Below are 144,179 nucleotides of genomic sequence, written 5' to 3'. Positions count from 1 at the left end.
GTTTTTATCCTAGGGTTTGTTGAACTGAAAGCACAAGCTCTCAAAGAAAATCTCTAAGGAATAATAAGTAAAGAATGAATTTATTTTTGGATTGCAACTCTTTTGCATCCCATCTTTGAGAGAATTATTTCATTTTCTCTCATAAAGTGACTTCCTTTATAAATTTTTCATTGACATAAAATAAAGCCACTTTATTAAAATAACCAAGGTTCATATTTTGATTAATTAGATATATAAAATCCAGAGAAGCTTATGAACATTTAAAATTTAATTAATTATTCCCTAAAAATTCCCAAAATTAGCCTATGAGAATTAAATAGGCTAAAAGGGACACTTTTAGCTACTCAGTGGAAGGGGACATTACAATACTCCATTCCCAAAGATTTCTTGGGCCGAAGTAATCTAAACTTGTATGTCAAGACCAAGATCCCAAATGAACCTATAGAATGCTCCACCAGTCTATAGTACCAATCTGATACAATTGAGCATCATGATTTTGTAAATCTCTATTGCATTGTGGAGAAATCAACCAATCATATAAATCCATGTATCCCAAAGCTAAAATGTTAGTTTTCCATTCCCAAGACTTGATGGCTTCTATTGTGCTACTTTGATTATAGTTGAAGATCTAATGTGCTAGGTTTCTATTCAATTTTGTTGTAGCCCAATATAATATCCATTCTATAGAAACAAACTAAGGGACCCACAATATTTGGATTCTTCTTCTATAGAAGGGAACACCTCATAGCAAAGCGATTTATGTAATCCCTTAACCATACTACTATTAGGTTCTATAAAAAACATGGTAAAACCATTTGTATGTGAGCTAAACGAAAAATATATATGAGCATATCTCATAATACATTCAATATAAAATCCACTTGGTTGCTCCATTGGGTATCCCAAATAATTACCTAAATTCCATATCTTACCATTTTTGTCACATGATACAAGAATTGTATCACAAATCAGATTATTTAGAGTTAATTTTGCACCAAAAGTAGATGTATTAACATGTAAAATTTGTGTATCAATCCCAATATAATTTCACTCATGATTCTTTTCACAAGCGTTATCATCAAGTTGAATTTCCATGATGGTAGAGTTGTTGTACTCATTGAGAAATTATTCATCACTCCCAAGTCCTTCTTCATGTCCCAAATGGTATATTAGCTCCTGTAGACACATAAATTTGTCTATTAATAAATAAATATTAAATATTTATTTAATGACTAAATATTCCTCTATTAATTAAATTAACATTTATTTAATTCACCTTATCCTATTCTTCTATTTTAGTTAAATAAATTTAATCAATTTATTTAATTACTAAACTATAGTCCAGGTTATTAAATAAATCTAATTTATTTAATTCATCCCCCTTCTTCCTATTTAAATAAATTTAACATTTATTTAAAAATCAAATCACCAAATCAAATTCTTTTAAAAGATAATTAATATTTATTTAAAAATAACCCATCCACTTGTATTCTCCTACAAATGCAAGTTGCACATTTAAATGGATTTTTATTTTCATAAAAACCTATTTACCCACACCCACCTCTTTCTAAACTCTTCTAGATTTCTCTAAACCCCTTCTAGACTCTTATAATCCCTTCCAATTTAGCCTAGTCCCTCTTCTAAACATTTGCACAATCATAATCCAACCCCTCCCCCCTCCCCCCCCCCCCCAAAGTCTTCAAAAGTCATTTAAGGCTCTTATAGAGTCTTAAATACATTTCCTCTTTCAACACTCCAACCCACATGGGTCTTGATCCTTTGGTCTTGAGGCTTAACCATGGGTAAAATTTGCACAATATTTTACCCATTGGATAATAACCTTAACCTTGGATAAAATCTTTATCCAATAACCCCGACCACATGAGGTTACCCTCATGTCTCCTCAGGCATTTAATATTCCCTTCCTCTCCTCTCAAGCCATTACATGTTGACACTTGTCATCATGGGATTTGATTGAAAACCATCACATGGATCACAAACCCATCAATCCTAGCCCTTCACAAGCTCACTCAATCTTAGCCATTCAATCAACATTTTTTCCTATAAAAGGAATCCCCACCTTCAAGCAAAAAAAAAGCATTAGAGCATTATTACTATACTGATATTAGGATAGACATTTAGAGATTTCTCATAGTATCATCATCTTGTTTTGCATAGCATCTTGTTTAAGCATTTTCAAACAACCTTGAATCTCCATATGGCATCCATGGCTTGTGCTAAAAGATGAGAGCTTCATTACTTTGGGACTTGGAGAGGAGAGAAACAAGGGAGGAACAACCATTAAAGCATCATGGAGGCATCTTAGGAAGAAATAATCTTCCTTTGTTTGTTTGTTTGTTTGTGCTTTCTTCATTTTTTGCTTTTAAATCTCCTTTGAATATATTTTGAAATGGTTTTTAGTTCTTTGTTCTTGGTTTCATGTTTGAACTAACATGGTAACACTAAGCTTTGTTTTTTACTCTTGTATCCATTTCTCAAAGCATCATTTGGCGAACTCGACGTGAATCAACACTTAATTTTTTGCCTAACTTCTGAAAAATTTGTAGGTTTTTGCGTACAGGCAGTGTTGTAGCGCTTTCGTCACTCGAAATAGTGCCTTTGACGCTCATTCTAGCACTTTTGTTTCATGGTTTAGCACCTTGTTGTTAAGTTGGCCTATTTTTAGTTTAGCACTTTCGTTTCATTTAATAACGCTTCTCAATTGTTTTAGCGCCTTCGTAGCATTTTCTAGCACTTTTCACTCACTTTAGCGCTTTTGATCTCTGTTAGTGCTTTTGTCACCGATAGAGGTGTCATTTTGTAATCTCAAGGTACATTTTTACGCTTTTGAGCCCCACCATATATACTAACTATTTGCATGTTTTAGTTGCAGGTTTCTAACAGTGGTTTGTAGGTTGTAGAGTAGTTTTTTTTTTAACTTGCTTCTTTCGAAAGTTGGTTTAAAAAGAATTCACTTCCCTTTTCACAAAGTTTAAAAAGAACCTCATTGCTATTCAATGCTCCTAAAAATAATCTCACCATCATTTGGGCTTTATTTAGAATCAAACTTTTCTTTCTTGCAAGTTTAAAACAAACCACAAATTTCACATTTTACTTTTTTTAGTTAGGATATCGTTTGTCATTTGGGTCTTTAGAAGGAACCAACAAACTTTCATTTCTTGCAAAAAGCTAAAAAGAAAAATTGACATTTTGTTACAAGTTAAAAAGAACCAACCACTTTTTCTTTTGGCAAGCGATTTACTTTTGTTGACCAAGATTTTGATTTTCAAGTTCAAACAAATTGCTTTGTGGATAAAAAAGAACACTATTCTTGTTGGAACAACATCTCCAAACATGACTTAGAAAATCATTGCTATGAAGGGCTAAAAAAACATTGTTTGCTTTGTCTTAAGTGATAGGTATATGCTCTCCCTTTAATTGGGTGATCAAAAAGCCAAACTCTCACTTTCACTTGCTTTCTTTCAATTTAGCATTAAGTTAAAACCTTTAGCAGGCTTGCCCTCCTAAGGTGCCTATAAGGCCACTATGAGGGGAACAACCTAGGTGGGGAACAACTTTATCATCAAGTATTCCAACCCACTATAATCAAATGTGAAGGCTGATGAAAATCCCCTCCAATGGTTTTTCTCAATGATTAGTCTTCCCCTAGTATCCTTGAGATACATAAAGCCTTTGTTCTAAAGGTTGGGAAGCCTCCCGAGGGAGTTTATCACTGAAGACTGAACATAAGCCTGATTACAAACTTTAGAAGTAGAAACCTCGCCGAGTCAGTTAGCTAGACAATTGTAATATCAGAGTGTAAGGGTGGGGAAGAATCCACCCCCGAGACACTCACCATATATCTCCCAAGAAAATAATCCAATTGAGGAGAAATTATCTTTGGTTCACATTCTGGACAAAGGCAAAAAAATGGGGGCACCTTAGGGTGTGATAGGGCTGTTTGAGCTGACGGAGTATCAAGTGTGGGCTATTGATATTAGGAATGACCTTTTTGACAATAGTAGAGTTTATATGATTTGTCTTTTGTTTGTTCAAAAACCCGTGAAAACAAAAGAGGATTTGGAAATATACTTAAACAGATTTGAAAAGATCCTAAACATACATCAACAATTAGCAAGAGAAAAGAAGTGTTTTTATGTGCTTGTGTGCTTTCCATGTCTTCTTGTCAAAGAAATTATCCACCATTTGAAACAAGTTACATCCCAAAAGCAAAATTCTTGAAAAATCCATCAATGCTTCGTGTTTGGAAATCTCTCAAATATGCCAAGAAGTCAATTTATCAAAAAACCAAAAAGAAGCAAAGTGAAAAGAAAATCCAAAAGAGAATAAGTTTCTTGTACAAAATCCATAAGTTGTTGTTAAAAGACCACACCTTCATCCATCGATATCATGATTTTAGTCACGGTTTTACTGACGACTTTGAATTAGAACCACTTGCATCCCAAGATTTCTTTCAAAGAAGAGATTTGTCATATCATCACAATCACGGTCAACACATTCATCCATCATACATTCCACAACCTGCAATCACCTATTAGAGATTCAAGGTTCACATCTTCCATATTCCATTTTCCAAACATTCTTCATAAATCATTTATTTTCCATAAATCATTTCAAATTCACATTTCTCAATTCACACATCTTCCATACTTAATCATTTCAAATTCACATTTCTCAATTCACAAAACCTTCCTTATTTCATCTTCTACATCTTTATCATTTTTACACATATCATCCACATCTCATCATTTCCACAAATCATTTTTCAAATCATCAAATTCCTCCAAATTAAATTCATCCCCAATCACTCATCATTTTCTTAAATCATTTTCAAAATATATTTCATATTTCCAAATCATTTCCCAATTCACCCATCTTTCATAAGTTTTTTTCTAAAAAATTCCATAAGACATTTTCTAAGATTTCATCTTCCATAAATCACATTCCAATTCATATTCCAAATTCACATATCTTCCATAATCTCATTCCAAAATCACATTCCAAAATCACATTCCAATTCACATTCCAAATTCACACATCTTTCATAAATCATTTATTTTACATAAATACCTTCCATAATCACATTTCAACATTCACCACCTTTCATAAATACCTTCAATAATTACACTTCAACATTCACCATATTTCATAAATCATTCATCTTCCATAAATACTTTTCATATTTCATCTTTTTCAAATTCACACACTCATTCCAAACTCATAACAAATCCATTCCACTCTCAACACACCAAGGTTTTTTGTCCTAAGTTCTTTTAGGATATTGCTAATCACAACAAAACATACTTTGTAGTGTGTCTCTACATCTAGGATCAATCATCCTAAGAGGCATTACTAAGCCTCTAGATAGGTTAAAACTAGCTTTTGAGTGCATCCTCTCATAGCTAGGTAGCATGTGCTTTCTAAAACACAAAACCTTGCTACACCTCATCTCACAATTATTTGAAACCAAGAAAGAAATCTCAAAAACAAACTTTGTTGATCCAACCTTCGATAAAAGGAGTTCACTCATCCATACATGTTTCAACACATTTTCATCACATCTTACTCATAAAATCTTGAAACTATCAAAAGAGACCAAACCCACACTTTTCACCCACAAATGCGTGCTTCAAACATGGCTAGGACTAGGTCTCAGAGTCAGAGACAAACTCAAAATGAAATATGGGAAGAAGAAGAAGAGAATGTTAACCCCTTTTCTAGAAGAGGAGATCCAGATACCCCTACACAAGCACAAATAGAAGACACACTTAGCAACCCCAGATTTAATAGACTTATTGAAGAAATTCTCAAGGGAAATGTTGATGCCCATTTTCTAAAACTTGCTCAAGAAGGAGAAAAGCTCCCCATATCCTTTGACGTATCACAAATTAGGGATGTACCAAAATAAGCCCAAAATAGCCATCGACAAGAACAAAATCAAGATGACAGGAGGGCAAGGAATACACATAACTATAATGATAACTATCAACGCGACAACATCCTACCTCATTCTACAGAAATGGATATGTTGAGACAACAGATGCAAGACCTCTCCCAACAAGTACACTCAGGATGTTCACAAAAGAAATATGCTCTCAAAGATATTTGTCCATATCCATTTGATAGAAACATATACATGCCTCCTTTCCCACGCACCTTCGAAACCCCAACGTTTGATAAATACAAAGGAAAGGGCAACCCTAGAGATCATGTGAGAGAATTTTTCTTTGCCTACTTAGAGGTTTCATATGAGTACACATATTTAATGCGCCTTTTTCCTCAGAGTTTGGGAGGCTAAGCCATGCAATGGTTCTCACGCCTACCCAGTGGGATTAGGACCTTTGAGGACCTAGTATAAAAATTTATCACTCATCATGCGCATAACATAGAACGAGATGTCTCCATGACTGATCTATGTGTAGACACTTAAATTAATTATTTCAATTAATTTAACTCTCCCACATAATTAATTTATTTAATTATGATAATCCTTATCCTTCTCAATATTAATTAAATTTAATCTAATTAATATTGTCACTATAGTTCAATGATTGGTTTATTTAATAAATCAATTTTCCTTTTTTATTCTAAGGCAATCAAAATTAATTCTTCCTAATTCCCCCCTTTTTTATTAATTAATCTCAATTAATTAATTAATCCTTGTGATTCCTACAAATCACCTTTTTCTAATCCATCATTAGTCTAATTAATTCTTTTAGAAACTCTCTTAATCCTACTTAGCATCATTCCTTAATTTTTAATTGCCTCCACTCATTCTCTCTCCTAGTCAAATCCTCCTAAAAATCCCACTTGCTCTAATCCCACCTAATCCCTCTTCTAATTTCTTCTAATCCCTCTCCTAATGGGTCGCTAGTGGCTAATCCCCATGATTAGCCGCATAGTCAACCCCTAGCCCTTCTAGGCTAGATCTCCTTGTCCTCTCATCCAACTACCTTCCTTAAATGCTCTTTTTATAGGTGAATGTGATATTTTCAAAAATCTCACATTCCTCTATGCATCCCTTCACCGAAGGAATTTTTAATTCCTTTTTATTCCTCACATCCCCATGCTCCCTTTTTGGAGAATTTTTAAATCCTCCTTCCCATCATCCAAAGAATATTTTATTCCTTTTTTCTTTCCTTGGTGCATTAGGAATCCTTCCCAATGAACCTTGAGAAGTGTGGAGACAATAAATGCCTTTATGGCATATCTCTTGGATTCCACACTTGTCATATCAGCCTCTCTTGATCCATGTGTGGGATCACATGCAATACTAGCCCTCCATCTTGGATCAATCCTAGCCCTCCATTTCTCCTCCCCTTCTTCTATAAATTGGGGACTCCACCCCTTCATTGATCATCTCCAAGTTTAGTAAGTTTATGCTGCCATTTTGAGTCCAAAAATCAATCAAAGCAACTAGACTATAGCAAAATTTCTACCCATCCATCACTTAGGCATTCTAGTCATCCACCTAGCATATCCAATCCAACTTCAACCCATTCATGATAGACTTATAAAGCACTGAGAGGGGGGGTGAATCAATGACAACAAAAACAATACCACTTCAAACACAAACCGGTAAAGATAGTTAACCGGTTTACTTAAAACTATGCATGCAATCCAAAGTGATATTAAAGCATCCACAACAAGTAAAACATCCACCATAACACAAGCGTTTCTACATGGAAAACCCAACTGGGAAAAACCACGATGAGATGGGACTCACAAGTTAACTATCTGCAGTAATAGGTAACTGACCGGTTAAGGTCTACAAAGTTCTCTGATAGGAGTGAATCCTGTTAAAGATCCCAAAGCCATGTTAGGAGCTATACCTGGTTAAAGGTAGTACCATGTTAAGAGTAACCTTGATAGATAATTTCAAACCCAAACTAATGGATCGCCTAGTTAGAGGATTTGTACAATGAAGCTTGTTAGAGCTTACCCAGTTAGGGGATTTAACTGTTGTAGTGATTAGAAAACAATAGGTGGTGTGATCTAGAAATAACATATCTTGCTTGTATAGATCCTCTTCTGCTCACTCCATACTGCATCACTGACATACTCTGCAACTCCTTCAGTAAATTGCATCAACTTATCACTTGTATCTCGTATCATAAAAATAGTTCATCACAATGTCATTTTATAGACATTAGATTTCATGTCGGCTCATGAACCTCATCACAATTTCCTAGGTGCAGTGTATCTGGACAATATTACATAACACATCACATATTACTGCCAAATATGTCAGTTAGGAATAACTCATCACGATCGGTGATAACAAATCACATAATCAGTGAAACCGGTTGGAACACCGATACCAGTTAAGAGTTAACCTCTTCCAACTCAAAGACTGATTGTCCTCCATTTTCCTCTTTGTGGATCTCTGTAGTATCTCCAAGCTGGTGTCATGTCATTCCTGCATATATCGGTTGTCTATATATACCGGTTAGACACCTTCAAAACTAAGACTTAAGAGTAGTACTGGTTTGTCTTGACTATGATGACTATGGCAATATGAACATATGTGTGTGTATATATGTGCCATCAATGACAACACATAAAGTCATCCATTACAAAAATCATCATCAAGCCAACAATCTCCCCCTTTGGCATTGATGGCAGCACTTAGAAAATTTTACAACTTTACAACTAAGTGTACTTACAAAAATATTTCTACTCCCCCTTAACAATACATACAAAATTTTCACAACACATACATATTTCTACTCCCCCTTTGACAACAATGCCAAATTGAAAAGTAAAATACATATATATTATATCAAAATTTGTATCAAAAACTACATATACATAAATATAAGAGTTTTTCACTTTTTAAGAAAATGTCACTGAAAGTAATCTTCATCAAAGTAAAATCAATATCCCACGTTTCCAATAATGTTTCAGTGATCTCAATAGTTGTCATAACTTGTGCAATGATTTCTTCCATTACATCCATTGTGCTCATCTCTGGAGTCGCCAAAACTACTTCTGCATCCTTGTATGCCCGTTGTAAGATGTCCAATTTTGGTCTCAACTGGTTCTTTAGTTCTTTCAAGGATCTGAGTCTCTTAGCCTGTTCAAAATCATAAACATCTAACCGATGTTGCAAAGCATCAACTGATTTGCCAAAAGCTAAGGCTGAATCGTGTAAAGGTATGTAATCATTACATATCTTTTCCGGTTCCTTTTCTGTCTCTTCTTGCCTCTTCTTCAAATCATAATAAAAAAATAAAACATTAGATGTATAGGCCAAAATCGTTCCTCCAATTTCAACAACAGTTCTCAAAAGATCTTTATTCATAGATAAGGCAATCTTTCCTTTATCAATATCTATCAATAATTGCTCTCCCCTCTTCTTTTTGTAGTTCTTTTTTAGCTAAGGTATGTGCATCTTCTTCAAGGGATTTCAGTTGGTCAGTAGCATCAGGAACCAACTGGCCAAGCTTTCCGATAGAGGTAGACAAATTGCCAGTGTCAGTCTCTGGTAGGAGACTTGACAGAATATCAACAATAGTTTGAATTGTTTCTGCTTTTTTTCTTTGCTCTTTCAATCTTTTCTTTTGAGCTCTAGATTTCATCACTTTAGCAATCTCCATTAGTTCAAGTGCACTCATATTATCTACATCTATAGGTATTTTAATGCTTATTGATTCATCCTCATCATCAGTTTGCTGCTTCGCCTTTGCTTTTTCCTTTTCATCCGTTTTCTCTTTCTCTTAATCCATTTTCTTTTCAGTTTCCTTCACTTCAACCTCTTTCTTCAGTTTCTCTTTCTCTACCTCTGTTTGTTTCTCCTGTGTAGCTATAGTAACCGATGGTAGTTGATTTTCAACTTGGTGTCCTTTTTCTGGCGGTGGTTGAACATCCACACTAGGTTCATTGATTGGTGTTTCAGCTGCTTCCTGTGTATCAGTAATGTCCAGTTGCTGTACAGGTTCCTTAACTAGTTCAATGATATTACCAATTGTATCAATAGTGTCCTGGACTTCTTCAGTATCATCTACAAAGAAAATAACCGATGGAGAAGATGTGTCATCCTTATTCTTAATAAGATAGACAACATCCAGTGTAATAATCTCTTCCTCATGTAGCACCGGTGAAGCTCCAGTCTCTATTTCGTCAGTTTTATTTTTATAAGACTTCAATTGCTCATGCATCCTTTTAATGTCTTTAGCTATTTGGTGAGTATAATCTTCAACAGATTTAACCTTTCCAGCCAATAACTTCAATCTTCTTGACTTAGAATGAAATTGTCCTTTGAAATTATCAAGCAATGCTAATAATTCATCTCTAGGTAACTCAGGAATATATTGAATGAAAACTCTATCAATAATTTCTTGATCCTATTCTATAGCTATTTTCCACTTATTTGCAAGAATAGAATACAAAGAATCAGAAAGATCCTTTTTAATATCCCGAGGCAATCGATTGTATTGACATAAGTGGTTGATTACCTCTTGAACAATTTGTTGTTTCTGTTCTTCATCAAATGAATCAAAATACTCTTTCACATTATCAAACTGTTTCCTCCCTAATGTTTTCAATGTCCTCTCAAAATCAGTCATAGGTTTGTATGATGTAACATTAATAGGAATACTTTGCTTTGGAATATCTCCTACTGGTTTGGCTTTCTTACCAGTCACTTTCATCTTCTTTGGTTCCTCTTCAGTGTTAGTATCATCAGATTCTGCTTGAAGGATGAGTTGTCTACCTATCTTCTTTGTTGTAGTTTGCTTCTTTGCATATACCTTGGGTGCTGATTCCTTTTTGACTTGAATACTTCTTGTCACCCTTGTATCGGTGGTCACTGAAGGTGCTTGCTCAACTTTCTTCTTCTTCTCTTTAGCACTACTGGGTTGAGCAAGTGCAATCCGTTCCTGTAAGTTCCCAGTCTTTTCTTCTACTTATCCTTGGGAGATGCCAAAATGTTGTTGGCATAACTGATTAATAAGTCATAGTTGACTTCAGAACTCATTTCTTCCATCTCTTCTTCCCTGGGTTCAACGACCTTCGTAAGGCAAAAGTCCGTGATAATTGTGAAACAAATGTCTTTTTCAAGGTGTTTCACCACATCATCAGGTAGCCTTAATCTCATGCTCATCTTCTTTTGGAACTCATTAAAATATCCATTCATGGCAACAAGAAATGTGTTCTTCACAACCTTAATGCTGTTCTTGATTTGCGTTGTAATCAGTATGTCCTTCAACCATGGAATGTCACCAATTCCTGGTTGGAAATTCTGAAAATAGAAGAATAGACCAATCAACAGTTGACCATATTTGAACTTTTAACTTTTGTCTTTCTTAATTGATTTTAGGTTCAACTTCAATTGGCTCCTTAGCCTCACATAAGTCATAATTTGCATTCTCTACAATCATCCTATAAGCTGCATGCACAACAACATATGGCACACTGTTCATCCTGCTGGAATGGAATATCCTATAACCAATGACCATAGTTGCAAATTTGGCTGCTTGATCTGCAATGTTGTTTACTAAAAACGCATGACCATCAGTGGTGGTTTGAGTCAGTGCAATCACATTATCTTTTGAAATTATCCTCAGCTTTGGTACTTCACCTATTTGCCTAAAACCAGTCATTGCATGAATTGCTTTCTTTGTGATTGTGTGCGACTTGTCAAGATACATATTCTCTCCATGCACATGACTAATGATAATCCTAACATTCTCTTCCTCAAAATATTCAAGAAAATATTCCGCATTATGAAAACCCTTTTCATAAACCCTAATGTATTCAGGTTTGATTTTCACGCTTTTATCACACAAAGATTTGAGTTGTGAATATATTGAGAGTGATCCTAGATCCTCAATTTTACAGTCTATATATCTGGATAAATCACCTTTGATCATAACACCATCAGGAACTTGAGACAATGCATTATATGATTCTATTTTATCTAATTCTATAGACTCCATAGCTTCAACAGTAATCATAAGTCTCTCTGCTTGTGTAGATGATGATGCCATTCTGGATAATCTTGATTTGAGAGAGATTAACAAAAGAATACCTTATTCCCTTCATGCTGGTAGGGTTTCCAGCCGATCTCTCGAATGCACACTCATTTTGCCTTTTCTTATCTTCGAATTCAATTCAACTTTCGATATGCAATAGAATTCCGTTCATAATCAGCTAACAATTCTTGTTTTCGCTCTAAAGGTGCTCAAAAAATCTTCTTCGAATGCAATTAGGGTAAAAATAACTTAGTAAAACTCTCTTTTATAAACTTACCCACTGCATTAATTACTCAACCGATAGGGTAACAAACCCTAATATACTGCTTAGCAAATTCACCTATACCGATAGGTATATAACCAGTTGGTAATCTTTTGAAAACCGATAGACAATGATATCAAGAATTCTCATAAAATAACTCATAATACAAAACTCTCTTATCATACACTCTTCAAGGGGTCTGAAAGTAGATTTACCACTATGCTCCCCTTAGGCTTGTTAAAAATCTCAGTTCACCGGTGCAGGATTCTCCACACCAGGTGAAGGGTTAGATTCTTCTGCAAGCTTGTCCTCACTCTTCTTCTTCCAGATTATGTTCATCTCCACTCTAGTTTCCTCAAAATTGACCTTCTGCTTACCTTTCTGATCTTCAGAGTGGTTAACTAGTTTGTTCTTCCTTGTTCTACAAAATGTTTCCATGTGTCCTGGTTTGTGACAATGATAGCAGGCCATCCTAAATGATCTCCAAGGTCCTGTATTACCTCTTGCAGTTCTCCTTTTGCAGTTCATAGCCACATGTCCATAATTATTGCAAATGGTCCAAATCACATTTGTTACCTTTTCTATTTCATATGGACTGAACCAATTTGCATAGGATTTCTACCAGTTCATGTTTCCCCGGTTGTCATAGGTCTTTCTCTAGTCACCGATAGGTCTTGGATTCAAGTGAGGTGCCAGATTGTTTGCTCCATATCTACATTCAACTAATCTATGTCTATACATGTTGCATGTGTAGCAATGACCTTCAAATATTCTAGACACATATCTAGCATTTGCATTATATCCTTTGTTCTCATTAGGTTTGCTTCTACACACATTAGTAGTATGTCCAGGTTTGTAACAGATAAAGCAAATAGGTTTGAAACCTTTCTTACCGGTAGGCTTGTTAGCATTAGGAGTAGTTTTACCTTTATGCATGTTGCTCTTGGTACAAGAAGATCCTCCTTTCTCAGATGTATTAAAACCTAGTCCAGATGTATCACCTTTCATCCTCTGAGATTAGATCTAATCATCCAGCATATAAGAACTCTTATTGAACTTTTCAAGTTTCCCACTAGCCTCAGTAAGCTCTAGCTGCAAAGCTTCCTTCTCTTCCTTCTCCTCATGCCAATGTTCATGCAAGGTTGCATTCTCCTGGTTGATCCTAGAAATCTCATGATCTCTCTCTTTGATTAGGTCTTCAGGTGCCCTTCTTGCTTCAAGTTCTTGGCTCATACGGATTGTTAGGGCTTCAAGTTCTCTCCTTAGATTTAGCTTTTCACCATTCAGTTTTTTCACTTCTTCAGCCAGTGCATCAATGTTGGCCTCATCTGAAGAACTATTGTCAGAAATATCCAATAGTTGCTCAGTTAGCTCTCTTCTTTTAACTTGTGAAGCTTTAAATCTGACCCTCAGGGTTTCAAGATCTTCTTTGGTTGCATCAAGCACTCTATCCATCTCTAAATAACTCATATCCCCCATGGTGGCTTTAGGGTTTCCTTCCAAGTGATTAAGCCTTAAGGAAGTTAGGCTCTGATACCAATTGATAGACTTATAAAGCACTAAGGAGGGGGGGGTGAATCAGTAACAACAAAAACAATACCACTTCTAACATAGTCCGATAAAGATAGTTAACCTGTTTACTTAAAACTATGCATGCAATCCAAAGTGATATTAAACCATCCACAACAAGTAAAACATCCACCATAACACAAGTGTTTCTATGTGGAAACCCAACTGGGAAAAACCATGGTGAGATGGGACTCACAAGTTAACTATCTGCAGTAATAGGTAACTGACCGGTTAAGGTCTACAAAGTGCTCTGATAGGAGCGAATCCTGTTAAAGATCCCAAAGCCATATTAGGAGCTATACCTAGTTAAAGGTAGTACCATGTTAGGAGTAACCTTGATAGAGGATTTCAAACCCAAACTAATGGATTACTTGGTTAGAGGATTTGCACAATAAAGCTTGTTAGAGCTTACTCAGTTAGGGGATTTAACTGTTGTAGTGATTAGAAAACAATAGGTGGTGTGATCTAAAAATAGCACATTTTGCTTGTATAGATCCTCTTCTGCTCACTCAATACTGCATCACCGACATACTTTGCAACTCATTCCGTAAATTGCATCAACTTATCACTTGTATCTCACATCATAAAAATAGTTCATCACAATGTCATTTTATAGACATTAGATTTCATGTCAGGTCAGGAACCTCATCACAATTTGCTAGGTGTAGTGTATCTGGACAATCTTACATAGCACATCATGAATCACTGCCAAATTTGTTGGTTAGGAATAACTCATCACGACCGGTGATAACACATCACACAATCAGTGAAATCGGTTGGAACACCGATACCGGTTAAGAGTTAACCTCTTCCAACTCGAAGACCGATTGTCCTCCATTTGCCTCTTTGTGGATCTTCGTAGTATCTCCAAGTTGGTGTCATGTCATTCCTGCATATACCAGTTGTCTACATATACCGGTTAGACACCTTCAAAACTAAGACTTAGGAGTAGTATCAGATTGTCTTGACTAAGATGACTATGACAATGTGAACATATATGTGTGTATATATGTGCCATCAATGAAAACACATAAGTCATCCATTACAAAAATCATCATCAAGACAACAATTCACCTCATCATCCTTTTGACAATTTTGTGCACATTTGGAGATCCACCACATTCAATCAAGGAGCACATCCAATCAGGTTGGAGAAGGGGTGCTACTTCAACCTCATCCCCCTCAATCTGACGAAGAAGTTAAAAAAAATGAAGGTATAACTTAGTCATTTGATTAATTGTATGTTTTGTTGTTCTTTGACTATGTTATTTCCTTCCACCATTTTAAGCCGCTTCACTATTGAATACAAAACAAAAGAATGACGAGTTATTATCAACATTGTTACAACGATGGAGACACCTTTCTAGTAGACGTTCCTTTCCCATTCCTGAAGAACAATTAGTTAAATTTTTTATTTCAAACTTAAATTAGGAAACAAAATTCTACTTAGACATAAAAAATTCAGTCACTTTCAAAGACGTGATAGCTCAAGCACTTAAAATTGAGAAATCCCTTATCAAAATATACGATGACAATAAGGAGGGTCCAAGACCAACCTACATCAGTGACAAACCAAAGTTTTGGGCCAAGAACAAAAACATTGTTAACGATAGTGTTGTGGACACACAAATTGTCAAAATCACCCAACCCATAGTCAAGTTGCAGGGCAAGCAGATAATAGAAACAACCTCACTACCAATCAAGGTAATCCCCAAAACAGTCAAGGAAATCAAACTTCAAATACATAGCAAGAGGAAACTAAAAACAACTACCCTACCTATAAACCCAATCACACCTACACACCCTTGGGAGAATCTCTTGAAAAGATCTTATGATAGCTCATCTTTTCTGATCTTATCACATTACCTAAAATGTCAAACTATGAGCCGTAGGTTAAACCTTCATGGTGGAGAGATAATGAGTATTGTGAATTTGATAAGGGAAAGGGACACAAAACAAACAACTGCCATCGGTTAAAGGATATTGTTCAAGACCTCGTTGATCAAGGTGACATAGAAGTAGATGGTCACAATGCAAAAAACTTCCAATATTGATCATACCATGTTCAAGAATCCACTCCCATCGTATGAGAAAGGAGGTCCCTCCCATCAAGGTAAGAACCAAGATAACATGACAAATTATACCCGTGTACCATATACCTATACTATCAACCACCTTTATGATGCCAATGAACAAGTTGCAATCATTACAATCAAAGGTAAATATCCTGCATGCAACTTTGTTACTCACTATAGTAAGATTACTGTACAAGGAGCCCCATCAAGAGCAGCATACGTTCCCAAACATTATAACCTTGTGGAGGAATTAGATAAAACTCCAGCACTTATCTCCATACTAGAGATTTTGCGCTTATCACCCTCATATAAACCATCTTAGACCAAGCTCTCCGAGCAGCGTCAGTTCCACCCAACCTCAATATAGATCAATTTCAAGCCATGGTTGGTAGTCTCAAGTCATCCCCATGTCCCACTTTTGTAGAGAATGACGACACATCCTTTCAACAACCGCATAACGCCCCTCTCCATATTGAGGGATTCATACATAAACATAGAATCAAGTGAGTCTTGATTGACAATGTAGCTGGCCTTAACATCTATACCTTATAATTAATCAAAACATTGGGATATGAAGAGGATGTAGTAGATGCCAAAAAGCAAATCAACATCAAGGCCTATGATGATGTAAAATGATCCTCTAAAGGGTGTGTTACTCTACCAGTTAGGGTAAGACCTATGGTGAAGAATGTGGTTTGCCAGGTCCTAGACCTCCCTCTTCCATACAATCTTCTATTAGGTAGACCATGGATTCATGCCATGCAAGAAGTACCATCCACTTACCATCAATGCATTAAATTTCCACATAATGGAGTAGAGATTACTATCCTTGGTGATGCCAACCCATTCACCTTTTGCAATAATATAAGGCATCAACCTAATATCACAGTCCCTAGCAACAGAGAAGCCACCACCTCATCATCTTACATCCACCCAACAAATCTCACCAGTCCACCAATCCCTACACCCAAATAGGAAAAGATGAAAATGAAAGTAAAGGATGAAGGCCTAGGAGAGTATAATATTAGTCATGTTTTCTATGTTGGGCAAATACCCCTCTCACCTAGGACTCATGGAAAACCACAATAGTCACTCAAGCCACTTATTGCAGTCAACACCACTACACTTGATGGATTTTCCCCCGACAGATCACAAGAACATGAAACTATTGATGAATATTTGGTAGGATGGATCTATAGAGACCCTTCTGATACAACTAGACAACATATCATGATCCCTACAAAGCGGTATGGTAAAGTTTTACCCTAATGCAAAATATGGGCTATGATGGCCATAGTGCATTGGGATCCCACAAGTAAGGTGTACAAGAGCCATTGCAACCATTATTAAAACCATGAGATACAAATGGACTCGGATTCAACCCTGGTTTAGGTGGCTCTCCTAAGCTCAGGATTCATGGCAAACAAAAGAAGACCACTTCTAAGATCCCCCCTTCTAGAAGCAGGACAATGTCTATTGCAAATCAACCTACAAGATTAGCGAATTCCAGTCACAAAAGCAGTTCTCAAAGTAAGAAAAGGAGTTATGTTTCCCACCAAACTATCACTCCCAGGATAAAACTCTTGTCCACTTCAGAAACCCAAGCAACATCAACAACCCCGTCATATAAAACCCCCGTGGTAGCTGTTGAAAAATATTTCACATCGACCGACATCCCTATAACATACATCAATAGAGTTCTACCAAGTGATTCCGAGATGGATTCACATAAGTACAAATGGGGTTCTTTAGCTTCATAGGAATTTGAAGAGGATTCCCTTGATCCTCTTGTAGACAAAAGCATTGAAGGAGAAGCATGGATTAAACACTTTTGGGATTCTGATCCTGAAGATACTTCACAAATGGATAGTTCACCTCCTGTTCCCAATTATGAAGAGGATAGTATCGACGATGACCTTGATTCCTCCGTACTTACCCTAATCGACCCATACTATGAGCTTAACCTGATCGATGCAACAATGCCAATTATTCACCCCAAACTCATTGATTGGGACCAACAAGATCCCATACACCTTAACACCTTCCAAAATGATGATGCAATCATAGAATTTCTTTAATTATGGGATGACATACCAAGCGGGGATCACAAGGTAGGATTATCTATTGAACTTAACAACATGTCTTACTTTGGAGAGAATGCCAAACCTTTCAGTCGCAAAAATCTTACAATCAAAACATGATCCTCTAGTGAAAACCACACTGTGGCACTTGTGGAAACAAAAAGAGTAAAACAAAGGATGTATCCAATGGTGAAAACCTCTCCAAGTTGCCTGAGGATGGAAGGTTTTACATTCTCCCCTTCAACATTAATCAGAAGAGATCGTCTATTCTTATTGAAGAAACAAAGGAGGTCAATCTGAGGGCACTGAAAAATCCACACACACTACATCTAGCAGAATCATTGACTCCAACAGAAGATCTTGATTTTATAGAGTTCTTTCAAAAGTGACAAATCAATTTTGTATGGTCCTATGCAGATATGTTGGGATTAGATCTAGAACTGGTAATGCATCATTTGATAGTAGTAAAAGGAGCAAAACCAGTAAAATAAAAACTTAGGAAGATGCACCCTTAGATCGCACTATCGATAAAAGAAGAACTCAAAAATCTCTTAGATGTACATTTCATAAGACCCATTGACTATGTAGAATGGATCTCCAACCTTGTACCAATGGCAAAAACAACTGGGGGCATCCTTATTTGTACAGATTTTAGAGATCTCAACAAAGTATGTCCTAAGGATGACTTTCCTCTTCCAAACATTGATATGATCATAGACCTCACAACAAAACATGCAACGCTATCACTCATGGATGGCTCTTCAGGATACAACCAGATAAATATTGCTCCTGAGGATCAACACAAAACAACTTTTACATGCCCATGGGGTACATATTGTTGGAATGTAATGCCATTCAGTCTCAAGAATGCAAGTGCCACATATCAAAGGGAAATGACTACCATCTTCTACGACATGATGCATACACTAATGGAGGACTATGTGGATGATATACTAGCTAAATAATTAATAAGAAAGAGACACCTCGCCATATGGGACAAAGTTTTGAATAGACTAGAGCAATATAATGTACGCCTAAATCCAAAGAAGTGTCTTTGGAGTGACCTCTGGGAAGCTCCTAGGATACATTGTCTAAATATAAGGAATTGAGGTTGATCCCGCAAAGGTCAAAGCAATTATGGAAATGCCACCTCCTAGGAACATCAGTTAGTTAAGGACATTACAAGGAAAGCTACAGTCAATCCGTCACTTCATCGCACAATTCATTGATAAATGTCATCCTTTGACACATCTTTTTCATAAGAATGTCTGTTTCAAATGGTAAGAGAATTGCCAGCAATCATTCCAGCAGGTAAAGGACTACCTAATGGTGCAACCATTTCTAAAACCACCATCTCTAGATAGGCCATTATTGTTATATGTTAATATTTTTTCGGAGTGGTTCGTGTGTGACATTTTGGTAAATTTTTGGTCCCTTCGTTTAATTTTTGGCCTTCTCTCCCGATCGCTCACACGTGTGCCAAGTGGTGTCTTAGCGTTGCTCTAAGCGGCTCACTCTTCCCGCCCGATGCTAAGAGGATGCAGAGTTGCCGTGTGGCACAGGTTTTTTCTTCGACGTATGTTTCCCAACCCCACCATCTTCCATGTGTTGGTAGTGACACTTGGTGCCTTCACGTTGCATGTTTCGATTCTCTTTTTTGTGTTTGACTTCGGGTCTCCCCTGAGTTGCCACCTGATTTCTTTGATGGTTCGTGAACTAGAATGTTGTTTGCACTACGATTTATTGTTTGGCAGGTGTAGGGGTCGCCATGATGCGGTGGGAGAAACAACATTAAAGGCCATTTTCACTGGGTTGCATCTTAGGGAGTTCCACGCCGGGAGATTCCTAATCGGAAGCGGTTGCTAGGATTTTTCTGATGCTTTTGTGCTATTTGTTGAAGGCCGGGGGCTATATATAGGCCTTCTTTTTGCTTTTTTAAGGGTTCAGACTTTCATGAGAATTGATTAGACTTTGGCTCATTGAAAAGACTTTATGTTAATTAAATTGGGTGAATGATAGATATATCAGACTGTTCCTATGGCCTCTGTGGTTGTTTTATTTGAAGCTTAGTAAATTAACTTGTGTTGTATTCAAATTCAGTAACTTTTATGATATATGTTGCGAGACTTACAAATTAAACTATGTTTTAGGACTTGTTATCTATTGGATGAATGGTGAATGTCATATTATGTTGAATGAGTTTAGTTTAATTGTCTTCTCTAACAATGCTGAGCATGTAGATTGTTGAATGGGCTTTAAAACTGCATGCATCTAGGTTTTATATGCTGCTAATGTCCTAAAAATATTCTGGTGTATCGCCTAAGTAGTGTAGCTTTTTAAGTTTTCCTCTTCCCCTTTTCTCCCCCAATTGTATGAAGAGACGACTTCTCAAACCCAAAGGTTATTCAATGAATCTCACGCAAAAAGTCCCCCATCATTGAATTTCCCATAAGGCTATTAGCGTTTAATGTAAAATTAGGAGTCAACAATTCTTTTTTTGGCATGCCCGGTGGGACCTAATTTTGAACAAGCCTAAGAAAGTTTATGAGCCATAGATATGTTACTAGGAGTCAAACAAATTTAAATCCTAGTTTGCTTCTACCACCCTTGGTAAGCGTCCATTCAACCACAGCTACTTCTTCTTAGAATCCACTTGTTATCCCCGCAGTACCTATTCCTGTAGTAATGGCCCAAGTTCCTTCTAGAAATTTCGTGACTTGGAATAGTGGTAGCCCTCTGATTCCTCCCATTCCACTTGCAGTATGGTGGCCAATTCCTACCTCCACACTAAAAGTTGTCCCTAAATTCATTGAAGAATGTTCCAAGACGTCGGGGGAATACCTACAAGATGTGGCCGATGTCTGCACCATCCATAACATTACAGAGAAAAATGTAGCTCTGAGATTGCTTGCAAATTCATTCAAAGGAAGAGCTTTAAATTGGTATAGATCTCTTTGGTCCAAACTCTATAATTGATTGGGACCAGCTAGGTGACCGCTTCTTTGAGAGATTCTCGGACAAGGCTGATAGATCATCTCTAATGCAGCAACTGGTTACCATCAAAAGAGCTCCTCAAGAAGTGATGACCGAATTCAATATGAGGTTTCAGAGGACCTGGCAGAGGATACCATTGTCCGCTCATCCTCCTGCAGATATGGCATTTTTATTTATCTGAAAGCCTTCAATTCAGATATATCTGTGATGATTCAATCTCTCAGAGGAAATACTCTCCCGTATACGTATGATTTGGCAATCCGAGCATAAAACAATTTAATTGATGCTAGAAAGCTTGCACCATGACCGCTCATGTCGGTCTTCCTTGAGTTATCAAATCAAGTTCCCGAGCCAGCTGTGCCTAGCACATGTAGACCCCAATCCATGTATGTGTATCCCGGATCCCTACAAGCAAACACATCTTCCCCTTCATCTCTAGCTGCGAATGTCAATGATATGAAAAATTTATTGAGATATTTCTCAAATGAAATCATTAATTTGAAAAGATCCCAAATCCCCCTGTTAGACCTCCCTTCCAACAAAATTTCCAAAGGAATAGACCCACATATCAACAAAACCAATATGCGAATAACTGAGATTCCTCAAGTCAGTCAAATGGCCAGATAGTTCTAGTGCCCAATCCTTTACAAATTGTCTATCCCAACACCAATAAAGAGTTGACCGTAGGACATAATAATCTAGTGAATGACACCAATTATTGGTGTTTCCCATGTAACAATGCCCACACCCCAAGAAACTATGTGAAAGGCAATTTGCAACAAAAAATTGCAGATTAGCAAAGTCAAGGTGTTGCCTTAGATGATTCAGTTTATGCTTCCCCTGGCATGGACAATGCAACTCTCATTGCATAGATAAAAGGTATGTCAATAGAGCAGGAAATAGAGATATCTCCAGACCATGCTTTATTCTCTTGGATGGAGGATGAGGATGCCATACTCAGAAATGATACAATTGCATCAAGCTCAGGAGATCCTCAAGTGCAGTTAGACTACAACCTCCGATCAAAAAGATGCTTTATGGGAGAGTATGTAGGCACATAGGGGAGGTTCATCTCAGATAAAGTTCCTGAACAACCCACAGTTGCTACCGCATATTCGAGAAAGGAGTTTACTCCCTATAAGCCAAGAGAAGCAAAAATATTAGTGCCACCAGTATTGGACGTGGTGGAGAAGCTAAAGAAAGCCCTGACCAACATCTCCTTATGGGATCTCCTTAGCATCCCAGAGCAAAAGAATTGGTTAAAAGAAGCTCTGGTAGAGGTGGAGAGACCTTCTGATAGGAATGTTGCTAGTTCTTCACAGGATAATGAGGAAATATTTGTGACCCCCACAACACAATCACGCTTGCCGACAATATTGACAAATGAGGCCGCACCGCCTAGATCCCAAGTGGAAGGTAAGCCTAAACCAAACCCTTTCTATTTGATCCTCATAATAAGAGACAAGCTATTACATAATTCTATGATAGATTCTGGTGCTAGCACTACCGTCATGCTTAAGAGAATTGCTGAGGTTTTGAACATCAAATACGAGCCTCTAAGTAGGGGTGTTATGCAACTAGATGGAAATAAAGTCTAGACTGTGGGTCTTATTAAAAATATTCTGCTGACATTGTTCACGTGTCCTAGTATCACCATGTCCAAAGAAGTAGTAGTTATTGACATCCCACCTATTTTTGTCTTCTTCCTCTCTCGAGACTTTACCACCAAGATAGGAGGTTACTTATCTTTAGATTGTTCCCACTTCATCCTCCGGACCTAGCATAGTGCTAAGCTCAAAATTCTTTTAGAACCCCTACACATCGATCATGTAGTTGATCAGAGTATGCTCAACTTTGAGCCTACTCATACCTCCATCTGTAATGAGAAGAGAAGAACGATAGAACTTCTAGAGGATGAAGAGGTGACCAAAGATATTACACCAGAGCAAGAAGTTTTCCTCAACGAATTCATAAACTCTGATCCATATTCCAATTACCATACCATGGGTCTTGGTACCTACTGTATTTTTTATGAGGATCATATTATCCCCAAATTAACCAAGGTGCCACTAACATAGGAGGAGATGTCTTCTATGCTCTGGACCTTGCAATTTGATGGTGCAAGATGCAAGGTAGGTTCAGGTGCTGGAATTTGCCTTACTTCGCCTTCCGATGAACAAATCCTGAGATCTTTATGCCTGCAGTATGCTTGTTCCAACAATGAAGAAAAATATGAAGGGCTAATCTAAGGCCTAAGTTTAGAAGAAAGGATGGGAATATAACAACTGAAATCTTTGGTTGATTATGAGTTGATAATGCACCAGGTTTGAGGAATCTCAAGTACCAAGCACATCCGCATGAGGTCCTACCACCATAGGACATGAGATTTGATCGAAAGCTTTGATGCTTTCAACATCCAGAGGATTCCTTGAAAGACAAATGCATCCGTTGATCAGATGGCCACTGCTGGGTCGCAATTCAGCCCTGCTGTGGATTTGCTTGCCAACCCTCAGGCGGTCCGCATGATCGTTCAATCAACTATTCGAGACAATGACACCCACTGGCAAGTTTTTGAGAGTGATGAGTAAATTGCTCTATTCATTCAAAACTTCAGAGAGTTTGCTGATCAAATGCAGTTTAAAGTAAAGGAGGCTTATGGGTATTAAATCATTCAATTGAAATCCAACAAGCTCCCAAATAGATTGATCACCCTGGAGAATTTATTTGACCATGATGATGCTAAAAATGACAAGAAAAAAATCATGACCGATAAAGGTGACTACATCAAAATGTCAGTAGGGAATGGGAGAACACTTAAGGTTGGAAAGGGAGTTCCCCTAGAAGATCAAGAAAGGTTAGCTCGATATTGTGATGAATACATGGGCGTGATAGCATGGTCGTATGAGGATTTGAAATGTTACAATTCTAGCATCATTCAGCACACCATTGAGCTTGCCGACGGGGCCAAGACGCTTCGATAGAAGCAAAGACTTGTCAATCCTAAGATTGAGGTTCTCATGGCACAAGAGCTGAAGAAATGAATAGAGTCCAAGATTGTCTACCCCATGAAGCATAGTACATGGGTATCAAATTTGGTACCAGTCAGAAAGAAGAATGGGGATATCTGGCTCTGTGTGGACTTCTGTGACTTGAACCAAGCTTCTCTAAAAGACCATTACCCTTTGCCACCAATGGAACAGTTGTTAAGAATTATGGTAGGGTCAGAGATGTTTTTGATGCTGGATGGATTCTCAATTGTAACCAAGTGTTGGTAAAGCCAGAAGACCAACATAAGACCACCTTCAAAACCAAATGGGGAACATTTTCCTACTAGAAAGTATTGTTTGCATTGTCAAACACAAGTGCCACTTTCACAGGACTATGGATCTGGCTTTTAAGGAGATGATTAATAAAATCATCCTCATCTACTTGGATGAATTGACGGTGTTTTCAAAGCATAAAGAAGATAATTTCGATCGTCTCAAGCTAGTTTTCTAGAAGTATTTGGAATTCAGCATTTCATTGAACCGAAAGAAATGCATCTTTGGGGTCTCGCAAGGGAAATTATCAGCACACATAGTGTCAAAAGAAGGAGTCTCCATCAATCTAGATCGAGTGAAGGCAATAAAAGAGCTTCGTCTTCCTATCAACAAGAAGGGCGTTCAGTCCTTCCTAGGCAAGGTCAACTTTGTTAGTCGTTTCATCTCAGACTTTGTTGGAATGGTGAGTCCTATCGCGCTAATGCTTAAAAGGGAAACACATTTTAAATGGACTCTTGAAGCAAAAGAGGCATTTGAGAAAATCAAAGACGCCATCTCTTCCACTCCAGTACTCTCAAACCCTAATATGTCTAGGGATTTCATAATGTATGTTTTCTCTAGCAATTATAGCATTGCCATGGTACTAACCCAGAAAGATGCAGAGAAAAAGGGTGAGCATCCCATAGCCTTTCATTCCAAAACTCTAAAGGAGTATAAAGCTAAATACAACTTTTTTGAAAAACAAGCACTGACCATTGTCAAAGGCCTCAAAAAGTTTAGGCATTTCATTGCTAGTAATAAGACTACTGTGTATGTCACTCATCCTTCAACCAGGGAATATATAATGGATGGCGACATTATAGAGAAAAGGGCAAACTGGATTACCAAGATCTTAGAATATGACATTGATGTCAGGCCCACCAAGGTAATCCGCAAAAAGGGCCTTTGTGAATATATGGCCCAAGAGTCTGACCCTCGAGAAGCCGAGACTAATGCGGAGGAGGTTGTGGTGTTCGCCTCTGAGCGAACGAAAGGATGTTGGATCATGAGCTGAAAACACTTCATGGAGGCTGGAATCTTCCTAGTTGACATCTCTCCTGAAAAGAGGAGTAACTATAGGATGCAAAATAGTGGCTTCCGTCTTGTTGAAGGAGTGCTTTTTAAAAGGAATTTTGACGGGATTCTACTCCACTACGTAGACCAAGACCAAGCCCACAAAATATTACACAAATTCCATCATGGCCTTTCAGAGGGTCATTATTCAGCACAAACCATCATCATCAAGATTACTCATGCTGGGTATTTCTGGCCCTCAATGTTTAAAGACACACATGCTCTGGTAAGAGAATGCAAGGAGTGTCAATACTACAGTGGTAGGTGCAAGAAGGCAACAATACCACTCAGGACAATAATGGTGGAAGAACCCTTTGCTCAATGGGGTTTGGATTTCATAGGGATGATTAATCCGCCTAGCTCAGCCAAACACAAGTGGATCTTTACTGCCATTGACTACTTCACCAGATGGTCCGAGGCTATACCCCTAAGGAATTCACCAGAAACATAAATAATAGCATTTTTGGAGGAGCTAGTATGTTGGTATGGTCTGCCAAAGACCATAATATCAGATAATGCACATGCATTTACAAGCTCCTGTGTAACCCAATTTGCTCTCCTCCAGGATATATATCTGAAGACTTCCTCAAATTATTACCCTCAAGGAAATGGCCTAGCTGAATCTACCAATAAGAACCTCATAAGACTCATTAAAAGAATGGGGTCTGAACACAAAAGGTAATGACATCACCACTTGAGAAGTGCATTATGGGTGGATTGGATCACGCCTAAGTAGATTTTATAGAACTCTCCATACAAGGTGGTCTACGACAAAGACACCTTATTCCCTGTTGTAACGCATGATATAATTCATCCTTCAAATAAACAAAGCTATCAATTAGAAGCACTAGGGAAATCATGAATCCCTATCTAATCAACAAATCTAACAAACTAGACAATGAAAAGATACAATATCGAGAAATAGGAATTAAGAATGAAATCAATTAAAGCTCCCTATCCCAAGATTGCATATTGCTTCCATTGCTCTTCTCCTCTTCGTGGTATGATGACTCTCAGTTATTGCACTGGTAACCTGCAAGTGACACAAAGATTCAAAGTTCGTGATTGTTGAAATTTGTGAGGATTGGATGCTCAATTTATAGATAATTGGAGAAGATTGATTGAAAGGTGGAATAGATTGATCAAAAGGTGTGAACTTAGGTGAGCTCAAATGCAAGTTGATAGTTGAACTACTGATTGTAGGAGTGAAACTCAATAGATTGAATAGATTAATTGAGTCAACTGATTGAGAAAAAGCTGATTGAAGGAAGAAAAAGAATGATTGGAGGAAATAAAGAGGATGACACAGAGAGCTTAATTTAGAAAAAGCTAACTAAAAGATGGAAATAGAAGTTGGAGAGATAAATGATTTAATTAATTAATTGATTTAATTAATTAATTTAGCATGTGCTTGCATTTTGGTTTAGATTATTAATTTAATCTTTGCATGAGATATTATTCAAATACTTGAATTTATTAATTCAATTTAGCATTTGAATATATTTAGAACTTGACTTTGATTTTCAATTTGGTTTTTGAAATCATGCACGTGTTTGAATTTGGAAGAAATTAGAAGAATATGAAATTAAATGAAATTAGAATTTGGGGATTTGGAATTGGAAGAATTAATTAGCTAATTAAATAATTTAAAGAAACTATTTAATTATTTAGAAATAGAATTTAATTAAATAATAAAGATTATTTAAATTAAAGGATTAAATCACAATTAATTAAATAATAAATATTTAATTAATATTTAGAAGAGGGTTGAATGATTAGATGATTAGAGATAGAAATTGAAAATTAATTTATTTAAATAATAAAGATTATTTAAATTGGGGAATTAACCATAATTAATTAAATAATAAATATTTAATTAATATTTAGAAAATGATTGAAATGATTAATTGATGATAGAATAGGAAATAGAAATTGAGAATTAATTTATTTAAATAATAAAGATTATTTAAATTGGGGAATTAACCATAATTAATTAAATAATAAATATTTAATTAATATTTAGAAAATGATTAAAATGATTAAATGATGATAGAAATAGAAAATAGAATAATTAGTTTATTTAAATAATAAAGATTATTTAAATTGGGGAATTAATCATAATTAATTAAATAATAAATATTTAATTAATATTTAGAAAATGATTAAAATGATTAAAATGATTAAATGATGATAGAAATAGAAAATAGAATAATTAGTAAGATTATGAGGAAATATGAAATTAGAAGAATAAGATTAATTAACTTAATTAAATAATTAAAGAATTATTTAATCAATTAGAGGAATAATTAGTACATGATCAATGATACATTTTTAGGTGTCTACACCCGTATCTTTGGAGATCCCCGCTTTGCAGCTCCTCAAGTCCATTGAGGTGGTAAAAAATGAGCCCATGGAGGTAAGGTTGGTAGAGCTTATGGAGCTAGAAGAAGCAAGGGAAGTGGCATTTGAATCTCTTCAGAACCGACAACAAACCGTGAAGAGGTGGTTTGATAACAAGAAGAGTTCTGACTCGAAGCTCAAACCGGGCGATCTTGTTTTAAAATATAATGAGAGGGCGGTTAGGCCAGGTCAGCATGCTAAGTTTGATGGTTTATGGGAGGGACCCTTCTGCATCACGAATTGTAAGGGGTTTAATGCATTCGACCTCAAGAATATGCAAGGGGAATCTCTCTAAATCCTGGTTAACGAGTTTCATCTTAAACCTTTCTATTAAAGCTTAGTTCCCCCAATGTAAATAATGTATTTTAGCATGCCTTATTTATTTAATTATGTTTCTTCATGCATTGTCAGGAAACAAGTAAATCATAAGATACGCCATAAACAAGCAAAAAGACTCGTTATATTATATATATCAGTAGCCTTTAGATTTTAAGTAGCAGGGTGGTAGATCTTAGTAGCAAGGTGGTAGTCTTTCAGTTGTCTTACTCATCATCTTCATCATCATCATTTCCCATCCACTCATGGCCAGAGTCACTGTCGGATTCCTAAGATATCAACACAAGCACCAGGTTTGGATGAATATGCGACGTCAAGATTCATGGGAAGATGTGGTCTCGAAACTTGATATACCATGTTGTGCCGACCGGATTACTCTTTAAGCCACCTATAAGCGGATACCAAGTCACCTCCTCTCCAAGGGTGATGAAACACTGCAAGTTTGAGGCCAAGGGCAGACCTTTGAAAGGGACAAAGTATTCCATGACATCCTTAAGGCCGCCCAGATACTCTGATGGGAAGAGTGTCTTGGTTAGCTCCGTCATCAGGTAGTTGCCTATCCTAGCATCCAACAATGAAGCCACAAAGTGGGAGCAGATATCGATGTTGACACAATATCTGTCAACGTCGTCAATGAAATCTTCCCTGAGCACCCATTTAATTGCAACAATGATCAACGGATTTTTCTGCCGCGTCATTCCTTGCAATCTCCGGTTTGAAATATTGCCAAGAAAAGTGACTTGTGCTTTGTTGCTGGTAAGCCTGACGAGAGTATTCATAACTCAAGAAACTCCACTGTTGAGCTAACTTCTGTGTAAAGGAATGTCTCAAAAGACATATTTATAGCTGATTTCCATCTCTAAGTAATAAAAAACAAAATTAAGAGCCAACACCCTCGATCTTTGATGTGGCTGTCCTTTCTCATTACTTGCACAAGTGAATGGAGTTGACCCTAAAGGTTGCATATGTCCTGTCTAGAGCCTTGAAAAGAAAAATAGTATACTCAGACACCACACATATTTTAGAGTACATCGTTCCTTAACCCAGTAGTTCATAGGTCTGCTTTGGCTCGTGCAAGCGTCATTAGCTATGTATTTTCTCTTAAATAAGGAGATCCATTCAGACATGCATATCATCTCTAGTGGATTGGAATGATGACGTAGTGGGATAACATCTTTTCAAAAATGCAAGTGGCGACGCTTCTTCCCATTTTAGCATTAATGTTGCTTGGAAAATGAAGTGGCATACATGCCGACAAATGCCTATCATGAATGCTTCCTTTTTGCACACAAATCTAGGCATGCGATACATTTAAAGAAGAGACTTTCAAAAGTGCATGTCATATTTGTAGTTTTCATTTCCAGTGCCAGAAGTTATAGTGTTAGAAAAAAGATCGCCTGCAAAAATGGAGATGGATACCATAGCCTCAAATCCTTCCCAGGGTGAAATGTGGGTGGACATATATGAGGAAATTTCATACGCATCCCATGCCATGCCCCCCAAGCCATAATATACCAAAACTAAACCCAAATCAACGACAGTCACCCATGATTCCATGGTGGTGATTGATTCCTTAGAAGAGGTCATTGAGCCCGAACTGCACAAACAACCAAGAGCTCTCAGGGAGGTTGCATGCAGAAGAATGCTAAATCACAAGAATGAGCTCCAGTCTACAAAGTTCAAATTCTAGAATTCCAACACTCCTCAATTCGTGGTCCCTATGGTTCGACATTGTCTAGAATTTGTGGCTGCATGCACAAGAAGATTCATTCCAAGCTCTCTTTCGATACAAGGGTCCTCTCTGCAGGTTGTCATAACCCCAAAAGCTATTCGGGACATGTTGTGTTGCCCCAGAATTGACAGCAAAAAGGTGTTTGATAAAGACGCTATGGAAGAATATTGGCATTCTAGGCGAGATATTGTCCCATTTTGTCAAGCTAATCTAAATTGAAGTTCGGTGGTTGAGCCTCCAAAGCTCCCTATCCACTATAGTGATTTAAGGCAAGATGATCTCAAAGATATCTCCTCTACCATTGCATTCCTATGCGGTCATGACAATGATCAAGAGATCACCGCTCCTATGATGGGTTTCTTATTCAAATACCGGAAGTAGAAGGAGCCATTCCATTTTGACTTCTTTGTGTTGATAGCTAGAGAAATGATGAGGTAGTTGGTCGAATTTGAGCAATCACAGTGGTTCAGGTATGCCTCATTCCTAGTTCATTTGTTCATACACCAAAATGTCATTTTCTTTACTCAATTCATACCATTGACTACTCATGATGAGTTAGGAAACAAAATGCCCATGTCTGCCCGGACCCTTGTACTATTAGCCACTTATGATGTATACCAGTTTTCAGAATGTTTCTAGGCTCTCGTCCTTCTTGATTTTGGTGTCATCCCTAAAGAGACTCTTGCTCATTTTTCTCAAATCTCAATACATTGGATGAGTAATGAATGCCCCCGCTTTGACTGGTTCTTGCCTAAGGATTTCTCTTTTGTCTGACTGCATGGCTTCTCTGAGGAGCCCTTCTGCCTTCCTACCTACGTTATCAAGAGAACCCTCACTCTTGAGATATCACAATAGCTGGTGGAAGTTGAAAAGGCTATAGGGTCAAGAAAAAATGATACATCCATTACTAAGGACCACAAAGTTATTGGCCCTATTATTCTTGAGTGAAGAAGCATCACCGAGAGGGTCTTGACCTCAAAGCTAGTGCAACTGGGCTTGGTAGCATTAGATGATGTATGGAGCTATGACCCAGATGATTGTTTGTCCAGTAAATAGAGGAAAAATGTTATTAAACATGTGTTGCAGAGCTCATGAGAGGGATGCATCTGCCCGCTGGTGAATGTCCCAAGACTTTATGTGGGTCCTAGTGACTTTCCTGTCATTGAGTGATCCCTATGGTTGGATTTTTACCCTCTTTCAAAGGTAGAATCTGGCTAAGCCTATTCCTCAGAACATGTGGCAAGACATGGAAAATGATTATTGGCCAAAGAAGAAGAGAAATGATTTCTGGATCTACTGCCAAGAGACTAATTATCCTAGGGCTAATCTGAGGAACGCTTATTTTGATGAGCATTTTGAGGAAGAATGGTGTAATCATAACAATTCAAAACAAGAGATAAGTGATGAGTCCCCGCATGATGAGTCCTCCCCCAAGGAGGTCTGACCTCAGGGGGACGAGGTTATAAATGTAGAAGAGCAAGGTACCAGAGCCAACATTTCAGTTTCTCTCGTTAGCTCAGTTCAGAGGCCCCGTTCCCAATCCCCCAAGAGATCAGCTGAGAAGTAGACACCCGATTCCCCTTCTAGGAAGAAACAATATTTGGGTTCAACAAATAAGGGTTCATTTTCTCAAGTCCCTGTGTTTCCTCTAGCCTCACAGCAACCAGTGGCTTCTACGATTCAGGTACGCTCTACTCATCCCTTCCTCTTTGCTCAATCTGCAGTTTCCTCAATGCCCCAAGTTGCGTCAATGTTTGCTCAGGTCCCTACTACTCTTATATTAGCCCCCGCTGGAACATCAGTTGAGCCTCAAGTTACGTCATCGTAGGTCATTTCTTCGCTCCCTATCCCTGATGTCGTATTTCCTATAATGTTTTGCAACAAATTTCTACTACAGCCGCCATTTCATGTAGGCGTGGTTTTGGAGAGTCCACTCCTCTCCTAAATGTCAGTACATCATCCATTGATCCTTATCTTTCAGGAGCCTCTCCCTTTGTACCGTTATTCTCCCCAACCATGTTAGCACAACCCATTCAAACCACTTTCGGTGGCCTTGTTTCCTATTTCCCCTATGCCATCCCTCCTGGTGCAGCGTTTGTAGGACAAGCCATTTTGGTCCTAGATACTTTTTATTAGCAAGTTACCTATTCCAAATTTGTGGGGGTTAGCTAGGTACACAAGAGAAAGGAGAAAGATGGTGCTAAGCCAGCCTAGCCACATGTGCAGACACATTTCAGTGAGGAAAATAATAGCCTCCTCTTTGTAATCGTGTTCCCAAATGTCAATAAGCCAAAGGCCCAAATGAGGCCCAATGATTACAACCTACATGCTGTCGGGGTTAATCTCTCAAACACCACGACTATGCATAAAGTAGAACTGATGGAAGAAACTTTGAAGGTGGTGTCTTTGGATTTCATCAAGAAGAGCCGTCGCCTAGACAAGATGAAAGTAGAGCTCATCCACCTCAGAGAATCTTTGGATACTCAAAGGAAGGAGGACAAAGCTAGAAGTGCTGAGATAAACCACTTGCAGGGCTTGTTAACTCAAGCCAATTCAGAAAAAGGGAAGTTGCAATCTGCTCTGAACAACATGAGTTCTCAATTGAAAGGGCAAGAGGCGATGAGGAATGTGACACTAAAATAATTGCAGGAGAGGGGGCAATAGATACAACAACTGAAAGAAGCTTCCAAAGATGCTACCCAGATTCATACTGAGTTGCGAGAGGAAGTCCTCCTGAAGGAATAATACGCTCGACAGCTGAGCGAAGTGCAGGTCACGCTTTCTGAGGAGAGAGCAAAGTTTGAAATAGAAACGCACGAGATGTTGAGTAACCTAGAACAGACTGAGAATAAATTCTAGGATATAAAGAGATTATTACAACAAGAGTAGGATCGTACAACACAGCTTTAGGAGGCTTTTCAAGACGGAGGTACTAAGATCCTCGCTTTGGAACATCAGGTGTCCCATGAGCAGGATAGATGCAAAAATATCCAAAATGAGATAAGAGCGAAGGACGATGAAATTGCGTGCTTATCTCATCTTCCTCCCCCTCTGGAAGTTCCTCAAGATCTATCCCTAGTTGTGGAAAAATTACATGTTTCTCATTGGGAGAAGATTAAGTAGTATTGCCCTTCGCTACAGATCATGTTGAGGTTCCTAGGTGATGCACAATTTCTCTATGCTAGAGTGGGTGCTCTTATTGAAAACATTATGGTTTTCATTGGTCCTAAGCTCCACATGGCCTAGAGTTTGATTTGGCTATTCTATGATGCTTTAGATGAGGAATTAAAAGAAAAAGGGGTTGTAGATTGCAAACAATTGATCAGGAAGGCCAACATTTTCATTAACCAGCAGAGGGCAACCATGCAAGCATCAACAACACTTGAGTCCTTGAGGATTTCGGTTCTAGACATGAAGAGATGTATAGAGAATTTTGTGTTCCTGGGTCTTCCTTCACCTTTTCCCACAGATGGATCCATGCTAGGGATTGAGAAAGTTATGAATCAAATCGAGCAATTGCAGCAAGATCAAACTTTCCTACAATGACAGAGGAAGTTGAGTGTCTCTTGCACCCCTTCACCTAGCTCTACGCGCTCCTGAAGATGGTCCATGATGAACCAATGAGCTTGCCATTTGATCAAGTGATCTGTTTGGACTAGAATTACCAGAATCTAGAAGCTCAGGTGTTACCCTCTAAAGATGATTGGTTTCCGTTGCAGCAGGTCTTTGATCTCCGAACCAACAATTTTGGGTCCTAGCATTCCACAGGCAGAATTCTCCATTTAGTCGCCAAGAAATGTTAATATTCTAATAGAGTGGTTTGTATGCGGCATTTTGGTAAATTTTTGACCCCTTCCTTTAATTTTTGGCCCGCTCTGCCGATCACTCGCACGTGTGCCAAGTGGTATCTCAGCATAGCTCTAAGTGGCTCGCTCTTCCCACTCGGTGCTAAGAGGACACAGAGCTACCACGTGGCATAGGTCTTTTCTTTGGCATATGTTTTTCAGCCCCACCATCTTCCATGTGCTGGAAGCGACACTTGGTGCCTTCACGTTGCATGTTCCAGTTCTCTTTTTTGTGTTCAACTTCGGATCTCCCTGAGTTGCCACGTGTCTTCTTTGATGGTTCATGAACAAGAATGTTGTTTGCACCACGATTTTCTCGTTTGGAAGGTGAAGGGGTCACCATGATGCGGTTGGAGTAACAACATTAAAGGCTGTTTTCATTGGTTTGCGTCTCAAGGAGTGCCATGTTGGAAGATTCGTGATTGGAAGCGGTTGCTAGGATTTTTTTGATGCTTTTGAGTTGTTTGTTGAAGGCCAAGGGCTATATATAAGCCTTCTTTCTTCTTTTTAAAGAGTTCAAACTTTCATGAGAATTGATTAGACTATGACTCATTGAAAAAGTTTTATGTTAATTAAATTGGGTGAATGATAGACATATCAAACTATGCCTATGACCTCAATGGTTATTTTATTTGAAGCTTAGTAAATTGACTTATGTGTTATATTCAAATTCATTAACTTCTACAATATATGTTCTGAGACTCTATAGATTAAACTATGTTTTAGGACTTGTTATCTATTGGATGAATGATGAATGTCATATTATGTTAAATGAGTTTAGTTTAATTGTCTTCTCTAACGGTGCTGAGCATGTAGATTGTTGAATGGACTTTAAAACTTCATGCATCTAGGTTTTATATGCTGCTAGTATCCTTAAAATATTTTGGCGTATCACCTAAGTAGTGTAGCTTTTTAAGTTTTCCTCTTCCCCTTTTCTCCCCCAATTGTATGAAGAGCCCGTTTCTCAAGCCCGAAGGTTATTCAGTGAATCTCGCGCAAAAGGTCCCCCATCACTAAATTTCCCATAAGGCTATTCACGTTTAATGTAAAATTAGGAGTCAACATTATACATATCAGCTACAACTACAACCTTAGGTGTCTTACTCACACAAAATAATGTAGAAGGCAAAGAATGTGCAGTATACTACATTTCCAAAACATTGGCAGGGTATGAACTCAATTATACCCCTATTGAACGAGCCCGTCTCGTAGTAATTTTAGCAGCTACCAAATTGAGGCACTACATGTTGACACATAAGATACAACTCATTGCCAAGATAGATCCACTCAAGTACCCACTCAATAAAGTAGCGCTAATAGGCCATTTGGCAAAGTGGGTTATGCTTCTCAGAGAATTTGTCATAGAGTATGTGGATAGAAAATCAATAAAAGGGAAGGTCATTGTAGATTAGTTGGCCGAAGCACCACTCATAGGTGACCATCCACTCATCTCAAATTTTCCAGATGAGGAAATCTTCACAGTCATACCAGCACAACAATGGAAATTATATTTTGATGGCTCATACACTAGACATGGTTCAAGAGCCGATATTCTTTTTATCACACCTCAGGGTGACAACATTCCAAAATTATATCGGCTCACATTCCCATGCATGAATGAAATAGTAGAGTATGAAGCCTTAATTAAAGGACTATGCATGGTTGTGCAGTGGAAATTAAAGGAGCTACAGGTCTATGGCGATTCACAACTGGTAATCCGATAGGTCAATGATGACTACCAAACTAAAGATGATAAGCTCATTCCTTACAAGAAAATAGTCGATAGCTTCAAATAATTATTCACCGCTATCACTTTTGAGCAGATTCCTCAAGATCATATAAAAGCTGTAGATGCAATGACTACCATAGCCTCTCTCCTAGATCTTCCACATAATTCAACACGCTATGAGTTCTTAGTTGAACAACTTTGGATCCCCGCTTATGATATCCTGAAATCTGAGATGGTCTATCAGCTCATTGGTCTCAATTCCCCATTGTATGGTGAGTTTTATGCTTATCTAGGTGATCAAATCCTTCCACCTAGCCAATCAAACAACCAACGCAAAACCTTCATACGACAATTCTCTCAATACACCATCATTGCTGAAATCGTATACCGATGAGGTCTCGATGGTACTCTCCTCTGACGTTTAGAGAAAGGTGAGATGGCCATATCTTTAGAAGAAGTACATGAAGGTATGTATGGGGCTCATTCAAGCAGCCCTTCATTGGCTAAAAAGATAATGCATGCAGGATACTATTGGCCCTCTATGGAAAAAGACACCTACTACTTTGTCAGAAAGTGCAAGAAGTGCCAAGTTCATGGAGATCTGATACATGCACCAGCTCAAGAATTGCAACCCATCACAACACCATGGCCCTTTTGTTAGTGGGGACTTGACCTTGTGGGTAAAATCCATCTATCTTCATCCAATGGTCACAACTTCATCATTACTGCCACATAATACCTCACCAAGTGGATCGAAGCCATTCCACTTACCCAAGTCACCAGCAAGGAGATCGCCTCATTCATTCTCAACTACATCATCTGTTGGTATGGTGTACCCATGTCCATCATCATAGATAACAGACTTCCTTTCAAAAATCAAGATGTCCGTGAACTCTATGAGAAGTTTCATATCCAATACCATTTTTCCACCCCATATTACCCATAAGGAAATGGTCAAGCAAAAGCCTCAAACAAGAACATATTGAGGATCCTAAAGAAGACAGTCAATGATGTTATTCGTGATTGGCACATTCATCTGAATCCAACACTATGGGCATATCAAACTAGCATTTGAACCCCTATAGGCGCAACCCCATACTCACTTGTTTATGGAGCAGACGCTCTCCTACATATTGAGGTTGAATTAACATCCCTACAAGTTTCCTTGCACAATTTGATTACTGGTGAAGAGTACCAGGTCTCACGTCTTCAGGACTTGGAACTACTTGATGAAAAGGACAAGCTGCTTACAATCACCTAAAAGCATATTAGCAGTGCATGAGTAGAAGCTATAATCACAAGGCCAAACCTCATACATTTGAGATAGGAGATCTTGTTCTCAAAGAAAATCCACACCATGAACCTAATCGAGAACATCAGGGAAAATTTGAATCCAATTGGCTGGGTCCATATGTAGTCACTGTAGTCTTTGGGTTTGGGGCATATCAGTTAGCAACTTCAGAAGGAGAACCACTGGCAGATCCAATCAACAACATGCATCTCAAAAAGTGTCATACATAAGTTGTGATGAGCATCAGCCTCATCAAATATCAGAAAATACCAATTTTTTTTGGAAAAAGTCCTATACAAAGTACAAAAAAAAGAAAAAATCAAGAAAATAGTAAAGAAAAATCATTCATCCAAATGGTGAAAACCACTCAGGTGGCGCCTTGGATAATACGGTGGTGAAAACATGACAAACAGGCACCATTTGTAAAGGCTGTAGCTCCATTTTCTCTCAGACTTTTTGTGATCACATCCATTGCACCCACTCATACATCCTATCTATCATGACTTGTTATTGCTCTGCAATTAGGGTTATTGCCTAATGTGTCCCACGTCATGCTTAAAACACCGACACCTAACTGGGGGAAACATTCTTAACCTAATGATGGGAGTGGATTCTCCATACATGTGATTCACCAAGATACTCATTCGGAAAATGTCCTGAAATAATCCAAAAACATTCATAAAACATTCAAAAATACCAAAAACATTCATAAAAAAAATCAAAAAACACAAAAACATTCCAAAAATCTCAAAAATACCAAAAACATGAAAATCAATAAAAGAACATTGCAATAAACTTGTTCCTTGTACATAAACATCCATTCAAACGCAAAACAATATTTGAGCTACTTAACAATGACCCCTTATCAGATTAGCACACAGACAAACATTCTAAGCACACATACACAAAATTGTCTTAAATAAGGATGCATCCTTCCTTCAAACAAACAAGACATGGTGACATATATCTTTGACAAGAAGATGTTGTTTAGGCTGATAGGCACTTGGTCGATTTATTTATTTATTTTTTCTTTATATATTTGGCTCCTTTGTCACTCCAGGATATCCACAAGTGATTAGAGTGGCTAGGATGGTTTCAGAGATCTTTTTCTTTGTTTTCTGTCTATGGATTTATCCAATGAAGTTCTGGGGCATGCACTAATGGTGTCTACGTAGGAAGTTCACTAAGCTACAAAATCCTATGCAAAATATGCAGTCATGGATCCCTGTTGGCTTGCTAACTACAACGTATACCTCGATCGTCTGCATATGAACCAAAATGGAGGGTTCCTTTCCGTATCTACGATGTTTGTTTATAGGTGCAACATTCAAACTTGGTTTCTGATACCTCAGGGAAGATTGGTACTACCGTGCTCAACAAGGATAAAAAGAACAAAGAATAAGCCATGGATCTCCATTCCATCTCATCTGTATATATTGCATTCCATTGCATATCACCCATTCATTTATACATTATACACATATTTTTTCAAGCATGTAATTAATTGGGGATGTTATAAAAAATTTCGCTATCAAAGGCTTATCTTTCACAAACATCATGGCAGAGTATTCTGATACACCCTCTCACATCTCCATATCACCTTTGCATGTTTTAACGCATTGGCATTTATGTCTCATATAGGGTATAAAGTATTTATAAATAGTTGCATTTTCAACCCATTTAGGTCAATTCAGTTTGCATTATCATTCACTTCATATCATTAAGTGCATTCATTAGGTACATCTCATTTCAAATTCTTAAAGTGCATTTATTTAAGTCATTCATTTATATCCATTCATTCATTCATTTATTGCATTCATTTAGGTGCATTCATATTCATTCGTTAAGTTGCATTCAGAAAATTCATTTATCTTCATCTCATTTTAAATACATTTTTAGTGGCATTAGTTATTTACATAAATTCATGTAGCTTTCTTTCAATACATTCATTTACATCTATTCATGTAGATTTCTTTCAATACATTCATTTACATCCATTCATTCATTCATTTAGTGTATTCATTAGGTGCATTCATTTAAATTAATTACGTGTATTCGTTTACATTCATGTAGATTCATTTAGGTGAAGTCATTTTAGGGCAATCATTTAATTCATTAAGTGCATTCATTTACATTCATTAGATTCATTTTGTACATTTCAAAATTCACATAAATATAGTTCATATCATCATTTTATTTTATCATCACATCAGTATTATTTATCATTATCATCATATACTACACATCCACACAAATGATTCATCCATTTGCATCGCATATATATCCACAAGCACATATACCATCACAAATAACCAATCATTTGCATAAACATTTTAATAATATCAGCTTACATATATTTTACATCATCACCATATCATTTTACATTATCAAAAAGTATACATCATTCATCACATTGTCAAAAACATACATATTCATTTCATCTACCTACATTCAAATAAGCATTATCATAAATCACACTATCATCTCGTACACATAAAGTATCATCCCATATATCAAATATAACCTACATCCACATGTCAATATCATCATATTAACATCATACATATAGATAGAATCAACCACAACCTGCATCCATGTGCCAATATCATCATATCAACATCATACATATAGATAAAATCAACCATAACCTGCATCTATTTTTTAGTATCATCATATCAAATCATGCCATCATCATGCATAAAACAATCATGTCATCACATAAATGCATATCATATTATCACCACCAAAAATTTATATCTCATCATATATCTCATCAAAATCAAGTACACATGTATGATAATATAATGATGTCAAAAACAATATCGGCTACCAAGAGCTATCCTTGTATCAGTATAGTAACAAAAAGTCACAATGCAAAGAACATCTCACATACCACTCACACCAGATATCGTGGCACCACCCCCACCCCACCACCATCCTCACCATCCTACTGAGGAGGGCCCATCATACCCCTGCTACTCTAACCCCTTTGAGATCGCTTTGATCTCACTTGTTGCATCTGGGAATAGCTCATCGTCCACTAACTACTAGGAACACTTGCTCATAAAGACCCCACCAGTAGTCAATCCCTGCTCCTCCCCGATGCATCTCCCTCATCACCTCACCTATAGAACCCTGGCCCTGTACTCCCTCCAATGCTTAGACCTTATCTTGTAGCTGCCTCGCTCTATCTATCACATCATCTCTCTCTCTGAGGACTATGGTTAGCTCGACCCCTCATGCAAAAAGATGGACATCCCTTGCAGCAATCTCTGCATCTCTATCCTCTAACTCGGCTTCCAAATCCCTAATACGATCCTCAATGACCATCAGGCGAGTCTGTAGCCACACTATCATGACTTCTCATAGGTCCCCCTATCCACCACCTATGGCTCGATGTCCCTCCTCCATCGCCACATCTCCACCTACATCCCCACCACCACCCATATCTCGCCCTGCTCCTCCCTTTCCCCTCTCTCCTGCTGCTGCTACTGCTCGTCCCTATATAATTGGTCCCTGTCCCAGCCACAAAGGAAGCCCACCCCTACCTCTCCTCAAACCCCTACCACCTAATCCACCTCCACCACCTCCTCCACCCCCATCTCCACCTCATCTACCTCCTCCACCTCCCCCATATAATCTTCTCCTCCCCCTCCTCCTCCTCCTGTATCTTGGAGACCTGTCATCCTCAAATGGTGGCACTGACTCTGTTGGATTTGAGATCTGTGGAAAGGGGTGTGCCACCAAATATTGTGCATACTCATCTGTCACCCCTGCATCTGCCACCTTTTCTTGGTATGGCCATGGCCTCGCCTGTACAGTCTAACACTCTACTAAGTCTTGATTGTAGGGAAATCTAGGCCCCCACTGGAATCTCTCTCAAATAACTTTGGCATACTCTCCGGAACCCCATGACATACCCTATGTTTGACCAAAATCCCTCATCACTCGACCTGGCAGATGTCTCTCAACCACATAAGTTCTCCACCCAATCGGAAACCACACTATGTAAACATATGGCATTGCGTTTGCATCATCCTCCCACTGCTCACAATCTAGGTAGGGGTGCCATATCATTGTATCTATATCATCTATGCCTGTTGCCAATACTATAGCTTTCCTAGGTGGGGTTGTGTCCTCATACCTCCATACATATAAACATAGGGCTGATCAATTTCCCTAAACCTCATGCACACCAATCTCGTAATAGGGAAGTGCTCCCATGACCAGATATGTGGCAATGTGATCCCTATGCCTAGTGAGGTGATGCCATGATAAACCACCTCATACAAATCTCTATACAAATGGGCCATTACACATGACCCCCATGCATATTGTGTGCCCTCGTTGGCCATCCACTCAATGACCTTTCCCCAACCAAGAACAAAACCATGTGACCTCCGATCAGGGCATAGGAACCTTCCAACAATGCCTAATAGTACTCCCGATAGTGGCTCATATAAATCTGTTATATCCTCCCAAGGGATAGATCCATCATAAACCTCTAACTTTAGATAGGGGAAACACTCATCATAGTGCCACCTCGCCTGTTGTCCTATCATAGGTGACCAGCTCCCCACTGATCAGAATGTGAAAAATCTTCCAGACATCCTCCAGTATAATGAACATCTCTCCCATCACCAGGTGGAATGAGCATGTCTCACTGTGCCACCACTCAACCAATGCAGTTAGTAGTCCATGATTTGTATGAATCACGGGTAGATGCATCATATCAAATAGTCCTGCAACACATATGTAGTCGATCTCGAGGTCTGTCAACTGATCATGTAGACGTTGTGTGGCCAGATACCTCTCTCGCATCTGCAACACTCCTAGATGGTCCTCCTACATACACGATCAAACCAACATGTCAATCTCTTTGCTACGCAAAAATATGACTATTACCTAGACTTTATAAGACACTTTTTCAAGTATCTAAGTCTCATCAGGTAACTTGACTCATAACACCTAGACTACCAACATGCATAACATCATATTTCCTAGTCTCAATGGGTACACTGAGTTTCACATATGTCACAAACATGGCTACACTGACAACATTGACATCAACTATCCACTTGACCATGAAGTTGGGGCATCGACATCTACTTTCCTATACTTAGAACCAAAAGTGCTAAAAAAAACTAACAAAAGTGTTAAGCAACATCAAGAGCGCTATTCTACTAACACAACAACACTAAAATGAACACTAGCACTACTTTAGCCCTACTAAAGCACTACATTGGCACATATGTGTTACAATGTGCAATGATAGGGCAACAACATTTACATTTCTATGGCCATGACAATAGTGCCAAAACAATACAAATATTAGTGCTAAAAATCCCTAATACTAGTGCTATCTTGACAAAAGCGCTACAACAACTATACAAAAAGCGGCATTGCAGCACAAAAGCGCTATTTTGGGCGACAAAAGCGCTAAAACAAAATTTTAGCTCCTTTATCGTCTGAATTTTCCCCCTAGCTATTAAGTGCAATAAATGAGATCTAAAGGCTAAAGTTAGAATTGGACATACCGGGGGTTCGTAGTCAGCTGGCCGCTGGTACCTCTGGATCCGCTCGAATCGATGATCTACGAGTGGGAACACCATTTTCGCTCAACCAATCTGCTGTAAATATCACTATCAGGAGCTCTAGATCGCTATAGGAGAGTGTGAAAATGAGGACCATTTTACCCCTTCTAGCCTAAATATACCCTACCCAACCCTCCCCCTGCTTCGCCTAGTTGACCATCGTGGACCCCGGGAACTTTCAAGGCTTGCCATTTCTCCATTTTGACCCCATTTTCATCCATTCTTTTGCCTTTAATCCAAATTTATCTCCTCTATCATCCCCTATTTTCTTTATCTGTTGTTCTTTGAAAAGGTGTGATAATCCACACCGTCTCAAAGAGGGGAAAATGTAGACACATAAATTTGTCTATTAATTAAATGAATATTAAATATTTATTTAATGACTAAATATTCCTCTATTAATTAGATTAACATTTAATTAATTCACCGTAGCCTATTCTTCTATTTTAGTTAAATAAATTTAATTAATTTATTTAATTACTAAACTATAGTCCAGGTTATTAAATAAATCTAATTTATTTAAATTCTCCCTTCTTCCTATTTAAATTAACATTTATTTAAAAATCAAATCACCAAATCAAATCCTTTAAAAAATAAATAAATCAATATTTATTTCAAAATAACCCATCCACTTGCATTCTTCTACAAATGCAAGTTGCACATTTAAATAGATTTTTATTTTAATAAAAACCTATTTACCCACACCCACCTCTTTCTAGACTCTTCTAGATTTCTCTTAACCCCTTCTAGACTCTTCTAACCCCTTCCAATTTAGCCTAATCCCTCTTGTAAACATTTGGACAATCCTAATCCAACCCCCCCCCCCACCTCCCCCCCCCAAAAAAAAGTCTTCAAAAGTCATTTAAGGCTCTTATAGAGTCTTAAATGCATTTCCTCTTTCAACACTCCAACCCACATGTGTCTTGACCCTTTGGTCAAGGCTTAACCATGGGTAAAATTTGCACAAGAGTTTACCCATTGGATAATAAGCTTACCCTTGGATAAAAACTTTATCCAATAACCCCAACCACATGAGGTTACCCTCATGTCCCCTCAGGCATTTAATGCTCCCTTCCTCTCCTCTCAAGCCATTACATGTTGACACTTGTCATCATGGGATTTGATTGAAAACCATCACATGGATCACAAACCCATCAATCCTAGCCCTTCACAAGCTCACTCAATCTTAGCCATTCAATCAACATTTTTTCCTATAAAAGGAATCCTCACCTTCAAGCAAAAAAAAAGCATTAGAGCATTATTACTATACTGATATTAGGATAGACATTTAGAGATTTCTCATAGTATCATCATCTTGTTTTGCATAGCATCTTGTTTAAGCATTTTCAAACAACCTTGAATCTCCATATGGCATCCATGGCTTGTGCTAAAAGATGAGAGCTTCATTACTTTGGGACTTGGAGAGGAGAGAAACAAAGGAGGAACAACCATTAAAGCATCATGGAGGTATCTTAGGAAGAAATAATCTTCCTTTGTTTTTTTGTTTGTTTGTGCTTTCTTCATTTTTTGCTTTTAAATTGCCTTTGAATATGTTTTGAAATGGTTTTTAGTTCTTTGTTCTTGGTTTCATGTTTGAACTAACATGCTAACATTGAGATTTTCTTTTTACTCTTGTAGCCATTTCTTACAACATCATCTCCAAATCACAATCCCTTTGATGATCATTAATTCCTTTAATTATTTGCGCGACCTCCATAGTCCTTGTATCACATTCTCGTTCCTTCAATGTGGCTACAACAAGTGACTATTTTTCACTTGGTAGAGAGAAAAGTGAGTTAAACTTGACTCAAGGTTAAGCTCATCAAATTCTTTTTTCTTTTTTTGTGAGTTTTCTACAAGTATTCTCTTCTAAAGCATGTTCTCTATTTGAAAGAAAAAGCAAGTAATCTGATTTCATTGCTTTTAAAGCATGTTGGATAGTTTTTAGATTTGATACAATGGCTTCAATCATTAAACCTTCCTATTTGTCTTCAAGCTAAGCCTTCCAAACGAGGTATTTAATGAACTTGTGTGTCCTATCAAAATTGTTTAAGGTTTGAACAACCTTTTCCTCAATGGCTAACAATTTATTCTTCAAAATTCAAAATTCACTAGGCCTTTGATCAAACTCATCGAATGGATTTGGCTATTCAAACAACCAATTATTTAAATTGTATTCATTAACATAATTTTTAAAATTAACTACATCTCTATCATTACCTCTTCTAAAGTATTTCATTGATATTAGGATAGCTATATGCTCAATCAATGTGCCATCAAAGCATACATAGCTTGATATGACTTATCATTAGTTGCTAACTTTGAAAACTCTATATTAGAACATCCTTCAATATTAGCACGATAAAAAAATCCCATGTAATCCTCTCCACTTGAAGATGCACATTAAAAATTGGCTTCATCCTCGTTTGTAGAAGTAACATAACCTTCAAGACCAAATTCCTCTTTCTATGTTTCCTTGAAAACTTCCTAAAGAGATGGCATGTAAGCACTATGCCCAAGCAAAGAATCATCAACTTTTGACTCATCATGTTTATGGTATCTCACATAATCATTTTCCAGTTGCTCCATCTTCTAGCTTATTAACTTCAAGTGGTTAGGAATTTTGTCAAACACTTGTCAAAATAACAAACCAATACATATTTTATGAATTCTACCAAATTGACATTTTATGAATTTAATTAAAACTATGTTTTTTTGACAGGAGCATTTTGACAAAAAATTGACATGCATGCTGGTCTAATTATATCTTGTAATTTGTTTTTAAAGATAATAGAAATCCTTATCACAATGTTAATTACAAATGGCCAATAACTTCATTATACCATTCATAGCCATGTTGAAGTAATGAGAGAATTAATATTCTTTTTATTATTTTTTGTTGTTATAGAATGGATTTTAAAAAAAATTACAAGAACAATATATATTCAATAAAAATGATTAATGTACATGTTGAGATGACATGGAAATAAGAGAAGCCAAATTTCCAATCACCAACTCCTTCTTTGTCTTTCCCTTATGCTTATTAGCTCTTCTTGCAATACTATATAGGAAAAGTATACCTTGGCCAAAACTTGTATAACCTCCTAATAAGAGTCAAAATTATCTCCAAGGAATGATACAACAGATTTTGGTCGACCCTCATTAAGGTGAGTTGGAAAAAAACAAGGTGTAAGCATTCCACACTCTTCTATGTTGTAATACCCATTGAATAGTGTATGACAAACACAAAAGGCTTCGATTATCTTTAATTTAAATTTTATTTTACTTATTTGAATTCATATTAGCTGCATGGATATTTACATTAATGCTTTTTCAAACATTCAAACCCAACTATCATTCTTTGTTGTTAGTCAATATTAGTACAACCTTGCTGAATTGTGCACTGAGCACAATAGGGTATACTTGCAACATATTAGATACAATTTGATTTTTTTAAAAGCATTATTTCATAGGCACAATTGCATTGATATTTAATAAATATTTCACCCCTTGCAACTATCATTATAAGAAATTTATTATTTCTTTAAATCACAATAATTTTGTATGTGGAAAAACTGATGTCAACAATTGCAAACAAATTCCTTATTTCTTCGACTATCTACACCTATGAACTCTAAATGAGTTCACCCAATATTGGCTAAATGGGTTTTCGTCCACAAAACTAAAATCCAACCAAGGGTTTTTGTCCTAGGGCTTGTTAAACCAAGAGCACAAGTTCTCAAAGAAACTCTCCAAGAAATAATAGGTCGAGAATGAATTGGTTTTGGCTCTCAAGTCTTTTATATCCCATCTTTGAGAAAATTATTTAATTTATTTAATTTCATTTTCCACACATAAAGTGACCCACTTTATAAAAATTTCATTGAAATAAAATAGTCACTTTATTAAAATAACCAAGGTTCAACTTTTAATTAATTAAATACAAATAATTATGAGAAGCTAAGGACTATTTAAAATTTAATTAACTAAATATTCCTTAATGAAGCTCAAATTAGCCTACATGAATTACATAGGTTAAAAGGAACACTTCCAACTACTTAGTGGAAGGGAACATGACATAAAGCTTAGATACCATTGTAATGTTCCCAACCAAACAACTCTAGGAAATGTATTATTTATCATACATGTGCAAGTTGAAACAATAATCAAATGATTGATGTAGATGCCAAAACCTAGTTGATTTCCAATAATGCAAAATTGAAAACCCTTGTAAATCAAACTTACACTTCCAAACAACAAATTTAGAACTCATAGTGCTATCACACATCCTCAAATATAACATAAACAACAAATTTGAATTGTATGTGTCAAATATATCAAATAGGACTGTTGAGTTATGATTTTTTTTTATAGACAATGATATTATCGTTCACCAATATATGTGAAATATTTACACTGAAATTAACCAAATATAAAAGTAGAATAAGATCATAAGTTCTTGATAAATTATGACAACAATAAACATGGAAACACCAAGAGAAAGAACTTAGGTCTAAGTTTTAATGGTAATTAATGTATAATGCGTGCAACCAAAGCAACAATTCCTCATAAATTACCCATATTAGGTTTAGAAATTATTTGTAAATACCTTCCAATGACCGAATAAAATATAAACATCTTATTTTCTTGCAAACATTAATGAATTCAAACGTCCATAAGATGAAATCTTAAATAAATCACTATAGTAACATTGTAGCAAGCTGCAAATGACTTCAATTAATATACCCAAGTGTGATCTTTGAATATAGATCTTTGAATATAATTGCTTCAAATGGAGACGAGGGTTATTGTCCTCAAATATAACTTTAGAAAACTAAGAGGGTTTTCGTTTTATGAACCTTGACACCAACAATTTTCATTCTTGAATGCTTCAATCTGCAAAATGGAAGGAATAATAAAATAATAAAATTAGATGAGTTACTTTGTCTTGACCACTCTTTTATAGTTTCCTTATTTGGGCCCTTCATTTCATTTCTATTTTTATAATTTTCTTTTCCCTCAAAGCATTTAAAATAATTTTTTTTTGATCGGTTAACATTGATTTCAATTGATATACAAAACATGAAATACGTAAAGTTATAAATACTTCTCCCAAGTTCGGATCATCAAAATAAAGAGTTTAGAAGCAAAAAACATCATCCATGGATCACCTATCACCTAGTCTACTGCATATCCAACCATACTACAATCGTTTGCATATACATTACTCAAAAAATAGTCTAGGCTATAAAACTAAGAACCACTTGCTAATGCAGGTTCCTTGCCTCTTCCTTCGCTATTTGTGTCATCATCCTATGGGTCTTCTGGATCATCCAAGTCATCATTGTCCTTAGGTGGAAAACCAATCTAGAGGGTGTGCCTCATTGGTTTCTTCCTTGAGCCTCTCAGACGCCCTCTCTTTCTTTTTGAAGATGAACTCGAGCCCGAGCCTTCCTCTACCGAATTATGGCCACTCGAGCCCCACTTCTCCAGCTCCCTACGAATGCCTTACCTCTCCCATGCTCGTAGGCACTCTTCAATTCCATGCAACCCAACTTGTGTAGACACCCTTTAGACCTCCTTGTTATTGTCTGCACTCTAGAGAAGGTATGGTCTCAAAGGGGGTTAGAATTCACTCGAATGGAGCCAAACCCCATTTAGACACACAAAGCCACTCCCATCTCGTGACATACATAGAAAATTCTCCAATCCTCCATGCCACTCTTCCTTTACACTATTGGTAATTATCCATCTCACATTTTCCAAGTTGACCAACTCAAAACACCATGCTGTGAACATGGAGGCGATGTCTGCATTCGTACAATACTTGAATTGCACCCTTAGGTATTTTCCCCCTAACACCATCTTGATCCAAGTTATAAATTCATGGTCTTCAAAATGAAAGACGTTGGAAAGTCTTTCGTCCAAAATCTGGCCCCAGAAGGCCACCATTGGTCTTGTTCCCTTCAATGAAAAAGTGGGCTCCATACCAAGTCGTGGGTTAAAACTGGTGGCATTTGATCATTTGAACTAAACTGGTAATGTGTGTTTGCTTGATACAACCTATTTAAGTCTATTGTGCATAGAGATTAGATTTATGTATGATGACTATTTTGTATGTTTTTATTGATGGCAACTATGTTTCTTTAAGTCATCTAAGTCCTACAGTTCAACCAGCAAGGCTTAACCGGTTAACAAAGACAATTTTTATCAGAATTGGTTGTTAGGACTTCAAACGGTAAAAGATTGACAGTCTTATATTTTGACAATCGATACTTGAAAATCATGAAAATTGAGGTGATGTGGTTTTACAACAGCATTGAAGACCATCAGATGAAGATATGTTCGTAACCGCACGTGCTGAATCGATCGGGTGAATGAGATTTGTTTGACAGAACATATTAGTAGATGGAGAATTAACCGATAGTGATGAAAATCACTTAGATCAATAAAATGACACAAAATTGGATTTTTTATGTCTGTGACCGATATAACTAAAGCGTACAATTCGAGATTGTCTAGATGCATTGAACCTAGGAAATTGTAACAAGGTTCTAGTTGACCTTATGATTATTTTAAATGTGTGATGAGGTATGAAAGGATATATATATATATATATATATATATATATATATATATATATATATATATATATATATATGAGCTTGATAGTGTGAAAGATGATGAGTGAATTGTGTATTTCTGATAGTACGATGATCAGAGGAGTTGAGAGATGAAGTCTATGTGATGTTGTAATGTTCTGAAACAGATCTTATCAGACACTGAAGGTTTTATACTGAGATCATTTGTACTTGTTGTCTCCCTAACAGTTGCAATAAGAAAATCCTCTTACAAGGTCACTCCTAACAGGGCGCATGTCATGAACCATATTTATCAATAATTATTTTATTAGGAAAAAAATGTTTACTTTTCGTTTATGCAATAAAATTAGAATAGAAATGAAATTGCTAATGAAATAAGATAGGAGATTGAATGCAATGAAATGATTTACATACAATTGAATGATCAGTATTATTCTTATTGTGAAATCGGGATCGTCATTGCTAATGAGCAATTGAGTGCAAGTGAATGCAGGAACATGTGAATGCAGATGAAGGCGAGAACATCGTTCAGGTAGAGTTGTTTTAGCTCTTGGATTTCACTAGAATAGATGGGAATCTCACACACCACTGAAGTATACACTTATTTATGTGTGCATTGGCTGCATGATTTGATCTTGTGACTGAAATTGCATGAGTGATGGCAAAATATTATGTTTTATTATTCTATGAGAATGTAATTTGTTAATGATTTGAAAATGAATATGACCCTATGATTACATGCTCTTTTGTGCATATATGTGTGATATGGTGAAATTATATATATTATTTTGTTTACAAGTTATATATATATATATATATATATATATATATATATATATATATATATATATATATATATATAATAATGCGTATCATATATGTATATGAGTTTGAATAATAATGACTCGATCATATACATATATATACGTAGGTAATTATAATATATATAATTATATTTGTTTTCTCATAAAATTTGATTACTTTACTTTTTGAAATTATGTATATGTATACATATACATAATTATTGAATATTATGTATATATATACATATACATAATCATTATGTTCATATTTGCATGTACTTAAACATTTGACTAAATCTATCTATCTATCTATATATATATAAAGGTGGCGGATTTTTTTTAAGCAACATGTTGCATGGGAGTCAACAAAGTGAAGTCAACTTGGCATAAAGTTAATGCCACTAAGACTTGGTAGTAAATGCAAAGTAAATGATATTGAATGCAACTCCTAGGAAACTATGAGTCAAGGAGAAGCCGATAATGATGTTGACTCTTGCTGCAAACACTTTGAATTTGATATGATCACGAACTTTAGCAAGTAGAGTTTGAATTAGACTTGAACACTGCATGAAATACATCCACTATGTTTGAGGAGATACGTGGAGATTATAGATGAAACAAATATCTCATGGCCAAGTTAACTGTAAGACGTGCTGCAAGGTGGCATGAGAAACTTGAACAATAGTGTTTGTCCGCCAAAATGATAGCAGATAATATAGATTGCGTTTAACATAAATTGGAAGCTCTAGCACACAGAATGGAGGGAGGACAAATATTGAAGACAGAGAGGATATAAATACAAAAGGGAGATCATATAACAATGATAGTAATATTCAGAATAGGAAATAATATAGAGAAACCGAGAAGAAAAGAAACACAGTACGAAGATTTCCATAGGTGGTTCAGCGTCTATCATTTGGAATCTGAAGCTTGAATTCACAGGTAGGCTCATTCTCTTGCAAGTTTTGGTTGTATAATTCTAAAAAGAAATAATGTTTTTATTTTGATCAGATTTAGAAGATAATCAAAAGAAGAAATTAGAATCATGGTATTAGCTTTCCAGATTTGAAACCATATTAATTGTTTTAGAATACATTCTTATAAAAGAAGATGCAATGATGAAATATTTCTTAATATTGGTGATACTCATAGTATGAAGCTTATAATTTAGACAAGCAAAACATGTAGAATTATGGAGAGCTTATGCATTCTAACTTGGAATTTGGAAACCAAAAGAAATGGAATACTAGTTATTGTATGATTACGTTAGTAGGATGTTATGAGAAATAGATAAAAGAATGTGTACTCATACTTTTATTTCTAAATTTTCTTTTCTTTTATATGTTAAAAATGCATACATGTGTTACACCTTCTTGTTTTAACTTTCTTTTTAATTTGCTCAAAAAGTTGTAAACGAAAGATTGTCTTCTTTATATTTATCTTTGATATCATATTAGGAAGCTCGTTGTGTTTTTGTTTGTGGGGAAAGTTACCTTTCGGGAGGGGTTCCGAATGTGGAATCATAGAGAAAATAGTTTTCTTTTTCAAACTATATTTTATTGCTATGCATGGCATTATACTCGGCCAAGTAGCTCATTGACCATTGAAATAGATGGATTTATTTATGCTCTCTACCATATCCTTGATTGATCGGGCTTGTTTCTTTATTGAATTAAAAAATTGAGAATGCATGTATCATTATAGGCACACACTAGATTCCATCTTGTCTATCAAATTCTTTTTGCTAAACAATTCATGCAGGGCCGGGTATTCTTGATTGACCAAGAATTCTGGGGAAGTGTAAGCTTCAAGGTTGGGTGGAAAAAACACCCGAATCTTGTTCTCGTCTTCATTGTATAGATTGTATTGAAGATAGCTTGGATTGCAGATCAAAGGACGCATCTCATCCTTTACTTTATGTTTTTTTTTCTTGTTATTTGAACTTAAGGCATTAGAAAGGCCTAAGTATTGTATGTAGATAGGATTAAGATACTACTACAATTTCCTATTGAATGAAAAATATTTCTCTTTATAGAAATCTCGTGTTTATTATGATATAATTGGAATCATTAGTTAGAGCTTAGGATGGAAAAGTGTAAGAAAATAGACATATTAAAGGAATGATGAGTTTATTTAAGAATAAATAGTATTTTATTTTATAATTGAATTTAGAATGAATTACGTCTTTACAGTATAGTCGGATCCTAACAGGTTTGATCATTAAATCCTCTAACCAGGTGACACAATAACTTGTGTTTGCAAATCCCAGTAACTTGGGTAGCTCCTAATAGGGCTGGTCCTCACAAGCCTTTTTGTAAAGCTCTTATTCAGGCTTAGACACTTCTAATAGGGTGTGCCCCTAACCGGGTGTTGTAGACCTTAACCAGTCAGATCTCTATACTGCAGATAGTGGATCTTGTGGGTACTAACTCCCATTGTGGTTTTTCCCATTTGGGTTTTCCATGTATAAACTCTTGTGTCATGTGGTTTATGCTTTATGTGGTGATTGCATACTCGGTGTTATTTCTTACATGCCTATTGAGTGTAGTTGGTGAAATTGATATTCAAATTTTTATTGTTTTTACTATCATTGATTCACCCCCCCTCTCAGTGCCTTATAAGTTCATCAATTGGTATCAGAGGCAAAATTCCTTAAGGCTTAACTACTTGGAAGGGATCTCTAATCCTAAGGCAAATATGGGTGAAGGAATGAGTTACAGAGAAATGGCTAAGGAACTTGTTGAAACCAAGGGAGAGCTAGAAACCCTAAGAGGCAAGTACAAGACATCACTAGCTAAAAGGAAATAACTGACCGTACAATTTTTGGAGATCTCTGACAATAGTTCTTCAGATGAGGCAAACATTGATGCATTGGTTGAAGAAGTGGAGAAGCTGAATGGTGAGAAGACTAATATGAGAAGAGAGCTGGAAGAACTTACAATCCGGATGAGTGAGGAACTTGAAGCTAGAAGAAAGGTTGAGGATAAGATCTGAGATAAAGAGCATGAAATCTTTAAGATTAAGTAGGAGAATGCAACTTTGTATGAACTGTTGGCATTATAATAGACAATAAGAGATTGTTGGCATTATAACAGACAATAAGAGATTGTTGGCATTTCAATTAGGATATTGAGAAGGTTGTTGATGATTATGGATATAACTAATTAAGGATGTTTACTATCTTACTATTATTATTTTGTCATTGATGTCAATAAATTGATTTTCTAATTCAGTATGATGTTGCCATATCTTAAGAAGTATGATTTAATGAGTATAAAGATGCCGGTAAAAGACACAGAAAGATTGTGATGAATATGGGGAGAAATAAGTTATTCAATGGGCAACTATTACCAAGTTAGACAATGATGAGATCATGATTGTTAGATTGTTTTGATATCCTACATATGCTATTGTTTGTAAGGTTAATACTATACTATGTTACCGAGCAAAGAACCTAGTCGGTAAACCCTAAGGTTATCGCTATCGGTTAATGAAGGTGGAATGTCTACCGAGTGAAGTGTAGTATTTATCGAGTTACAACTGAGCTGTAACAAAATGCATTAAATGATTAAAAGCGTTATTTAATGAAGAAATCTGATGAGCTAGAATAGTATAAATGATTGGTATGCCATGTATGAAGTTTGTTAAGGATCTATGGTAAAGGAAGATCGACAGAAAGATCTACAGCTCAGATTGAACCATAATACCTTAGCACAAGTTCCAAGAAATGTATGCAAGTTCCAAGGCGAGGTAAAACATTTTCAGATCGAAGGATACATTGAACCTGGTCAAGTTTAAAGATCTGATGGCTATGATTGATCATGGGATATGTGATCAAGGAGATTCAGCGGTTAGCAATTGTTTATAAATAAGGAACTGTTGATAAACAATGCATGCAGGCAAGTGTAAGCATAGGGATGCTACATAGTGATTACCGAGAACAAAAGCTTGAAGACCTGTTTGAATAATAGAGTAGATAGCCCAACAGAGGGACAAGATAAGTCTTATGACTTGATTGTTTTGAGCAAATAAGAATCTGCTTCAGCATTTTAGATGTGAAGTTGCAGATAGATTTTTATTACTGTTATTTTGTAAGTGACAGAAAATCTCTTAACCGAGTGGACTTAACAGTCTTATATGTAAACCCTCTAGCAAGGTAACATTCTAAATGAGTGTTTGAAATCCTTTGACAAGGTCACTTCTAACAAAGTGAAGATCCTAACAGATCTGAGGGAAATCCCTTAACTGGGTCACATCTAGCGATGAGTTTGTAATCTTTAACAGGATTTGCTTTTAACTGAGCATACTCTAGAAGAGTATATTTCTTAGTGGTTTTGAAATCCCATAGTGGTTTTTCCCTATTTGGGTTTTCACGTTAAATCTAGTGTTATGAGTGTTGTTATGATTATGTGTTCTTAAGTTTGCATGTTTTACAGTTTTGATTACATATATCTGTTTAAGCTACCAAGGTTGAATCTGTTGTTTTTATGGAAGATTAAGTTTGTATGATTCACCCCCCCTCTCATCTTGTTAGCTTAGCATCTGTACTTAACAATTAGTATCAGAACTATCATGAACATTGGCATGAGGAGAAAGAAGAAAACGAATCATTACAGTCAGATCTTGAAATGTCAATGTCTCATAGAGAGACCCTCATGAAAATAAATGAAGATCTTACAAAGGAACTTGCTGAGGCCAATGAGAAGCTTGATAAATTCAACAAGAGTTCCTCTATACTTGATAAACAGATCCAATCTCAGAGGATGAAAGGTGACACATTTGGGTTAGGATACAATACATCTAAGAAGGGAGAACCTTCTAGTTTCAAGAGCAACGTGCATGAAGGTAAAACAACTCCTAAGGCTCAGAAGCCTACTGGTAAGAAAGCTTACAAACCTGTTTGTTTTAATTGTCATAAACCAGGACATATTGCTAATGTTTGTAGAAGCATATCTGATGCTAATACTGGTTATAGACCTTATACTAGATATGTGCCTAGGAAATTTAAAGGTTACTGTTATACATGCAACATGTATGGGCATAGATATATTGAATACATGTATAAATCTAATTATCCAACACCTCATATAAATCCAAGAGTTGATGGTGACTGGAGAAGGAATTTCACTGACCGAAGAAGCACTAATTGGCAAAGACCCTATGTTAACCGGTCTAGTCCTTATAAGATGGAGAAGAGAGTCAATGTGATTTGTTCAATTTGCAACAATTTTGACATGTGGCAATGAACTGTAGAAGAAGAACATGTAGAGGTAATGCAGGACCTTGGAGAGCACCTAGAACAACATGTTATCATTGCAATAAACCGAGACACATTGCCAAGTTTTGCAGATTACAAAAGAACCAACCGGTGAATCATCCTGCAAACCGGAAAGGAAAAAAGAAAGTTGATATTGAAGAAACCAGAGCTGAGATGAATAGAACCTGAAAGAAGAAGAGTGATGACAAACCATCTGAGGAATCAAATTCTTCACCTAATGTGGAGAATCCATCTCCGACAAACTAAGTTGTTTCTACAACTTGGGGTGAGCTTATTGTCAAACCTTGAGATGAACCCCTGGATGATGTACTGTAATTTAAATCTGTATATTCTTATGCATTTCGATGTTTTGATGTGTTTTTGGTCATAACCAGTAAATATCATTGACTTTTTGCTACCGGTAATATGCTTTAGAGTATTTTAAGGTGTTTTAGGGTTTTGTCGGTAAATGCATTTATTGCGGTAGAGAAAGTGCAAATAAAAGGAACATTTTGAATTTCATTTGTCACTTTGCAATCTTGAGTACATTTGGTGAGCGAGTAGAGAAAAGAGAAGTTTGTGCTAGCAACATTCAAACCATTTACTAGCAATCTGAAGTGATCAGAGTGAAGTTTGAATCAGTGATCGAGTTTTGAAAGTTTTTGACGGTTGGAAACCCTAGTATCGAAGCAAAAAAGGTATTTATCTAAGAAATCCTACTCATTGTTTGGTGATTTGCATATTTGAAATGGATACACCTCACCTTGTCAATGTGACCAAGAGGGCAAGAGTAGAATTTAAAAGACATCCATATAAGTCTGAGGAAACATACCCTACTGGTGCCCTATCCGGTGTACCGAGTGGAGTTTTACATGTAGAAGATGTAAGATCCTTTTATCATTGCAAACTTGAAGACATGGGTGTGATTTATATTTATAATTAGTACAAATCTTTATGTGATGTGGAAGGGATACTAAAAGAACAATTTAGAAGCATTGCTGACAAAGGGTTTCATCATGCGATCAATTTTATAGATGATTTTGATGATAGGTTAGTGAGATTTGTTTTAAGCCATATTCATGATCAGTTCATGTGGCTGGATAGACCTCATAAGATAACAACGGAAGAAATCCATGTAGTAATTGGATTCTTCTCAACTAATGAAGTGCCATTGCTGAGGTCAGTACCTAAAAATGATGTTGAGAAGCTAACAGGATCTAGATAGGATAGAAGAGCCATAACTGTGAATGATATTAATGACCCTGAAGTTAAATTTGCATCAATGGTAATTGGTTATAGAATCTTCTATTCAAGCAGAATGAATAGCTTATCGGTAACAACAATACACACTGCATACCGAATGGTAAAGGAGAATGCAGACCGTGATCTTACAGAAGCATTAAGGAGCCAATTAATGGAAAATCTGGAAGCTGTGAAGAAGGACAAGAAGCTGAGATTTAAATTTGTGCAACTAATTTTGGGATTGTTTTTCAATTTGGTATTGGAGATGTTCAGTGGATAAACGGTTCCCCTGCCCTACTACAGATGAAAAATAGTATTAGGATGTTGAAAGACAAGTTTCATGATATTTCAAGAAATTTCAAAATAAAATGCATGCTAGGGAACACATACTGGCAGAAGTAGTCAATTGGTATGAGGATTCCATTTGTTTTATGGTAGACACGGATACATGCACGATGGAGGCTGTGATTCCCAGGACCACATGGGTAATGGCCATGGGATATGAAGTAGACAAAGATCTACTCATTGCTTATGCTGATCATTTTCTAGAGCAACTGGTCGATACCACCGCTGAAAAGTTTGGAACCTCTAAGGAGAAACTACTTCTAGTACACTTTGAATTGCAGCGACCGGTAATAGAAAAGAAAGTGAGGAAAGAGGTGGAGGCCTTTACTAAACAAGCCAGATTCACTAAGGAACATATAGCAATAGCAAGAGACAAACATGAGGCCAAACAAGGTGGAACTTCTAGTGTACCAACTGGTACCTCCACTGGGAGACAAGAGCATCCAAAACAACATAAAAGAAGGTAGAAGAAACAAAAGTAAAGCCTACTAAATCCCAAAGAGGTACACCCTCTAAAATACAATTTCTGAGGAAAGGTAAACCTGTTGAAACTCCTGCTGTGCCTGCCCAAATTGGTAAAAGAAAGAAGAAAAAGGCTCATAAAATGGTGACAGATGTAGACGAGACATAATCAGAAGAAGATAAGAGAGCTCCAAGGGAAAGTGCTAAGAAATAGAAGACTACTAGTAAAGGTATATCATCTAAGAAACTATTAACACTTGAAGATTCTTTCACTAGAATGGTTCGAATAATTAAGGAGTATGGGATATACAAAGGTTTGAACATATTGTTTACTCATTTGTTTGAAAGCCAACAAAGAGAAATTCAAGATGCAGTTATATTTAATATGAACAAGTTTAGTAGAGCCCTCATTGAATTACAAGGGCAAATTCTAGATTCTTTAAATAATTTGATTGATGCAAGGTGGCAAGGGGCAATTAGCCTAGATAAATAATTTATTGATTATACACTTAAACACTTGCAATCAAAAGAAAATGAAGAGGAAATTGAACAGATAAAGGTTAATACAAAAGCATTCTTTAGACGAAAGAAAAGATTAACAAGAATGCTTGTTGGAGTGACTGAATCAGTTCAAAAAGAGATTGAGACTTTGATGAAAAAGGCTTTAGATCTCATTCCTAATGAAGAAGAAGAAAATGATGAACAAGTTGAGGATGATAGTTCTCAAAAGACAAAGTCAAAAGAACTTCCTGAAGGTGTAAAGATCACAAATTTTGAACCAGACAACAAGTATATGTATGACGACCCTATTGATACTGAACCAGTAGATTTAATAGATGATGATACCGGTGATGCTGATAATGTTGCTCACTGCTGACAATATAGATGTTTTAGAAGTTGATGTAGAGATGTTTGAAACTCAGCAGGAACAAGAAGAAAACAAAGATGACAAGAAAGTATAAGACAAGTGCTCAACAAAGCAACCTGTAATGCCCTGCCAGGAAACCCCTAAGGGTTTAAGTTAAAAACACTCAATTAGAGTGTAAATTTTTTTTTTTTAAATAATAATTAAGAGTGTTCATAATTAGACACAACATTAAGATACATTGGAGTTATCTGACAACTTAGATATCACAGCGGAAGGCTAAAACGATCCTAAGGAGTTTCCCAACGCGATTACATAAGCTTACACCTAACTCAACTTTCGTCATTAGATCAATTAAACTGGATACTTAAATTACGAGATAATGCATAGATCTTGTTTATATATGTGTTCAATGGTTTGACATCTTATAACTTTAGGAAGCGTTCAATTACTTTGGGTGGTTAGGAGGCCATTGAGGGGTTATTTATTCCATGCACTTAAATTCATCATTTCATTTAGAGGCCTCCAATAGGTTCAAATGTTTTAAATATAACAAAGTTCATTCATTAGGGTTTTAAGATAACCATCCACACTTGACATCGTCCTTTAATGCTATAAATATGCTTAACGAGATTCATTCGTTTAGGGTTAAACTACGATTAATAAAACGAGGATTCCTTCATTTGATTTTAAAATATACACTCACATTTGATATCTCTTTTTAAATATTAAAAGGTATGGTTAATAAGAAAAATTCGTTCCTTAAGGATTAAACTTCCATTAGTAGAGTGTGGTTCCCTCATTGAGGTTTGAGCATAACCAGGCTAAAGGTTTACAGTTGCTTTATGGAGGATAAAGTGTGAGAAGCCATCGAATTCTTTGAAGTTTTAATAATACTACTAGATGGCTAAAATCATTACGTTGAAAATGTATTAGAGCCACATGAGTTCGTCCTTTAACTTTAAGATATAGTTAGCAAGATGATATTCATCATTTCAAGATTTGAATAATAAGACCATAGTGATGTTCTTCCATTAGGATTGAAATACAATTATCTTATTGCACATCACTCTTTTTTTTTTCTTTTTGTTAAATGAATTAATATGCGAGAGATACTTTTACTAAGATTTAATGTATTAACAACAAATCAATCACTTTCCCATTTAAGATCAATTTTAGCAATCATGAGGGATTCCTTTTATAAGGATTAAAATAGGGATATCTAATTGAGTTCACCCAATTATAAAATTAATCTGGTGAGGATTATTGATTATAATTACAACATGAATTATTAAGTATATCCATCCAATATACAACATGGATGCCTAGTTGAGTCCACACGATTATCAAATTAATCTGGTGAGGGTTATTGGTTATGATTAAAGCATGAAATAACTTAACAAATTCGTCCAATGTAATGAAACATAATTAACATGGCGTGATTCATTTACTAAGGTAAATAAAGTAGATATTTATATGATGTGCATCCTTTAGATTTCAATCTAGGAATTGTGACATAAATTTTAACTTTGTTTCCCTTTTACATTCATTCCATTAACATGCTTATTAACAATTTAATTCAATGAAGTATTCTAGCAAGATTCTTTCCACCATTGCAATTTAAATTAACATATTTTAAATACTTTGCCATAATCATAATTTTCATTGTCTTATGAATCTGATTTACTACATTCCTCAAGATGTCTGATTTTGTGCATTTGATTTAAATTCGTTAATTTTCCATCATACACTTATGCAAGAATGCAACCATTCATGATAATTTAAAACATAAAACAAAGTACGCCATAAACATCGCATAACACAGATATGATCTCGGAGTTCACCCCTGATGGGCTACATCTCCGGGTCTGCTCAACTGCAAGACCCCCTTGATATTATATTGTTAGGAATACATAGTTTATAAGTCTTTACATCTTTGCCTCATAGGCGAACTCAACCAATAAACAATAGACACCTCCTTTGGAGTTTACATAATGGTCCCTTCTAGAGTGGCTCCAACTGAAAACACTTCAAAGCAAAGACAACAAAGATTTCTTAACTGGTGGTACCCTAAATGAAGGCTTGACCGACGTTGTTCAGACAAAAGCAATCAGATGACGGGGACCCAACATACCTATCTAGGCTGTGCCATTATAACAGACGCAACAATATCCCAAAATAATAAGTCATGCTCAAGCGTTAATGAGTAAATTCAACACTTTCTCAAGTGGACATAAACGTCAAATCAAATTAATTAACCCTTAGATAAGCACTAATTGACAAATTGGTTTACAACAATAGTCTAGCCCCTTTTTAACGACACAAAAACAACCCTTTCTACTACAAGAGCAAGATACATTAAGAGTAAATGAAGAAATGGAAAATTCATTTCCGGCTAAATTAAGTCTCTATTGCCTACTTTTAAAAATTAAAGGCCATTACCTCCAATCAATTTACTCATTATCATATAACCAAATATCCTTCGATTTAAAATCACAGTGAAAGTCATTTCTATATTATCGCCCAAAATACATATATGTAATTGATGATATTGGTTAAATAGATGCTGTCTATTTTGGCGTGTACTATATTATGAGCATTCTTTTCCCTTTTTTTTTTGTTTTTTAAAAAAACATTATATTTCTAACATAAAATCCCAACTCCCCTTTTTTTTAATAACTCAAATGTTACTCAAAGCTTATTTCATTGCATTGTGTCTTTTTTATTTATTTATTTTTTTATAAATACTAAAACGATTTTTAAAAAACTAAAATAACATAATACATAAAAAAAAACTTAAAAATATCAACAAAGGGGAAAAGCGTTGCCTTGCGGTACGCGCAGGGTTTCCCCTGCGAGCCACCGTGGACGTAGGGTTCCCTGCGGACACCGTGGTCGCAGGGTTTTACCCTGCGGCCCACGGTGGACGCAGGGATTCCCTGCGGCCCACTGTGGTCGTAGGGAACTCGCCTGCGAGCCATGATGCACGGGGGGTAAGGGAAAATGGGGGAGGGGGCGGCGGCGGCGGGAGCCGAGCTTCGGCTCCTCCGCCCGCCAAACCCTAGCCCATCCAGTTAAATTTTCTCCTCCTTTTTTTTTTGTTTCCTCTTTTTTTTGTATTTCTTTTTTTTATAGATTTTTTTTTTTTTGAAAATCACAGTTTGAAACTAAAACGTTTTTTTTTTTTTTTTTGAATGAACACCGAAGAAAATACACACACAGTCACAGCCATTTCTTAATTTTTTTTTTATATATTTCCAGAATGTATAAGCAAAGATTGGGGAAGATTTTCTCCCTTCTAAATGTCCAAGTAGCCATGTCAAAACTTGATTCCAAGAACAACAAGCTTTCAAAACTGAAACTAAAACTAAATGACATTCGTGGACGTGACCATTTCTTTTGGTTTCAAATGCAATACAAGATACACAAGAGACCTACCTCCCATTAGCATTCCTGGCATGAATCTGAAGAAGAGCTCCACCTGCAACTCCAAGCAAGAGAACACCATTTTCCCCCACCATTTTTCCCACCTCCCTTTTTTTTTTTTTCCAACCAAAAATCCCAAAGAAAGAACCCCCAAAATGTTTTCAAAACTAGGTTAAAAAGGAAAAACCCTAATTTTGCCCTAATTTTGAATTTCGAAATTAGGCATTTATTTTTAAAACAAAATGGATGAAAAATGGAAACCTCTTATTCAATCCCTCTTATCCATTTTTCCTTTAAAATTTAAAAGCTTCCATTTCTTATTGCGTTTTTTTTTAAATTTTAATTTCTCACTACAAATTTTAGGCCTACTTCTTATTTCGAAACTATTGACCGGGTAAGGCATTTGATTAATTTAATTTTCTAAAAATCAAACTTTTATACTATATCGACTTTACAAGTAAAAAGGAAATAATTTCGTTTAATAATAATAATTTACCCCTTTTTTTTTCTTCCAAAATGCGGAAATGAGTAATTTATTTCTATCTCCCAAATGACTTTAAAATTTTTCCTTTCTAAAACGCATAACTCAATAAGTTCGTTATTTTAAAATTAGCTATTAAATTAACTCGCTATAACATAATAAAGCGACATTTTTAAATAAATGACTAATCTAATGCAAGAGTCTTATTTATTCTAATTTCTCAACTACAAATGCGTAAATGTTGCAAATGTGTAAATGAGCACACTAACCCCAGTTAAATACCTTAAGCTTGCTACAATAATAATTTAAAGCAAATCTCTTAAATTAATGATTAATCATATAAAAGAAACTACCTATTTAAATTTCTATATCTCTAATGTGTACGTTTACTCATAAATTTGAATTTAATACTTAGAACAACAAACTCCACTTACCTCGTGCAAGGCACGCAAATCGAGGAAGTCCTCCAAATCTCTCGACACGCATCCCAATGAAAAGCAAGCCCCATGAATCCACACACGATGCTCACCTAACCATGGCTAAGGCAAGACGAGAGTTATATGACCACTAAATCCGAATTCTAAAGATGAAGGAGCATACTCAACCTTGCAAGTTCCAAAGGGGATGAACCTTGCCTTAGGCGGAGTCATACCTGAAATCTCCTGCACTCATGAATCACGCAAGCATACATATACATATACATATTCAATGAAGGTGTTAGCTCAAGATTTATCACAAGGGTTAGGAACAATTACATTTACACGAGAATCGATGCAAAAGCACAATAATAAGTATGCACAGTTAATTATATTATCTAAACTACACATTTCACCATGGTTAACCTACCATTCAAGAATGCCACATAGGAAGTCAATCATGGTCAAACGGGTTTTACAAGTCTAACTAGGGTATGGGCATTACACAACCGATGAATACATAGTCAACAAAGACTCAGACTGCACCAACCAATGTAAGTGTAGATGCAAATGTAAATGTTTTTGCTGAGGATAATCAGAAGGATACAGTTGATAAGAAAGAGGAAGCACCGGTGAAAGAATACTATTTTTAAATACCACAACCAGTCAAGGACACCACTAATGAAGAGAAGACATAAAAAGATAAGGAGGAAGAGAAGAAAATAGAGAAGGTGGAAAAGGAGAGGAGAACATAATAAATAAAGACAACTCCTGATGTAGCTCCTAAATCCAAACTAAAGATAATAATAGTTGATGATGATGATGCTAACTCTCATGTGAGCATCCAAGGTCCTATTAATATGGACAATTTGAGTTCTTTAGAGTTAAAGGAGATTGCTACTGCAATGCAATCCAGTGCACAAAAGAAAAGATTGAAGGATCAACAAAGAGAAGTGGAGACTATAAGGACCGTTGTTGATATTTTGTCAAGTCTCCTACCAGAGACTGATACATAATATTTGGCTACCCCTATTACCAAACTTGGATAGTTAGTTGTTAATGTCGATGGACAACTTAAAACCCTTGAAGAAGCTGCATACTTTTATGTTGAAAAGGATTACAAGGAGAAAAGAGGAGAATATTTAATGGTTGAAATAGATAAAGGCAAAGTAGCCCTAATGGTGAATAAAGACTTGTTGAAAACCGGATTGGAAATCGAGTGTAAGATTTTGGCTACTATCTCCCAATTTTCACTATTTTGTGATGACTTGAGAAAGAAGAGAGTGATAATGAGAAGGAGATACACAAGTTAAGTGAAACATTCACACCGCTACAGGACTCAGTAATCACTTTTGGTAAAAAAATTGTTGATTTACAACACCGGTTAGAACTATACGAGCATGAGCAAGTGAAACAGGTCAGATCACCGAAAGAACTCTAGACTCTAGATTACCGAGACACTGCTAGAAATTTGGGACAACGATCTAAAATAATTGAAGTTTCATTTCAGTGATGTTTTCTTGAGAATCGCATTGTAAAGACCTTAACAACTTTATCTCTATATATACATTCAATTTTGATGACAAATTTTGATGTAATGTATGTAATTTAGTTCTTTATTTGGCATTGTTGTTAAAGGGGGAGTAATAGTTAAGAGTCAGTCAAAACTTTGTATGTACTGTTAAGGGGGAGTAATGATTTTATTTTTGTAACAACATGCAATTGCTAAGGGGGAGTGTATGTCATGAAGTCAATTTTTGTTTTGCACACTTGGTTGACAAAATTTTCGTAAGTGTTGCCATCAATGCCAAAGGGGGAGATTGTTGGCATTTGATCATTTGAACTAAACTGGTAATGCATTTTTGCTTGATGCAACCGGTTTATGTATGTTGTGCATAGAGATTAGATTGATGTATGATGACTATTTTGTATGTTGTCATTGATGGCAACTATGTTTCTTTAAGTCATCTAAGTCATACAGTTCAACCGACAAGGCTTAACTGGTTAGCAGAGACAGTTTTTATCAAAACTGGTTATTAGGATTTCAACCGGTAAAAGACTATCAGTCTTATATTCTGACAACTGGTACGGGAAAATCATGAAGATTGAGATGATGTAGTTTTATAGCAGCATTGAAGACCATCAGATGAAGATATGTTCATAACCGCATGTGCTGAATCGATCAGGTGAACGAGATTTGTTTGACATAACAAATTAGTTGATGGAGACTGAACTAATAGTGATGAAAATCACTTAGATCGGTAAAACGACACAGAACTGGATTTGTTATGTCGATGGCTGACATAACTAAAGCATACAATGCAAGATTGTCTAGATTGAACCTAGGAAATTATAACAAGGTTCTAGCCGACCTTATGATGATTTTAAATGTGTGATGAGGTATGAAAGGATATATATATATATATAAGCTTGATAGTGTGAAATATGATGAGCGAATTGTGTATTTCTGATAGTGCGATGATCAGAGGAGTTGAGAGATGAAGTCTATGTGATGTTGTAACGTTCTGAAGTAGATCTTATCAGACATTGAAGGTGTTATACTGAGATCATTTGTACTTGTTGTCTCCCTAACAGTTGCAGCAAGAAAATCCTCTTACAAGGTCACTCCTAATAGGTCTGATCATGAAATCCTCTAACCACGTGACACAATAACTTGTGTTTTTAAATCCCAGTAACTTGGGTAGCTCCTAACAAGCCTTTTTGTAAGGCTTTTAACCGGGCTTAGACACTTCTAATAGGGTGTGCCCCTAACCAGGTGTTGTAGACCTTAACCAGTCAGATCTCTATACTACAGATAGTGGATCTTGTGGGTACTAACTCCCACCATGGTTTTTCCCATTTGGGTTTTCCACGTATAGACTCTTTTGTCATGTGGTTTATGCTTTATGTGGTGATTGCATACTTGGTGTTATTTCTTACATGCCTATTGAGTTTTAGGTTGGTGAAATGATATTCATATTTGTATTGTTTTTACTATCATTGATTCACACCACCTCAGAGTTCCTTATAAGTTCATCAAAAAATACTTTGCACTCTACGATTCCACCACCTTGAAGTGTTGAGCTCTAAAATTTTATTTTTCTTAAATCTTTTATAGATTCTTTCTTGTCAATTAAGCCAAAAGAGTTGCCTCATGTTAGAAATAATGAGGCACTGCTAGCCAGGGTGGCGGGCATGTGTGACAAGCTTGCCACCATTAATGTTACTACATCAGGTATTTTACTTGTCGACGACTGCCGCCTTCACCAACTAAAAGCTCCTCCCTACCTAAAAAATATATCCTCTAAGATATTCTTAGGGATATGCTAAGATTCATATATTTATGAAAAACCCACTGTACTGCCTCCATGAGTCACATTTAAAGCTCCACAACAAGCTCGTCAACTACCTCCATTCGAGCCAACGGGCATGGATTTCAAATGAAAATTGGCATTAAATTTTAAAGTTCAAAAAAGACCAAATATTAATCCACTTCGAAACTCACTTCACCAACTTGGAGATCAAAGGCCTGGTTTGCTGGTGCAGGAGCACCTAGAGTTTAGTTGCTATGTCAATCAGATGTTTGAGTCTTAGGAGTTAGGGGTCATGTCATTTTGATTCAATAAGGTCTATGGAGACCATTTGTAATGTCATTTCATGTTTTCAGGCCTGTATGTCAAATGTGGAGTCATATTTTGCAAGTTTGTAAAAGTTGTCAATGTTGTCATCGAGATAAGTTATACCGATAATTTGTCATTGTTGTAAAAAGTTGTCATAGTGGTCATCGGGATAGTTATCCTGATAAAATGTTGTTGTTGTAAAAGTTTGTCAAAGTGGTCATGGGGATAGTTTCTTTTATCGGGATTGGCAAATGTTGTTTAGTTGACTATGGAGGGTTATCCCGATAGTTGTCCAATTGCCTTGTTTGGTATAACTATGCTGACATAGGGACATCTTGGTAAGTTTTCTTTATCAAAGTTGCACAAAAGGGTTACCCTACCGATATTAGTTATTTCGATGGGTGGAAAAAAGACTTCAGTTCGGGATTGCTATCACGACGTCGATGTCCAGTAGTGTTTTGTTAGTTCCGAGTTGTTATTCCGATGCCAGTGTTTAAATTTTGATTTTTCAAATCTGGTAGTCAAACAATCATGCATTCCAATGGTCACGGTGGGAAAGTGCATAAATTTGGTATAAATTATATAGCAATGGTTGGAAACCGATTCAGAAGTGTATTTTGAGAATTTGAATTTCTGAGTATGATTATGAAACATAGTTTGAAAATTTTTCAATCACTAGTATCGTATTGAAGGTTCATTTGTCCATAATTCCTCTATTTCCTACACATATATGTTGTTGTATGAATTCAATTTGACCGGACAATTGGTAACTAGGGTTTTATTCATGATTCAACAATCCCCCCTATCTTGAATCAAAGTGGCATCAAATCTTAGGATTTGATTAGGAGTTTTGTGTGTGTGAATTTTGAGAGGAAATAATGATTGCATAGAAGGAAAAGGGAAAGATGCCTCCCAAGGGAAGTGCAATCCTCACAAAAGAGGCGAGGTCAGTCAAGGAGGGCCAAGATGGTATGTTGGTCAAGATAGCAACACTAGAAGAAGCTTTGAGGAGAACTGGGGTTGCTAATGTGGATAGCGACTCAGAGGAAGAAGAAGTAGGTGAGCAGGGGAACATAGCTCCCCAAAATGTACCCCAAGAAGAGTAGTTGGGGCCGAAAGAGAAAAATTTCCTAGTGGTGCTCAAGGCTGTCAAAGGAGACCATTCTAACATGAAATTGGATTTGCAATTGTATGGTGCCAAGTTGGATAATAAGGAGGTACTGGATTGGATAAATGCCCTTGATAACTATTTTGACTTCAAGGAGGTTCCAGAAGACCAAAAGGTGAAGCTGGCCAAGACTAAGTTGAAGGGGTCAGCATTGACTTAGTGGAATTACACTCAGTCATAAAGGTTGTGAAGAGGAAAGCACAAGATTAACACTTGGGACAAAATGGTAGCAAAGGTGAAGGCCTAATTTCTACCAGGTGATTGTGAGGTCCAAATTTTTAGGAGGTTGCCAAACCTAAAGAAAAAAGAAATGGATGTGATGACATTTACAAAGGAGTTTCATAAATTGAGCCCTAGGGCAGGGCACCATGAATATGAAGTGAAGAAAATAGCAAGGTATATGAATGGGTTGAGACATAGCATACAAGATGAATTGAGTCTAACTACCTCTAGGAGTATAGAAGAATGTTTTTAGTTTTCCACAAGAGCAGAAGAGAAGGTTAAAAGGAGGGAGGAGCAACAAGCTAGGGGTAGAGGAAAGAACAATTGAGGAAGAAGAAAATTTGGAGGAGCTAGAACACAATTCCAAAAGCATCAAGGGGAGACTAGTGGACAACAAGAAAAAACCAATGAGAAAAGAGGTGGATTCAGGGGTAGGAGGTCTAACACAAGAGTCATATTTGGAAACCAAGGAAGAGGATCAAATACATTCTTAGGGAAGTGTTTTCAATGTGGAAAAATTGGTCACCTTTCTTGGAGATGCCCGGACAAACCAAGTACAAGCTCGTATGGAGGACAAAGGAGGACACAAGTTTTTCATGAGGAAGAGGAAGAGAGTGTGAACTCACCATCATTGCTTGCAAAACCTATGGTAGGGGAAAACCTACTCATGAGGAGGAAATTGATCAAGGTCCCAACCATCAAGGAACCACCATAAATAAAATCTTTGTTTAGAACCACATATGGCACAAGGAAAGGTATGTAAATGGTAGTTGATTCTAGTTCCATTTTTAATTTAGTTGTAGTAGAGATGGTAGAAAAGTTAAAACTAAAGAGGTTCCCTCACCCCCACACCATACAAGGTGTCTTGGCTAAATAAGGGTCAACAATTACTTGTCAATGAGCAGTCTTGTGTAGAGTTTAGTATTGGTCCTTATGAGGATAAAATTTTGTGTGATATCATTCCCATGAATGTGTGCCACATCCTACATGGAAGGCCTTGGCATTATGATAGTGCAGTCCATTAGAGGAAGATGAGAGTGCAGTCCATGAAGGACCTAGTGTAATGGTGGTAAAGGAGGAGTTTATAAAGAACTTGGAAGAAGAGGAGTGTGGATACACCGTTGTGGGGAAACCAATCTTAGAAGCAGTAGATAATGACAACAAGGAAGTCCCTAAAGAGGAGCAGACCCTACTTGATAAGTATGAAGGTATATTAGTGAAGGAATTACCTAATTCTTTGCCTCCCATCCATGATGTGAGTCATCTGTTGGCATTTTGATGATGTTGTGATTGTCATTGATGGACACACACTTGTTTTATGATCACTTTCCTATGTATGAGCTATGCTCAACCGGTAATTGTTCCAACTGGTATTATGAATTATAATCTTTAGATTATCGGTGTTTTGCAGAAGGTGTTTACTAGTCACAAAGCGGTATGAAGACCCAAAGCAGTATGAAGACCTCAAGTGGTTCGAGGATCCCAAAGTGGTATGAAGGAACAAAGTAGTTGTTAACATTTTTCCAGTCTTCATTTTGACAAACCGGTAATTGGTAAAATGTATGAACCAGTAATCGGTAATGAACCGGTATTACTTTGTGATGAGTTACCAACTAGTATTTCTGTGATGAGTTATCATCCATCGACACTTTGGTGGTGATTTTGTGCCATGTTACCAAATTTGTCTAGATGCACTAAACCTAGGAACTTGCAATGTAATCCTATTGGACCGACATGAAATCAAATTCCTTTATAAGGACATCATGTCTAGGGTTTTAGTAGTGGAAGGGGTTTTAGTTGATGTGGTTTTTGTATGTGCGATCACTGAAGAGAAGATTAGGTCTATGTGAAGAAACAAAGTGTGGAGATATTGAAGACTGAAGTAATGCTAAATATGCATTAACAATGAGCTATCAAGGATCTAACCAAGCATACTGTGCTAGTATCTATATCACTCACTTGTTAATTACTCACATCTTCGACAAGTCTGAAACCCTTAGCCGGGTAGGCCTGGCAAAGCCTTTGTAAATCCTCTAACAAGATGGTTCACAACCGTGGATCTGAAATCCTCTCACAAGGAAGTCTTTAACAAGACTTATCTCCTAATAGAAATCTGGATTCCTAACATGATCTGTTCTGGTGAAGAACATTGTATGACCTTAACCGGTCTGGTTACTATTTTGTAGATAGTTACTTGTGAGTTTCATCTCATCGTGGTTTTTCCCATTTGGGTTTCCATGCCAAAATCTCTTGTGTTATGGTGATTGTTCTCTTGTGGGTGAATGCTTTATTCGCTGTTTGGTTTGCATTTGTCTTAACCGGGTTGTTAGTAAATTTGTTATACCAGTTAACTGCTAAACTATTTAAGAGTTTAAGTTTAGTAATTTTTGGTATACTAATTCACTCCCCCTCTTAGTGTTCATCAATTGGTATCAGAGTTAGCCTTTCTATAAGTTTAACCACTTGGAAGGAGATATGGGGGAATATACTGTGAGGGAACTTACTCATCGTCTCACTCAGACTGAGAAAGCCTTTGATGAACTCAAAGTCAAATATAAAGCCTCTCTAGCAAAAAGAAGAGAGCATGCTGAGAAAATGATGGAGCTAACTGAAAATAGTTTCCCTGATGAAGCAGATATGGAAGCCCTAGTTGAAGAAGTTGAAAAACTGAATGAATCTGATGCTAACCTGAGAAGGGAACTGGAAGGACTGACTATCAGAATGTGTCAAGAGCTGGAGAATCGGAGGAAAGCTGAAGACCTGGTAAAAGACAAAGATCATGAGATCTCCAAGTTGAAGCAAGAAATCAGTGCCCTTACCACTCATCTCCAAGAGAGTAAAGTGGAAAAAGAAGAAATGCAAGGTGAACTAAACATGGCTATTTATGAGAATGCAACCTTGAAGGAATCCAATGCTGCTATTTCCAAGGAACTCACTGAGTGAAAGAAAATACTTTCCAAATTCAATAAGAGCACTGTTAAGCTAGAACAAAAGCTTGAATTAGCAAAACCGGTAAAGAATACCACTGGACTTGGTTTTTCTGGTTATGAGGAAGGTGAGACCTCTGGAACCAAAGATGGAGCATCAAAGAAGCAACTGACACCAAAGGATAAATGTAAGAAAAATTTTAAACCTATTTGCTTTAATTGTCTCAAGGAAGGACATACTGCTAATGTGTGTAGAAATAAGGCCTACAATAATTTTCCTTATTTTTTAAATAATAAGCCTAGATCCAATAGATTCAATGGTAACTGTTATGCATGCAACAAGTTTGGGCATAGAGCATTTGAGTGCAGGTCTGTTATGCACCGGGAGATATCCTCAAAGGAATCAAGGAGTTTTTCTTGAATCCTTTGTGAACCAGAATCCAAACCAGTATAATGCCTATGACCATCAGTCAGGGGGTTGTAGCTATCAAGCGGCAACCGGTTGGAGAGCAACCTGTTTGATCTACCATGGTAGCAGTCACACTACTACAACATGCAGGAGGAAGAATAGTAGAATTAACAATGGACCATGGAGAACACTTGGAATGGTATGCTATCATTGCAACAAACCGGGACACCCTGCCAAAACCTGCAGAATGAGAAAGAACCTATCAGATTACATACCGGTCACTCTAGAAGGGAAGATTGATGTTGAAACTATTCAAGCAGGAATGAATAAAACATGGAAAAAGAAACCTGAAGAAGTGTCAAAAGATGAACCAGTTTCTGCACCTAGTGTGGAAGTCTCTGAACCGGCAAACTAAGCTTCAGAAAAGCTTAGGGGGAACAAATTGGTGAAATGTTTCGAACCCCCAATCGACACCGATAAAAGACCTTAACCGGTATACATTACCTATCAATCGACAGAAGATTGTGAAGCGGTAAAAGGCAAATTAGGGTTTGTGCCCTAGCAGTGGAGCATTTATTATGGTAGGTGAAGAATTTGTTTAAAAGGGATTTTCAAGTCATTTTCACTTATCATTTTTCGAGCTAAGATATTTTTAAGAGCAGAGCGACAAAAGGCAATTCGACTTGCAATTCAAAGAGATTTCAAATCTTGCAGAAGTATCCTGAGTCATTTACAATCAATCAAGTGAATAACACCAAGCGATAATCAAGCAACCGAATTGGTGTAGTGTGAGCTGCATTTGTCAAACCCTAAATTTTGAAATTATGAAGGTATTTCTCAGAATTTTCATTTACCAGTTAAATCATGGCTTCTGCATCACACTCTAGTTCTAGTTCACCTATGGACTCGACTGAATTCATTCAAAGAAAAATGAAATACAATGCCCTGTCCCAAATACCTGCCGGAGTCATCGTCGAAGGAGATATTTCAGGGTACATTGAGTGCAAACTAGAAGACCTAGGATCCTTAGCAATTCATTTCCAACTAAGTCTGTTTTGTGGGGATGACAAGAAGATCAAACCAGAATACAACATTTTGGAGAGGAAGAAACTTCACAATGTGGTTTACTTCCTTGAAGTGTTCCCGAAAGACCACATCCGCATCATCCTGAGTAGAGTGCATGGAGATAAGATGTATCTCGAGAGGACACATGACATTAGGCCTAAAGAAATTCATGTAGTCACTGATTTCTGCAACATAGGTGAGGTGCTAGCCCTAAGGAAAGTCATCAAGACATAAATGACTAAGCTCACCGGAGCGATCAATGGGGAATGACCGTTAACACCATCAAAGATGAGTTGGTCAAGTATGCTTGCATGGTGATAGGATACCAGACATTTTATGCCAGCACATTAAACTCTGTCTCTGTTGTTGCAGTTAATGCCACTTACAAAATGATCATGGAGGATGCCTCATTTGATCTATGCACCTATTTACAGAAGCAACTCCTAGTAAACTTGAAGTCCATCAAACAGGACAGTGCCCTAAGATTTAAATTTGGACATCTTTTGGTGGGTTTGTTTTTCTACTTCCAAGGCTATTTCCTGGGAGTCGGTGATATTCAATGGTCTGCTGACCAACAGGTTAGCAAACAAATAAGGGAAAGTCTCCAAGTGGTGGGAACCGGTTATCCTGAAGTCTTGAATAAATACTTTGATGAATTCAAGCGGAAGATGAGCCAGAGGATGAGGATATCTGGCGATATTGTTAAGAAGTATGAAGAGGACACCTACTTTACCATTAGAGTAGATGAGTGTGTAATGGAAGCGATAGAGCCCAGATAGGAAGAAGTAGAACCTATGGGTTATGAGGTAATGTACAACATTTTGGATGGGTACGCCTCTACCCTGATTGCCTCTCCTTTAAATGCAAAGAAAAAGAGAACCGACACCTAGTTGGAAAGGGTAACACCGGTTGAAGAGCCTTCTGTGAAAAAGGGAAAGGTAGTGCCAGCGACATTGGCACCAGTTACCTCTGCCAGCCCTAAAGTGACCAAGTGGTCACCTACCAAGAAGAAACTAGAAGTTGCACCCGCTAAAGTATTTGAAAGGAAGTGGAAGGCCAAGAGAAACTCACCGGAATCTGAAGACATAGAATCAGATGTGTAGCCTACGAAGACAAGGCAAACAAAGAGAAAGCAGAGAAAGAGGAAGAGAAAAGGAAAGTGGAGGAGAAGAAGAAACAAGAGGAAGAGAAGAGGAAACAAGAAGAAGAAAAGAGGAAAGAAGAGGAGAAGAGGAAAGAAGAGGAGAAGAGGAAAGCAGAGGAGGAGAGGAAAGTAGAGGAGGAAAAGAAAGAAGAGGAGAAGCGGAAAGATGAGGAGAAGAAGAAACAAGAAGAGGAGAAGTACAAAGAAGAAGAAAGAAAGAAGGAGGAAGAGAAGAAAAAGCATGAAGCTATAATATCCCAGCAGAACAAAGGGAGAAAGAAGAGGAAAAGAAAAGAGCGGAAGAGGAGAAGGCAACATAAAAGAATAAGGAAGCAAAGACTCCAAAGGCAACCGATGGTCAAGCCAAACCGACCGACATCACCAGTCCTCTTGACCTCCAATCTGCGGATGAATCAGAGCTGCTGCAAGGTATAAAGCTAGCATAGGAAAGACTAGAAGCATTAAGAAGGAAAAAGGAGCATGATGTCATTCACACTGCTATTGACACCCTTACCAATTTGATCCCAGGTACCAACCTCCCCAGTACTAATTCCTCTCTGGCCAAACTGAAACTTCTATGTACAGTGGTAGAGGATCAGGTACAATGCTTGGAGGAAGTTGCTGAAGCTAATGCATAGAAGAAGCATCAAAAGGCACTTAACACTGCCTTATTAAAGAAACTGAATGAGATTCGGTCTCAACTTCAGAAAGAGCAGAAGGATATTAGAGATGCTATGGATGAGGGAAAACTACTGCTGAGAAAAATAAGCCAACCCCATCTATTCTGTGATGATGTGCTTGCACAAAAGGATAAAATGCAATATGATTTGTAGACATACATAAGTAACTTTAAGACGCCATATGATTCTTTCACCATATATGGGAAAACTATTCACCGGTATCAGCTTCAGTCTACTAGAATAGAGTTGGAGATTAGCAACAGGACAAGAGATTTGCAGGAACTTCAATTGGTTTTATTACCCAGACTGCAAATTCTTCAGAAGTGCTTTCTAAATCTATAAACTTTAATGACAACCCAAGAGATGAGCATAATTGATGCCATGGAAGAACAGGTATCACAAATGCAAATGAAAAGTGAGGTGCCTGCCTCATTACTTGAGTTATGGTCATTATCCATGAAGACTTTTATGTAGGATTTTAAATCAGTTTTTGATAAGTTTCACTCATTATTGTCATAAACACTTATTTATTTTAATGATAATGAGAAACAGGGGTTATTCTACAGTACTTTGTCATTGTTGGCAAAGGGGGAGTAGTATCTAAAATTTTGGTGAATGTTATGTATACTTTCATGTTAATTATTTAAGGGAGGAGTATACATTGTATTTTCTGCAAAAAGGGATAGTGTATATGCTTAGGGGGAGTAATTTTGATTATGACATTTTTTTTGTTGTTGTAACACTTAGATGTCAAAATTTTCCTAAGTGTTGCCATCAATGCCAAAGGGGGAGATTGTTGGCATTTTGATGATGTTGTGATTGTCATTGATGGACACACACTTGTTTTATGATCACTTCCCTATGTATGAGTTATGCTCAATCGGTAACTGTTCCAATCGGTATTATGAATTATAGTCTTTAGACTATCGGTGTTTTGCAGAAGGTGTTTACTGGTCATAGAGCGGTATGAAGACCCAAAGCAGTATGAAGACCTCAAGCGGTTCGAGAATCCCAAAGCGGTATGAAGGAACAAAGCAGTTGTTAACATTTTTGCAGTCTTCATTTTGACAAACCGATAATTGGTAAAATGTATGAACTGGTAATCGATAATGAACCAGTATTACTCTGTGATGAGTTACCAATCGACATTTCTGTGATGAGTTATTATCCATCGACACTTTGGCGGTGATTTTGTGCCATGTTACCAAATGTGTCTAGATGCAGTGAACCTAGGAACATGCAATGTAATCCTATTGGACCGACATGAAATCAGATTCCTTTATAAGGACATCATGTCTAGGGTTTTAGTAGTGGAAGGGGTTTTAGTTGATGAGGTTTTTGTATGTGCAATCATAGAAGAGAAGATTAGGTCTATGTGAAGAAAAAAAGTGTGGAGATATTGAATACTGAAGTAATGCTAAATATACATTAACAATGAGCTATTAAGGATCTAACCAAGCATACTGTGCTAGTATCTAGATCACTCACTTGTTGATTACTCACATCTTCGACAAGTCTGAAACCCTTAACCCGGCACGCCTGGCAAAGACTTTGTAAATCCTCTAACAAGGTGGTTCACAACTATGGATCTGAAATCCTCTCACAAAGTAGTCTTTAACAGGACTTATCTCCTAATAGAGATCTGGATTCCTAACAGGATCTGTTCTGGTGAAGAACATTGTATGACCTTAACCGGCTTTGTTACTATTCTGCAGATAGTTACTTGTGAGTTTCATCTCACTGTGGTTTTTCCCATTTGGGTTTCCACGTCAAAATCTCTTATGTTATGGTGATTGTGCTCTTGTGGGTGAATGCTTTATTTGCTATTTGGGTTGCATTTGTCTTAACCAGTTTGTTAGTAAGTCTATTATACCAGTAACTGCTAAACTATTTAAGAGTTTAAGTTTAGTAATTTTTGGTATACTAATTCACCCCCCCCCTCTTAGTATTCATCATCATCATATTGACCTAATTCCTGGCGCAAGTCTTCTGAACAAGGTGACTGTAGCGTCATAAAATTGCGACCTTGAAATTTTCGACCGCATTTGGGTCTTTGCATTAGCAGATGAATCCCTAAGCCTGATTGGAGACCCAAGACATGCTGAAACATCAGAAACTTGCATTTTCTACCGACCCATACTACTTTCTATCACTGTCTGTCCTGAATTAGGGCAGGACAGGGGCATGGTGCCCTTGTCCCTGTCCTATTTTGGGCCTCCCTTGACCTAATCCTGCATTGGGCTTGTCAATTGTGAGTGGGAAATTTTTTTCCTATGTAGGCCTAAGATGAAAAAATCAGTCAAAACCCCTAATTGACAAGTATATAAGGAGCATGTCTCCTCCTATTTGCGTAACTCTAATAAGCATAAATTAAGTTCAAGAAGCAAAATCAAGCATAAGCGATCATAAGGTGAAATTACCAAGCGACATTATCATCAAGCATTCAAGCATTCAAACATCCCTTCAAGCATTGATAATTTCAAGTCTCCTTTCAAGACTACATGTTGCATTCAAGTCAAGGATTCAACCATTGAAGAGGATATCTCTACCAACATTCAAGACATTATATTCTACATATCCTTTCAATCAATTCTATCAACATTTCAATTGCATCCTCTCTTGAGGTGAACTTTACTTCAGACATTTCCTTTCATGTACTTGCGAGTATTTTCAATCACTTGGTTAATTCCAAAATGGGGTTTGACCTAAAGGAAAACCCCCAATCCCAACAACATTTTCTCTTTTCTGTGTGTAGGTTGCAGGTGCGCAACTGTAATTGTAGGTTTAGACTCCATTTTCAGAGACGGAAAAACACTTTTCAATGTGCGGATTTTTCGGAGGACCAAGTACACTTTCAACCCGGTCCTAGCAACTTTTGATCAAATTTGCAGGGGAGCTTTGTCTTGACATCTTACTACTAATTTTAGGTGCACAAATTCATCCCGCATCTCTATCTCAAGATATAATCATTTCTTTGTCATCTTTACACTTAGTCTCAATTCACTTAATTCAACTTGTCTATTTTAAAAGTGGGTTACTTTACTTTCCAAATTTATTGCAAATTCCATACAATTCACTTAGCATTCAATCTCTTTTCATTGAGATTGGATCTAGTGAATTCAACCCCCTCTTTTTAATGTAATGTGCATGAGAAGTTGAAGGGAATCCTTTGTGAAACTTTCACTCCTTTCTTGAGGAGGGTAAAGATTTCCACTTGATCTCCTCTCATTACTTTTCACCAAATTACAATGACATAGAAAATGACACCTCAACAAAATGGGGAGATCAAGAAGCAGGTCCAAGAATTGCTTGATAAGGGCCTAGTGAGAAAAAGTTTGAGCCCATGTGCTGTGCCAACTATTTTGGCACCTAAATAAGATAGAGATTGGAGGCTTTGTAGGTAGCTGATGCTTTGAGAAGGAGGAAAATGATGATACAAGAGGTGCAGTTTCAAAGTGTAGGAATTGATTCCTTAAGAGGTATGTATCATAATGATGCATACTTTCATGAAGTGTTTGTTGTTTTTGAGCAGTCACATGGTTCTTTTCATAGTGAGTATGCAGATTATGTAGTACAAGGTGGTCTTTTGTTTAAGGGAGCTCAATTATGTGTCCCAAAGTGTTCTATGAGGGAAAATTTGATCAGAGAGAAGCATAGTGGTAGTCTTGGAGTACATTTTGGATATGATAAGACATTGGATCAGGTCAAAAGGTTTTACTACTAGCCTAAGATGCACCTAGATGTGAAGAAGTTTGTGGAAGGATGAGGTATATGTCAGAGAGAAAAGGGGTCAAGGTATAATGCAAGGTTGTATCAACCTCTGCCCATACCTAATAGACCATGGGAAGGCATCGGTATGGATTTTGTTTTGGGTCTACCAAGGACCACAAGGGGATATGACAGTGTGTATGTAGTTGTGGATAGGCTCATCAAGATGGCTCACATCATTGCATGCAAAACAACCAATGATGCCTCCCATATTGCAAACTTATTCTTTAAGGAGATTGTAAGGATCCATGGATTTCCATTATCCATTGTGTCTGATAGAGATTCAAAGTTTATTGGACATTTTTGGAGAAAATTATGGAGAAAACTAGGAACCAATATGACTTTTAGTTTTGCCTATCATCCTCAAATAGATGGACAAACTGAGGTTGTCAATAGGTCATTAGGCAACCTGCTGAGATGTCTGACTAAGGAGCACAATCGGTCATGGGATCTCATCCTACCATAGGCAGAGTATGTATACAATGATTCAATCAACCAGAGCACAGGGAAGAGTCCATTTGAAGTTGTTTATGGAGTGCATCCCATAGGTATCTATGAATTAAGAGATTTGAGTGGAATGGATAGGAGTAGTTCCCAAGGTGAAGAATTTGCTGTAGCCATGCATGACATCCACAAACGGGTCAAGGAGACACTTGAGAAGAATGTGGAAAAGTATAAGAAGAAGGCATACTTGAAGAAGAGAGATGCACAATTCAAGGTGGGTGATCTAGTAATGACATATTTGAGGAAGGAGATATTGCCAAAGGGAAAGTATACAAAGTTGATGATGAAGAAGATAGGACCATGTAAAGTGGTTCACAAGTATGGCAATAATGCTTATGAGATTGAACTCCCACTGGGGGTTGCTATCTTACCTATATTCAATGTAGCAGATTTGTATCCCTACAAGGAGTCTGATTTTGCAGGTCAAGGAGAAGAAGGAGCTGAAGATGCTGATATGGAATGGGTCAAGGACCTTCCACCTGCTCAACCTATGCAACTTGAAGCCATTTTGGAATCAAGAGAAGTGAAGAGGACAAGGAGGAAAGTTTATAAGGAGCACCTAGTCAAGTGGCTAGCACTACCAAATGAAGATGCCACCTAGATGTCAAAGGAGGATATAGCACAACATGGGGTCTCAGTTGTAGATCTCATTTCATAAAAAGCATGAAATCTTTCCTCTTCGAGTGTATGGTGCAGGAGCACCTACAGTTTAGTTGCTATGTCAATCAGATGTTTGGGTCTTAGGAGCTAGGGGTCATGTCATTTTGATTCAATAAGGTCTATGGAGACCATTTGTAATGTCATTTCATGTTTTTAGGTTTGTATGTCAAATTTTGGAGTCATATTTTGCAAGTCTGTTAAAGTTGTCAATGTTGTCATCGAGATAAGTTATACCAATAACATGTCATTGCTATAAGAATTTTTCATAGTGATCATCGAGATAGTTATCTCGATAAAATGTCATTGTTGTAAAAAGTTGTCAAAGTGGTCATCGGGATAGTTATCTCGATAAAAGGGTCATCAAGATAGTTTCTTCTATCAGGATTGACAAATGTTGTTTAGCTAAGTATGGAGGGTAAGGGTCATCAAGATAGTTTCTTCTATCAGGATTGACAAATGCTGTTTAACTGAATATGGAGGGTTATCTTGATAGTTGTCCAATTGCCTTGTTCGGTATAGCTATGCCGACATAGGGACATCGGGGTAAGTTTGCTTTATCAGAATTGCACAAAAAGGTTACCTTGCTGATATTAGTTATTCCGATGGGTGGAAAAAAGACTTCAGTTCAGGATTGCTATCTTGGCGTTGATGTCCAGTAGTTTTTTATCAGTTCGGAGTTGTTATTTTGATGTCAGTGTTAAAATTTTGATTTCTCAAATCTGGTAGTCAAACAGTCATGCAGTACAACGGTCACGACAAGAAAGTGCATAAATTTGGTATAAATTGTATAGCAACAATTGGAAACTGATTCAAAAGTGTATTTTGAGAATTTGAATTTATGAGTCTAATTTTGTAACATAGTTTGAAAATTTTGTAATCACTGGTAGCGTATTGAAGGTTCATTTTTCTACAATTCCTTTGTTTACTGCATATATATGTTTTTGTATGAATTCAATTTGATCAGAAAATTGGTAACTAGGGTTTTATTCATGATTCAACAATTCCCCCTATCTTGCATCATTTGCACACCTATTTGCATCCATGTTTCCTTCCCTTCGAACATGAGATACTTTGAAGTCTTGGAATAGAGCAAGTCTTTCCTTTATTTCTTGAATTTCTTGGTCAATCTTCTAATATTGGGTTCCCCCCCAAATTATAGCATGGATAACAAGTTCAAAATCCCCTTCTAGGTGTAACTTCGACACCCCCATTCTTGTCATCAACTGAATAACTATTAAAGCTACCTTCACTCAGGCTTCATTATTCATCCCATACGGGAGCCGCTACTTTCCTTTTTCTAATATTGAACCCTTACTGTCTTTGGCAATACATCCCGCACTAGATGGACCTGGGTTGCCCCGAGCTGCCCCGTTGAAGTTTATCTTGACCCAACCGGGCTTCAGGGGGGTCCAAACTATAATCTTCTCACCTAACTACATCATATTAACCAGTGAAGGACCCTTAACCAGAAAAAAATTGATCAAAGGCCACTGAGTTTGAATTTTACTATCCCAAACGTTATAAGGGTTCTTATTGGTGTTAACTCTAAATGTCGTCGAGCTCAATAATTCTAAAATGGACCTTTCAATTCTACTCCTAAGTCATAGATTGCTTTCCTTGACCCCTTGAAAAATGTGTCTATTGTGCTCCTTCTATATTTTCCATAGTACAACTGAAGGAGCAATAGACCATATACTAGAGCAGACCGATTTTGGAAGGTTTGTTCCCCAACTTTGAAGCCATGATTTGATATCAGCCGCCATTGGAGTATGCCAATCTAATTTGTATAATACTTTCTCCCAACATTCTCTTGTCATTGAGAAATAGAGAAGAAGATGATCTAAGGTTTCATCATTCTTCTTGCACATAACACATCAGAAAGGACCCGTAAAACCTAGATTTTTCAACCTATTTCCAGTTAGAATTCTTCCTCTTATGGATAACCATGTAAAGGATCTCACCTTTGGAAGACACTTTCCATTCCAACATAACTAGGTTGGCCAATTTTTTGTAGTTAGATCCAAATCCAGGATACCATATCCTAGTTTAACCAAGTATTGCCCGCTTTTTGCTCCACACCAAATAATAGTGTCCTCTTTATTGGATAACTTTATTGGTCTTCCCTCCAGCATGCTTTCCATTTTATTCTCAAAATCTGAATGTAAGTTTAATTCAACCAAATTACGCCATTCCCACTTCTCCACTCCTTGATTCTCCTTCCTCACTATGTAGTCTACAACTCTAGATCCACAAATGTTATCTGCCTATCTTCTTATATCATGCAATGAATTATCTTCACTCAAAGCACGGGATATTCATCCCATGAATCTATCCAAAAGTTGGCTTTCAAACCATTCCCCAATTTCCACAAAATATGGTCCACAATTAATTTCCTACATTCAAGAAAGAAATTCCATATAGCAGAGCCTTTGCAAGGATTTCTTATTATGATAATCCTTTCCACATCTTACTTGTCCAAGTACTTGTGAGATAGAATTTTGACCCATTTTTGGTCGAGTTTAATAAACATTTACCATACCAACTTAGCCCCCATTGCTAAATTTAACAAATTCCAACTTCTAATACCTACTCCTCCAGCCAATTTCAGTTTACACACCTTGTCCCAAGCCAGTAAAGGTAATTTATCCTTCTCCTGCATTCCATTCCAGAAAAACTTTCTCATGCATCTCTCAATAATTTTTGGTGGAATCGTTGAACATTGCATTGAATATAGAGGGATGGCCGATATAATTCATTTTAAAATTATGATCCTCCCTACTGATGACAACCATTTCCCTCTCCAACTCTCCATTTTTCTCATGCAACTTTTCACAAGCTTATTCCATAAGGTAGCTCTATTAGCCCCTCCAAAGAGAGGAATACCTAGAAATCTGCCTAGTAAATTTCCTAGGCCAGGATTCCTAAGACTCTGGCAATGTCTCTTTGGATGCCTTGGGAAGTATTGAAACAATATAGTTCTGATTTATTCCAATTCACCGATTGGCCTAAAACTTGATAGTATCTATCCAGTATAGATCTGATTAGTCTTGCCTCCCTCAAGGAAGCCTCCCTAAATAGTAACGTGTCATCGGCAAATTATGTGGGTGACCTCCTCCACTCCATTATCTATATTGATCCCTTTCCAATGACCTTCCAACTTGCACTTGTTGATCATTCGACCAAGTGCTTCTATCTTAATTATGAATAAAAAAGGGGATAGGGAGTCTCCTTGGTTAATTCCTCTAGAGGTAGGAAATAAACCCTGTGGGGATCCATTGACCAAAACTGAGCACCTCGAAGTAGATATACAACTTTGGACCCAAGCAATCCAATTGGGGTGGAAACCAAATTTCTCCATGACTTTCACCAAGAAATTCCAATTAACATGGTCATATGTTTTCTTCACATTAATTTTAACCAACATTCTATCTACCTTAGCAAGTCTTATTGAATGAATCACTTCATGAGAAATAATAATACCTTCAACAATAGACCAATTTGGAGTAAAAACACTTTGTTCTTATGATATTATCCCAGGAAGGATCATTTTTAACCTATTCACCATTACTTTTGCTACAATCTTGTAGACTGTGTTGTATAATGAGATTGGTCATACATCATCAAAGGAATGGACCTCTACTTTCTTTGGAATTAGAGCGATAAAGGTATTGTTAAGATCTTTAGACATATACCTTTTCGCTCTTGACTCCTCCACCATGGCAAGCAAATCATCTTTTAAGGTTTCTCAGAAAGTCTAAAAAAAGAAGGGAGGAAAGCCATTTGGACCTGGGGCTTTATCCCCCCCATTGAAAACACTGTTGTTTTAACTTCATCAAGGGATATTTTTTGCATTAAGCGATTGTCCTGTCTCGTTGTGACCATATGTGGGATGTAGTCTAAACTCATTCCTTCCATCATCTGCACATTGACATTATCTTCATTGAGTAATTTAGCAAAGTAGGTCACAACTTCTTTGTTAATCTGCTCTGACTCCTCAAGAATGTTGCCTTGACTGCTTGAAATTTGGTGAATTAGGTTATAACTTCTTCTCACTCTCACTGATTTATGAAAGAATCTTGTGTTCAGGTCACCTTCCCTAAGCCAACTTTCCCTGGATTTCTGTCTCTAATATACTTCTTCTCTCGCCAATATCTCAGATAACTTTAGATGCAAGATTTTCTCTTGTTGATAATCAATATTTGTTATGCCTCTTTCCAGTATTATACCATTTAGTTTGACAATTCCTCCTTGATTTTGAGTTTTTCATTGAAGATATTCTCAAACTTGATCCTATTCCATTCTTTCAATTTCTCTTTGATGTATCGAAGCTTGCAGGCAACTGTCACCACTTTCGTTGCTTCTAGAAAATAGGGCTCCTTCTACCACTTATCAGTTAGGGCATACAGAGACTTTTCCTTGAGCCACATCTTCTAAAACTTAAAGGGGTATATCAATGGAATTGAATCGTGTTGCAGAGTCAAACATATGGGAAAATGATTTGAGCCTATGTAGGGTAGAATAACTGATTCCCATACAAACTGTAAGTTGCTCCAATTTTATGATATTAGAAACCTATCCAACTTCTGGGTGATGTCCCTTTCCCCACTTTGCTGATTTGACCAGGTAAAAGATCCATTTTTAAAACTAAGGTCCATCAAATTATTGTTTGAAATGAAATTATCAAAGGATCTTTGTGCCCTATTGATTCCTCCTATACCCCCCACTTTCTCCACTGGGTTTCTAATAGCATTAAAATCCTCTTTTACCACCACACACTCATTGTGATATGCTAACAAAAGGGGACCATACCTTTTCTTTTTCGTTAAAATCATTTGGACCGTAAACATTGAGAAGAAGGAAATCTTTCCCTTCAACCATGACACTGACCTTGGTCGCAATCCACCACTTACTTTGCACTATCAACTCTCCTTTGGCACACTGTAACTTCCACATGGTGTGCAAACCCCCCAACACACCTTCAACTTCCATGAAAAATCCATCCCATCCCCTCAAAGATTTTTTAAACCTTAGAATATCATTCCCTTTAAGTTTAGTTTCTTGAAACATAATACTTCAAGTGTCGCCTGCCAAATGCCACGTTTGATCAGACATTTCTTGTTTGGGGCATTGCAACCCCTAACATTCCAAGGTAGGATCTTCATTTGTCCCCAGGAAGGGTAACACCCTTCCTGGATCTCAGCTTACTCTATCCCTTAGCACTACCAGCCTTCAGAAGCAATTCACGGTTGGATTTTTTCTCCCTTTTCTTCTTCTCCCCATTTAGGGGTTTAGCAATCATTGATTTTGATTGAGAAATCATTCTCTTCTTGGTAATGTCCTCATTTTCTTCATCAAATGGATCTTCCTCTATATTTTCATTGTTGGGGCTCGTAAAGATGAGTCACCTTGGTGATTTCCCTTTGGTAGCAGTCATGAAATTTACCTCTCCCGGCGATTCAAAAGTCTCCCTTCCTTCAATCCGCTCCTCATTAAATTCATTATGAGGCCTCTTCGAGGGAGTTCATCTTCTATAAACCTTGTTTGGGGTCTCTTCATTGCTTAAAACTTCCAAGTTTACCTCATTGACCGGCTCCATTATGGGAGTGACACCCACCACTGAGCTATCAAGGATTTGTCCCATATTATTTGTTCTTTCAAGGCTTCTTACATCCACAACTGAGTGTTCCTCCCCGCTCCCCTTTAGGTGCTTCAATGATGTAGGTTCGTTATTTGTTGCTTCCACTTGTGTGACCATATTTTCTTTTCCTTCTCCCACATTGTCTTTATCTTGAAACTTTGCCTGGCTGTTAACATGGACCACCTTCTCTTGGCTCTCCTCTGGTTTTTTGTAACAAAAAACCATTTGCTGTTTTGGGTCTTGTTGTGGGGATTCTGTCTTTGTAACCAAGTGATTTAAAGATGGGTTAGAACTTGTTTTTCCCTTTTTTTGTTTGCCTTTGCCTTCCATAATGCATTCCTCATCTACATGACCATTGTATTTATAGATTTTACATGTTTCAATGGTAGTGTCTGTAGACACCTAAAAATGTCTCATTGATAACACCGTAATTATTCATCTTATTAGTTAAATAATTCTTTAATTAATTTAATCATCACATATCATCTTACTAATTATTCAATTTCCAACTTTATCATCCTTCAATCATTTTTTTTTTAATAAGTAAATAGCTGCATAGGGGCAACACCCTTGTATTAAACAAAAAGGAGGATACAAGGCCTGATTCAAAAAGAGCGGTAGGGGGAAAGAATCAGGAAGAAAACCCCCTACCATACATAGCTCAAGTCTAAGACAAGAAAGACCAGCCCTGAGGGCTGGAATAGTACAAACATAAAGCAACCTCTTATAGAAACAGAGGTTTAAAAAACATACAAGCTCAAAAAGCAGAGAGACCAGAGGGCCTAGTGACAACTAGAGTCAAAGAGAGTCTTCAGAAGCATCATCTGCCAATGCATTAGCCACATCCAAAACAATGGGACATTCCATGCCACAATTCAAATGAGCAGCCGATTCTACCTTCTCCTTTGGGAGCCAATAGTCGTCTGGGATCCACTCTTCGCCCAACCCAAAACCCCAGTCATTTCCATCCACCAGATCTCCATTCTCCAAAATCCCAAAGTCATCGATACCCGCAATATCTTCATCACAAAGAAATTTTTCTCTCCATTCTGAAGTGAAACAAATTTGTATGCCAACCACTTTAAATAGGAAATCAATGTTCCTGGAGATGCTAGACCAGGTTGCTTGGAGAGACTCAAAATCTAGAGAATTAACAATCACAAGCTTCTTAATCTCCACTCCGTTGCCTAGCGACATATAGTAGTTTTGGGGTAGCGGAATTATAAGATTGGCATCAATATTGTCCAATACAACATCTATTTCCCCCAACAAGTGATGCTTAAACATCATTTGTGTTAATAGTTTTTCTTTCTGCTTACTAGTGCCCATGTAAATTATCATTGCAAGAAAAAAGGTTGGGATATCGACATTGGCTCTGACCCTGTGATACGCCATGAGGAATTCCTTTCCTAGAATCCTCTTAACGCTATGGAGAATGAGAGGATGCTGAGAGAAGAGGACCTCTTCCAGACACCTATCTGTGATTTTGCTTAGGAAAGCCATCTAGTGACAAGTAGCTTCAAGGAGGACTGGGGTCTCCATAGCGAATCGTCAAAAAGAAAAGCAATTGTTTGATGGAAAGAAGGGTATACCATTGTTAAATAATGGGGCATCAAACCAGAGAATACGACACCCTACAAGCAATTCATACCCAATAAATATCCACACGCGTGAGCTGCCAATATCCACAAACCATCTACGCCAAAGCTCCTCAACTTGGTATCGATCGACTTTAAGCATCAAGTGATTGAAAATAAATCATGAGAGAATCTAGTCATGACAACATGTTAAAGTACACTTATATTTAACTGCCCTGAGGCCAAAATCGACACTAATCAATGATGCTAGCAAAGTGTCACATCACGTTGGTGAGAAGAGACCATAACAGGTAAATAGGGCAAATGGTTGATCTCTCCACCAAAAACCATGACTGGGGGTAAAGCGACTACCGGGGAGCAAAGCATCAATTTTTTCCATAGTTGGAAGTTGCAGAATGAACCGAAGAGTGCACAACCATCAATAGACCCAACCAGAGAGAATCCCCCTAAATGGAGAGTGAGGATAGCATGTGAACTGGTGGAACCAATGCCACATCACCAACCGGCCCCCAAAAACATCATCAGTGAATAATCAGGTGGGATCACCTATGGCTATAGCCAATTTAGAAAGTCTATCAGCTTCACCATTACCTTCCCTGTAGATGTGGCTAACCCAAAATTCCTCAAAGGTAGCTAGCAGCGCCAAGATCGGTTGAAGCCACTGGTTAAGACGTCAACTAGGGATGCTATTACAACATATCACATTAATAATATTTAATGAGTCTCCCTCCAAATGAATTCTCTACACCCTTAGCTCCTTCCCTAACTGAAGACCTCTGAAAGCTACTCTGAATTTCGCTTCATTATTAGTGGCCACACCAATATTTTCAGAAATTTGTTTTAAACAGAGACCATCAAAGTCCCTCAGAATACAACCAGCTCCACTTTGACCTGGATTTCCTGCAGATGCACCATCAAAGTTTACCTTGCACCACCCAACCTCTAGCGCATCCCATTTCACCCCCACTCTTGGATTGATCTGATCCACCAGGGTAACCAGTCCAAAGATTGGAGGGATGAGGAGGTTTGGAAAAACCAGCTTAATCTTACAATCCCAGTCCGTGAACAAATTTTTCTTTAATGATTTGGATTGGGTAGCCTCATTCAGGATTTCAGTCAGGTGGTTCTCTATTTTCCCACAAAGAGAAAATAGGCTCATTTCTTTACCTTGGAAGATTTTGCAGTTCCTTTCTTTCCATATTTCCCAGATCAGAAGAGATGGGAGGATAAAAGGCAAATCAGCAAAAACAACCTTACCTGCCGGTTTAGGCCATTGCAAAAACCAGTTGTCCAGCCCTGCTAGGAAGGGGCCAAAGATTCATAGTTTACCTATGAAATGCCACCAACAATGATTGGAGAATTTGTAGTGGAGAACAAGATGATCGACAGTCTCTTCCTTTTCCAAACATAAAGGACATCTACTGGGTCCATTGATACCCATTGACTGGAGCCTTTCTTGAGTTAAGATTTTTCTTTGACAAGCCAACTAGGCAAAGGAGCCCGCTTTGGGAAGGAGATGTTGATGCCAAAAAAGATTAAAAGGCCAGTCTTGTTTGTCGATAGCTGCTTCTTTCAATTTTTAACCAAAACATACTTTGTATTTGCCAATCGGAGGAGCTGCACCACCTAATAATGTCCTTATCAGGGGAAGGGAAAATAAACCATTTTGTTGAGAATGTTAGTAAACAGGTCCTTCTGATGCTGATCCAAAGAGTTCGGTTCTGGTTTCTAACTATGGTTTAATTAAACTGTATGGTGGGTACACAACCCTTGCTAGGGTCAATGTCCCAGACAATTTTTTTGCGGTTGCTGCCCATGATGGTAGCTTTATAGCATAAAGGCTCAAGGTGGCCCTTTGCTTGTGGCTTAAAACATCTAAATCCTATTTCCTATCATATGCATCACCCTTGACCCATTATCATTCGCCGAAATTATCAAGATAAATAAATTCCAAACATCACACGCAACCAAACCCTAATGGGGTTTTCTAAGGTTTAACTAAGCGGATGCAAATTCATTTTAATAATTAGCTTTTTAGATTATCAATCCAAGGGGGATTACCCGCCCCTTGGATTTTGACTTCCATATGACCCTTATTTCTCCCCGATGATTTATAGGGATGATGCCACATACGTCATTGTTGTAGCTTTATTAGGTGTTAAGTGCAGTAGTTCAACACGATGGCATTACCTGTAAGCATGACCTAGAGGCACCATAGATACTGAACGCTGCCAAGGTTTTTGGTTTCAACTCCTCTTGTTTAGTTGCCTAGCTAGGAATTTAACTTTGACTCATGAATCTTAAGTAAAGCAATATGCTAATACAACCATGAAAATGAAACTATTATATACAAGGAATTATTGCTTGAAATTTGAAATAATTTTTTGCATAATTGAAAGGAACACAATCAAATCATCTACTTGGAATACAATTTTATTGAAAGAAAACTATGATAATAATTAAAACTATGAATCTTGAATGGAGTACTAATTGTTGAAAACTATGATACTTGTAAGAGAGATTATATAAATGATTTGAATTACTTATAAGATAATAAATGCTTGGAACAAAACTATTATACTTTAAGTATGAATCCTAATACTTGAAAGGTACTAAATTGCTTGAAAGAAAATTAAATGATTAAATAGAAAGAATTTGAGATGAATTTAACTTTACTTGTTTGAAGGGAAAAAACTATTTAATAATAAGCTCAATTAATTCTTCCATTTGAAGTAACATAAATTTTATCTTTAATTATTTTCTACAAATGATAACCTTAATTTATATATGAATCCTAAAGTAATTATATCATTGTCTTATTCTTAATATATGACCAAGTTCTAAAGTCGATATATAATGTAAGCATATATTTAAGGAGATCAAAGAATTATTGGGAATATTACCATGAAATCACTTCGGGTCTAACATATTTCATTACCAAGAGGTTCTACACTAACCATGTCCAAGTAACCGACCCCCAACTCAACCTACTCTCAATGAGATTCTTAAACTCACAAAATTTCATCAACAATTATACCAATTTATAGTGATTAATGATACCCTTCTTATGTAAACTACCAATAATATGGTTCTCTTCAAGACTATTCTATGGGATTGATAAGGTATCTATAAGATATTATAACTCACTTAAATCTATGTGTCCTTCCCTATCTCACATATTTCTCTATGAAATGATACTATATGGTCAGCATAGAAGGATTTGCTAATTAACTTTGCCTAATCTTAATAATCATATCCACAAGAACTAAATCCAAATTTTGATATTCAATCCTTAGTCTCATATAAATGCTGATATTGTTACAATATCTTATAACATTTATATAATTCAATAGTTTGGGTATTTTGCTCCTTTAGTTGTGATACTAAATATGTAAATAGAATTATTAGCTTTGTGTAGGCAACTTAAAAAAAAATGTATTCTATATACTCTATCATCAACTCTTATGATAAAGAGGTGCCCTTGAGAAACAATATCTAACCATGAATAATTAAGAAGTAACTGTAAACAAAGCAAAAAAATAATTCAACATTTATTCTAAAATTTAATTAATACTAAAAAAATGCTAACTTTCTACCGAATAAACTAATAATCGCTTATTTTCATTTAATATTTTCCTTTCTTAATATAGTTTAATCTTTACATTAAGGAAAATACGTAAATACCTTTAACTCTAAAAGTTAAGTTTTAGCAAATTAGTTTTCTTTCATGAAATTTTAGGTGGCCACCTACTCTTCCCACCTTAAATTTTAAACCAAAGTGGCATTAACATAGCATTTTATATTCCATCAATTATTTATTTGGAGATAAAGAAGGAATTTAAAAAACAAAAAAAATAGCAAGGAGGGATGCGTGGCATTAACATAGCATTTTATATTCCTCCCCACAATTTTATCAAGTGCTTAGACCCACAAAGAGGATAAATTTTATCCTAAAGTAAAGGAGGTTTAAGTTTTTTTATTTATTTAGTGAAATTTGAAATTGAAATTTAATTTTTGCTAAAATATATTTATTCAATACTAAGATTGTTATTTGTTTAATTTAATTTTTGATTATTTAGAATATAAATTAAATTTAACTTTAAAAAAATAAACTTAATAATATCTACAAATCAATTTTTTGAATATAATTCTATTTAACAAAAAATATAAATTCTAATTATTTAAATAATTCAAAATATATAAAAAATAAAATAAATAAATTCTATTAAATTAAAATTCATTTATAAAACAATTAGTAAATTAATGATAATTCATCTTCACAAAACAATAAATTTTAATTATTAAAACAAACTCACTAAATTTTTATATATAAAAAAATTAAACACATTTTTTTATTATCTTGAAATCTAAATTAATTTAAATAGATTTTAACTACTAAAAATATATACACAAAGATAAATCTTTATTAAAAAAAAAGCTCTACACATTAAAACACTTTACTAAAAAATTATAAACTTTTTAAAGTTTCTATATGTGTTAATACTTTATAAATAAACTTTTTATATAACTTATAAATAAACTTTTTAAAACTTCGTATAATTTAAGGCTTATAAACTTTTTACTTTTTACTTTATGTAAAGTTGACTTTTTGCTTGATGAGTATATTATAAAAAATAAAATAAAAAACTTTGAAAGAAGGAAAAAAACTTAATAAAAATCTAAATGTATGCAAGGTTAAACTGTTATAAACAATGTGTGAAAATGATTTCAAATAAAGGATAAGGCAGAGGTGTTAGGATATGATTTTGTGTTTTATTTATCGTTTATTTAGAGAGAGATAAATATATACAAAAGGAAAACAAAATATTCATAGAGGAAAATATATATAGAAAGATAATTAAATATATATATATAAATATTTATTTTTTTGTATATTCATATTTTGAAAGAAATATACTAACAAGTTCTTTTCTTACATGCATATTTACATTATAAAGAAGAAGATTTCGCTTTGGTTACAAAACCAAATTTATTACATGTATTTGATTTAATCTATAAACAAAAACTGAAGAGAATATTTCCTTTGAAAAACTCATACATGCAAAAATTTGACAGAGATAAACGATATTTCTTTTGAAAAGTACAAAATTTAATACTTGCAAAAAAATCTGAAAGAGATGAGAGAAAATTTCCTTTGAAAAGAAAAAGCAAGCAAGCAAATATGGAAGAGGGGAACCTGGAATTGAATGAAGAACCTTGCTGTTGATTCCTCAAATTCCTGCCTTGTAGCCTGATAGAGATCTTCTTCAAAACTTCCTAAAATCCTGCAATATGCTTAGGGAAATCCTCGTATCACTAATATGATATTGAAACTAATAAAGAAATTTCAAGACTACTCCATAACATAACCCAATGAATTCCTTTTTGAAAATTTAGCATACATTATATAGAAAAAGTGCACCATCTCCCACTATCAAAAGAATTAATTGAATTAGAGATTCTTTTCCAAAATTAATCCAATGCAAAATTGATTATCATTATAGTGGAGGTTACATGCAAGAAATGGAATCTGAAATCCACTTCTAGAAACTTCTCATTTCCTCCTACAACTTGTGCTAAATTAACATATTGAGAAAATAAGTAATTTCAAAATCAATTTCATGCAAAAAAAAAAAATGATTGTTGGGGGTTACACTTGACCATGCATTCTAAATTTAAATTTGAATTTTCCTCCATTTTGTCAAAATGCATTTTGTAACTCCTTTGTCATAAAAATGTCATGAATAGAATTATTTCTTGTCATAGAATAATTTTATAACTCCCATGTCATATATTTGCTAAATATAATATTTATTCCTTAATATTTTAAATTTTAAATTTCTTTTCTAGAATCTTCTTATTTCTCCTACACCATGTGCTCAATTAGGATATTGAGATAATAATGTGTGTGTCACCACTTAAATTCATTTTTATTTAAAAACTTCAACCTCATTTCAATTTATCTTTTCTATCTAACATTACTAATAATATAATAATAATAATAATAATAATAATAATAATAATAATAATAATAATAATAATAATAACAACAAGTCATATCAAGGTCCAAAAGAGGGTTATGACAATTTGGATAAAAGTGCAAAGTTTGTGTCATACTTAAGTTGTTATCGACACAAGTGAATTTAAATATTTCTAATAAAAAAACAATTTTCATCAAACATATGGTCTAGCTAAATTCATTCTAGCTTAGTTATATATAGGCCGCAAGTTTCCCAATTGGAAGTGTCTACTAAATACATATTTTATACCACTTTGGGACCAATCACCAAAAAAATAAAACTATTTAAAAAAATCATTTTTACAATAACTCCTACTCATTTAAATAATTTAAAAAAAAACAAAAAAACTATTTTGTAGATCTATAAGTGAATCTTTCTAAATTCATATCTTTTAATATTTTAATTAGATTTTACATGTTATATTTTATGTTTTTGAAAGTAGGCCATCAACATTAAAATATAAGGTTGATTATCTTGTCAAGGAAAAATACTAAAGCATATTTAAAATTTTGAAAAAAATATGATGCAGTGGAGAAAAGAATCTATGTCAGTATGATAAATTATTTTCTATTTTGAAGAAAAAATTAAGATAAAAGGTGATGACAAATGGAAAGAGTTATATTTGAGTGCACACAAATTTTTAAATTTATTAAAAAATACATATTTATAAAAATAGTGAATTTTTTTTCCACGAGCTATAGCTTCAAGTTATTAATACACACAAAAAGTATTGAACAAAAAAGATACAATTTAATATATAAAGAGTGATGCTCCATATAACTTCAATTTTAACATTTTATTAACAACTAACTTATAGCGTTCATTTTATTAAAAAATATATTCAAGTAATTTTTAATTTTATTTATTTTTTAAATTACAAACATAAAATATTCTAAAAAATATACATTTTATTAGTTTACATCATTTCAAAATTCAAAACATATATGTCACTTTCTAGTGATTCAATTTTAAAAGTTGAATCAATATTGGCCATTTCCCTTATAAAAGTATGACACAACTTTGTACTTTTACCAATTTATGAAATCAAGGTTAATATTTCTACCTATAGGTTGTTTTTCCTTACATCGATGATGTTCGATAGATTTGTAGTGTCCCTCCTAGACTTACATTTTGATTCATGATTCAATAGACTTATGATGATGGCTATGAATTTATTTCTACGCAGAAGACATTTATGATGCTATATGAACATGTGTTATATTGATGACTTTTGATGATCTATGTGATGGATGGTATTTCTTGATGAACTTATATGTATTCGAGATTCTTATGTGATTTATAAGATTTCATGATATATGACGATGATACTAACCCTACCCCATGATGATAATTTTATAAGATGTGTTTGTATTGGGTGACTCTCTTCGTGAAAGGGAGGATGCCTTATCACTCATCGCGAGCATGATAAGGTGTTGCGATTCTCTTTCACTTGCCTGCTACTATGATGTTGTATATATATATATATATATATATATATGTTCTTTTGCATTTATCAGTGGATGCAGGATTGTAGGTACCGGACATTGACTCCACCTGGTCTCATAGGTCTGAGCGTGTCCTAATCACAATGGCATTTGTTGGAGATGACTTTGTTTTCCCTCACCTACTCATGGTCTAGTATGTTCACCTTGTTAGTCTTGTCGGGTGTAAGTGTTGTCCAGTCTTGAGTTGGTATCTCGTCCTATCTTTGTGCGGATGGTTGTGTGTGTGTATGGTTCAACATGGATTGTAATTAATTATCCCATGGTTGGATAATGTTTATTTGATTAATTAATTAATGGATATTTGATTATTGTTATTGAATTTATTAATGTTTGATTTATTAATTAATTATTTTTATTTTGGATTTTGATTATTATTTATTAATTGATTTATTGGCTATTGTTTTATTTAATTATTTTTATCCTTTTGATTTTATTTATTGTTGATTGATTTATTTTAATTTATTTTAGATATAGTTGTTAAGTTGATTTTGATTAATTAATAATTATATAAGTATAAAGGCTATTTCTATTTCTACACTCTAAAAAAGTAATAATATTATTATTTTGCTTTTACAAAAATAAAATAAAGTTAATTCTACCTACCCTCCTAATGATTGGGTGAATTTGGAATAATAGGTAAGAAATATAATAAAATATTCTTACCTTGGAACTATACAAGATAGGTAAGAAATATTGATTTTTGGATTATTTTGATTGGTTGGGATTTTTGCATAGTTTGTTGTGTATTTTCTATTTATTTGAAATTTTTGGATGGTTGCTGGGTTACCAGTTGGTAGGATTTTTGATTGAAGCTTTGAGATTTTGTTTGGATCTTGGTTTACATTTGGATTTAGGAAGCTTGGATTGTGGAAGCTCTTCTTCAGTTTTCATCCTTGGATTTGCAATCTCTAGGTTGGAGTTCTTCCATTTTTAGATTTTCTGAAATTCTGTCTTCTCTATATCTCCTCATGAAAATGATTTATTTGTGATTGTTGAATGGATGGGGAAAAGAAAGACATTATATTTTAAATCCTTGGAAATTAAATGAATGAAATGGGGAAATTGCAGATTGCTCCTTATGTTTAAGTGAGATTATTGAGTTGTTTTGTCTGTGTAAGTGAATGGTGGATAAATGCATATACATATTTACTTTTTCTGTGTGTTTGTAGAATTTTCTTATTGTTATTGAATGTTCATTTGGGTATTGTACTCCTTGTGAACTCCTGGTTGTAATAGGGGCAATTTTTCTATGTCTTGAGTGCTTATGTGACTATGTAAGAGCTCATGAAGCTCTCTGTGACTGTCTGTGGCATATTTCAGTCTATTGTAATCATGTTACAAGTGTGTTTGGTTGTTTGGAGTTGTATTTGTTAAGTCCATTTGGCCTATGCAGAGTTAGAGTTATCTCCCATGCGCCTAGACTCCCAAAATGTAGTTTTGGCCAAGTTGCTTATCCACTGAGTTGCAAACTCATTCTTGTGAGTTTAATTTGATGCATAAACCATGTGTATAACCTTTTTGATTCTCATCCTACCTCCTAGTCATGTCCTTGAGGTCATTTTTGTCTCCTAAGTCAACCTGGGCAGTTACTTTACCTTCCAGATCCTTCAAACTTGAGATATTGCATAGTTTACCAGAAACACCACCATACTAGCCAGGAATTCCACCCTATCTACCAGGAACACTGTTATGCATACCAAAAATGCCATTGTTCAGACCCAAAGAGCTAACAAACTGACCAGGAGAGATAACCTACAGACTGAGAAAGCTGACCTATGTACCCAAAATGCTGGCCAATGGACCAAAAATGCTATGAAATGAACCATATGCTAGTAAATGTCCCAAAAATTCCACCCTACAAACTAGGAATGCCATTATGCATACCAAGAGAGCTAAACTGCTTCGGGAGGCCCATAAAGGTCAATTTTAGTGCTGTAAAGTCCTAGTATGGATTGTGTGATGTTCCCAGAGGCATGTGAAGTCTATGCTGAGCAATTTTTATTTGTTCATGATTTTACATGATGTTTCATGATGTATTTTGTGCTCTAGTAAGTGGGATCATGCCCTACCATTGAGGAGTTTCCTTATGCAAAAGTTTGCTCTAGTAAGAGGTTCTTGCCTTGCTGTTTGAGGATTGTTTTTATGACTCTAGTGGTATATTTTGTACCTCGTTGTTGAGGATTTGTAGTAGTTTATGATGTGCTTATGTTTCATGTTCTTGCTTTGGTACTATGCCTATGAGGCATTTGTGAAGACCCTATGCTTGTAATGGATCATATGTATGCTCTATGTGCAATATGTGCTCAGTGATGTTATGCACTCTTGAAGGCCTTCTTGTAAACATTATTTCATGTGTTGTGATGTCATTTTATGTGTTACCCTATGGCTTGGCATATGATTAGGGGGAGTGGGCTTCCTTGTGATGACTAATGACTGGGGTCACGTGAGTTAGGTTGCTTGGAACCTAGACCACCAGTGCACAATGGGAGTTTTCCTCTTTGTAATTCAGTGATACCATTTAATAAATGATTGGGTTTGGGTTTCACCTAATAAGATAATTCTATTTGGTTGGGCCATATGAGATGACAAGTCAATCTCCCTTGTACTCACATAGGTTGAGATGGCTCCACATGTTTGTTAAGGGATTGTTTTCACCCTTCTTTTGTGAGGGTAGCTTGTATGACTATTAGGAACTTATGGGTTTCTCTTCTTTATGAGGATAGCATAAATGTCTACTATGGGTATATATTTACCTTCTTTGTGAGGCTAGCACATAGGATGCATGACTAGTAAGGATGACAATATTCCCTTCTATATGAGGACAACATGTGATGACACTCCATTCCTACATATGACCATGTCCATATGCCATGATTTATCGTACGCCTCTGGAAGAGTTTATTGTTGATTTCAACCTTGTGTTGTCATGTGATTATTGTTATGTTGAGTTCATTATGTGCTATGATAAGTCTCATAGTCGTTAGTTGTCAACCCAGGTCTTGAGTGAGTATTGGAACCCCATGTCATCTCCTAGCACGGGGGGTGTTTCCTATTTGGTTCCACATGGTCGAGTTGTTTGATGCCTTCTTCCATTGGGATGTTCTTTATTGGATGCTGCGTGCATGGACTTAGATTTCTATTATCTCTTCATGTGGATGTAAATTGGAACAAATTTATGTAATTATGATTGTTATCATGCGGTATGTAACTCAAAAGGATGTAACTGTAAAGGAAGCCATGTAACCAATATCTTGGAATATGTGTAACAAGACTTGTAGAGGATTGATTTCAAAATGAGATGTATAGGATAAGATTATTGTAGATGGATATTCATGATGAATGTAATTTCCAGCTAGTGGGAATTAAATGATTGCAATGATTGTGTATATCTTGTGGATGGTAGTGAATATAATAATGATCATGTATGCCTTGATTTGAATGATGTTAATCATTGGTGTTAGTTACTCTTGGGATATGCAAATGAATGAGTAGTCATGGATTTGTAAGGATTCAATTATTCTCTATAATGTGTTTGAGTTATGGAGCTGATTTCCATCCACTAGGATTAATATTGTATCATGTTGTTTTGCTAAATATGGATACAAAATATGTGCTCTTGTGATTCATAATATCCTGTAATATGATGTTGAAAGATTATGAGCTTGGAATGTATTAAGATAGTTTTATTCCATGTGATCTATATTGTGGAAGTGTTCATTAGGAATGGGTTTGAGTTATATTATTTATGTGTTAAGAAGGGTTATTACTTGCTGTTATGATTTGTGTATGAGCATGTGATTAGTAATCTTGATGTGATGATATGTATCTTTAAGAAATGATCTAGTTCCACTTATAGAGTTGGATATGTGATTTCATTGCAAGTTAGATTATTCTTGTAAGAATGTGAATGAGAAGCATTGTTAGTGTCACAAAAGATCTTAGAGATTGAAGTAGAATGGAAATTGTAATAGTGTGTTGTTGACATTTCATATGGTATGTGTTAAGAGTCGCTATTATGTATGGATTAGATGGAAATGATATAGGTATCTTAGGTGGCATCATGCACCTATAATAGTTAAAAATTGATGTTATACTTCATGTACTTGTATATGTTAGCAATCCTATTGTTAAGCATTGTGAATCTTAGATTATGATCTAGTACTATCTTATGAAGGGGTATGTGTTTGGATTCATAATGAATAGAGTGGATGTGTTAAGATGGGGGATTAGGAACATTTGAATTGGTGCTCTAAAATGAATTTAGTCTATAGGATTTTACTCTTAAAAGTAGTGACATTGAGATATCCTAGGGGAAAAGAATGATATAATTATTCCGCTTGCGTAGTTGTGTTATGATGTTCTATGCTTTGTTGTAATTAGCAAAAGATTTAATTTGTAATTATGCATTTAGTAGATGATGTATTTGATATGGATTACATGGATGTTATAAATGTATGTGTTGCTTAGTATATGAGCTTTAAATTTTTTTTTATCTCTATTTGTAGTTAGATTAGGTGTATTTCTCTAAGGTATTTTGGTGGGCATTACAAGATTCATGATCATGAATTATATCTTTATCCTATTTTTTTTTTTACATAAAGTATTTCTTTCCACATAACATGTGTTTTGTTAATGGAGAAGACATGAAACCCCATCTAAAAGAATTTATAGAAATTAACCCAACAAATTATATTTTAATTAAAAAGGGAAATATGTTTGCACATTTTTGAATGATAGAAATAAAAAAATGTTACCTCATTGTTTTCTCTTTTTTGCAATAATATTCCTATCATATTGTCATATCACATGAACTAGAGAAATTCAATATCTATATATAGATATAGATATAGATATTATCTAGGACTCATCTTTTCATTTTGCATAATTTGCATAATAATTTCGTGTCCCTAAGTTGCACTTAAGGGGGGTGTTACAGTGAATAATGTAGAACTTAGTATCTAGTCAAGGTGTTGTACCTTGCAATTGTGTAGTGGGGGACATTTTCACATATTAACTTAGGTGCTAGGTGGCATTCTAGAAGTTAGTTATAATAGGGTCATGTAATCCTCATTTACTTTTAGTTTTCTAGGCATTTAATATTTGCAGTAGGCATTTAATGCTTGTGTCATGTTAGTTGTTGATACTATATCACACATTGTCTATATAGACAAGCCATCGCATTATATATTTCATATTCAATAAAGCATCTTTATTATGCAAGTTATTATTGTCATTCTCTTTTGTGGAAGTATTCTGATCTTACAAAGTTTTTAGGGGTGTTAAGGAGTCATTTACCTACTCCTACATGATATTAGAGCCATGAACATGCAAACCTCTCAAATTTGAGGGTAGAGATATTCCCACACGAGAGATTTTTTGTGGGTTTCATTTCAAGTTAATTTTAGTGCATATTGGAGGATATCTAAGCTCACCATGGAGTCTAGGATGGTTGAGAAAGTTAGTATGGGATTTTTTAAAATTTAAATCTGATATTTTCTTGCCAAAGTTTTGAGGGTTTCAAGTTTGGCGAAGTTGTGAGATCTAGGAGGTAGCTAAATTTTTAGAGTAGATTGGGCCAAAACATACCCTACAATTGCATCCAAAAGGTGTGAGAACCCTAGGAAGTCTTGTTAATCATCAAATTTTATCACTGCAACTCAAGCATTGGAAATTTTTGCCACCATTACAACCATATGGATTCATACTTTTCTGTACGATTTGTAGAGTTGATGTGTCTACAGATACATTAGCATCATATAAATATTTATGACATATTCTATTATTATATTTAGTGATTGTGCATTCCCTATGTCATTATGTACTTTACAAACTTACTACACATACACTACATCTTTTTTGTTAGCAATGGTACGAAGAATAGCTATTTTAAATATTTAATATATTTTTTTTTTGTGGCAAGGTGGCAATGCCACTTGATATATTTTATTAAAAATATATAATTTTTACAATATATTTAAAAACTGGTTCAAACTGAGCTCCCAAAGAAAAGAACCAACAAGAAAAACTCCAGTCATTGCTCATCAACATGACTATAGAAGATAAGTAGTGAACAATCCTCTAGCCGGAGCTAGTTACAAAATAGAGATCAACAAAGGAGCTTGCAAGCTCATTTACAAATAGGAGCATGCAAGGTCATTTTACAGAATAGGAGCATGCAAGCTTATTTAAAAAATAAGTTCCTGGGATATCTTGAAGGCCCTGCAACAAAGAACTCCTGCAACCAAAATTGACATGCCCTTGCACCAAAAAACACCTACAACCAATATTGTTGAAATGTGGCAACTGATCAGCAAAGTACTGTACACTCAGCACGTATCCTCGCCGGGGTCTGGGGCCGGGCCGAGCCCCGGGCAGGGGTTCGGGGGCGGCAGCCCTCGAGAAATTTTTTTTTTGCCGTTTTTGTTGATGAAAATCGACATTGTAATAAAACCCTAAAAAAGGCCGACTTTGTTTGTTGCCCTAAAAACGCATGTTATAAGCGGTTGGGATGCTTAAGGCATGGTAAGGTTGATGTACTATTTTTGCTGGATAATAAGAAAGATTGGACGATTATGTATGGTGGACGTAACCCATTCTGGGTGAACCACGTTAAATCTCTGTGTTATCTGTGTCCTGTTTTATTTCTTTATCTTTTGTATTTAAAACTGCATATAATTGTTAGTTCATATTTGCTTCGGATCTGCTTGAAACCCTAACAATTGGTATCAGAGCGAGGTTTTCTGTAAATTGGTAGGACTTTCAGATTTGAGTGGGAGCAATGGAGGATTCCAAATTCAAGGTCGAAAAGTTTAACGGCCATAATTATCAGTTATGGAAAATGCAGATAGAGGATTACCTGTATCAAATGGATTTGTGGCGGCCATTGGAAGGAAAGGCAAAGAAACCGACCACAATATCAGATGAAGAGTGGGACATTTTAGATAGAAAGGCACTGGGATCCATTCGATTGTGTCTTGCGTCGTCTGTAGCATTCAATATAACAGAAGCAAAAATGACTATAGATTTGATGGCAACATTGGCTAAGCTGTATGAGAAACCCTCGGCTTCAAATAAGGTATTTCTTATGAAGTGTTTGTTTAATTTGAAAATGAATGAGGGAGGATCTGTAGCGGAACACTTAAATGAATTTAATACAATTACCAGTCAATTGTCTTCGGTAAAAATTACCTTTGCAGAAGAGGTTAGGGCTCTCTTGATTTTATGTTCTTTGCCAGAAAGCTGGAATAGCTTGGTTATGGCTGTAAGTAACTCTGTCTCTGGTAAAAATACTTTGGTATTTGATGATATTGTTGGTGTTATCCTAAGTGAGGAAATGCGAAGGAAAAGCACAGGTGAGACTCCAACATCATCGGGTAGTGTTTTGAATGTGGAGAACAGAGGAAGATCAAAGGAAAGAGGAAAAGGCCCTGGGAATGAGAAGTCACGAGGGAAGTCAAAGAAAGGACACTTTCAATCTAGAGGAAAGAAAGATTGCTGGTACTGCGGAAAGCCTGGTCATCTAAAGAAAGACTGTTGGTCTCGGAAAAACAAAGAAGGAGACAAAAATGAAAATGACAGTAAGGAAGCTAATATTGCAAGTAATACTTTACAAGATGCTTTAATCTTATGTTTGGATAATGTTAATGATTCCTGGGTAATAGATTCTAGGGCTTCATTTCATGCTACACCCCATAGAAAATATTTTCTAGATTATGTTCAAGGTGATTTTGGACAGGTATATTTGGGTGATGATGAGCCCTGTCAAATTGTTGGAAAAGGAAAGATAAAGATCAAGTTGCAGAATGGTAATGATTGGTTTCTGCAGGAGGTAAGACATGTTCCTAATTTAAGAAGAAATTTAATTTCTGCAGGGCAACTAGGTAGTGAAGGTTGCATAGTTACCTTCTCAGACAGTATGTGGAAGGTCACTAAAGGATCGCTAGTAGTAGCTAAAGGTCCGAAGGTAGGCACATTATATTTGTGTACTGGTAACACTTACTCTACCTTAGCTGCTACAGATAAAGTTACTGCAGGGACAACAACAATAAATGTTGCAAGAACAGATTCGATAATGTGGCACCATAGGCTTGGGCACATGAGTGAAAAAGGGATGAAAATCCTTCACTCCAAAAATCTATTGCCAGGACTAAAGAAGATTGATTTAGAGTTCTATGAAAACTATGTTTATGGTAAACAGAAAAGAGTCAGATTTCTCAAAGTTGGGAAAGAGAAGAAGAGTGAGAAGTTAGAGCTTGTACATTCAGATGTATGGGGACCGGCTCAGGTATCATCTCTTGGTGGCTCTTGTTATTATGTTATTTTTATTGATGACTCAACCAGAAAAACATGGGTATATTTCCTAAAACAAAAATCAGATGTTTTTGAAACTTTTAAGAAATGGAAAGCTTTGGTTGAGAATGAGACAGGAAAAAAGTTGAAGTGTCTCAGATCGGATAATGGAGGTGAGTATTGCAGTAAAGCATTTGAAGATTACTGTTCCTTAAATGGGATTCGAAAGTAGAAGACAGTTCCAGGAACTCCACAGGAAAATGGTGTGTCAGAGAGAATGAATAGGACCATCATGGAACGTGCGAGGAGCATGAGATTGCTTGCTGGATTGCCCTTACATTTTTGGGCAGATGCTGTACATACTGCTGTCTATTTGATAAATAGAGGACCTTCAACCCCTTTGGATGGTGGTATTCCAGAGGAGGCATGGACTGGTAAAAAGGTAAATTATTCTTTTCTAAAAACTTTTGGTTGCGAAGCTTTTGTCCATGTTGATAAAGAAAATAGGACCAAGCTTGATGCTAAATCTCAGAAATGTACCTTCATTGGATATGGGATAGATGAATATGGCTATCGGTTATGGGATTTTGAAAATAAGAAAATAATTAGAAGTAGAGATGTTATATTCAATGAGAAGGTTATGTATAAAGAACAGATGCAGGAAAAGAAGCATGAACAGGACAAACAAGAATATGTGGTGTTGGATGAGATTCCTGAAAATGAAATGCCACAGGTACCTGATGCTCAGCAACAACAGATTGTTCCACAAACTCCTGCAAGTGTTAGACGTTCTACAAGGACAAGTAGACCCCCTGAAAGATTTTCTCCTTCTTTGTATTCTATTTTATTAACAGATTCCGGTGAACCAGAAGAATATGAAGAAGCCATGCAGGTGGATGCCAAACAACAGTGGCAGCTAGGCATGAAAGAGGAGATGGACTCCCTGATGAAAAATAAGACTTGGGACTTAGTTCCTTTACCTGCAGAAAAAAGAGGCTTGCCTAACAAATGGGTTTATCGACTGAAGGAGGAGGAAGGAGGTCAGAAAAGATATAAGGCCAGACTTGTGGTAAAAGGTTTTGCACAGAAAAAGGGTATAGATTATGATGAAATATTTTCTCCAGTTGTAAAAATGACTTCAATTAGAACTGTACTTAGTCTTGTGGCTGCAGATGATTTACATCTTGAACAATTAGATGTCAAAACAACTTTTCTCCATGGAGATTTGGAGGAGGAAATTTACATGTTGCAACCATAGGGATATGAGGTCAAAGGTAAGGAGAACTTGGTGTGCAGGTTGAAGAAAAGTCTGTATGGCCTAAAGCAAGCACCCAGACAATGGTATTTAAAATTTGATAGTTTCATGGCTGAACACGGTTATCATAGATGTCATTCTGATCATTGTGTATACTTTAAGAGATTTGATAATGGCAGTTATATTATCCTGTTGCTTTATGTTGATGACATGCTTATTGCTGGGTCTAACATGCAACATATAAATGATCTTAAACAGAAATTAGCCAGGTCATTTGCTATGAAGGATTTGGGTGCAGCTAAGAAAATTCTCGGTATGAGGATTACACAGGACAGGAAAAATAGAACCTTAAATTTGTCCCAAAGTGAGTATATAAAGAAGGTGTTGAAAAGATTTAACATGCAGGATGCAAAAGCAGTTAGTACACCTTTGGCTAGTCATTTCAAATTGACTAAGGAGATGTGTCCAAAGGCACAGGAAGAGGTTAATAAAATGTCTAACATCCCATATTCATCAGCTGTTGGCAGTCTGATGTATGCAATGGTATGCACAAGGCCAGATATTGCACATGCAGTGGGAGTTGTGAGCAGGTTTATGAGTAATTCGGGTATGGAACACTGGAATGCTGTGAAATGGATTCTTCGGTATTTGAAAGGAACTACTATGAAGGCATTATGTTTCAAAGGATCTAATGCTGCTCTAAGTAGATTTGTTGACTCTGATCTGGCAGGTGATATTGATTCACAGAGGAGTACTACAGGGTATGTTTTTACTATAGGGGGAACTGCAGTCAGTTGGATTTCTAGACTGCAAAAGGTTGTTGCACTTTCAACCACTGAAGCTGAGTATGTTGCTGCTATAGAAGCCAGCAAAGAGATGATTTGGTTGCAATGTTTTCTGAAGGAATTGGGTCAAACACAAGAGGATAGCCCATTGTATACTGATAGCCAGAGTGCCATTCATCTTGCGAAGAACTCTATTTTTCATTCAAGGACAAAGCACATTCAGCTCAGGTACCACTTCATCCGAACTATTTTGGAGGAGGGTCAATTACGGCTTGAGAAGATTCACACAAGTGAGAATCCTGCTGATATGTTCACAAAGGCAGTTCCAAAGGAGAAGCTGATTTCTTCATCAGTTTCTGTTGGTCTTCTTGATTAATAATTATGGAATTTATACCAGTCAAGTCCTAGTGTTTTATCCAGCAGATGTTGCATGTATAGTGGTGTCGTGTAGTATCAGTCTCCAAGTGGGAGATTGTTCGGTGTGGAGCCTGATCAGTCTCCAAGTGGGAGATTGTTGAAATGTGGCGACTGATCAGCAAAGTACTGTACACTCAGCACGTATCCTCACCGGGGTCAGGGGCCGGGCCAGGCCCTGGGCAGGGGTTCGGAGGCGGCAGCCCCCGAGAAAGCGGGGGTTCGAGGGCGGCAGCCCCCGAGAAATTTTTTTTTTGCCGTTTTTGTTGATGAAAACCGACATTGTAATAAAACCCTAAAAAAGGCCGACTTTGTTTGTTGCCCTAAAAATGCATGTTATAAGCGGCTGGGATGCTTAAGGCATGGTAAGGTTGATGTACTATTTTTGCTGGATAATAAGAAAGATTGGACGGCTGTGTATGGTGGACGTAACCCATTCTGGGTGAACCACGTTAAATCTCTGTGTTATCTGTGTCCTGTTTTATTTCTTTATCTTTTGTATTTAAATCTGCATATAATTGTTAGTTCATATTTGCTTCGGATCTGCTTGAAACCCTAACAATATATATATATATATATATATATATATATATATATATATATATATATATATATATACACACACACACACACTACAGAACACAGAGAATTTACAAGAAACACAAGGGTCCAAAACATGATTGACACCAATGACATGAGATCTGCGGTCTGCCATTATAGACAAATTCCAAGGGAGAAGAGGTGAATGCGGAAATGCTAGAGAGAAATGAAGCCCAAAATTTTTATACCATAAATGAAAAGAAAGAGGAGATATAATAAAAAATCTGAAAAACCAAAAGAAGCAGTGTACAGAGATAATCATGAAAACAACGCCACACCAAACTTTAAATGGCATATGAAGGATGGATTCCCAATGTGAAAATAAATATCTCCAGATTTCGCACCAAAAGAGAGTACCAAACACATGAACAACATCAATAACAACCAACTCATCATTAATGAATGCCAAGTGATGATTGAGTAAAACAAAGTTCCTCAAATCAAAACCAAATGGAATTATGAAAAGAAATACCTCACCAAGAGAAGAGAATATCAACTCATATAAACAAGCAATCATATAATAAGAAAGTTTAAATACTCGACTCTCTATAGGCTATACTTAATAGGTTTGATAAGCTCATCAAATCACACCCCAATCGAGAGGAATCAATAATAGTTTTGTCACAACCCATATTAACGAGGCAATCAACCAATGCATTTTAATATTTTTATTAATGTCGATTTGAAATTTTGGTTCTAGCCGCTTTTCCTATTTGCATGGTCACAAATACAACTGGGATTGAAGGCTTGGAGGGGGTGCAGGTAGCTATCACTCACCCTCTATTGGTCTTACCTTGCTTCCTGGGTGGTGCCACCACCTCTACCAGTGGGAATGTTTTTCCCCTCTAGGTAGCCAATGGTCATACGGGGAACCAAGAGCTAAGCACCCAATGGCCCAAATTTTAACCCTCTAGGTACCCAAATAGGCTATATTTTTCAAACAAACATAAATTTGAGCTAGGGTATTATTTTTTTGTAAATGAGATAATGTCAAAAAGTTGGTTCTGCGTACTTAATAGTGGTGCAATTGATTTGGCTGATTTATTTGTTGGTGAATTTATTTTTTTTGCCATTTTGAACCTCCAAGTTCATAAGTTTTTCCCACAATCTCATTTTTTATTTGTTCTTGTAGCATTGAAAAGGTATTGAGGAGCTCTATCATTGTGTCCATGTACTTTATCTAGATTAAGCTCCATATATTATTTATTTAGTTTTTTTACCATATGACATTGTAGTTGATTTCTTGGAAATTCTTACTTATAAAGAGGTTCTATCATTTTAGAAAGGCTTTATTCATATTATTGATCATATTTGGGAGTTTCTATATTCATGTTCAGGGTTCTATCTTTGTAATTTTGAAGAAATATCATATTTTTTTAATGGGTTTTTTTATTTCATCCTTCTTTGATCATCTTGAAAAGGGGAAACTATAAATAATGGAGAGATGATATCATAAAACATCTTAGATGACTTCATTTATTGCCACATTTGTGTAATCTTGTTCCCCTACTTGGCACACCTAGTAAGAAATTTGCTTGGAATTGTAAGAGGAATGATGTCTTTGGAGTTATAAAAATTCATGTATATGATGACATATTGAAGTATATTGTTGGTTTTGAGTGTCCTTATGCTCTTTGGACTAAAATTTTGGAGTTATATGGAGATTCTATTACTCCACCATTCCTAGATGATCCTATTTTAGATTGTAATGTGCCTCTTCACTTTTAAAAAAGGATACCCTATGACTGTGATACTTTTCAAGATTTTGGTTCTTTGGAATAATTTGAAACTTTATAAGATGAGGATGATGTTTCTTTAGAGGTTCATGTTTCTTCTTTAGAGATAGTTTATGTATCTTCACCTTCATTGGTTCTATATGTGGAGTCGTTGATTGAGACTTGCAATATTCCTATTCATTAATACCTTCACTGTCTTTCGGTTTGGAGGATACATTTGAGGGCTAACTCTCCGCTTTGATGACAACCAGTGCAATCTTGTTATCCCACCATATTCATGTTTGGAGCTTTTTCAACATTAGTTTTTGTAGAGTTCAAATTTGTCACCACCTTCTTTGATTAGGCATGTACCTAATTTGATTATGTCATTATCCTCTTTCATGGACAAGGGAACACCTGAGTAGTTTTCAGAGACACCATCATTCTTCTTCATGCTTCTATTCTTAAATTTTTATCCTAAATGGGAATCATTCTTGCATTTGTAATTGGTTTTATTTTTTCCTAAAGGGAGACAAGTTGTTTGTAAGCATTGGATCATGTTTTTCCTTTAGACACTTACCATTTTTGTAAGATATTATTGATTATGGAGTGGGCTTCGTAGTCTCTCTCTTTCCATCGTATTGGGAGAATATTTATTTTATCTTCATAATGAATGTAGTTCTTGAGGTGTATTGATGGGACCTCCATATATCACTCATTCTACCACTTGTGTATAATCTTCATTTGCATTCTCCCTTTTGAGGAGGGGGTTTTTCCCAAGTGGTTTTTCTCCTTTTCTCTATGTTAGAGATCATTTCTACATGGCTAACTAACATGGTCTAATAGTTGCAACTTATCTTTGCATCTTTCATCATTTGCATAATGATTCCATCTCCCTGAGTTGCACTTAAGAAGGGGTGTTAGAGTGAATAATGTCTAGTACCTAGTCAAGGTGTTGTACCTTGTAATTACCTAGTGGGGGGACATATTCACATGCTAAGTTAACTTAGGTCCTAGGTGGCATTCTAGAAGTTAGTTATAATGGGGTCATGCAATACTCATGGGTAAAAGTACAAAATTGTGTCACACTTTTATAAAGGAAATGACCAATGCTGATTCAACTTTTTAAATTGAATCAATAGAAAGTGAAATATATGTTTTGCATTTTGAAATGGTGTAAACTAATAGAATGTATATTCTTTTGTGTATTTTATGTTTTAATTTTTTATAAAAAATTGAAAAATTATTTAAATATGGTTTTCTATAAAGTAAATGTTATAATTTAGTTGTTTATAAAATGCTGAAATTGAAGTTACACAAGCCGCCACACTTTATTTAATAAATTTTACCTTTTTTCTTCAATTTTTTTTTTGTATATTGATAACTTGAAACTTCAGTGCATGGATATATTTTTTACTATTTTTTATAAATACATATTTTTAAATAAATTTGAGAAGTTGTGTGTACTGAAATATAACTCTTTCCATTTGTTGCCACCTTTCTTATTCATTATTTATCCAAATTAGAAAAGAATTATATCATCTTGGCATAGATTCTATTCTCTAGTGCATTATATTTTTTTCAAAATTTTTAAATAAATTCTAGTATTTTTTCTTGTCAAGGTAATCAATCTTATGTTTAAGTGTTGATGACCTACTTTCAATAAAAAAAAATGTAAAATATAATTTTTTTAAAAATATTAAAAGAGTTATATTTTGGAATATGCAGTTGTAGATCTATAAAAGCGTATTTTTATATTTAACAAAAATAATTATTTATAAGAGTAGGAGTTGTTGAAATATTGAGTTATTCAAAAAAATAATAATTTTTTGGTAACTAGACCCAAAGTGATATAAAATATACATTTAGTTTTTTTATTAATGATTTAGAATTTCGATTTTGAAGGGTCCTTCACTCTACAACTCTCACCTCCTCGCTCGTGTCGAAGGTTAGTTTCACTCGAGAGAGCACCTGCTCATCTCAAGCATCGAATTGGCCTTTTGGTCCATCTTTTCCCGCAATACTCTTCTCATTTATTAGTGCATTGATTCGGTGTTTTGTGTGGAGAAATTATGGCCCAAGTTTCTCTAGGTTTTGCCCATTTTGCGATGGGTGAAATATCTTTTAAGGAGGCGTTGGTAGATTGCAGGACCCTGCCGGGAGATGTTGCCTTTATCCCTCAGAAGATAGACCCTCTCAACTACAATGGAGATGGAAGAGGTAAGGGTTCTAACCCCATTAGACTCACTGTTACGCCTAATAATCTTATGGCTCAAACTATTGTTGATGAAAGGGATATACTTAGGAGAAGAACTATCTTTCTTCCTGCCCTTGATATCAATCTTTTACCTTCTTATAAGTATATTAATACATGGATTCAAAACGTATGGGTCAATAAACTAGGGTTTGTGGTCTCCTTCTATAGGATGGTGCAAAGGATCTGTTTATCATCTTTTCAAAAACCCTAAGCACCAAGAAGATGTTATTAGAAAATAGTTTTGGAATATTGGCAAGTGTTGCTTTCAGGCATTGAATTGGTCTCCAAAAGTAAACAAAGATGAGGTTATAGCTATTTCTTGCCCTAGATGGATCTTTGTCTACAACATTCCCCCTTTTTTTAGGAATATTTTGCCCAAAGCATTGAAAAATTTAGGGGATGTCATTACAGTGGACAATTCTCCCTCCCTTCTTCCATATCTTGATGTGAGATTATTCATTGCAATTAATCTTGGGAATGACTTGCCTAATGAACTTGTTGTTAACTTGGGGGATGAAACCATTTCATGCCCAACGAAGTATCTAGGAGGCAATAATGCTTTTTATGTAGAATGTAAGTTAATGTTAGAAGGAATTGCCCCTTGTTGGGTAAGAAGAAATATGCCCCCCTCTTTGTCAAACCCAACACCTCTACTCTACCTAAGGATGGATTCTCCCCCGACTCGGTACCCGCAAATTTTGTCTCTTCTCCGCTCTCTACCCCTCCCTCTGCGCCTGATGCTGTCATGAATTCTCCAAGTCCTATTGTTGGCAATCAAACCACCTCCCTTGTTTTGCTTTCCTCTCCTCTATTGCAGGACTTGCCTCTTCCCTTGACCATCTCCCATAATTCTAGTGACTCTGTGCCTTTTGGTGTCCCCCTGTTGCCTCATTCCCTAAATGCTCAATAACTTGCTCTAATGAAGATTAACAACATTGTGGAAATAAAAAAAAAGATTGATAAGATGCTCTATAATGATGTGGATGAGAAGAGGGTGTGATGATGATCATCTTTCTCTTAGTGGTCCATCTATCAAAGATTTGAGGGGAGCCTTAAGAATATTAGGGACTCTAATGCTAGTAGGCTTGAGGAGATGCTTGATGAGGGGGTATTATTGGGAGAGAGATCAGGGTTAACTTGCAAAGAACCTGATCGGTGATGTAAGGATTCTGATGAAGACTTGTTTTTAATCAAGAAAGCTTATAACCCTGAGACACATCTCATTGATGTTATTATTACGACTAAACCCTCCATTAATCCCCCCTTTAGGTACCCCCTGAAAACTATTAGTATTTTAGATTCTGATATTCATGATGACCCTCACACCCTTGATAGGGTTGCTAATGAGTTGATGGGGAAGAATAGTGAAGTAGGAATGTTAGATGGTGGCAAGGAGGACTATTATGAGGAGTGGGAAAAATGGGCCATTGTGCCATATGATTGTCATGCCTCAAAGGATCTAATAGATAATTCTATGGTAGAAATTTTCTATTGAAAGGTCCAGACCAAAAGAAAGAAGTGTACTAAAGATGGAAATAAAATTATAACCCCCCCTCTTGGGGTTGAGAAAGCCTTTGAATTAAAAAAGAAAAGGGGTAGGCCCAATGGGTCCACCAATAAGAAGCATGATAAATATTACCCTAAAACTCAACTGCCTAAATGCTATAAATTAGTTAGGGTCCTGATGGACACCACACCCTAATATACCACTAATGGATTTGAACTGTGTATCATGGAATGTAAGGGGTTTGGAATCCCCTGACAGGAAATATGTAATAAAAATATTCTTGAGAATGAAAAAGAATGTGGATTTATTGCTACTAGAAGAAATTAAAGTAGTTCAGTTCTCCCTAGAAATTAATTTAAGGTGCATATGGAGGGAGGTTGAACATTATGTTACTAATAATTCCAAAGGTAAGGGGGGGTAGCTATACTGGTTTGTAGAAGATGGGCCAAATTTGTGAAGAAGTGGGGCTGTTCCCCTTGTAATAGAATCTTGTGGATTATTTTGAACTATAATGAACAAAACTTTGGGGTTGCCTCTATATACATTCCAAATGACCACAAGGAGCAAATTGAACTCTAGAAATGGCTTGCTCAGATAGAAGACATACCTTGGATCTCTGGTGGGGATTTCAACATGATAGAACATCCACAAAATAAGGCTGGTGGGAATAAATTTGAATGGAAGCCCAATTAAAAGTTCTTCTAGCTGAGGTTACTTGATAAACTCAAACTGGTTGATCCTTTGGCTGGGAAGAAAAAAGAGAATAATGAGATTTGGCACACTTGGTGCAATTACCAACATGGGAAGAAAAGAATAAATTATACTCTGGATAGGTTCTATTTCAATAAAGACCTTTTCAACATTATACATGATGAGAAAGGTAGCAGTTTTAAAGTTGTTCCTTATACCCTTTCAGATCACCATCCCATTCATGCCACTTTTGTCTGAAATTTTCTCCGCGTACCACTTAGAATGTGAGGGTTGTGTTTTCTCTCAATACCAATTTGTTGAAGGATGAAGATGCAGTGTTTGCCTCTTATATCATTAGACATTATAACTATTGTAATCCCAATTTTACCAGTGCTATTGAGAGATGGAATTAGAATGTAGACAATTGGAGGATACTTTTCCAGATTGTGGGAAAATAAGGTAATAGATGACAGAAGACTAAAAGTTGAGTTGCATGAAAACCTTGTTGCTATGGAAGGAGTCCTCTAGTTTCAACCAAGAAATATTGAGGCTACTGATAAACTCTGAATAACTAAGGAAGAATTGAGAAGAATCCAAAACCAGAAAAATCATGGTGCTAAAGTCAAGGCTAGGGTCAATTGGTTGAACCATGGTGACAAAGGTTCAAAATTCTTCTTCCAGATCCTTAGAAGCAAGGAAGCCAAGGAACGATAGATAATGTAGACACCTAAAAATGTCTCATTAATTCTACACTAGTTATTCGTCTATTTAATTAAGTAATTCTTTAATTATTTGATTAAACTAACTATTTCTTCTAATCATCACCCTTCAACAATCCTAATTATCAAATTTATATCATTTCATCATTTAATTAATTAACCATATCTCAATTATTAATTAAATATAAATTATTTAATTAATTACGACATTTTCCTTAGTTAAATAATCTTTATTATTTAATTAATTCAATCTCCTAAGTTTAAATAATTTCATTTAAATTAATTAATTAAATTCTTCCAAATCCCCAAATTCTAATTCCAATTAATTCCATCTAATTTCATTTCATTTTTCCCAAATTCGAATTTCACCTAATTTCATCTAATTTCACATTTCACCAAATCTGAATTTCAGTTAATTTCATGTGCATTTCAGCATTCAAATGACCAAATTCAAATCCAAATTGAAAATATTTCAAATTCCTACAACACATGCTAAAATCAGAACTGATTGATGAAATCAATTGTCTAATTAGTTAACTCAGTTAACTCATTAATCATATTTTTTAACTCAAAATCAACTTTTTAATGACTAATCCATCAATTCAGTCATCTCCCTAGTCTATTCAGTTTATTGATCAATCAAATGAGTTTATTAGCCAATCTATTGAGTTCACTCTCCAATCAATCCTATTAATACATCAATCAAATGAGTTATCAAATCAATAATGACTAGTTCATTGATCAATCAATTTCAGTTATCTATCAATCAACACTTGCGTTCTATTTCTCACCCCCTTTATGTTGAAAATCTATAAATTCAACATCATTTTCTCAATTCAAGCTAGAATCATAGTGTAGACACCTAAAATTGTCCAGTCTAATTAAATAAATATTTTATTTATTTAATTATCTAAGCTTAATTCTTCTATTAATTAAATAAATCTTTATTTATTCAATTAATTCATTTATCCTCTTCTAGCCTTATTTCTCATTTAAATAAATACATTTATTTATTCAAATTATCATTTTCCTAAATTAAATAAATATCTTATTTATTTAATTATCCTACTTCTTCTATTAATTAAATAAATCTTTATTTATTTAATTAATTCATTAACCTTTTCTACCCATGACACATGTCATTCATCTCTTAATTCATACACTACCTACCCCTTTCATTATTTTATTATTTCCTTTACCTACCCTCTAATCATAGCCGACCTCCTTTTACACCTCTCAATCTTATCCCTCCATTTCATATAGTGTCTTCTATTTAAGGAGATGCTTCCTTTATTATCAAACCCTAATCATTCTATGCATTCTAATCAATTATCCTAATCACTCAGCCTAATCGACAATTTGGAGGACTTGACTACATTACGATCCTACTTGCAACCACATTCCGTTCTTTGTTGAGCTCTTGTGCATATAAAATCTGAGAGCAAATATATCAAGCAAGATCAATGGAGATAGGAAGAATGGAGATCAAAACCCTATTGGACATGTGATGTTATAATCTTTGTGATTTCATTTGATTTGCATTGTCTTAGGTAATCTTCATATGTTATGGTGGATCTTTGTTGATTGTTAGGCTAGGGTTTTGTGGTTGAATTCATTTAGCCTTTCAATATTGTTATTATTGTTGTCCATTTTCACCATAAAATTTTTGGCACGCTCGGTGGGACATGGATTTTTCTTAGATCTGTGTTTTTTTGTAGATTTTTCTAACCCTATATTGCTATTTTGTAAAACAATTTGGAGAATAACCTTGTGCAGCTAGGGTTTTGGACACAAAATCAAGATCTTGGAGAGATTCGATCATATCTCATAAAAGGCTAGGAACTTTTGCACCAATTTTTTTTTGTAAGTTGAAGAAAGTATCAGGAGCTCTCAAGCCAAAATTCAGAATTTTTGGAGCATATTTTCATTTTCTATGAATTTTTTATGATTTTTCATAAAAAAATAATTTTGAGAGAAAATGAGAGAATTTTTTGGATTTTCTCACATTTTTGGAAATCTCTCATAATTATACATAGGATCTGTTCTTTGTGATTTTAATTTTGATACAAAATATTTCCCTAAAAATCGGATCTTTAAAAATTAGGGTTTTTCCTTATTTTGATCCGATCTCACAAACCAATTCTAATTTTGACATGAAATTTTTTGTGCAAGTCAGGAAAAGTATCAGAAAGATTTAGTAAAAATTTCAAATTTTTTGGATCTATTTTGCATTTTGTATGAATTTTTTTGTATTTTTCATAAAAAATTAATTTTGAGAGAAAATTAGCGAATTTTTTGGATTTTTTTACATTTTTGGAAATATCTCAGAATTATACACAGGATTTGTTCTTTGTGATTCTAAATTGTATGCAAAATAATTGCTCAAAAATCAGATCTTTGAAAATTAGGGTTTTGCATTATTTTACTCATATCTCACAAAATGCTTGGATTTGTTGCAGAAATTTTTTTGTACAAATTTGGAAGACTATCAAGACTTTCCAGTAAAAATTTCAGATTTTTTGGATCTATTTTTCATTTTATATGAATTTTTTATGATTTTTCATAAAAAATTAATTTTTGGAGCAAATTAGCAAATTTTTTGGATTTTCTTACATTTCTAGAAATCTCTTGAAATTTTACAGGTGGTATTTTTTTATGATGAATCAGATCTTTGAATTGGTCAACAAAACACATTATTGAAGGCCCCTATTTCACAAAGTCTTTTGGATCTAAAATTTACCTAACTTGTGTGCTTGCAGGAAGGGGTGATTATTTCAAACAATCCAAACTACTAATAAATATTTGTTGCAGATCCTTGGAAAGGGTTTTTGGATTTTTATTGTGTGCCTTGTTTTCATAGACTAGCAAACACTTCAATTGGTGCACTAAAATTGAATCATTGTCTTTTGTGTCTTGAGCAATAGGCTCTTTTTGTTTAAACTTTAGAGGGCCTATCTTCCCGTGTGGTCATTAGGACTACTAGTGAGAAGAGAACGACCCAAGTGGTAGCGAGGAAAACCCACCTCATCCGAACCACTATAATCAAATGTATTCATGGTGAAAACTATGGATAACGTGTGCTGATTAGTTCATACCGACACTATGTCTCCCCATAAACCCGTTTGATCAAATTTATTTGATCATTTGTAGGGCATAACCCCTACCGGCTGGGAGCCTTCTGTATTTACAGAGCTGAAAGTGCCACATGTATGGCCACACGAGCGGATGCCCTTACTAGCACCTTTTTGTTTTAGAAGCCCAAATCCTTCTAGTTGTTGGGGTAGGAGGTCGGACCTCTGGTAGCGGCCCACACACATACGATTCTTAGTAGAGATACAAAGTTCGCCATGGGGAGTTTTCATGGGGACTGATGCTTGGCTAACCCGAGAAGTGAGTGCCAAGGGTGGAGCCAGTGAGGTCAAGCATCTAAGTATCCGCTCTGAATAGCGTAGCCTCGGGGGTAAAACCTCATGTGGGATCAACAACTATTATCTTGGCCAGCCATAAGAATTGTGCTTGACTTATTTTAAACATTCAAAACATTCAAAACCAAATAGCAAAACATTGTGTCTTTTGTGTTTTCAAGTGTATGCAAAACATTTTTACATCAAACAACACACTTTTCTTGGAGAGTCTAAACACTTGCAAACAGTGAGTCCTCATCAACATTGTATCCTCTTGTCATGAAAAACAGTCAAACATTCAGATTTGGTCACAACTTCACAAATTGGAAAAATTTTACAGTCAAGCAAACAAGAACAATCAGTTTCGGAATTCTTGAGCTTCCTAGGTTGTTTCTCCAGGTTTTCATCTAGCATTCAACTTGTCTTTGGGTCTCACAAAATCCATCATTGCTTTACATCTCTCATTACATTCACATTTGTCTAAACTTGAGTCAAAAGGTCACTTGCTTGTCCTCATCATACTTTGTCAACACACTACATACAACAACACTTTTCTAAGTGGTCCCTCATCAAGGTTTCTTATCTTTGGGTCTCATTTGGTTTTACTTAGAGTCAAGGTCAACTTACCTCATCAAGAGAAACTATCCTCTCTTTGGAAGTCACACCTACTCTACTACATACATACTTGGTCTTACACTTTGGACATTGCAAGTACACTTCAGACTCATTTACATTTCATCCAACTCTTGGTCTTCCATACTCTTTCCATTTTTCATCTAGTCTCTCACATCTTGGTCAATACCTAGTTCATGGTTGAAACCCGTCTTCAAAAATCTAGGAGAGAAACTAAAGAGGCTCAAGAGTCCGCAAACATGAGTTCTTATGAGTATGACAATGAGATCTTTTTCAATTCTAATCATACTACATTACCTGACATGGATGCCTATAGAAACAATCCAAATGTTGAGAACATGGACACTATAAACAACAATGCTACACAAAATGACAATGTGGATAACTTTTCAGTACATTCAACAGATGTGGAAGAATCCATTATGAATCCCCATTTCAATCGATTGGTTGAGGAAATAATGAGGAGAGATAGACAATACTTCTTACACATGATGGCACAAAGTGGAGCCAAGATACCTCATGATTTTGACATGTCTCAAATAATGGAACCTAGACCTTTGCAACAACCTCACTCCAATATGGATCAAAGGAGACCTAATAGTGGAGGAAATAGAGGACCACACATGGTACCTGAATCACCATCAGCTTTGCTTCAAAACCAGAGGTCCCACATACACATGGTCAAACATATGATACTCACCTTCGCAGACCATTATGGAAGTCTTATGGAGAAAAATATGCTCAATCACATATCAATGCTAAGGATCAACCACCAAAGCAATGGGATATTCCAAGGCATGCTCAAAATTTGGACACAAGGAAACCTCATGTCAAATTTGGGGGCAATACAATAGAACATGACATGCCTGTAGAGTATGGTATACATGCACAAAATAGATATGGTGTTCCTCAACATGAATCTATACCAAGTGGTCCATATATGCAACATCATTACAGACCTCCTCCATATGAACATATGTATGATCAATATCATCCATATATGCAACATGCACCTCCTCCAATGGGTACCTCAAGCATGGGGTATGGTCCAAGAAGTCAATCTCCACCTAAGAGAAATTTGGAGCAACAAATTAGGGACTTACAAAAGAAAATGGAGGACATAAATACACCGAAGCCAACATACACAATGAGAGACATATGTCCTTATCCATTTGACAAGAGCATTCCAATGCCTCCTTTTCCTACACACTTTGTGACGCCTAAATTTGATAAGTATAGAGGAAAAGGGGATCCTAAGGCACACATAAGACAATTTTTCACAACTTGCATTGAGGTAGCAGCAGAAGAGACATATTTGATGAGATTATTCCCACAAAGCTTAGGTGATCAAGCTATGGAATGGTTCTCCCAACTTCCACCTGGTATTAAGTCATGGGGTGACCTAGCAGAAGCATTTATTCAACATTTCTCCTACAATATAGAGACAGACATATCAGTCACTACTTTGTGCAACACCAAGCAAAAAGAGGGAGAATCTTTTGCATCATTCTTACAAAGATGGAGAAATCTAGCCAGCAGATGCTCTTGTGAAATTCCACAAAAACAAATGGTAGAGATGTTCACACAAAATGTTAACAAAGACATTGGCTATGACTTAAGGAAAGCTTGTTTGTCTACCTTCAGGGATGCTATCGAAAAAGGCTTAGCAATAGAAAAGGTCCTAATTGAACAAGGAGTCATTAAGATATTTAAGGAAAACAAAGATGACTATAAAGGAAAAGACAAGCCAAGATTTTGGAATAAAAACAAGAACACAGTCAATGATGGTGTTGTTGATGCCAACACAGTGCGACCCAAATTCATCTTTTAAGGATCAAGTTCTACAAACAATCAAGTAAATACTCAAACAACTTCTAGATCACGAAGGAAGTACACTCCATTGGGAGAACCACTTGAGTCAGTCTTCAAGAAGCTAGTGGCAAACAAGGTAATCACAGTTCCAGATTTTCCTCCATATGAACCAAAGGTTAAACCAAATTGGTGGAACGATGATGAGTATTGTGAATTTCATAAAAGCAAGGGTCATAAAACAGGTAATTGTCATCGACTGAAGAACATCGTACAAGATCTCATTGATAGAGGTGACATTGAGATTGAGGGACACTCATCCAATCAAGAACATGAGATGTTTAAGGAACCATTCCCAAAACATGACAAGGGAAAAGATAAAGCCATAGAGGATCAAACCAACTATACCAGAGCATCTTACAACTATGATTCAACTATCAATAATATCTCGATGGACAATTACGTCTCTACTATTATCATCAAGGACAAAGCATCTGAGAATTCTACTCAGAGACCCAAGATTGTCCTAAAAGGTATTGGATCTTCTTCCGAACCTACCTCTGAATGTCATGTTACAACTTGCTGAAGTAAATTCACTTTGCAAGGTGCTCCAGCTAAAAACACCGCCTCTTCATCAACTAAGCCTGAGTACAACCTTGTAGAACAGTTAGGGAAGACACCCGCGCTCATTTCAATCCTTGAACTATTACGCATATCTCCCGCACATAAAGCCATTCTTGATAAAATCTTGAGAGATACTGTTGTTCCTACTGATCTGAACGTGGACTAGTTTCAAGCCATGGTGGGATACCTTTCCATTCCATACTCCCTTACCTTCACAGAAGCAGATGACGCCTCTGTAAGTCAGCCACATAATGCACCTTTACACATTGAAGCCTTCATACACAAACATAGAATCAAACGAGTCCTGATAGATGGAGGAGCTGGTCTAAACATTTGTACATTGAGCACTATTAAACAATTGGGATATTCTGATAAAGCTGTGAATTCTACAAATCAAATCACCATTAAGGCATATGATGACGAAGAGCGTTCATCCAAGGGTACAATCACCTTACCTCTCAGAGTTGGGCCAGTTATGAAGGATGTGGTTTGTCAAGTCCTAGATCTAGATCTCACATACAACATACTCTTGGGACGTCCATGGATTCATGAGATGAGCACAGTCCCTTCTACATATCATCGATGCATCAAGTTTCCACACAATGGAGTTGAAGTGACCGTCAAAGCAGATCCAAATCCATTCATATATTGCAACAATTTACAACCTCAATCAGAAATAACAATCCCAGTCAATCGCGAAGTTGTTCCTTCATCAACATATGTGGATCTTGAATCCTTAAAAGCTTCTACATCCAAACAAGCAGAGCTCAAAGACAAGTTCAAGATTAAAGACATGGGATGTGGTGAGTATATCTTTCATGTTGATCAACTCCCACTATCTCCTAAGACATTCAGTCTACAAGAACAATCTATAAACAATTTGCAAGTAATTGGGTGTGAACCACCTAGTGTTGTGGCTACTAAGTCTAAATGCAAATCTCCTCTAGTGGTGCAAGCATCTCTTGATATCAACAATCCTAAGAGTGGTTCCAATAAAGAATCTATTGAGTGTATCACCAACCGTCTTGAGAACTCACATATCCTTACCATATCATCCACTCATTCCATTTCCACTCCACTTCCAGACTTGGATCAACAAGAATTACAAAAGCCCTTACTCATTGGGGATCAAAAATCAAGCTTTGAAAAGAAAAATCTAAAAGTCAAAAATAAAGAAAAGTGCTTCAGTCCAAATCAAAATCAAAAGCTATTGGACTCTACAAAAATCAAAGTCAAGGATAAAACTCCTATGAAGCAAAAAGAGCAAGAGATGATCTCCCCTAACACCAAAATAACTGGGGGCAAAATTTCTACAATTTTAAGTCAAAAAGCATACTTGTTGATCCTAAGTCTCCATCATGCTATCCTACTTTCACTTCTTTTCACAATCATAAGCCTTCATAACTCATCCACTTGTTCCACACATCCTTTCCCTTCTGGTGATACATCATGGACCTTTAATGGAGCTTCCTTGAAGGACTTTGTTATCAGGGATGCCCAAACTTCTTCAGGTGACACGCATATGGGCCTATGTAGTCCACACACTAGTAATTATATCTAGGTTCCCTTATCAAGGAAGACAGTCACTCAAGCTACACATCATTCAATCAAGGAAAAATGCAACTACAATCACAAGGTAAAGCCTCACACATTTGAGGTAGGTGACTTGGTTCTCAAAGAAAATCCCAAAAATCAGCAAGACAGAGAGAAGAAGGGCAAGTTCGAACCAAATTGGCTTGGTCCTTACGTCATTACAACAACATATGGATCTGGGGCATATCAGCTCTCAACTACAGAAGGTGAACCTTTGGAGGATCCTCTCAACAACATGCACCTTCACAGGTTTTATACATAGCTCTTCAGAGTGTCCTAATTCGAAAAATACAAAAAAATCAAAAATTTCAAAAATACAAAAAAAATCAAAAAATTCAAAAATACAAAAAAAAAATTATAAAATAAAAAATCGTTACTTGGTGAAAACCTGGCAAACAGGCGCCTTGTGACACAAAAAACATTGAAAATTTGAAAAAAGTAAAGAGAAATAATTTCGTCCAACGGTGAAAACCACTTCGGTGGCGCCCTAGGCAAGTACCATGGTGAAAACTGGGTCACCAGCGCCATGTGTAGAGACATTGCTCCTCCCTCCTTCAGGATTCTCTTCATCATTTCACTTTGCACACACTCACAACCTATTCATTCATAATAAACTTACCCATTCCCATCATGGCTTGTTATTGATCTACCTAAGATTGGTTAGCCATTCATAATAAACCTCCCTTTTCACATCCCTTTCCATCCATAACAAATCAGACCCTATCTGTGGCTAAGGAAAATCCTACGTCTAGTGATGGGCGTGGAATTGAGAACATCACATGTTTCAAGGAGTAAAGTTTCTTCCAGCTTTCTTCAGTCTATTCACGCACAATCCGCAATAAAGCAACATCTGCATCACAGATCCGCAATAAAGTTTCATCTTCTCCGCAATAAAGTATCAGTTTCATGGATTCAGTCAGTTTCAGATGAGACACAGCAGCAACAATGGGCTTCAACAAATCAAATATTTCAACAGACTCAGACAACATTATGGTTCAGTGCTATCTATCCTTTTTGTGAAAGTAAACATTGTGACCACAATCAAATAAGACTTATACAGGTGACAAGAGACACTAAACTTGATGACTACAGTGGATGTTGGTGTCGAGTCTTGGTTTTCTTTTGATTTCATCTTTTTTGGTGACATGTCTTTTATCTTTTCCGGGATGTCTCTGACTAGAGCTTCTATCTCCAGGATGTCTTTGACTAGAAAGGCGAGGATGGGGTATCGTCACCTATTTGTATTTGCTGTCTATGGATTGTCTCTTAGTAATGCTCTGACTTGTCCAAGGATATGAGGACACTGTGAGTCTAGTATGAACTGGGGCATTCCTTGTTTGCGACTGTCTTATCTCCATGCAAACAGGTACAATGACTTTTTGGGTTGAACATATGCCTCGATTGTCATAACCTACTTGCCATAATAAAGCTCAATGATGATAACGCACAAGAAGCTCTTTCACTTTCATATCTTCTATCTTCCATCCCCCTTTCTTGATTGACTTCCATCATCCTTCTCGAGTCCGTGTAGCCTGCTATCACATGACTGAGTATAATGACACACCAAAAACATTTGCATTTCATGTAGCTGCACCTACATTACCACATATAAGTATTTCATACATACATATAGATATCACAACTACATCACATCCTGCACACAACACCTGTTAGCACAATTTACATTTGCATTATCATATTCATCTGCATTACTTACATTCACATTTGCATCATGCATACACATATAAAACATAAACGAACAAAAAAATAAAAATATATTGCATTGTATCATATACATATTTGCATCCATATCATAAGCATCACATAAGAACATCTCATCACATAGGTACACATGCATATAGCTGCCGCAAAGATGCATCATCTCATATATATATATAAAGTGTCATGATACAATGATGTCAAAATCATATGGCTACAATCACCCGCAGGTGTCTACATCATTATACAAAATGGTACAAAACTGATACAGAGGAACTCACTGATCACTCCTGCCAACACTATTGGTAGTGCTAATCCTATCCATGTCATGGTATCCCATGCCACGTGTCCCACCCTCATCTCCAATCTTGGATCCTAGAACACTCATCTAAGGGCATCCCTGTCTCCGTCTCGATCGTACGGAATCAACTCCCCATCAATTGGTATCCGCATAATCCTATATACATCCTCCAGGGTGACTGTCATCTCACCCATTGGCAAATGGAATGTGCACGTCTCAGAGTGCCATCTCTCAGCTAGCGCAGTCAGCAAACCCATGTTTGCCCAAAACTCAGGCACATACAGCACATGTCTCAGACCCATCTCCTCGATGGCAGCTCTATCCTGAAATGACAACTCAGGTCACAACCTCTGCGTCGACGGGAATCTCTCCCGTGACTCTAACATCGGCAAATACTCCTGCAGTCAAACAAATCAAATCATGTCAGTCATAGTGGCATTCACTGTTCATCACAAAATGCTACTTTTTTATCCAATGTATTGCTATCTATCCTAGTGACACTCATTGTTCATCACAAAGTGTTGCTATTTATCCTAGTGTTGCTATTTATCCTAGTGGTACTCACTGTTCATCACAAAGTACTACGTGTGTGACACTCCCTGTTCATCACAAAGTGTTACTCACATTCGCACTCCTTGTTCATCATAGAGTGCTGCTCATATTTCAGTACTCCCTACTCATCACAAAGTACTCTATCTTGGTACTCACTGTTCATCACAAAGTGCCTTGATCTATCCTAGTCTTCCTAGAGGACCTGCTTGAGTGTATCCCCTCAGCAGCTTATCCAATCGACAACATATGTTTATCACAGAACTGCTGATTTGACCTAGAAGACCAAACTTGCATTTTTCAACGCAAACACGCTTACATGACATAAACGCGCTTGACTGACACAAACGTGCCTACAAACTGCACAGACGCGCCTGCACAACACAGATGCGCCTGTATAACACAAACGTGCCTATGCCGGGCATAAATGCGACTAGACTACATAGACGCCCCTGCACATCGCAGACGCGCCCGCATTCGACGCAGACGCGGTTAGATGGTTTTTGACATTTTTCAACTCTACTTCTAAGTGCATTTATTGCCCTATTCGACATGCATTAATGACAAAATTAAATGCGTCAAAGTACGAGGAGGTTTGGTGGTACTTACCCGCTCTCTTGCCTCTGCTGGCTTCTGAAATCGACGAACGCGGTTGAATCTGTGAGTGAAAGCCATCGCTGCTGACTGCTCCTGCTCTATTTTCACTCTGCAATCTTCTCTTGTGGATGTGTAGATGACAATCAGGATGTATTTTCCCCCATGGTCTGTCTTATAGACTACCCCTAGCCTTCATTTTCTGAGTCAGTCTTCATTATCCCGTGACTTTGTCACTTTATTCGGTCAATCCATTCTAGCCTTTCTTTCTTATCGAGAGTTTGTCTGCAATCTTTTCAGACATTTTCATCCAATCTCTCGAGGGGGCATATCATTCCCATTCTGGGGCAACTCTGTATCAGTTCATCTTATCTTCTTTGAAACAACGCAACAAGTCGCATTGTCTCAAAGAGGGGCAAAATGTAGACACCTAAAATTGTCCAGTCTAATTAAATAAATATTTTATTTATTTAATTATCTAAGCTTAATTCTTCTATTAATTAAATAAATCTTTATTTATTTAATTAATTCATTTATCCTCTTCTAGCCTTATTTCTCATTTAAATAAATACATTTATTTATTTAAATTATCATTTTCCTAAATTAAATAAATATCTTATTTATTTAATTATCCTACTTCTTCTATTAATTAAATAAATCTTTATTTATTTAATTAATTCATTAACCTTTTCTACCCATGACACATGTCATTCATCTCTCAATTCATACACTACCTACCCCTTTCATTATTTTATTATTTCTTTTACCTACCCTCTAATCATAGCCGACCTCCTTTTACACCTCTCAATCTTATCCCTCCATTTCATATAGTGTCTTCTATTTAAGGAGATGCTTCCTTTATTAGAAAACCCTAATCATTCTATGCATTCTAATCAATTATCCTAATCACTCAGCCTAATCGACAATTTGGAGGACTTGACTACATTACGATCCTACTTGCAACCACATTCCGTTCTTTGTTGAGCTCTTGTGCATATAAAATCTGAGAGCAAATATATCAAGCAAGATCAATGGAGATAGGAAGAATGGAGATCAAAACCCTATTGGACATGTGATGGTATAATCTTTGTGATTTCATTTGATTTGCATTGTCTTAGGTAATCTTCATATGCTATGGTGGATCTTTGTTGATTGTTAGGCTAGGGTTTTGTGGTTGAATTCATTTAGCCTTTCAATATTGTTATTATTGTTATCCATTTTCACCATATACACATAGAATCATAGTATTCAAAATTGTTGTCCATCTTACGCAGGAAATCAAGTGCAATATCTGAGAGCCACCTACATCATCAACAATGGAGAAGAGCAATGGAAGCCTTGCTATTTCAATTGAGGGAGTTTAAAATAGATCATTCTTTCAATTCAATTGATGTTGCATTATTCTATTGTCATTTAGGAGTAATATTGATTAGATTAGAGTTGTGATTTGCTCTTTGATATCTGATCATGTAATTTACACTTATTTACTACTTCAGTAGATTTGGTGAACCCAAAGTGAAAGCATGCTAACTTTAATTATTTGTTTAAATTCATTTTGCAGGTCCGTACTCAAAATGAGACCTTGATACTATAATTGTTTATGCAAAAATTCGCATTTGCAAATATCACACCACAATTGATAGCATAGTATACCGCAATTGATCAGTCCTTGTACCGCAGTTACAAAAATAGTCGCAATTGCTTTAGGAATTTGCAAAATTAATTTATCTTATGTCATTTTGTCATTATTTGGTCTTGCGCACATAACCCAAAAATTTCATCAAATTCTGGAAATTTCAATTTCTGCATATAAATGTATCTAATCCAATGGTAGGAAAGGTGACTTTTAGAATTTTAGGTGCAAGGAAGGCAAAAAAGCATAGGAGATAACAAAGAACATATCAAAGGCTCTTAAAGGCAGAAAGGGAGCTCCATGAAATCGAAGAAAAAGAGGAGATTGCTCAATATCATAGAAATATCCACCGTTTCTTAGCCAAGTACAAATTTTATGATGACATTGATGTGATGGTTCGAGTAGTGTGGGATAATATCGTTGCAGAATAATCCTTCCATCTTCTGTCTTTTTCTGCTATTTCTAAAAAATTCAAAACATTTTTTATTTTTTATTTTTACTCATGAGCAATTGATCAATCATCACATTGCAATTGCTTAAACAATAATTCGCATTTGATGATATATCAATTCGCAATTGATCTGACATCAATTCACATTTTCTCTATAGGTAAGTTGCAATTGTTAGATTAGATTTTTCTCTTGCTGTCCTGGTTCAGTTCAGAATATATTTCTGTCTGTAAAAAGATAGATCTCTGTAATTTGAAAAATTAGTCTGGATAGCCCACCATGTGCTTACTAACATCATTTTCTGCAGGGGTAACTTAGAAACACTTCAATTTGGTGCTAATAAAATAAACCACAAACAAACTTGTCTTCTATTTCACAATTGCAATGAATGTTAAAATTGAACCCCATGCTTTTTTGGAGCAACATCTCCAAATAGATTAGAAAATCATTGCAATAAAAGGTTAAAAAGAACCTTTGTTTTTCGTGTCTTCGAAGGGATAGGTATTATGCTCTCCCCTTCAATGGGTGATCAAAAAGCTAGACTCTCTTCTTTCATGCTCATTTATTTTTTGCAATTAAATCCTTTAGAAGGCCTGCCCTCCCAAGTTGCCCTTAGGGCGCCATTAAGGCCGGTGGGAGGGGAATGACCTAAGTGGCAATGACTAAAGCCAAGTAATCCAAGCCACTATAAATAAATGAGTATGTGATGAAAATCATATGAGATGAGTGTTATATGCTGTCACATTGACATTATGCCTCCCTTAGTGTTGATTGTGACCACTCAAACGGAACCCTTTCTAAACACCATAGAAATTAGAAGCCCAGCTGAGTCAGTAACCAGACACTTGTTTTATCACAATGCAAGGGTGGGGAAGAATCCGCCCCAAAGACACTCACCATATATCTCCTAGGATAACAGACCAATTGAGGAGCAATATTCTTTGGTCTAATTTTTGAAAAAAGGCAAAAAAATGGGCGCACCCTAGGGTGTGACAGGGTTGTTTGAGCTGACAGAATATCAAGATGTGGGCTGTAGTAATACTTGTGACCTTTTGACGTTAGGAGAGTCTATCTGATGTGATATCAAATTGCCCCAATATATCAAGAGCAAAATGAGATCTTGAGAAAGATCCCAACATTCATAAAAAGTTGAAAAAAATTCCTTAAACAATTGTTCTTTTCATGGTGTTATTCTTTTGATGTGACTGTTGTGTCCTTTGCTACACTTTAACAAATTCAAACATTATAGGAAACAAATCACAATCTCAACAAAGTTTCAGTGTTCAACAAGATCAAACAAAACCTCAACAAAGGTAAGTGTTAACATTAACACCAATGTCAGATCCAAACTTTTGCACAAATTAAAAGATGATATACGTGTTGCTTTCAAGTGATCTGAGGTCCTAGGTATTCAATTCATGTAGAAGTACCATTAGAATCATCACACAAGGTCCTGGAACAATTCATTTCATTAAGTTGTGATTCACTCACTTAAAATTTAGTGTTGCATTAGAGTATAGGAATCATACCTAAGTCCATGGGTATTAGAGAAGACGAAGAATTTCCATTCGAACAACCCAATCTTGGGCCAAACAATGACCAATTAGCAATAATTGATATTTTGGATAACCTCGCTTGGGAAGTAAGAGTCAATCATACCCAATATGACACAATTGAGGTCATCATAGATGATGAAATCTGGAAGTCTGTTCATCTTGATGAGAAACTAAGGAAAAAGATACAAAGAGCAGCTTAGAAAGAAGCCATTAGACAATTGGTAGAAAAGACCATAGCAACATTTATGAAACCTTGTTAAAAAAGCAAAGTGTCAATCATTTCTAGGGTCTGCATAGTCTGCATAGTAGTCTTCAACGTATGGGTCTAAAAGGCAACGATAAATTCCCATCTAAGCAACCCAATCTTGGGCCAAACAACGTTCAATTAGAAATAATTGACGGTTTGAATATCCTTGCCGAGGAATTAATCATTGATCAAGACCAATATGACATAGTCCAAGCTGTCATAGATGACAAAGTTCGAAAGTCAGTACAAATAGACATAGACCTCGAAAATTGAATCAAAGAAAAGGCAGAATTAGATGCCTTTTGATACTTGTGTTCAAATTTTGAATTCCTTGATAGCAAGTCATCATTCTTAGATTGCATTGTCTGCACTTTAGTCTTTAGGAAGTCATAGAAGCATACTTAGCTGCATTTAATCAAGTCTTGCATACACATCTTAGAGAGTCAAGATCATTTTGGAACAATATTCATGCCATTAACGTGAGCTCAAAAGGAAAAACACTAGATGGATCCTAACAATGAACCCTTGCTTAACCCCACATGGAATATGGATCTATCCACACAACAACAAACATAGGATTGCACACCTGCAACACTGTCAACAAACACAAACATGATGCCTTCCATTGATGAAATACAACATAATTTGACAAAAGAAGAATTGGAAGCAACCCAACAAGAGCTCGCGACACTTATGATTCTTAACGCTCTCATCAATAATGATAGAGATATATATCTCACTCTCTTAGTCTAGAATGGGGCCAAGTTGCCTCCAGGGGTAGACATTTCAGCGATATTGCCACAAGGTGTGACATTGAATCAAAATATACCTAAAATGCCTATTGCAACACAGACTCAAGCAACAGTGGCTACATCAACACAAGGTATATCTCAAAGTGCCCCTATATCTACAACCTCAACACAATCAACAATGGCACCAACAAGTAGCAATATTACATCTCTAACAACACCCAACATGATGATGCAAGATCAAATGACTCACAACGTTACTTTAAAAAATATAACTCAACCCTCAGTTTCAGTTGGTTCCACCTATAGTAGCCAGAATGTGAATCAAGGGACAACTATCTTAGCTCAGCCTAATGTTAGTCCACAATTTGCATACTTTACACCACCTAGTGGAAATTATGGTGCATAGTTACCTGGTCAGTCTACATTTCAACAAGCTCTAATGTACTCCAATACTATCCCTTTTTTGGGAAACACTCATCAAATCAATACACCATTGACCCAAATAGAGATCCTGACCCAACAAATGGAGAACCTTCAAAAGAAAATGGCCTGTATGCAAGCAGTTAATGATAAAAAGACCTACACAATGGAGGACCTCCGTCTGTATCCTTTTGACAAAAATTTATACATGCCACCATTTCCCCCACATTTTGAAACTCCAAAGTTCTACAAGTATAGAGGAAAAGGTGATCCTCGAGATCATGTCATAGAATTCTTCATGACATGTATTGAAGTAGCTCACGATGATACATACTTAATGAGGCTATTTTCCAAAAGTCTTGGAGGGATAGCAATGGAATGGTTTTCACACCTTCCACCAAAAATTACTTCGTGGGGAGAATATGGAGAGGCCTATACCACAAATGTCTTAGTCACATCCCTGAAGTTGAGAAAGTAGACATTTTAAATGAAAATCTTGTGCCTCCAATTAAGTATCCATTACAAATGCAATGCTTGAACAATTTTAAAAACATAACAGAAAAATGCATCAAATGTGAGAGAGGCCTATTAGAACAAGGGATACTAAAACACTACAAAGATAGTGGACCAACCACCAATACAAACAATGAAAGGCCAAAATTTTGGTCTAGGAACAAAAATGTCACAAACGATGGAGTTGTTGATGCACGTGTTGTAAACAAAGCTCAACCAAAAATATCTCTACAAGGACCAGCTAATTTTGCCAATAAGAACTGGTCTTAGACAAACAACACCAATGCACTACAGTCAAACAATCCAAGGCCACCAAGGATAGGCGCACCCAGAAGAAACTTTACACCCCTCGGTGAACCTATTGAATCAACATTGAAAAAGCTAATATAGAGCAATGCCATAACTTTACCAGAAGCTAGGCCATATGAATCAAGTCCATTCAAGCTCGCTTGATGGAATGAAAATGATTTCTGTGGGTATCACTGCAATAAGGGTCACAAGACAACAAGTTTCTACAAATTGAAAAACCTCATCCAAGATCTCATTGATCAAGGTGACATTACTGTGGATACCAATAAGGCACCAAACACATATCATACCATTTTTAAGGATCCTTTTGTCAAAATTGACAAAGGAAATGCCTCTAGTTCTAATGCACAAAATAATACTGCCAATTATACTAATGTCGTATTTGACTATGCCATAAACACACTAAGTGCAGGAGATGAAATGGTAGCTACAATCACAGTGAATCCTAAAAGCAGAGATTGTGCTATTATCACTAGAAGATCAAAGGTCACATTACAAGGGGTACCTTCAAACCCCCCTTTAATAATTGGCAACTACAATATGGTGGATTAGTTGAAGTGAACTCTAGCCCAAATTTCATTATTTGAGTTATTGCACATCTCATCGACTCATAAGGCAGTCTTGGACAAAGCCTTACAAGATTCAATTTGTTGCTAGAGATATTGATGAGAACACATTCCAATGCATGGTTGGAAACTTGGCAGCTTCAAAGGTCGCATTGACTGAACAAGATGTACCTACAAACCGACCCATGCATAATGATCCCTTGCACTTAGAAGCTTTGGTTCACTGAAAGAAGGTTCAAAGAGTACTTATAGATGGTGGAGTTGGCCTTAATATATGCACACTATATTTGATCAAAGCTTTAGGATATTTTGAACATTATATATCAAAGCCTATGATGATGAGGAACACCCCTCTAATGGTGTGGTGACTTTACCAGTACAAGTGGGACCAGTTACAACATACATCACCTTTCAAGTCCTAGACAAAGAATTGGGGTACAATATACTGTTAGGTTGCCCATGGATACATACCATGCAAGCAATGCCATCAAATTTTCAGCAATGTGTGAAATTCCCATACAATGGCATAGAGATCACTGTCCATGGTGGCCTGAACCCTTTTCAACACTGTAATTATATAAGGGAAAGCACAAACAATCAAGTACCAAACAATCAAGAGGCTCCACTTCTTACAAATGGAATGATTATCAATTAGAGAAACAAAGAAAAATACACCAACCACATATTCTTTGTAGATTAAGGAAGTAGTTTGTGGAGAATATTCCATTTCGAGTACCTCAGATGGCAAACACTCAACTTTTTATCCTAGGTCTTTTGGGAGGCCTCAGAACACATCAATGAAGCAAGATAAAGGAAAAGAGATAGTGAAATACTCAAATTCATGCTCTTTCATTAGATGGGGAGACTTACAAGAATAATCTCTAAATGAAGATGTCAATCAATGGATATACAAAGAAGAAGATGACATGACAGGACCCAGGTTACCTCTACATCAATATGGCAACAGTTTCAAGATGTTATAAAAACATGGGTATGATGGCACCACAGGATTGGGACTACAAAAGCAAGGAATATTATAACCTGTTTTTCCATAGGAAAACCTAAAGAATGAAGGTTTGGGATATAAACATGTGTCACAAATAACAAAATCTAGGCAACATACATTAGATATACTGAACAAGCCTAGGTTACCCTCAGAATACATACCTCAGAATCAATCATCAACAAGAATGTATTCCTCTTCATCTCAAAAAAGAAAGAGAGCACCAACATCTCCTATCATGGAATCAGATGGTGAAGACATGAGGCAAATTCTATAAGAAACTAGCACAAAGTCATATAGAAGTACAATACGTGAAACATCTAAACAAGCAAACATGGTAGCAGATATAGGCTTAACACCAACAAATGAGCCAAATCCTTGGTTGCTATCAATAATTTTGCCAAGGGAAACAACTTCAGCTCCTCCATTTGAGTCAGATGAAGAAAGATTGCAAAGAATGATACAAGGCTTAAGAAGGGTATCCACAATACAAAGAAGATTCTCTAATCTGCAATAAACTCAGTTACAAGAACAAGAGCAGATGAGTGACACAAAATCAGAAAGTGAAACATACATAGAAAGTGTCATAGATTCTCATGACAATGAATTCCCATCTGATAATGAAGACCACCCACCACTGATTTATGATGAGGACACATCAGGTCATAACCAAGTATGCATGATATCATGATCTTCTATTACAACAGGGAACAAAGAATTACCCCTTATACATCCATATTTGATTGATTGGGGGCAAGAAGGAAAGCCACAATTAGATTGGTTTTAAAATGATGAAGCCATAGCTGAATTCTTGGGTGCAAGGGACGGTCTCCCTTATAATGATCACAAAGCTGGATTTGCAGTATATTTAGACAAAATTGTATATTTTGGAGAAGCAAGCTCCTCTCCTAATCAAGACAATGATAATAAAGTAGAACACATAATGGATGTCCTACCTATTGATAAAAATAAGTTAACATTATTGGTAGAATAAACTGAGGAAATCAACATCAATGATGCTGAGAAATTTCATAACATTCACCTAGCAAAATCCCTAAATCCAATAGGAAAAGAGAAATTTATCAAATTCTTTAAGCAAAGACCAATCAATTTTGCATGGTCTTATGCATATATGCCTAGATTAGATCCTAAATTGGTCTTACATTATTTGTCATTGTTTCTAGGAGTAAAACTATATAAGCAGAAGCTCAGGAAGATGCACCCTCACATAGCCTTGTTAGTCAAAATTGAGCTACAAAAATTGTTAGATGTGGATTTCATTAGGCCCATAGACTATGCTGAATGGATTTCAAATCTAGTCCCGATATCCAAGCATACTGGAGGTATTAGGATCTGCACCGACTCCATAGATCTCAACAAGGCTTTCCCAAAAGATGAATTTCCACTCCCTAACATAGACATCATAGTGGAATTGACAACTGGAAATGAAATGCTGTCACTCATGGATGGATTTTCTAGTTATAATCAAATCAAAATTGCACCAGAAGACCAACCTAAAATAACATTCACTTGTCCATGGGGAACATATTTCTGGAATGTGATGCCATTCGGCCTTAAAAATGCAGGCACCACTTATCAAAGGGAAATGCCCACCTTATTCCATGACATGATCCACAGAATCATGGAGTACTAAGTAGATGACTTGCTAGCAAAGTCCAACACAAGGGATAGTCATATAGACATATTGTCTAAGATCTTTGATAGACTTGAGCAATACAATGTAAGACTCAATCCAAAAAAATGTGTCTTCAGAGTAACATCCGACAAACTCTTGGGCATCATCAGCCCAACTGGGGCAAGTAAGATAAGGTCTCCATGAGAAATACTGTAAGATATCAATCTGATGACGCCAATACAAGATGTTACCCGATGTCCTATGTCTCACACCAACAGTGTACCCGTAAGCATATGGCTGATCTGGCTCTAAATCAATATGTAATGCAGGACGAAAGATAGCTATGTGCTCCCAAGCCCATGTCTGGAGCAAAGTAATGCCACATCCAACTAATTTCTGCTACAAGTAAACAATCCCATGCATGACTCATCCCCATCCAACAAGGAAACCATGGGTATGTCTATCAGGGATCAATAATCCAACAACAATGCAAGCAAGAACAACGGTGAGATCATCATAATCAAAATCATCCTAATGAATATCATAACGACCACAAATATGTAGATCTCGCTCCTCACACTCGAACAATGTACATAAAGAAGATACACCATCATGATGATAAAAAGTAACTTGTGTACCAAATATCAAAATATGCAAGATACACTACACATCCTCAAGTGTGATGGATGCCTCACCTATCGATAGATGAAAAGAACATGTCTTTGAATGCCACCGCTCAATCAAAGCAGTAATCATGGCTCTGTTGGCCGTAACCTCAAGCAAATGCGCTATGTGATACAATCCAACCTGTCATAACAAAGTGGTATCCTCTAGGTCCAACTCATGACGTCAATCAAGACCATAGATGGCCTCATCTGTCTAGCAAGGAGTACTGGATAATGCACCTACATTTGGAAAACATAAAAATGAATTAGTTACAACATCAAATTATCAGGACTCATAAGAAAAATCACCTTTTATTATCAAATGCGACATACTTATGTCAACTGTGAAATGATTTTATCAAATGCGAAACAAAATTTTTAAATGTGAAACAAAATTAGCAACTACAAAGTGATTTGAGAAAATGCGAATCAAGAAAAGCAAGTGCAACGTAAAATATCAATTACGGTACATTAACATCAATTGCGAGATACTAATATCAATTGCAGAAAAATCGATAGTCAATTGCAAAATTCATGAAAGATGACATACCATAAAATGATTAAAATTAAAAAAAAAACAGATACAAACGAGCAAAAAATCATGACAACTCACCATGCCACTAGTGTCGGGAGGTTTCTGATAAGACCGCACTTGCTTGCATAAATGCAGCCTCGCTCTGTGACTTGCCATTTTGCTCCAAGGATGCCGAAAGCACTAATATCTTTAAGGACTTCTTACAAAGCAAAATAGTGCAAATGAGCTCAAATCAATACCAATTTTCAATTTATAAGCTCAAAAATTAGGGGTTTTCTCAGCATAACGCCTGTGGATCCCCCCAATTTCAACGCAGTTGTAGACATAGAAAACAAGATCGAAACCATACCAAACTTCATATTATCACTATCCAACACATTTTTGAAAAACTGGTCTTCATTCCACAATTTTCCGACCACTTTTTCTGAGGGGGCATATTTATACCCTAAGTGTCACCGGGGCATACTAGGGCATTTTTCTTTTCGTTTTCTTTGAAACAACATCATTCTGACATTGTGTCAAAGAGGGGCAAATGTAGACACCTAAAAATGTCTCATTAATTCTACACTAATTATTCGTCTATTTAATTAAGTAATTCTTTAATTATTTAATTAAACTAACTATTTTTGCTAATCATCACCCTTCAACACTCCTAATTATCGAATTTCTATCATTTCATCATTTAATCAATTAACCATATCTCAATTATTAATTAAATATCAATTATTTAGTTAATTTCAACATTTTCTTTAGTTAAATAATCTTTATTATTTAATTAATTCAATCTCCTAAGTTTAAATAATTTTATTTAAATTATTTAAATCAATTAATTAAATTCCTCCAAATCCCCAAATTCTAATTCCAATTAATTCCATCTAATTTCATTTCATTTTCCCCAAATTCGAATTTCACCCAATTTCATCTAATTTCACATTTCCGAATTCACATTTCACCAAATTTGAATTTCAGTTAATTTCATGTGCATTTCAACATTCGAATGACCAAATTCAAATCCAAATTGAAAATATTTCAAATTCCTACAACACATGCTAAAATTAGAACTGATTGATCAAATAAATTGTCTAATCAGTATACCTCAGTTAACTCATCAATCATCTTTTTTTTAACTCAAAATCAACTTTTTAATGACTAATCCATCAATTCAGTCATCTCTCTAGTCTATTCAATTTACTAATCAATCAAATGAGTTTACTAACCAATAAATCATGTTAACAGATCAATCAAATGAGTTAATAAATCAATCATGACTAGTTCACTGATCAATCAATTTCAGTTATCTATCAATCAACACTTGAGTTCTATTTCTCACCCCCTTTGTGATGAAAATCTATAAATTCAACATCATTTTCTCAATTCAAGCTAGAATCACAGAATCATAGTCTTCAAAATTGTTGTCCATCTTATGCAGGAAATCAAGTGCAATACCTGAGAGCCACCTACATCATCAACAATGGAGAAGAGCAATGGAAGCCTTGCTATTTCAATTGAGGGAGTTTTAAATAGACCATTCTTTCAATTCAATTGATGTTGCATTATTCTATTGTCATTTAGGAGTAATATTGATTAGATTAGAGTTGTGATTCACTCTTTGATATCTGATTATGCAATTTACACTTATTTACTACTTGAGTACAGATAATATTTGTGATGAAGGGGTCAATATTATAGATTAGGAAGGTATTCTAAGAGCCTTTTCTCAATTCTATCAAAACTTGTTTTCCTTTGAAGATTTTGGCCCTAGCAAAGAGGTTTCCAGAAACAATATTAGCACATCATACCAAAAAAAATACTAAGGAAGATTCCCTATGTCTAGATAAAGTTTTGACAATAGATGAAATACAAATGGTCATACAGTCCCTTAAGAATGATATGGCCCCCAACCCAGATGGCCTACCATTTGAGTTTTACAAGAGACATAGTAACTAGATTAGTGAGGGCCTTCTTTTATATAGAGGCTATTGAAAAAGGCTCTCTGGGTAATAAAATCAATAGTGGAGTGATGAAGCTCATTCCCAAGGATGGTGACAAGACTCTCATCAAGAACTGGAGATCCATCACACTCTTGAATGTCTCATATAAAATTCTGGCTACAAGTCTTGCCAAAATTCTTGAGAAGATATTACCTAAGGCGATTAACAACACTCAGACAAGATTCATTAAAGAGAGGTATATTTTGGAAAATCTGCTCACCTGTTGGGAAACTATGCACTCAGCACATGAATCTAATAAGAATAGATCAATGATGCTTTTAGATTTTGAAAAGGCCTATGATAGGATCGAATGGAGTTTTGTCATTATGATGTTGGAAAGTATGGGTTTCCCCAAACTCTTTTGTCAGATGGTTAAGACTCTGATGAAGGATGCCAGGGCTTGTGTTGAAGTGAATGGGACTAGATCAGATTACTTTTCTCTTACCAGATCTATCAGACAAGGGTGTCCTTTAGCACCAACCCTTTTTGTAATTGCTGATGGTGCATTGTTTTTCTTGCTAAGAGATAACTCCCTTTCAACTAAGGTTAAGGGTGTAAGGTTTCCCAATGGAGAAGAAATTCTAAACATACAATTTGTCGATGACACTACCATACTAGTGGATTTGGAGGAAAATAACTTGGGGGCATTAATTACTAGACTTGATGTCTTTTGTAAAGCCTCTGGAAGTAAGCGCTCCCTTCCTAAATCCATTATGTTAGGTTCGGATCATCACCCACCTGATTGTTTTTGAAAATTTACACTCATGTGGGGTGGTCCCAAGCATCAAGTCCGATAAATGGGTATTCCTTTTGCTGTTAACCCAAAATTGAAGGAGATGTGGGAGTGGGTAAAGGTTAAAATTGATAAGAAAATTAGAAAATGGAATAAAGAATTTGTATCCATGGCTAGGAGGTTTCAAATTTGTCAGAAGATTCTCTCTTCCTATAATATATACTACTCATCAACTTGGTTGTTCAATAATGATTAGTTCTCATTTATTTAGAAACTCATTAGAGATTTTTTATGGTCTGATGGGAAAGGGGGTAAGAAGAGACAAGTATTTAAATGGAGGTGGTACACCATGAGTAAACAGAAAGGGGGATTAGGTTTGAAAGATTTGAGACTGCAGGGTATTTCACTTGTAGCCAAATGGATCTTTAAATTATTGCAAGGGGATGAACCGTGGAAGATTCTAGTGAGAAACAATATTTTTTGCTATGTTCCTAAGCGAACCTCAACCTGGAAAGGTCTTCCATTCAGTGATCTAGTGGCGGGGCATTTCTCCATTTCTCAAGTAGGGTCAGTTGTCTTTAAAGAATTATGGAGAGCATGGGAGTGTGTGAGGCACTTTATTAAAGGCAATGTCTTAATCAATGATGAGAAGATGATGTGGAGTCAGAGATCAATCTGGTGGAATCTGTCTCATAAGTATAAAACCATTGGCTCTTTTGCAAGGTTGCTCTGCAAAATCCTGGGCGAAGAAAGGAATCAGAGTGTTTGATGATATATTTGGTAGGGGGAAACTTTTATCCTGGTAGGAAATCCTCTCTAGATTTGATATCCCACTTTTCCAATGCAGAACCTACTCTATTCTTGAGACTACTTTCTCTTCCCTTCTACAACCCTTCTTGTGCTATAATGATTACAGTCCCCTCTATTCCTTCACTTGGATTGATGGATCAACTTTACATTCTATCAAAGCTAAAACTATCTATTCATGTTTAGTTGACAATGAGGAAATTATAAATTATTTGAGTTGCTCATGGAACCTTAAGCTTTCTCCAGCTATTTGGCACAATTTGTGCCTAATTGGGGCATTCTCCCATTGAACCCAAGAATAACTTTTTTGATTGGATATTGTTGTTGATTAGGCTTCCTCTTAAGAAGTCCAATGGAGAACTCAATGTGTGTACTTGTTGTATACTTCCTGAATTTTCTTACCATGTGTTCTTTGTTTGTCTTTTTGCCAGAGAAGTGTGGTATATGTTCGGCCTTGTGACTGGATGTAATATTGATAGCACTAATATTCTTTGTGGTTCTATTGTCAATCTTAAGGAATTCAATTTTTTCTGGTCTATTCTTTTAGTTAACATTCTTTGGGCCATTTAGAAAATTAGGAATGATAGTGTTTTTAATGGTAGATGCAGAACTCTTACCGAGTTTTTGAGGAGACTCATTTTGCATGATGTTTGTTGGTAGCTCACAGTGGTGATTAATCTCTCTAAGAATAAGTTTGAGAACCTTATGAGTGATGGTGTGGCTAGAGTCTTTAGGTGGGAAGTCTTGTTGACGACTATTTTTGACACACCCGCCAACAGTCAGGTAGCCAATGTGAATACTCACCACCTCTCCTGAAAAGCAATAAGTTTAGGAAAACTCACTACTCCAAGGTCTCCATAGTTGGGTCATGATGGTGATGGGCAGCCAAATGGTTGATGTGGTTGTACCTGTTAAGGGGGTCTATTGGTTGAAACTAAATCCCGCTGATCATTGATGGCTTAACTTCCTCTTTTTTGTGTTTTATGATTTAAGATTCTTTGGAAAATAAACTGTAGCAACAGAAACAAGAAAACAATGGAAACAAGAAAACAACAATGAAACCAATTCAATAAGAACTTAAAAAACTACTCAGTTATCTCCATGCAATCCAAGAAATTATCAAATATTATTCAAATTAGCATTCAACAATGGACCTCCAGTAAACCTACAAAATCATCAATTTCATAGACTTATGGAAATATAATCATCAATAATATCGCCTCCCACAATAATTCTCATACACCACTCACGTGCGCAATATGATTCATAAAGCAATAAATAGAAGATCAAACCACATTGCTAATTCCAAATAATAGACATTACCATATTACATAGAACAATTTCATAGAATATAGATGTAGATCAAACAATCTACAAGATGCTTCCTGTATTAATTGCAAAGAATGTATAACAAAAATGTCTCAAATTCTTAACAATCTGCAAAATAATCTAAAAATCTTTAAGTGGGCCACAAATCATCAATTTGGGGACCCTTACAAATGAATCCAAATTCTCCTTTTATAGAGTTTTCTGCCTTTATACTCCAGTTAACTACTATGAAATGGAGGTTGCATGAGCACTACGAAGACCATGCTGTGTGGGCCAAGATTTCATAATCATGCAAAATTTTGCTCAAAACTGGAACATGAGCTGGAGCTGCCATTGGAGTGCTAGTGGAGATGCCACACAAAATCTCATCTTATAAATCCTTCTATCTTTAGAAACTACAGGTTTATCTTCTACTTCTTTTTATAAGATTTATAATTATTAATAATACATGCAACTGCTTGAATAGGAGGGTCAGCTACATTCTTAATTCTAAATTTGTACTTCCTCGAAGCTTCATCCGCATGCTTCTTTCCCTTCTCTAACTCCTCTACTGTTTCAGCCACTTCTTGACATTGGGTAATCAGGTATGTGTATTTGTCCATCAGTGTGACATCGAGCTGAGATGGAGGTCCTAGATGCTGGGCCTCATATATGTCCCACTAATTCAATACTTGTTCTTTTCCATGATCTTCGTATTGGTTAACCCCAACCCAAAAGCTCCAAGTAAATGCTTTACAAACTTTTCATATTTCAAAATTTCCCTAATGAGAGGGACTCAGATCTCTGCCACATCCTTCACATACTGATGAAGCATTTCAATCTTTAGTTACAAAATGTATGTGTAAGATTGCAAATTCTTACAGCTATATCCTCCCAAGAGATCCTCCTCCATTATTACCTCTTCTCCTAAATGCAAAACTTTATTCAAAATTCGAAACTGCTTATTAAAAATTCTTAGTTTCCATTCTCATTGCGTAGAACAAGAAGCTAATGCTCTGCCTGCTTGTACTGCCTCTTGGTATACCCCCATGGTATCTTGCAAAAATAACCTAATCTTAGCCGCATTTATTTGAGCCCATGATTTAGCTACAACAACCACCTGTCTCACCTCCATTAATGCTTTTACTTCTCCCTCTAGCAGTGATGAGGTTGAGGGTAAGTTATTAGTCCTACAAGAGTCTAGAGGTTTACTCATCTCTATTAGCAACTACTTATATTGCCCCAGCTGTGCTTTAAGCTCTATGTTAGAGGTATGCTCCTTTTCCACGCGCCCCCTGACAACATTGGTGGCTAATTCTAAAGTGTCCAACTCTCCCCATTTTGTTTGCTTACCCAAGTTTACTTGGGATACTTGGTATTTGGGAGAGCCTTGACCTTCAGTCTAGAGTGGAACTACCACATTTGCAACCACTTCATCAGAACCTGTTCTTGACAAATGATGCACAATCTTTGGTTTCTTGACCTTTTGGGGCTCCTCCATGATTACTTGCTGCAATGTCACCTTAGGCAGCTCTACCTTTCTCTTCTTCTTCTCAAAAGTAAATTCAAGCCATTATGGTATATCTTCTTCTTTGTCACCTTGATGTGACACTATGTTGGCAGTTACAATATTAATATCTACCTGTTCCTCTACTTCATCCCTCTCTTACGCATCTATTTGTTTAGGATCTTGAGGTAAAGCAACTTGACGAGCCAGATTAGTTTGGAGAGAAATATGAATATTTGCCTATTCCTCTGCTTCATCCCTCTCTTCATTAAATGTCGTCTCTTCCTCATCTACCTCTGCTCCACCTTGCTCGACAGTTATGTCCTTAAAGAGGTCTTCTTGATCCTGAGGGGTTAAGACTAATCATTCACTTAGTGAATCTTCTACCTCATCTCGTTCTTTATCCCCCCCAAGTGGCTGTTGTTCCTTGGGCTATTCCTCTTCCTAGTCTGAGTCTGATTCAACATTTCTAATAATTACCTCCTCAGTGCTCAACTTGAATCCCTGTATCCCAGGCTATCCTATGGTTGGATTGACTGATGGTGGGACAAGAGCGTTGGTAACTGGAACCTGCATTGCAGTTGTTAGAGGAGGTTGAATGGGTACATCTTTATCTATTTCTATTCCTTCCTCTTGCTCCTAAGAACCTTCTCCCTCTTCCTACCCTATAGCTATCCTTGGCGGAAGGACTTTGGCAAGTGGCACCGCTCCTAATCCATCTGTTACCCCTAGGTCTGCAGCCTTCTTTAATAACTCAGACTCCCTTATCTTCTCCTTAAGCTTTCTCATTAGATCCTCGTTGCTATTTTGGGGCCTCACTTATTCATTGAGGTCAGTAGATGTGTTCTTTCTTGAGTTTGATCTTGTCTTCTGAGCATACTCCTTATAACCCCTTGACTAAGGTAACCCAGAGGTAGGCTCCTTTTGTTCTCCCTTTGAGGCACTTAGCCTGACCCTTTGACTTAGCCATTGTTTGATCCTATTGATGAGTGCTTGGGAGATCTTTTGTATATTCACATCCTCATTTGTAGACCACCTTATTGGGGAGAGGGCCTTTTTATCAATTTCTAGCCCTTTGTAAGTAACATCAAGCAAGTCCCCATCATCCCTCAAGTCTTTAGGGAGATTGGTTTCAATTTCAAAATCTCTTATTTGGGGTACTGATAACCTGTTTAATTTTTCTCTCACTTCAAAACTGTCTTGGAGGTTGACCCAAAAATCCTCCTGTCTAGGCTTATGCCCCTCATATGCCTTAGGCATAGTTTTCTTTAGCTTCTTGTAGGGATCATAGAATTCCCTAGCATAATCAAATTCTTTAAGGTTCAAATCTTGGAGCTTAGGCTCTGCAAACTTTGCTACCCGTATCTTGGAGCAAGAAAAATACCCAATAGACACTAAAAAGTCAATCCCTATTTTGTGCTTGGATGACAGAAGAGATTGGAGGCCTACCAGTTGCCTAGCATATTCTAATAAAATAATCTTGTCATTACAGTACCTTGGGAACAACATTGGGTTTCCTGTGAATCCACTGACCCTAATGTAAGTGGAGCGTGGGTTTTGGATAAACCAACACACCCACTCTCGGATGATAGCCATGGCTTCCAAGCTAATCCTGTATCCTATATCTCCCGTCAGTTTAATTATTATAGAAAAGATGAAGGCATCATTGATCCTCTTAAAGTGGGCCTTTGTATGGATGAGGGGGAGTTGGGAATAATATTCCTATATATGGTGAAAGTGGAAACAACAATATTGAAAGACTAAATAGATTCAACCACAAAACCATAGCCTAACAACAACAAAGATCCACCATAACATATGAAGATTACCTGAGACAATGCAAATCAAATGAAATCACAAAGATTATACCATCACATGTCAAATAGGGTTTGAATCTCCATTCTTCCTATCTCCATTGATCTTGCTTGATATATTTTCTCTCAGATTTTATGTGTGCACAAGAGCTCAACAAAGAATGGAAATGTGGTTGATAGTTAGATTGCATATGAAAGTTCAAATGCTAGTGTAGTTGAGTAGTCATTGATCAGCGGGGGGTTGATAATGAATGAAGCATCTCCGTATATAGAAGACACTATAAGAAATGGAGGGATAAGATTGAGAGGTGTAAAAAATAAATGGTCGGCTATAATTAGAGGGTAGGTAGAAGAAATAATAAAATAATGAGAGGGTAGATAGTGTAGGAATTAAGAGATGAATGACATGTGTCATAGGTAGAAAAGGGTAATGAATTAATTAAAAAGATTTATTTAATTAATAGAAGAAGTGGGATCAATTAAATAAATAAGATATTTATTTAATTTGGGAAAAGGGGAATTTAAATAAATAAATGTATTTATTTAAATGAGAAATAAGGCTAGAAGAGCATAAATGAATTAATTAAATAAATAAAGATTTATTCAATTAATAGAAGAGTTAGGCTAAAGTAATTAAATAAATAAAAATATTTATTTAATTAGATAGGACAATTTTAGGTGTCTACATTTTGCCCCTCTTTGAGACAATGCAACTTGTCGCATTGTTTCAAAGAAGATAAGATGAATTGATACAAAGTTGCCCCAAGATGGGAATGATATGCCCCCTCAAGAGATTAGATGAAAATGTTTGAAAAGATCACAGACAATCTCTTGATAAGAAATAAAGGGTAGAATGGACTGACCGGAAAAAGTGACAGAGTCACGGGATAAAGAAGACTAACTCAGGAAACGAGGGCTAGGTCTAGGGCTAGGGCTAGAGCAGTCTATAAGATAGACCACGAGGGGAAAACATCCTCATTGTCATCCACACATCCAAGAGATCAGAGTGCAGAGAGAGAATAGAGCAGCAACGATGGCATTGGTTCACATATTTGATCGTGTTTGCCGATTTCAGAGGCCAGCAGATGCAGGAGAGCCGATGAGTACCTCAAAACCTCCTTGTACTTTGCCATAATAAATGTTGTCATTAATGCATGTTAGGTAGTGCATTTAATGTATTTTAGAATATGTCAAGTAGGGGTAAAAAAATGCTAAGGCGCGTCTGTGCTGGTGCCAGGTGCGTTTGGGTAGGCTAGGCACATCTGTGTTTGTGCCAGGCGTGTCTATGAATGAAAAGGTGTTTGTGTCAAATGCGCGCGCGTCTATCTATTTCAGACGTGTTTATGCTATATGTCCGCATCTATGTATTTCAGATGTGTCTATGAAGAGAAGACGCATATGTGCAGTATGTAAGTGCTTTTATGTCATAAATGTGCGTTTGTGTCTTCTAGGCCAAATCGACAGTTCTGTGATGAAAATACGCTGTCGATTCGATAAGCTGCTGAGAGGATACACTCAAGAAGGTCCTCTAGGGAAGACTAGGATAGTAGATAGGGCTAGGATTGACAATTCTATGATAGAACATACATTGCCAATCAGGAAACTACTCAAGAGGATACACTCAAGCAGAGGCCCAAGGATAGGATAGATCGAGGCACTTTGTGATGAATAGGGATTGCCAAAACATAGTACTTTGTGATGAATAGGGAGTACTAAAATGAGCAACACTTTATGACGAACAGGGAGTGCAAAAGTGAGCAACACTTTGTGATGAACAGGGAGTACCACTAGGATAGAATGCCATAAGCACTAGGATAAAAAGCAACATTTTGTGATGAATAGGGAATGCCACTATGATTGACACAATTGATTTGCTTGATTGCAGGAGTACCTACCTATGTTGGACTCATGAGAGAGATTCCCATCGACTCAGAGTTTACAACCAGAGCTAACATTTGAGGACAGGGTAGCGATTGAGGTTATGGGCTTGCGACATATTCTATATGTGCCTGAGTTTCGAGCGAACATGGGGTTACTGACTATGCTGGCTGAGAGATGGCACTCAAAGACTTGCAGTTTTCATTTGCTAATGGGTGAGATGATAGTCACCTTAGAGGATGTTTACCAGATTCTGAGGATACCGATCGATGGGGAGTTAGTACCCTACGATTGAGACAAAGACATGGATGCATTGAGACGAGTGTTCCAGGATCCAGGATTGGAGATGAGGGCTAGACACGTGGTTTGGGATACCATGACATAGACAAGATTAGCACTACCAGTAGTACTGGCAGGAGTGATCAGTGGGTTCCTCTGTCCAGATAGGGCGACATGAGGATTGGCTGTGGGCTAGGGTAGTACACTAGAGACACTGGTGACATAGCATACCAGATTTGTCTGGGGACCGTGTCTGCTGGCACATTTGTATTATGAGATTCATTAGTTTGTATACCATGGATCAATAGGATTAGGTTACGGAGTGAAATTGTTGTAGGTGTGGGCATATGAGCATTTGTCGATTACCCGACCGATTCACTTCAGAGGCAAGGGCCATGGGCGCAATTTTGTGCATTTGTATGATATGATTACATCCCAGCAACAGATCGGGAGATTAGAAAACTGGCATAGGGTCATCGATGAGATTGACACTGTAGTATGGAGGCCATACCGAGAGTGTGAGGAGTGGGAGGATGATGCAGTGGAGCTGCCATATACATTCAGGAGCAGGTATCTGATTGGGTGGACACCATATGTTCTTGAGAGGCAGTTGGTGGACAGGGTGGGTAGGCAGTTCGACAAGATACAATGGATGCCACGGGATTCTGGGATGTATGCTTGGACAGTGAGGGATCAGGCGCACTTTGGGCCATTATTGTCATATGATCAGGCAGTGATGCAGCTGGTAGAGATGATTCCCTTGTCTTGGGATATGTGGCTAGGATAGAGGATGCAGGGATGGATGCAGAGTATACTGCATATTGGCCTGAGCATCCATTTCCACGGTTGACGGATCCCAGGGAGCAGATAGATGGAGATGGTGGAGGTAGAGGCCGATGAAGGAGATGGGGTGTGGTAGGAGAGAGGAGAGTGGCTCCATGAAGAGAGGGTGGAGAGGATAGGCAGGCTCAATAGGTTCACATGGTGAGAGGTAGAGGTGGATTGCTGTTACAGGTG

This window comes from Cryptomeria japonica, chromosome 10 (assembly GCF_030272615.1).
Source record: "Cryptomeria japonica chromosome 10, Sugi_1.0, whole genome shotgun sequence".
Lineage (NCBI taxonomy): Eukaryota > Viridiplantae > Streptophyta > Pinopsida > Cupressales > Cupressaceae > Cryptomeria > Cryptomeria japonica.
Note: the sequence above shows the minus strand (reverse complement) of the source record.